Below are 144,179 nucleotides of genomic sequence, written 5' to 3'. Positions count from 1 at the left end.
CTATTCCCATGACTAGATATCTGTCTGAAAATCTCAAATAACCAAATCATGAAATTAAATGCAATAATCTGCCATGCTTGACATTGTTCGCAACGTTTTGTGTTAGTCATGGGTCATAACCGCAAGCTACAGAAGTCACTCCGGCGGACTTAAGAAGAAAGGGGACAGAAAGGTTATTGGCTAGCTCAAATAATCTGAAGGGTTGGTGGATGAACATGAGGGAGGGGCAGGGGACCAGGCTTGGAGGCCAGGAAGCCAAGAATAAGCCCCCCGGTCGTGCCGGAGATTGACCCATCAAATGTGCCGCCAGCCCCAGATGCTGCTGCTCACACTGTTGGTGGCACCAACACCGGCAGGACCTGTCGCCGATGCCATGGCTCACCGCAGAGTGTACCCTGCAGCCTGGGGTGTCTGATGGGTGGAGTCTAGGTGTGGCCCCTGCTTCCTAGCAGCAATGAAGCCTGGGAGACTGATCAGGCTCTGCCTACAGTAAGACGAGGAATTTCCCAAATGTAGCAAAGCGACTCGGTTTTCCTTGGTTCCCGGCACAGAGGTCCTAAAACCCTTGGGATTTCCTGATAAGAATGACAGCAGTTTCTTTTGTTGAGGTGTTTCTTAGGGATCCCCTAGACGGCTTCAGGACAGAAGTCTGGTTGCCAGAAAGATCAAGCCTTGATTAGAAGCCCCAATCCTCACTGCCTCTCCCCCCTACCTCTCAGCCCATCCTCTGGGGAGAAAAGAGATTGAGGCTAGAGGCTGGAGATCGAGTTAATCACCAAATGGCCAGTGATTTAATCAATCATGCCTGCGAGATGAAACCCCCGTTAAGCCCCCGAATGATGGTATTTGGAGCGCTTCCGAGTGAGTGAATACATCCATGTGCTGGGGGGGGGGCAGGGCGCCCCAGCTCCACGAGGACAGAAGCTCCGTGCTTGGCATCCTTTTGTACCTCACCTCTTCATCTGGTTGTTCATTTGTATCCTTTACAAGAGACTGGTAAACCTAAGTGAAGTGCCTTTCTGGGTTCTGTGAGTTCTATCAAATTATTGAAAGGGAGGAGGAGACTGTAGCAACCCCAGATTTGTGGCCTATCTGCCAGAAATAGGGTGACCCTGTACTTGCAACTGGCATCTGAAGTGGGGGCAGTCTGTGGGAGCCTTTTAACCTACCGGTGGATGGCGGGTGGTGTCAGAATGGAATGGGACTGTTGGACACCCAGCTGTCGTCAGAGAGCTGGAAGCTGGTGTCGCAAAAGACACCCACCGTTTGCTCTCAAGATGGGAAAAAACAGCCCCCAGGGTGGTGTCCCTAGCTCGGGGTCCTACCGTTTGCCACTCACCCTCTTTTCTTATTGGCTCCTGCGATTGTTCTTTTCTTCCAATTCTTTTGCGGATCCTTTCAAATCTGCGTTTCAGCCACTCCCCCTTCTCCGGGTTCCAGTCCACCCGTCTATCTGCTTACAGCACATTTCTCTTTAGACGGCCCACCCTCGCCTCAAATACAACTTGCCAGAAACCTGAAGTCTTTTACATCGATGCATTCTTTTCCCTCGTTTATTTCACCATGGTACTTAGCTGCGAGGTCTCCAAACTTCGGAATCACGTTTCATTCCTTCTGGCTAATCCTGAATCTTTCCGACTTATCCCTCACGATAACTCTTGCATTCACGTTCCATTCGAATTCTGCAGTCGCGGTTCTAGTTCAGCTCTTTACTGACTTATGCGTGGACTGTTGCCATGGCCTTCAACCTACCTCACTGCCATCTGTCTGTACTCTCTCCGGTGTATCCTAGAACCTGCCACCAGAGACTTCTTCATGGGCTACCTCCATGAGCGTCAGCCTCTCCACAACGCCATGGTTTCCTCTTGACTATTGGAGAAAGGACACTTTTGCAAGCCTGCCATTCAAGGCCTCAACCATCTTGCTTCAACTTCTTACTCTGTTCTAGCGTTATACACTCTATGATTTTATCTCAAACATTAAATGAACTAAGAAATGTTATCGTGCAGGGAGCACGGAAAGGAGAATGTGTTGACTTCAATCTTTCAGAGGTCTTTTACATTTGATGCCTGCAATGTGTCTCCTCGTAATCCCTTCTCTTCCATTACCACTGTACCTCTTGAGTTTCTTCCCGCTCTCAGCTCACCCCCGAGGGCCTCGGTGAGTCCGGACAGCTCCCCTGAGCAGACATCGCACGCACCTCAAGATCTGGCGTTTCCTTCTTTCCTCTCTTCCGTTTTATATCCCTCTAAAAGTAGATGCCACTAGATGTTACAAAGCGGGAAAACACAAAAACGGAGGACCTGCCTACCTCTGAAAGCCATGACAATTTAATTTCAGCAAGATATTCCAACATCCGCTTGACTTAACGCCGCTGAAATGCTATTTCTGAAAGTTGTATTTTCATTTGCGGACGGCATTATCATGCCACAGCTATTTTATCGTTCTAGAAGTTGGGCAATTACAAAGGAAGTACATCTTTAGCAAAAAGAGAGACAAATATTTGACTCTATTTTGGTTCTAGCTTTTTTGATTAAAATAAATGTTGTCTGTATCTTTAAGCCTAACGTTTTCCTTGTTGATGGATGAGAAGTCCTCGGGGCCCTGTGACCTCCCTCCTTGGGCCCTTGGCAGCTTTATCCTCTCTTGCCAGGGACTTGAGCCCTCACTGGGGCCAGTGCCCCCCTCCTGGGCTTGCTACAGCTTCCTGTCTACTCACCGCTGGTACCGTCTTTGTATGTTACCAATACATCTTCGGACGTTATCCACCGTTGTCACCGCATTAGTCTCTTGGCCCTCTTGCAAATACGTCTCTGATTTCACTGAACTTTATGTCTTTTTCTCCCCCACCCCTTTTCCAGTTCTACCAGTTTGGATCCTTCCCTCATTTCATGACCTCTATTCAAATCCTACCTTCTCCCTGCAATTATCCTTGATCACCCGAGCCAGAGCTTTCTTTTTTCCCCCCGAGAGCACTCAAAACTGTTCGATTCATCTGGACTCCTCCTCCAGCTGCCTTGTTCTGCGATTATTTTTGTGGTTACTCGATAAAAACTCAAGAACGGTACACAGGTCAGCTACGGAGACATACATGTAGTCTTCATCTTTCCTTTCTAGAGTAAATTGTGAGTTTCTGAAGGGCAGAGGCTAAATTCTGAAAACTGACCCTTGCTCATGCCCCCAGCATCTCCTCAGAGCAGACACTGGGGTGGTGGAGGATGGGGGGCACACAGGGTGTTGATGCTGGACAGTAATCAACAGCATCCAGCTCTACTCTGTTCTGGCCATGAGGACAGCACCTGCCCCACCCTGCAGGGAAACCTGAGCCGAGATGTCTGTTCGCTGTTGCTGGAAGCCTTTGATTTGGGGTGTGTGTGTGTGGGGGAGGGGTGTGGCTTTCCGGTAGGCGCCTGTACTGCAACAATGACCCTGAAGGAGAACTTGATTTGAGGCAGGCAGCTTGAGATCACTGACAATGGAGCACAGCTGGCCTGGAGGGTCACCTGGGCCAGTAGCGGACTTGGCAGGACCTTTGTAATTGTAAGCCAGTGAGGTTTTCGGGTTGTTTGGTACCACGACGTAACTTGGCCCATCTACCTGATGCTTATTTTAAGTGCCTGATGATCAGAGGCTTAATTAGGTAACTGAAAGCCAAAATGGGATCCTTGGAAATTTGGGACTTCAAATGCAATAAATCTAAAACTAAATAGCGAGCAATTCAGGGTAGGAGAGAGGGTTTTAGAGTCACCTCCTGGTTTGAGTACTGGCGCCCCGTTTACAAGTTGTATGTCCTGACCTGGCAGTTTGCAACCTTTTTGGTCTCAGGACCCCTGTGTAGTCTTAAAAATTATTAATGACCCTGAAGAACTTTTGTTTACGTGGGTCATATCTATAAGTACTATTTTAGATATAAGAGCAAGGAAGTGAAACATATTAATAGGTAAAAAATAACAACAGTTAACCCTTCATCTGTTCATATACATTTTTTTGTGTGATAAATAACTATATTTTCCAAAAGAAAAAAAATAAAAAGAATGTCATTATTTCACATTTTTGTACATTCTTTGATGTCTGAAGATGAGTGGATTATTTTCATATTTGCTTCTTTATTTTATTTGGTGGGACACATTGTTTTGGATAAAGTAAGTGAAGAAAACCCAGCTTCACAGATACATAGTTGAAAAACGAAGGGATTTTAAGTGATTTATTTATTTTAAAATTTATTTATTTATTTTGAGAAAGAGAGAGAGAGAACAAGCAGGGGAGGGGCAGTGAGAGGGAGAGAGAGAGAATCCCAAGCATCCTCCATGCTGTCAGTGCAGAGCCCGGCAGGAATCAAACTCACCAAACGTGAGTTCCTGACTTGAGCTGAAATGAAGAATTGAGTGCTTAACTGACTGAGCCACCCAGGTGCCCCAATAATCTTTCCATTTAATTGCACTCTTCTTAATATGCTTATTTATTTACTGATTTATTTTTTGAGAGACAGAGGGAGCATGTGTGCACATGAGGGAGGGGCAGAGAATGAGAGAGAGAGAGAGAGAGAGAGAGAGAGAGAGAGAGAGAGAGAGAGAGAATCCGAAGCAGGCTCCACGGCCCGGAGCCTGATGCGGGGCTCGAACTCATGAACCATGAAATCATGACCTGAGCTGAAGTCACACGCTTAACCGACTGGGCCACCCAGGTGCCCCAGACATTCAAACACCAAAACTCGAGATAATTGGGAGTTTCTCAAACATTAGTTGCAGCATGGAATCTGAAGCCATATCAGTGAATTTTATACTGTGTCACATTAAATCTCATTGGTCTTTTACTTTGAATAGCACTTTCTAAAACCCATTCATGATTTTGTAACATCATACACAAGTCATTTGGAAAATACTGTCTCACGGAAGTAGGCGCGTCTTCCCAACGTTGACATGCGTCAGTATAGGATATCAGAAAGAAAATTACATTTCTTAATACCACCTTTGATCTCATGGAAAAGTCTTTAATGATTGGGAGGCTACTAGGCTCATGGTAGCAGACACGAGTTTTCCAAAATTCAAGTTTCATGTCAAAGCCTGAATTTTCTCATTGGCGACGGATGCCATCCGTTATTTTTTCCTGGGAGTGACAGGCTCACTTTGTTTCTTTTTGAGAAAATGTGTGCCCGGTCCCCGAGGTTGAAGAGCCATGGTTTGTCAGTCTATCAACTAACAATGGTGTTGTGCAGGGGGAAAAAAACAAGCATCCGGTTCAGTGATCACACGAGTGCTTTTTCTTGAGAGGATGTCAGAGTTTGATATATAGAAGTCCTTTGACGCCACACCTCAGTTTCGCCACACAAAATATCAAAAAGGCATGTACTCAGGGCGTCATTTAATAAGATTAGTAATTCGTACTGTTCCGTTACGCGGTAACTTGGCTTTTGTGTTGCCGTTACCACTGCCTTGATTAGCGCCGAGCCAACACAATAGCACTTTGACCCGTGCTGCTTTTCACCATTGGTGGAAATTCAACACAGAGAAAAAAGCAAATAACATGTTAGTGTTGTCACAGAAAGTTTTGAGAGCTGCGTGAAATAATCGTCTTGAGAATTGAACAAAATGTTATTTAACGAGAAGGAATGCCTGTAAAGCCCTTGGCTGAGTACCTGGTGTATACGTGTTTATTAAATATTAGCTATGACTATTAGGCTGTTGATTCTGTGAGGGTGTAGCTCTCAGTAATAATGGTAGTAATGATGAACTTCCATTTGTTTCTCTACCAATGCGCTCCTCTGGCCGATCTCTGTTTTAGTTCATTGCTCCGTCCGTCTCCTTCTGTGTTCTCTTCGCTCCAGCCAATAGCTGTTCCCCCACGAGAACTGGATGGTTGATCTGCCCTCTGTCACGTCTTCACAGTGATCCCTTCTCTTCCTGCTGCTGCCACCCTGGTTAAAGAGCACAACTTTGTGGAAAGAAACTGCCACCAAAGGCAGTTCTGGCTGTTGGGGTTTGACCTGCCTGAGATTCACTTTACTGCTCTGCAAAGCGAGAAGAATAGCCCTTTTACGTATATTTTTTGTGAGGGTTAAATGAAGTCACATAGTTGAAAGTAATTATATTAGTTTCGGGTGTGCTGTTTCGTTTTTTTTTTTTTTAACCATTCTTTCTGCTTTTCCTTCCTCTCGCCAATTCATCTAAAATGTTACCGTTGAATTAATTTTTTCACAGCATAGCCCTTTCATGAAATCAGGACACAACACACATGAACAGGGAACATTACGTACCGGGTTTTCTGACAGCGGTTGCAGACTTAGGACACAAGACAGGCCTTAGGAGCTACGGTGTCATGGTGGAGGGTTTTGTCATTACCACTGAAACACCTTTCCCATCTCTCCGCTGCCCTTCCTGCGACACTCAACGGAAGGTCAATCTCCTTAGCATGGCATTTAACGTCCTCCTCAAGGCAGCCCGAACTGGCTTCTCCTTCATATTTCCTATGTGCTGGCCAAACTGAACTCCTCAGTCTTTGAACTCGTAGCTCCCAGCTTCCATGTTACTGCCCGCCCTGTTCTCTCTGTTGCAATGCCCTTCTCACCTTCTCTCGCTGCAGACAGCCCCTTTGACCCTTAACCTGCAGTTCAACTCCCCGTGTGCGAGACCTTCTTCCGCCCTGCAGGTGGATGTGCTAACCTTCTCCCTGCATTTCTGTCATACTTTGTTCAGATGCTTCTTAGAGTGCTTTCCATATTCTACACAAGCTCATGGCTACTCACGTGCATCTCGGTCCTCTCCACCAGACTGTGATCTCCCCAGGAAACGCGTTTCTCTTCCCAACCTCAGCAGGTCCTGTGGGGGCCTCCTACCTGCCGTTACTCTCTGACATGTTTATTGATGGATAAGTGAAAAAGAATTGTGTTCGTTTTGTTGAGTTTATTAACCAGGATCCTACACCTGAAAGCAGCTGTTGTAAAAGAAATGACTACTTACTGGCAACAGCACCCAAAACACCAACACATTTCATGTAAGCTGCTGTGCATTTATGACCCACACCTTCTGTTCTTAATAAAAGCACCACATAGCTATTATTTATTTATTTATTTATTTATTTATTTATTTATTTATGTTTTCTTCATTTTCTTTCATTAATTTCTGGTAATTTCTAACAAATAGGGCTGTATCTCCTTGGTTACATTTATTACTAGGTATTTTATTCTTTTTGATGCAATTGTAAACGGGATTGTTTCTCTTTCTGATGGTTAATTATTAGTATATAGAAACCCAACAGATTTTTGTAGACATATTTTATTATATCCTGCAACTTTACTGAATTTTTTTTATTAGTTCTAAGCTTTCTGATGGAGTCTTCAGCGTTTTCTACATTTAATATCCAGTCGTCTAGAAATAGTGTGGATCCCACTGTCGGTGGGAATGTAAGCTGGCACAGCCACTATGGAAAACAGTATAAGGGTTCCTCAAAAAAGTAAAAATACAACTACCATAGGATTCAGCAACTCTACTTCTGGGTATTTATCCAAAGGAAACGAAAACCAATTGGAAAAGGTATCTGCACCCCAATGTTCATTGCAGCATTATTTACAATAGCCAAGCTATGGAAAAAACCTGTGTCCACTGATAGATGAATGGGTAATGAAAAAAGAATAAAAAATATTATTCAGCCACACAAAGGAATAACATCTTGCCATTTGCAACAACATGGATGGACTTTAAGTAAGTCAGACAAAGACAAATACTGTATGATCTCTTTTATATGCAGAGACTAAAATATATATATATATATAAATATATATATATATAATATATATATATATACAAAATAAACAAGCTCATAGGTGCAGAGAATAGATCGGTTTCCAGGGGTAATGGGTGGGGGGATAGGAGACACGGGTGAATTATTATTATTATTTTAGTTTAAATACATTGACTATTAAGAATGGATCCTAGAGGGGTGCCTGGGTGGCTCAGTCGGTTGTGTCCGACTTTGGCTCGGGTCATGATCTTGTGGTTCACGGGTTCGAGCCCCAAGTTGGGCTCTGTGCAGACAGCTCAGAACCTGGAGCCTGCTTTCTGGAGTCTGTCTCCCTCTCCCTCTGCCCCTCCCCCACTCGTACTGTCTCTCTCTCTCTCTCTTTCAAGGAAAAAAAAAAGAATGGATCACAGAGGAGATAAAATATACTTAAATTGCTTCAAAAAAACTCAAACGCAGACACTTTCTGTTGCTCATGTTGATACAGCTATCAGGAGCAATCCCTAATCTTACTGAAAACTGGGGGATAGGTGATTCCAGAAAGAAGAACAAAAGCAGATGATCTACTTCTGTTCAGAAGTTTCTAGGAGGTAGCTTTTTTTTTTTTTTCCCCTTCAGAGAAGTGTTTGTACCACACGGTACCTTCAAAAGAACAGAAAATCAAATGGTAATAGCCTTGGATTGGTGGGCTTGTCCTGGGGGCCTGCTGAGACCGTAACTTTTATTTCCTGGACCTTGGTTCAGGGCTGTTGGTTTAAGAATCCTGCGGTTAAGCCTCTTGGGCTAAAAGTCTTGTTTGAAAGTCGGGCTTGATAGGTTTCACCTATGGCTTTTGAACAGCTTTGGAAGCCAAGTGAGACCAGCTCCTCTAGGGCTTTGGAGAGGCCCCCTTATTTGTGTTATCAGGGTGTTCCTCTTGAGCACCTGCTGCAGGGGGAGGTTGTGGCCACTGGATCTACTCTGAACCATGAAGTTTCTTGCTGTGTGTCTCTTCTTCCTGTCTTACACTTCTCCCACAGGGAATAAAGATTCTCTTGCTTCCCTAAAGCTTAAAGCATCAGGTGAAGTGACGCGTTGCTCTCCTGTTACCAGGTGTGCATGGATTCCGGGGATGACTGGCATGACTGGCCAGGTGGTTACATCATGGGTCTGATTTACAATGACCTTATGTCCTAGAGATCCAGTTTTGGACATTCCAGTCCACTGTCAGACCCTAGGCTTCATTTTAGGTTTTTGAAAAAAATCCCTAAGGCCACTTCTCTGTGTGTGAAGAAAACGGCTCTCCTGAAGGTCAGAGCAGAGAGCTGGAATCTCCTGAAGGTCAGAGCGGAGAGCTGGAAGGTCAGCGCCCTAGAGCGGAGAGCTGGAATCTGTCCCTTGGTCTTTGCTGCTATGGGAACTTGCAAGCCGTGGGAGAGAGGTAGCAGACGGGGAGAGGACTGGGCACGAAGCCTGGGCCACCCTATGGCCGCTTCACAGCCCACCAAACTTCTTTAGACTGATCTGCTTTGTGCGTGTTGTGTCTCTGCCTGGGACGCCTTTCCTCCTTTTCTCAGCCCAGGATCCTAGGTCTCCTTTAAGACCCTGCACAAGTCACTTTGGCCTTACTGATGGATTCCCATGGCCACCAATTTTGTTTCCCCCCCTGTATGTTCCCAAGTGTTTCCATCCACCTGTACTGTAGCATTTATCACAGGGCAAAAAAATTACTTAGGAACATTTTTATCTCCCTAACTGGACTGTGAGTTTGTGCTCAATGCCATGTTTTATGCTTTGCATCCAAAGCCTTAGCAGTGGACACGTGGGCTAGAAACCATTCACTATCAGTTAAATGAATGGATTCTGGCATCTGGGTCTACAGTTAGTATAAGCTCAGAAACCATCTGTTTGGAGCTTGCTTATTAGATTATTTGGCTATCTATGGTTTTATGCATAGGTCTTTATATTCTTCTGTGGAATTTAGAAAATTCTTTTAAAAATTACCAGACCGTTTTAATTATGTTGTAACAGGCACCCCTCCCCAGAAAGAGGGGACTCCTTGCTTCATTCCCGCACAGGGGAGGGGCATACTTTCAGGGGTCAGTATGGGGGTGGCATCTGGAATTAAGATGCGTGACCCCCAGGAAGACAGAGATAAGGCAGGCTCTTTTTTCATATCACAATCTTAGAGTTTACGAGATTTACACATTTGCATGGAGAGTGGTCCCCTTACAGTTGGTGTTTCAAGTAGCAGAAGAGGCACTGAGGCGAGGGGTGTCTAATCACGTATCTGTTAGTGACCTCATGAGCACATTTTGTTTCAGTTAACTTTCAACTTGTTTTTGGGAGAGGGAACTCCCAGGAAGTCCATTTATCATATGACCAGAGTAAGTGAAAGGTAATCCTTTTTAAAATGTGAGTTATGGAGCTTTGTAATGTGCCATTTATCTATGTCTACTGTGGAACGGAAGAACGCTGGGGCAGATTTGTTACTTAAACAGAGTGTGCTCCCTGGTGTCTTTGGGGCTCCATTTCCCACACCTTGTTCCCGCACACAAAATACTCTCACGTGGTGCATTTTGACGAGAACGTTGATTGAGCACTTAAGAGTTGCCTGTTACGAAACGTGGAGTAGGTATTTGAACACATACCTGGTAAGTAAGCTGCTTAATTATCAGGCTTCTGTTCTTTTTAAACACATCTTGTTTTGATACTCAATATCAAATACATGTGGCGGGATGTTTTCTCGGAAGAACGCTGAACAGCTTTGGACGCTGGAAACCTTCTAGAACTTTTAACCAGGCAGGCAGGTTTTAGAAGGTAAAAGGGATCAAGGCAGTCAACCATGAATTTGAAAAGAAGCTTCACTAAAAAAAAAAAAAAAAAAAATGAAAGCAAGGAGTCTTACATGTCTCTTTTTGTAAAAATAGTTATTGACACGTAGCCACAAACCCCGGCTGAATAACAAGATCGCGACATTTGCATTCACGCAAAATGGACGACACACAAAGTATTCAGCTTCCAGTTTCAAGAAGTCGGTACAAACCAGAGAGAAAACGCACAGTCTCTAGACGTCCTTGTTAAAGCACTGGCAGCAGGTGTTGCACATTGGGCAAACAACAATATTATCCTAACGCATTCAAGGCTAAGCCCCTTGATGGTCTCCACTTTTATAAGGCTCAACACAACAAGCATTTATTCAGCACCTGCTTCGTTATCCTAACAACTTACTTGTATTCCCACCACCTGGCACCGGTCTTCATTTAACGTTTAGCGAGTGGGTGAACGTGGCCCGTCCGTGTGGAAGGTGCTGGTGTGCTTAACACCGTTGCAGGCACAGAGTAGGCATCCAACAAATACGATGAGGTATGAATGAAAACACCCACACAGGCTTCAGGAGGTCATGGTCTAATCTCAGGTGGGTGACGGGCACTTGGTCCTGTATGCTTTCTAGGAGAGAGAAAGGAGTCAAGGCTTGGGGCAGGCACAAAGCAGTGAAGAACCATTAGAGGGGATTCAGAGTCCTCGGTTATTGCTTTCCTCCTCTGCCCACCACACAGCACAAGGGGGCCAGACCTCGCCAGGGCTTCCACGTCTCCTGGCTGGGGAGGGAAGCCCCTGAACAGTCCCATGGGGACAAGAGGGTCTCTCCACATGAGGCTTACACGTGTAACCCCACTTCTCTGTATATCAATTTTTATCATACGTTTTGAAAAAAACTACACCCTCCCTCTTCCATTACGGTGAACCGCTTAAAATGACATTTACACGAAATTACATTTACACAAACTTCTGTTGAAAGCCAAATTCCAGGCCTAAGCTCTTGGCCAAAGCCCATTAAAGGGGGATATTAAGTAAATTAGTTGAGCTGATTAAAAACACCTTCATCAAAGTAGAACACTGGTGCCAACAATATTAAGAGTTGAATTATTGATTTTTTTTTTTTTTAATGGCCGATGGTACGTTAGCAGGGAGGAAAAAGTCCTTCTCCTTTCCTTCCTGTCCTCGCACCCCCCACTTCTCCCGTCCCCCACTTTGGGAGCGAGAAGGGGAACTACTGACCTACTCCTGGAGATCCCGGAAAGGGAGGTGACAGAGAAGGGGGGGGGGGACAGGAAGGCAGAAGATGGGGTCCAGGTAAGGGAGAAGAGGGAGAAAAGGAGGGGAGACTAACGGCCGGAGGGAGCAGAAGCTAGGGTCGCTGCGGAGGTGCAGCCACCTCTACCCACACCGCGTGGCGGGACCCCGGGCACAGCCGCGGGCCAGGCAGGCGCTGGAACGGGCACGGGGACGCTCCCCAAGCCGGCCGCCAGAGGGCGCGACCAGAGCCGGCGCGGCGGAGCCCGAGGAGGGAGGAGGGGAGCCGGCGGAGAAGGGTCAGCCGCGGCGGCAGGGGCGGCAGCGGTAGCGGCGCAGCTCCGCTCCCCGCGCGTCTCCCGTCCCCGCGCTCCAGCAGGGCGCACGGTCCCCGCCGCCGGGATGCTGCCGCCCGCCGGCCGCGGCCGCCGCCGCCTCGCACTCCCGGCGCTGCTCTCGCTCCTCACCTGCTCCCTGGGTAAGTAGCGGGCGGCCCGGGCGCGCACCGGAGAGGCGTGGGCTTCCCGGGCGCTGCCGCCCGCGCCCCGCGTCCGCGCGCGGGAGGAGGCGGCGGGCGGCCCAGCCCTGCCCCGCGGGCGCCCGCGTCCCGCCGTCCCGTCCCCGCCGCGCCGGCGGCAGCGCCCCCTCGCGGCGTCCGGGTCGGGGGGGGGGGGGACCCGGCTCTCCGGGACCCCGGGGCGCGCCGCGCCCGGCCCCCTTCGGCTCGCTGGGTCCCGCCGCCGCCCCGGCCCCGCTCGCGTCTGCCCGCCTCCTTCCGCCGGGAGCTGGCGGCCGGCCGAGCCGGGAGGGCGAGGCGCTCACCCCCACAGGAAGCGCTGAGTAAATGTGCAACTGCGAGAAACTTTGAGAGGAGGGAAGCGGCGGCCGCGGTCCCGCCCCCCTGCCTTCCGCCCGCGTCCCGCCTGCCCCGCGCGCCCCGCTCGCCCCGCGCGGGCGCCGCCGGCTGGAGGCGAGCGGGTGGCCCGGCGTCCGGGCCGCTCGCTCGTCGCGCACCCCCGCGCCCCGCGGGCGGGGGCGAGGGACGGTGTCCTCCCCACGTCCGCGGGGTCTTCCGGCCGTGCCCTGGTCTCCCGGGCTGAGACGCCAACTTGGCACCAGCCCCTTCTACGGAGTCCTGGGCCAGCAAGGGAGGATCGGGGTGCCCGGCTGGGCCCTCAGTGTGTGCGGTCGTGGCGTGGGGGAGGCGGTGGGGACGCCCCCCAATCTTGGGTCGCTATGGGGGAAAATCAGAGAACACTTCTGGAGACAATGCTTGTCGGGGCTGCTGCTGCCGTAATGCCCCTTCCCTTTTTTCCTCCCGTTCTCCTCGCAAGAGTATTTTCTCCACCGTATCGTAAAAGGATGGGGCAGAAGTTAAAAAAAAAAAAAAATCACCGTAATGGACGTTTATGATGAGACTCGTTCAAGGTTGAAAGCTTGGGGGAAGAATTGCTCCCTTTTCAGTGTTCTCTGGGTTCTTGTCCTCTAACCCGGACTTTTGGGTTTCCAGTCGGTTAAAAGGCAGTAATTTCAGATTTTTAGAAATGGCAGAAGGGTGCAACTTAGGAAAAGACGTAGCGTTATTGCACATTGCTTTTTGGTAGCCCACTGGAACCTTTACAGCACGTTTTTTAAATTTGGATTTAAACTCTTCGAATAGGGGCCTTATTTGCGTCCCCGCCCCCGGCATTTCTATAGGTGCTCACTACGTGTGGGAAAATCGAGTGAGATTAATTGTTCATTAATTGTTCACATGCATGATTAAGTAAGCAACAATGCAATTAAAAGCATTCGGGCACCTTGGGCAGAGAAAGCTGTAATTGACGGTGGTGAGCAACTGAACTTGGAGATCTGCTTCAGTGGAAGAATGCATCGCTGGCCAGGGCAGCCCTGGGGGAAGGGGAGGTTGGAGGGGTGGGAGGTTGACTAGGTGACTCTTGGCTGCATCACTTGGCTTGCTGCCTGGGAGTTTTGCACCTAAGCAAATGGGGTGGGTGGTAGCCGAAATTGGCATTCTATTTATAGCACTGCACTTTATAATGCTGTACTGGGGATATAGTATTTGTATATAATATATTCAATCTATGGGCTGAAACACATTTAAATGTATTGCTACACGTATCTATTTTGTACTGCACTTAAGGGAATAGCTGCACTGCCCAAACATGATAGTACGTTAAAGGACAGTCAGAATGAACCAGAATGTCAACACGTTTTTAGAGATGTCTATTAACATTGTGAAGTTGTCAGATAAGCACAATAAATAAGACGTAAAACCTATTAAAAGGTCCCTGGGAGACATTTGGCTCTGTGAACTGGCTTTCATGGATTTCAAGAATACAGGAAGCTGTGTTCTTCGAGGTCTGAGGTAAATCACGGGTTCAGTTTATTGAGCTCTGCTTTGGTGGCGTTGGGGGAGCACCAAGACGTGAAAAGATGCGGTGCCCGCTCTGTAAATCTCGAAATCAGGAATCTTGGAATCTTGCTAAAACGAGAGATTATGACAGGAGTTCTGACGCATGTGAACAATCCTGATGGGTGAAAAATACTCTAAATATCCCCTTAGAAGTTTGGCCTGGGTATATATAGTTTAGTTTTCCCACAAACTGTAGCATATTCACTTGGGTTTTCAGAGAAGAGTCAATATAGAAAATTTATTTTAAATCCATATGATTATACAGATCAAATTCACTGTAACTTCACTTCTGAAGTCCAGTGCCAGTTCTAGAATCAGATTTATTCACACCTCTGCGCCAGCCGCTGTGTGGCTTCTAGTGAGTTTGAGCTCCGTTTTCTCCTAGAAAACAGGAGGCACAGACTAGATAAAATACCAGAACTTTGCCATTTCTTACAGTTTTAACAGACTGATCTATTGTGGCAGAGACTGCTCTCTGCTTACCCAGTAACCCCTAGTTCCTTCTTTTCCAGACTAAGAAAGCCCGTTAGATAATCAGGAGTGTCACCTGACTGCATTTGGAGCTAGGGTCTTCAAGGAGTATAATTAAGGTTAAATGATGTCATAAGGGTGGGGCCCAAATCCAACAGGGCCTGTGTCCTTATCGTCCTTATCCTTCTTGGAAGAGGAAGGGACACCAGGGATGCATACAGAGAAAAGGACATGTAAGGACACCGTAAGAAGACTGCTACCTACAAGCCAGGGAAAGGGGTCTCCGCAGAAACCAATCCCGTTGGCACCTTGATTTGGGACTTCTAGCTTCCAGAACTGTGAGGAGTAAATTTCTGCCGTTCGAACCACCCAGTCTGTGGTTTCTGTTATGGCAGCTCTAGCTGACTAATAATACAGGGAGTGAGGGAAAGGGTGGAGGAATGTGGTGGCGGGGGCGGCAGTGGCAGTGTGGCGAAAACCCATTTCTCAGTGGCCCTTGCAAAGCAGGGTTAGCCACTGAGTTATCTATTGAGATTTTTGGGTGGGTCTCTTGGTAATGGCAGCTGACCCAGCTCGGATGCTGGCTTTTTTTAAGTTGCATTTTTTTTTTTTTTTTTTTTTTTGCCTTTGTTTCATCTTCCTTCCCATTGTCTGTAAATCTGATGGCTGGAGCCGTGGTGGCCATCTTGTGACCATGAGGTGACCTTGAAGACAGAAGCGAGTAGTAAGGACAGTAGAGCAGAAAGGATAACACCACCTGGGTGCGAGATGGATGTGGGACACCATGCCAGTCCTGGGTCACTTATTTCCGGACTTGTTGGGCATGATATTAAAAATAAACCCCTGTCTTCTTGAAGCCTCAGTTGTTTGGGTTTTCGATTACACGCAGCCAGCCTAATCCTAATCGATAACCTCTGTGAAGAAGCTCATTTGAACCAATGGTAAAATAAGATACTTTTATCTTCCTTTTTTTTAAATGTTTGTTTATTTTTGACAGAGAGGGAGAGAGAGAGAGAGAGAGAGAGAGAGAGACAGAGCATGAGCAGGGAGTTGGACACTCAACCGACTGAGCTGCCCAGGCACCCCTAACTTTTATCTTTCTTATCCCTGTTTCTCCTCTTTATGATTCAGGATTGTATTTCTTAGCATCTGCCAAAGTTAGGGATGATTTTTCATTCTGGTCCAGTTCTTGCATCAGATTCTTTTCACTGCAGTGAATTAGACATTTTGGGACACCAAGAATCAGACCTGATCCCAGGTGTTTTTATTGTTATTTTCATTTTTATATATTTTTAAACCCTCTTATTTCTTAGATATGACTGATACAGGTTTTACCCATCTGGATGGGTAGTCTGGGCCTCAAGTTGGTGCAGCCCCCTTGGTCACAGACTTGACCCAAGGGCATTTGCCTAGAGCCAATAGTCAAGCTCTTTAACTGGGGGCATATAAGGAGGGGGGGGGGGAAGAGCAACTGTTTCAGGTGGGATGGCCAGGGTGGGGAAGAGCTGTCCTGACCCTTCTGTCAACTTCTGTTAACTTGCTCTGAGGCAAGCCTTGTAGGCCCAGTACTTGAGCAAGTCCTGGTAATTGACCTCATTCGGACCAGGAAGGGCCAGGTGGTTTGTTTTTCTTTTCATTAGAAACATTATAAATCAGGCATAATTTCTAGGCACAAAGGGATTATTTATGGGGAATTTGCAAATGTTCTAGATTTTGCCCCTTTGTAACATATGGGTGATCCATCTTTGGTGTTGCCAGATTCTTGCTTAAGAACAGTGTACAGGAGCATTCATTCCATCTTTCCCAACAAAGGAAAAATTCTAGGGAGTGTCAGAGGTTCATCAGATCTATTACTGATTGAGAGTCGCCCTTGATTGCATATTTCAAAGCTCTCTTCACAAGGCCACTCCCAGAGAAACCCGATTCGGTGTAGGTGCTGATTTGCACTACTAGAAAATGTCAACAGCAGTATTGAAAGAAAGACCTGTCCTCGAAATTTTTGTTCGTTTATTCAAAAACTGTCGAGTATCTCCATATGTCAGGCACTGAGGATATCGCAGGAAGGAGACAGATCTGGTCTGGCTTTCCCCCCGTGGAACTTGCAGTCTCGAGGGGAAGGAACATTATGCGGAAACAAATTGCACTGCGCTCAGTGTGGCAGAGGAGTTCGGGGTGCTGTGGGAACGCGTGTCTCAGGAGGGTCTTTAGCCTGGAGTTTGGAGTCCTGTTTCTCAACAGAGGGCGATCTTGCCCCTGGGAGAACACTTGTCAAGGGCTAGAGACTTTCTGGTGGTCACAGGGATGATTTGGCAGGAAGGGTTAGGGTCACTGGCCTCTGAGCTCGCGGTGCGGCTGAGCAATCCTAGTGCCCAGGACCACCTCCCCCTGCCCAGAATCAGCGATCGGTCTAGTGTCAACGGTGCCAGGTGCCAGGTTGGGGAACCTTGGAGTTGGGGCTCAAGGAGAGCTTCCTGGAGGAGGGGACATCAGAGCTCAGACTGGAAGGGGAAGCAGAAATCCGTTAAATGAAGGACGGGGGTACGCATGGCAGGGGAAAGAGCTTGGTGCCCAGAGAAACACAGTGCAGAAAGGACTGGGGCTAGAGAGATCGGGAGAGGGACTGGGAAGATCAGTAGGGGGTCACACAATGCAGGCTCTTGCAGATGAGGGTAAGGACTTGGGACTTTGTCCTTAGAGCAGTGGGAAGTGACTGAAGGGCTGTCCTAGGAGAGTGACATGATTTAACTTCGCAGTTTGAGAAACTCCCTCTGGTTTTCCTATGGAACAGGAATTAAGAGGCGGCCAGCGGGGACGTGTGGGACCAGTGAGGAGGCTGTTGGAATCAACCACGGGAGGGATGATTAACACTCTCTAAGACACGGCGATTGATGGGTACAGTGGGCTGAGAGGAAGGCGGGGGTCACGCATGAATCAGGTTTCTGTCATGAGCTGTGGGCGGCTCCTGGTGCTGTTTACTGATACAGGCGCTAATGGAGAAGGACCAGATTTAAACAGTTTTTTTTTCTTTTTATTGTAGCTAAATAACATGAAATTTCTCTTAACCATTTATAAGTGTACAATTCTGTGGCATTAAGTACCCAGACGTTTTTCTAAAATTTAATTTTAGAGGGAGGTGAGGATGATGAGTTTAGTTTGGACAAGTTGAGTTTGGGGTCCATGTGAGATAGTCAGGTTCCATGTCAGGTGGGCAGTTAGATTTGTGGGTCTGGAGCTCATAGGAGAGCTTGGCTGTGGAGAGATACGGCAGCAGTTGGAATATATATATAATATATATGATATAATATATGTAATATATGTATATGTAATATACATATAATGTATATAATATGTACACATATAATATATATATTATATATAATGTATATACATATATGTATATATAATATATATGTAATACATACATATAATATATATAATATACATATTCATACACACATATTTTATATATGTATATAATATATGTATATAACATACATAATATATATGCAATATACATATAATGTATATAATATGTACATATATAATATGTATATTATATATATAATGTATATATATATAATATACATGTATTATATACATATAATATATATAATATACACATTCATACACACATATTTTATATATGTATATAATATATGTATATAACATACATAATATATATGTAATATACATATAATGTATATAATATGTACATATATATAATATGTATATTATATATATAATGTATATATGTATATATAATATATATGTAATATGTACATATAATATATATAATATACACATTCATACACACATATTTTATATATGTATATAATATATGTATATAATATACATAATATATATGTAATATACATATAATGTATATAATATGTACATATATATAATATGTATATTATATATATAATGTATATATGTATATATACATATATGTACATACTCATACACACATCTTTTTTTTTTTTTTTAAAGAGGAGAGTCTTAATTGGTAAAATAAATCCATTTAAGCTTTTACTCAAAATGTGTGGATATCCAAGATTTGGTAGAAGCTGGGGAAGAAAATAGTCTTTATCTGTGTGATGTAAAGCTGCAGGCTTATCCAAAAAAAAGAAAAGAAAATGAGTGAAAGTATCATCAAATAAGATTTGAATGTATCTCAATTATAGCAGTGCCTTTTTCTCCTAGGGATAGGACTTCTTTTCACTCCTAAAAGAATATTTTATGATCTGAAAAGGTGATATGTTTTAGTTTACATCATTGCTTGCCGTAAGAAGCCCAAGGCTCTTTACATGTCACGCTGAATTTATCTTCTCCAAATCCTTGAGGGCGGATATGCTGGAGCTTGTGCTTCGTTGATGAGGTGAAGGGAGTGAAGGAAGGTACGTGGCCAAGGCCTGTTGGAAAAATTGCCCCTTTCCATCCCTTGGTGTCTGTCCACCTGTGCACCCCAGTGTGTCAGACTTCACACAGGACAATCACCTCAGGGTCTTGAAGAGTTCCCTTTGTGAAGGGCTTTTTTGTTAAAATGCAGCTTATGGGGTCCTGGCTCCAGATTTTTCTGATATCAGAAGATCTGAGGTGAGGCCTCTGGATTTGCAGTTTTATCCAGTCCCCAGATAAGTTGTATGTGTTGGCGGGTGCAGGAACCCTGCCTGGCCCACCCCAGGACCAGGTACAAACTGGGGACTCTTACTGGGTGGCTTTCTTGCGTATCTGCAGAATGTAAAGTTGATGGCTAGTTGCTTTGTCTTTAAAATGAAATAAGGAGCTGCTTTGGAGAAAGTGCAGCGTGGAATCGAGGCCCGTATGCCCTGGTCAGGTATTTCTTCTCCTTGGGAAAGGAACCAGAAACCCCAGAATTCAAACTGACCTGTCTTTCTCTGGTTCCGCCATCATTTGGCAGGTTTCCAAGGGCTACTGGGCGGGTCGGGGCGGGGGGGCGGGGGCTGTAGTGTGGGGAGTGTGAGTCTCAAACACTAGAGCAGTGCATTGTTAGAACAAAGGTTTTTGGACAATTGACAAGTTTCTAAGGTGTTAGAACCTCTCAGACTGTAGGTACCATGGATTCAGTGGTACAGACAGGAAGGGCTTCAACTTTTTGTGTTATGAAAATAAGATACCCCACGTTTAAGCTTACGTTGTGTTTCCATAAGTTAGCCACACGGTTAACCGTTCACCACTGCTCTTACAATGTGAAGGAATCATACGAGGTGCTGATTTTTCGGTGGTTGAGTTTATTCTGGAGTGGGTGGTATGACCAGAGATCCTTCTGCCCCTTACCTGTGACTCAGCCCGTGAAACATGCTTTTTGAGGGTGGTGTTTTGAGTCTCTCTCCCAAAACTCTGTCTGAATTGGAATTTTCTTATTTTCACATCCTGAGTGGCATATGGATTTTCACATTATTTGTTTAAATGAGATATGAATCAAAGAAGCAAATGATCTTTTCTTTCCTAAAATATACAGTTACTTCCTCTTTTCTTCCCTTCTGTTTAACTGTCCTTCCTATAAATATGTTTACCCTTTGGCACAGAGAGTATATTGGCCCTTGGCCAACTTTGGTGACAAGGGAAGAAAAATTTGTATCCCAAACTCCATTTTCCCATTGACTTCTTTGATAAAACAGAAGATGTGTTTCAGATGGAGCAGTGTCGAATGGGGGTAGGTGGTGGATCAAAAGAGGACTGTCGCGCCTCTGTGCTCACTGCCACACTCGGGGGGGGGGTGCCAGGCCCCCTCCTCCATCACTTCTCTCAACTGGCTGATCACCTTGTAAGAGGTGCAGAACCCATGGAATGGGGCACAGGGGTTCCCTGCCCCTGAGTGTTGTCCACCTGTCTGCTTGCAGAATTGTGCTTGGCATCCTCCAGTGCTGTGTGTCTCTTTTCCTGAGTTTGCTACTTGGCATCTGAGCAAAAGGCTCCATAGCTCTTCCCATAGGTCAGGTAATATCCTGAACCTGTACATGCACCGACTTATTTTCATTCTTGTTTAGTTTCCTCCCTTTTACAGGGACGGAGGCAGGGGCTCCGAGACGCCAAGTCTCTGGCCCCGTGTTGCTTAGCTACTAAGTGGCAGAGCCTGGATGCCTCGAGGTGCGAGTCTAGATTCTGTGTAGCTCTGACCAGCGTGCCGTGCTATTCTTTACAGTGGAGCCGGGCCCGGAGCCCCGGTCTCCTGCACTGCAAGCTCTTTCCCTTGTGCTTTGAAACTTTAAGGCGAGAACAGTTTAAAAGAACACCTTGTAAATCCTTGAACTACTGCCTTCTGTCTAGCTTCTCCTCTGTGCCTGGCCATTCCTTTTTGTCGTCTTTAGTTTTGTCCCTGAAATGTTGGCGTTGCCTCGCTCCCGTCTTTCCCATCCAGGCTTGTGGCTTTGGTTCCTTTGTACAGGGGGGACGCTGCCGGTGCCTCTCCTCTTGACCCCTGTGCCCGGCTCCACACCTGGCTATGGGCCGCTGCTGGGTAGATCACGGAGTGTCCTCAGCGCCTCAGGATATTGGGAACCGCACTGTTTTCCCACACATCTGCTTCCCTGCCTTATTCTCTAGCTTGTGAATGGCACCCCAGTGGACTCGGCCACTCCATCCGAATCCCGGACTCACCTCCACTCCTTTCTCTCACTCACCAACCCCTCCGGACTCTCCCTTCCCCACCCATTCCATTGGTAGGATCTGTCTCAGCCTGTGCATTCTGCTTCGATATCTCCAACACCTGCTTTTGCTCACAACCTGCTGTGCCCAGACGCTGCCTCGTCTGAATTCTGTCTCGTATCGTATCTCTCATTGCCTGCTCCATTAGCTTCTTAGCTGGCACGTCTGTGCCTTTTTTTGGTCCCCGCACAGCCCACCCAATAGGTTCCTCCAGAAACCTGTCTAAGGCACACATTTCAGTGTGGCACTGCCTTTCTTAGAAGCTTCTCATAGCACTTAGGATAGAAGCAGACTCCCTAACGCTGACCCCTTTAATGATATGGCCCCTCCCCCTCCCAGATGTCCCTGCCCCAGCACTTCCATCCCCCTAGGTGTCCCTGCCCCGGTCACCCCCCCTCCCCCAGGGTGTCCCTGCCCCGGTCACCCCCCCTCCCCCAGGGTGTCCCTGCCCCGGTCACCCCCCCCTCCCCCAGGGTGTCCCTGCCCCGGTCACCCCCCCTCCCCCAGGGTGTCCCTGCCCCGGTCACCCCCCCTCCCCCAGGGTGTCCCTGCCCCGGTCACCCCCCCCTCCCCCAGGGTGTCCCTGCCCCGGTCACCCCCCCCTCCCCCAGGGTGTCCCTGCCCCGGTCACCCCCCCTCCCCCAGGGTGTCCCTGCCCCGGTCACCCCCCCCCCCCCAGGGTGGCCATGCCCTAGTATTTCCCTCCCCCAGGGTGTCTCTGCCCTGGTCACCCCCCATCCCCGTAGGTGTCCCTGCCCCGGTCACCCCCCCTCCCCCAGGGTGTCCCTGCCCCGGTCACCCCCCCTCCCCCAGGGTGTCCCTGTCCCGGTCACCCCCCCCTCCCCCAGGGTGTCCCTGCCCCGGTCACCCCCCCCTCCCCCAGGGTGTCCCTGCCCCGGTCACCCCCCCCCCCCAGGGTGGCCATGCCCTAGTATTTCCCTCCCCCAGGGTGTCCCTGCCCCGGTCACCCCCCCCTCCCCCAGGGTGTCCCTGCCCCGGTCACCCCCCCTCCTCCAGGGTGTCCCTGCCCCGGTCACCCCCCCTCCCCCAGGGTGTCCCTGCCCCGGTCACCCCCCCCCTCCCCCAGGGTGTCCCTGCCCCGGTCACCCCCCCTCCCCCAGGGTGTCCCTGCCCCGGTCACCCCCCCTCCCCCAGGGTGGCCCTGCCCCGTCACACCCCCCCCCCCCAGGGTGGCCATGCCCTAGTATTTCCCTCCCCCAGGGTGTCTCTGCCCCAGTCACCCCCCCACCCCCCTAGGTGTCTCTGCCCCAGTCACCCCCCCACCCCCCTAGGTGTCTCTGCCCCAGTCACCCCCCCACCCCCCTAGGTGTCCCTGCCCCAGTCACCCCCCATCCCCCTAGGTGTCCCTGCCCCAGTCACCCCCCATCCCCCTAGGTGTCCCTGCCCCAGTCACCCCCCATCCCCCTAGGTGTCCCTGCCCCAGTCACCCCCCATCCCCCTAGGTGTCCCTGCCCCAGTCACCCCCCATCCCCCTAGGTGTCCCTGCCCCAGTCACCCCCCATCCCCCTAGGTGTCCCTGCCCCAGTCACTCCCCCTCCCCCAGGGTGTCCCTGCCCCAGTCACTCCCCCTCCCCCAGGGTGTCCCTGCCCCAGTCACTCCCCCTCCCCCAGGGTGTCCCTGCCCCAGTCACCCAAGCTTTGATGCAGAAGCCTGTTTCCAGGCCTCCTTGCTCTTGTAATTTGAAATTTCTGCTGCCTGGAATTTACTTCCTCAGGCACTGTGTCGAGCTCGCCCTAAGCAGTGCTTTCCTCCCTTTAAGCCTCCCCTTCCCTCTGCTGCCCTGCTTTGGGTGAGCTGCCCTCTGTCTCCACCCCAGGTGCTCCCTTGGGGACTCCCGTCAGAACGACAGCCATTGGAGTGGACACTTGTATGCTTGGCTGTTGACCGAGGGACTCCTCTCTCACATGAGCTCCTTGGGCAGCTGCTTATTCGTCCTCCCCAGCTCCTGGCGTATTGTGTGGCAGTCATACACTCTCTGATTTTCTGTTTAACAAATGAAAATATAAATTCATACTGCTAATGAGCTGCGAAGGCCCAAAGCACTCGGCATGTGCCAGGCCCCTTGCGGAAACATAACGCTTGTTAAACCGTTGATCTTTGGCCACATGCCTGGGCTGGTTCTGTCCTCTGCCCATGGGGAGTGCCTGGGCCCCTTGATCCTCAGGCTGGGCGCTGGTGCCTCCAGGTGCGCGGATGGCTGCGGCCCAGTGTGGCCACGACCCCCAGGGACAGCAGATTGGTCTGAAAAGGCAGGCCCTGCCCCCCTGTTGCTGGGCTGGGGTGCGATCGTTTCTGTCCCCTCTGCTGGCATGGATTATCTTCAAAGCAGGTAATTGGAACCAAGTAAATTGGCTGTGGGCTGTGTACCCTGGAGCTTAAGGCCTCCTCTCGAGGACCTGGAATTAAACCTGGAAAGCTCCGGGAAGCTGGGGCCACTGGGGGAGGAGCCGCACTGGGTGAAGCGTTTTGTAAGTAGGTCACGGCAAAGAAAGTGAAGCCCCGCCGGCTCCCTCCCACAGCCTGGCGGAAGAAAAAGTGGGGCAGAGCCCGTGTGAGACCCTGAGCCCGCAGGGCCACCAGCTGCAAGCTTCCCGTGAGCGCTGTGGCTTCGGCCCGGATGGCGGAGAGGGCCACGCGGTTTCAGTCCCTCCCTCCAGGCTCCTGGGTAGGGCCGCGACCACCCACCGCCTAGACGCCGCCCAGACTGGCCCTAAGCGTGGTGCCACCGGCAGCTTTATGGCCCCGTCCGCTGAGTTTGCAACACGTGGAACCGCACACTAAACGCTTTACGCAGTATCTCACTCGATCCCGCGTCTTAGTGTTTTTTGTTTTCGTTTTTGTATTTAATCTGGTTTTCTGTGATTGCCGTTCTTGGGAGAGTCTGGGAGGACAGTCCAGGGAACAGGAACAAAACGGAGTTAGGAGGTGCAGTCATCTTTCCTGCAGGGGCGTGGGGTCCCTGACTCCCAACCAGGAATAAGATAAGATAGTTGATTAGTGTTGCTTAAATGCCTTGCAATGAATTCCTCTCCAGTTTTCCGTCACTCCAGGGCTTAGGCTGGCCTATAAATCTTAGTCCCAGGTTAGTTGTAAAATCTTGATTTATCTCTCAGAATAGGTGTGCTAACACATTAGTTGGCTTGAATTATTTAAAGTTATCACGGGAAGGTCTTATTTCTATTGCCCGTCCAGATTTGCACTTTAAATATAGTTCCCTGCAGCAATTCACAGGAATTCATGTTGAAAATAGAAAAGGGAAAATTACTTTTAAACAGCAGTTTGGCATATAAGAGCATGATTTACCTTGGAATAGTTCTCCAACTGCACATTAAGGCCAAGCTTTCAAGAATATTTTTTCCCCGCTGAATCTGGAAATTAGTATGAAACCAAACAGCCAACATCCAGCCTCACGCGGCCACTCCCTTTGGCAGAGCAGGGGGGATCCCTTCCTCCCTCCCCGCTCCCCACTCCCCTCCGTTGGCTCCCAGTGTTACAGTCCCACTGTAGGGACTGTATCCTGTTAGGGTTGTTGGAGGTGACAGGCAAATCCTTACCTTACTTGCCCGGTTTTCTAACTTTTCTTCTCAAATTTCACCATTTCTTCTTCTTCATGTGCTTGAAGTGTGAAAGCTCGGATTTTGTTGGCAGGAATTTTAGAAAGGATCCATTGTTTTAAGATTGGATTTATTAGCGGTCTAGCATATGCTGTGCCTTCAAAACGCATTTGGTTCCCCGGTGATTTGTTTAGATTATGGAAACATAAAGGTAAAACCAGAAGGCAAAAAGACACTTGCTTATATTCATTTAATGAGGATTATCTTGCCCTGTGATTTGCTCTTATACCTGAGAGTGACTCTGATGCATGTCTTATGTTAGTGCTGTACTTATTTATTTATTTTTTTTAAGTAAGCTCTGTGCCCAGCGTGGGACTTGAACTCACAACCCCAAGATCGAGTCACGTGCTCTACTGAGCCAGCCACGTGCCCTTATGTTACTGCTTTAAATATTACATAATTTATTTCTATCGGGGAAATTTCACAGCAGAATGTCATAGGGACAAATGATGGTTTTGTGTGTTTTTTTTTTTTTTTAAAGAATATCTTAACTCCAGGCCTTTGTATTTTTGGAGGGAACTAAAATCTAGTTTACTCTTTTTTTTTTTTTTTTTTTTTTTTTTTTTTAATTTTTTTTTTTCAACGTTTTTTATTTATTTTTGGGACAGAGAGAGACAGAGCATGAACGGGGGAGGGGCAGAGAGAGAGGGAGACACAGAATCGGAAACAGGCTCCAGGCTCCGAGCCATCGGCCCAGAGCCCAACGCGGGGCTCGAACTCACGGACCGCGAGATCGTGACCTGGCCGAAGTCGGACGCTTAACCGACTGCGCCACCCAGGCGCCCCAATCTAGTTTACTCTTAACTTCAGTTAAGCCTCGCCTGAATAAAGGTATGCTGTCTAGATTACGACAAAGAGGATTTGTAGAATTCACTTGATTTATTGGGAATGTCTTCCTTCCATGTAATTCCTTCATTAAATGTACTCAAATGACATTAGTTGCTGGCTTATGAAAGGTGATGTGTTCGTACCTTTCAGAACCAATACCAAATAAAGGCATGTTTTCTTCAATATAGAGTCTGCATTCTAAAGGACTTTTGTGTTGACATACTCTTCCTTTTCACATAGCCATCTGGCCTGCAAAAAAAGTGAGGTAAGACTAAATCCTGTTTATTAGATGATGAGTCACTGAACGTGTTAAGCTGAGAAGGTTTTTTTTTTTTTTTTTTTTTTTTTTTTTTATCTTGACAAAAGAGGGAATTCTAGCCCAGGGAGCTTTGACTGTCTGTGCTTGGAATTAAGAATTGATGGAGTCGGCAGGGACGGATTTTGGACTCAGAGTCGAGTCTTAGATTGACCACGGCTGTTACATCCTGCAAGTTGTTGGAATGTTCTATTTCCTGCAATTCTGTGGTGCTAAGTGGTATTAACATGTTGTGACTTCCTTACATGATGTTCGTTAATAATTCTATTTCTGATATCTTCTCGAGGGCTTTCACTGTGCATGCTAGTTTGGAGGTTAATAAAATAAGACCAAACCAAAGAATTAAATACCCAGAAGCAGAATTTAAAATGGTGTTTGGGCTTAAATCTTTCTTTTTAGAAGTTAATGAATGATTGGGGTTTTTTGGTTGCCGCCTGTGTGTGTGTGTGTGTGCGTGCGCGCGTGTGTGTGTGTATAAAATGAAAAAGTAGATCAGATCCTGGTGAAAATAAATTGGTTGTGGGGGGGGGGACACAGTAAATTCCTTCATTTTGCTGGTGGATATTCCCTAGCGTAAGGAGTAGACAGCCTGTAAGTGATGTGATCCCAGGGCCATCGCAAAGACTTGCATTCACTCATTCATTCATTTGATCAATATTTGTTGACCTTCTCCTATGTGCTGGCTGTGTTTTGGGTGTGGGGCACCACCTTCCTGCCTTCACAGAGCTTACAATAAACGAATATGTCAGGCGAGCAATAAATAAATAAATAAATAAATAAATAAGTGTTACGTCAGTGGTGGTAAGTGCTGTGCAGAAGAATAAAGCGGAATGAGGAACGTAAGGAGGGGTGGTGTTGGGGATTTATTATTTATATGAGGTGGTCTCAGTGGGGCCTCCCATAACATCTGCTGTTACCTAAATTTCACATGTAGAGGTTCATTTGGCTTACGATTCAGGCTCACCCTGCCTTTTGAGATGCCATCTTGGAAATGGAAGTGATTAAACCACGTTCATTTTACGTCTTAGTGTGAATACGTTTTAGGTTATTTCCTTGGAGCAAATGTTGATGGGAGAGGACTTGAGGCAGTGCATGTCTGCGGGTGGGGGGTAGGGAGGGGTCAGAGGCATCCGAATGGGAAAGGTCTTCTCCCGCCTCTCAGGAGGGCCTCCTCTGCTACCCCAGGAGACCTACCACCGGAGCTTCTTGTACCACATTACAGCTCCGTGGAATCGGCCGTCCGGCCCTTTGAGTCCATTACTGCTCTATGGCATTGCCCATTTTCTCCGGGGGATGCTAACTGGAGAAAGCAAACTCTAGGAGACGCTTTCCTCTTAGCTCCTCAGGGGAAGTGCACTATAACATTAAAGCATATTATTTTTGTCTAGTTAACCTGCCTGCCTGTTGGGTTTATTATTTTGCTTTATATTTTCAAAGTGTTACTGTCATGTTGTTGTTGTTCCAAATGTGGAGCCTAGATGTGTCTCTAGGGTACAGGGATGCCTTTATCTGTGGGCTCCAACTTGAAACCCTACATCGTTCCAAATAGGGAATGATCTTCGCTCCTCTCGCTGTCTTGGCCCCACTGCGTTAGTGGGTTCTGTGAACGGCCCTGCGTGAGGCAGCATTATCTGCACCACACTTCCAGCCTGGGAGCCTCTGAGACGGAAGTCTTGCCCCAGATTCAGCTCTGTTGCCTGCCAGGCTCTGGCAGTGATCGTGCGAGGAGGGAGTTGAACTGCTTCCCGTTGGATTCTCAGGAATCCCCCCTTTGCTTTGGAAGGCACCGTCGAGTTGCTAAGAAGTTGTATTTTGTACACATCAGTTTCGTAGTTTATATCCATAGACACACGTGGTATGTGCACAGGTTCCAATTCCTCTGAGGTTTATTTCTTCAGCTTGGTAGCCTAAGCACGTTGGCTGTGCACCGATGAATAATTTCAGGCCCGGAGATGAACGCGGCCAGTGGTACTAGTTTGCAGCAAATGCAGCTGGTTTAAAAAATGAGCAAAAAAATGTCTTCTTCAAGCACCCTTTCTCCCCCCCCCCCCCCCCCCCCGTTTTAAGCGAGACTGTTAAATATGAGAATGAATCTTAACTGGTGATCTTAATGTAAAAATGTTTTCTTTTTTCCAGCTTTTGCTTTGGTTTCTGAAGATACAAAGAAAGAGGTCAAGCAATCTAAGGTACTAATTCTAATGATCAAATCTATTCTTCCTGTCTGAGATTCACTTATATTTTCTTTAATGGCAGCTGTAATGATTTCATCTTACGATAGTTCTCAGGTTTCTTTTCACGAATTAATGAGATGTTGGTCCACGCAGACTTTTAATCTCTAGTGGCAACCTGCAGATAAACTTGCTTTATTTATTTTTTATTTTATTTTTTTGAATTTAAATCCAAGTTAGTTAACATACAGTGTAACAATAATTTCAGGAATAGAATTTAGTGATTCATCACTTACATGTAACACCCAGCGCTCATCCCAACAAGTGCCTGCCTTAATGCCCATCATCCATTTAGCCCATCCGCCCACCCCACATCCCTCCAGCAGCCCTCGGTTTGTTCTCTGCAGTTAAGAGTCTCTTATGGTTTGTTCCCTCTCTGTTTTTTTTATCTTATTTTTTAGATAAGCTTGCTTTAAAAAAAAATCCCTTAGTAGTTATAGCAGACCAAGTAGGTTTCAAAAAAAGTATTTTGATATGGATTTAGACATCATAGAAGTCTTGCTGGGATGCCTTAGTTTTCTCTAGTCTGACCACATCTAAACTTGGGCTGCATTTTCCCGGTCTGAGAGAGAGAAGTAGTATGCTGTGTCCCTGGGGTCACAAGAGCCTGAGTCTCCCTCACTTTGTAGGTGGCACCGTGTGGCAGTACTGAAGGTGACTGCCAGGCTTTTTGCACAGTTGGGACCAGGAACCGAGACCCCGGGACTTGATGGAGATGGGATAAAACTCAGCCAAAAATCTGAGCGGCTGCTTTCCCACAATTGTTTGCGCTCAAGAACCTCATCTAAAGTTTACCATTTCGGCTTTGCGCTAGATGAGTTTAGCAGATGAGAAAGAGAAACCATATTTGAAGAATGTGAGTTGTCATATTTGCTAAGGTTCAGTCGACTTCATTTTTTTTTTTATCTCACGATTAGAGTAACAGCATTTTTTATTTTTATTTTTTGTAATGTTTGTTTATTCTTGAGACAGAGCATGAGCAGGGGAGGGGCAGAGAGAGAGGGAGACACAGAATCTGAAGCAGGCTCCAGGGTCTGAGCTGTCAGCACGGAGCCCAACACGGGGCTCAAACCCATGAATTGTGAGATCATGACCTGAGCCGAAGTCGGATGCTTAACCAACTGAGCCACCCAGGTGCCCCAAAACATTTTTTTTTTAATAGAATGTTTCTTTTGTCAACACAGTGTTGTCTTTTCTAACTATACTGTGGGTTTCCTACACAGGAACAATAATAATACTTTCCTTTGGTTTTAAGATCCTTTATGGTTAATAAAACATTTTCAGACATTTCACTTAAAACTTGATCTTCTCAATGATCCTGTTATTGCCAAGCAAAAGAGATATTCCCATGTCCAGGCACACCTCAGGGAGGATGTGGGTTTGGTTCCACCGCAGTAAAGAGAGTTAAATGCATTTTTTTGGTTTTCAGTGCATAATAAAAGTCCTATTTAAACTATATTGTTGTCTGTTAAGTGTGCGATAGCATTATGTCTAAAAAATATACATACCTCAGTTGCAAAGTACTTTATTGCTACAAAATGCTAACCATCATCCGTGCTTTCAGTGACTTGCAATCTTTTAGCTGGTGGAGGGTCTTGCTTCAATGTTGATAGCTGCTGACCGATCAGGGTGGGCTTCCTGGAGGCTGGGGTGGCCGTGGCAGTTTCTTAAGACGACAGTGAATTTTGCCTCCTTGATGGACTCTTCCTTTCACGAACGACTGCTCTGTAGCCTGTGATGCTGTTTGATAGCATTTCACCTACAGTAGAACTTCTTTCAAAACTGGAGTTAGTCCTCTCAAATCCTGCTGCTGCTTTATCTACCAAGTTTGTGTAATATTCCAAATCCCTTGTCGCTTCAACAAGCTTCACAGCATCTTCGGCAGGAGCAGAGTCCATCTCGAGAAACCACGATTCTTGCTCAGCCTCGAGAAGCAGTCCTCACACGATCACGTCCTATCATGAGATCGCGGCAATGCCGTCCACGTTCAGGCCCCGCTTCTAGTTCTGGTTCTCTCGCTGTTTCCACCACATCCGCAGCGACTGCCTCCACTGACGTCCTGACCCCCCCAAAGTCATCCCGAGGGTGGGAATCAACGTCTTCCAAATGCCTGTGCATGTTGATATTTTGACCTCTTCCCATGAATCATGAATGTCCTGAATGGCCTCTAGAATGCTGAATCCTTTCCAGAAGGTTTTCAATTTGCTTTTCTCAGATCCATCAGAGAATCACTGTGAGAACCGTAGCCTTACGAATGTGTTTCTTTTTCTTTTTTTGTTTTTAATGAAAACATTTTAATTCTAGTGTAGTTAATATACAGTGTTGTATTAGTTTCAAGTGTATAGTGTGGCAATTCAACAATTCCATGTATTAGAGTTCATCAAGATAAGTGTGCTCTTAATTCCCTTAGCCTGTTTTACTCACCTCCCCCGCCCACTATGGCAACCCTCTATTCTCTATAGTTAAGAGTCTTGCTTTGTCTCTTTTTTCCTTTGTTCATTTATTTCTTAAATTCCACATATGAGTGTAATCATACGGTATTTGTCTTTCTCTGACTAGCTTATTTTGCTTAGCTTTATACTTTCTAGCTCCATCCGTGTTGTTGCAAATGACAAGATATTATTTTTATGACTGAATAATATTCCATTGTGTGTGTGTGAGTGTGTGTGTGTGTGTGTGTATCTTCTGTATCCATTCATCTAATGTTAGACACTTTGGCAGCTTCCATAATTTGGCTCTTGTAAACAATATTGCAAGAAACCCAGGGGTGCACATATCCTTTTGAATTAGTGTTTTTGTATTCTTTGGATAAATACCCAGTAGTGTGATTGCTGGATCACAAGGCAATTTTTTTGAAGAACCTCCATACTGTTTTACACAGTGGCTGTACCAGTTTGCATTCCCACCAACAGTACACGAGGGTTCCCCTTTCGCCACATCCCCACCAACACCTGTTGTTTCTTGAAGGTTTTAGCCATGAAATGTGTTTCTTAAATAAGACTTGAGAGTCAAAGTGACTCCCTGATTCATAGGCTGCCGAATGAATGAATGCTGTGTCAGCAGGCATGAAAGCAACATTCATCTCATTGTATGTCACCTAAGAGCTCTTGGGTGACCAGGTGCCTTATCATCGAACAGTAATATTTCCAAAGTAATTTTTTTTTTTTTCTGAGCAGGCGGTCTCAAAAGTGGTCTTCGAATATTTAATAAACCTTACTGTAAATGATGTGCTGTCCTCCAGGCTTTCTTGTTCCATTTATAGAGCACAGAGTAGGGTTAGCATAATTCTTAAGGGCCCTAGGATTTTTGCAATCGTCGATGTGCATTGACTTCGACTTTAAGTATCAGCTGCACTGGCCCCTAACAAGAGAGTCAGCCTGTCCTTTGAAGCTTTGTAGCCAGGCATTGACTTCCCCTCTCTAGTTCTGAAAGTCCTCGATGGCATCTTCTGCCAACAGAAGGCTCTTTCGTCTACACTGAAAACCTGTTGTGCAGTGTAGCCACCTTCCTGAATTTTCTTAGCCAGACCTTCTGGGTAACTTGCTGCAGCCTCTACACCAACACTTGCTGCTTCACCTTGAACTTTTATGTTATGGAGACGCCTTCTTTCCACAAACCTCATGAACCCACTTCTGTTAGCCTTACACTTTTCCTCTGAGGCTTCCTCACCTCTCTCAGCCCTCACAGAATTGAAGAGAGTTAGGGCCTTGCTCCGGTTTAGGCTTTGGTTTAAGGGAATGCTGTGGCGGGTCTGATCGTCTAACCAGATCACTTAGACTTTCTCCACATCAGCGAGGCTGTTTCTCTTTCTTGCCACCTGTGTGTTCACTGGAGTAGCACTTTTAATGTCCTTCAAGAACTTTTCCTTCACACTCACAGCACGGCTAATGGTCGGCACAAGAGACCTCGCTTTCAGCCTGTCTCGGCTTTCAACATGCGTTTCTCACGAAGCTTCATCATTTCCAGCTTTTGACTTAAAAGTGAGAGGCACGAAGCTCTTCCTTTCACTCGAGCACTTGGAGGCCGCTGTAGGGTGACTCAACTGGCCTAATTTCAATATTGTTGCGTCTCAGGGAACAGGGAGCCCAGAGAAGAGGGAGAGAGATGGGAAACAGAACACGCACAACATTCATCCTTGAAGTTCACCATTTACATGGTGTTCCTGGCTTCCCAAAACCATTACAATAGGGACGCCAAAGATGACTGATCACAGATCATCCTAAGAAGTGTAATAATAATGAAAAAAATGGAAATATCGTGAGGATCACCAAAATGTGACACAGAGACACAAAGTGAGCAAATACTCTAGGAGAAATGGTGCCAATGGACATGCTCAACGCAGGGTTGCTACAGACCTTCAATTTGTAAAAAAAAAAAACAAAAAACAAACCAAAAAAACACAGTGTCTGCAAAGCATGATAGAGGAAAGCATAATAAACCGCAGAATGCTGTATAGCAGAGAAAACTTACCCTCAAAGAAGTTACGTGATTTAACTGAGGTCACGTGGCAATTCAAAGGTGAAGTCAGAATCTAATTTTCCTGAATCCTTGAATTCTTGCACACTGCACACAGCTGTGTGCATTAGAACGTGTGTGTGTGTGTGTGTGTGTGTGTGTGTGTGTGTGTGGCAATAATCAAGCTCATTTGTAATGAACTTAAAGTGCTACCTAAGGAATATTACTAGGGAATTAAAATTTTGTGTAATGAATTTAGAATTCTAGCATATACTTTCAAATAGGTTTTTAACTCCTCTTTGCAAATGAGGAAATGTATGTATCCCTCTTCTTAAATACGTATATAAATAGAGGTAGAAAATAAGGTGACTCTTACATCGTAGTGTCATTTTCCATCCAAAGGTATTAAAGCCCTTGAAAAATGTCATTAACCCCATCTGTGCTTAGGCTGTGAAGCCAAAAAAGCCATTAATCCCCTGAGGAGAGGCAGTGATAAAATGTCTACTGTAGACCATACCCGAGACTGGGAGAGAAGAATTAATTTGTCCAAGGTCACCCAAAGTCTGTAGATGAACCTGGAGATAGGAGTGAAGGCTCTTCACAACAGCCACGTTCATTTGGGATCATGAGTTTATCACCATCTGCAGAATTGATGGGGACCTGCCCTGCCTTGCTGCTCAGAGGCGGCCGCCTTCCATCCCCCCTCACCGCACGGCTTGCTTTCGTCGGGGCCCCAGACAGGGCTCTCTAGAATGCAGGCAGCCCCACTCAGGGCTGGGGGCCTGCCCCACACAATGCTCGGACTCACTGGTTGGCATCAGGTGGCTTGCCATCCAAATTCTGGGTGCTGCCGGTGCCCTGCTGTGCCTCCTGGGGGCTGACCTCTGGGCCCAGGCTCCTCTTTTGGATTCCTGGTCCCTGGCATTGACCTGGATTCTGACCTCCCTCAGCTTTCAGGGGAGCCTGCCCACCCAGGCTTGTGCTCCAGGCCACGGTACCGCCTCAACCACGGCCTTGTCCCGGCTTCAACCCACAGTTTCGCCCACTTATACCCTGTGGTGGCTTGTGATGTTGTGTCCTGTATGATGTAGGGTTAGAGTTGAGCGCTGTGGTTCACATCCCTTCTCCAACACTGATACGCAGTGGAGACCCTCTCTGTGTCTCAGCTTCCTCATCTGTAAGATGGGGCAGTAAGACCTATATCAAAAAGCTGTTTGGAGGAGGAGGAGGAGGAGGAGGGGGATGGTGTGTGTGTGTGTGTGTGTGTGTGTGTGTGTGTGTGTGTCCACCACTTAAAACAGTGCCAGACCCTACCTGATGTGACAGCAAGAAATATTTTACACAGCCTTTTGAGCTGAACCTAAACAAATCAAAGTAAGGAGAGGAACCGTAGGGCTTACTGCTTTTATCAGTGAGATTTTTTTTTTAATTTTTTTTTTTTACATTTATTTATTTTTGAGACAGAGCATGAACAGGGGAGGGTCAGAGAAAGAGGGAGACACAGAATCTGAAGCAGGCTCCAGGCTCTGAGCGGTCAGCACAGAGCCCGATGCGGGGCTCGAACCCACGGACCGCGAGATCATGACCTGAGCTGAAGTCAGACGCTTAACCGACTGAGCCACCCAGGCGCCCCAAGTGAGATTTCCTTTATGGCATAAGTTGACTTCACGTGAAATAGATGAAGGTGATGATGAAAAGAGTAGTTAGGTGACAACTATTGAGCATTTTCTTCAGGCAGATGCCATGCTCAGCAGTGTATTACCTAATGAAACGCCCACAACAACCCTGTGCTGCAGGTCTTGTAATTTCCATTCCTGTTTTACAGATGAGAAACTGAGGCCTGAACTAGTAAGTGGTGGGGGCAGAATTCAAACACAGGACCGGCTTCCGGCCGAGTCCACTGATGGGCACATCCTGATCAGTTCATTTATTCAAAAGACCAAGGGGGTGGCGGTTGGTGGTGACCAGGTACAGGATGCCATTTTACTTCCCTTTCTTCCGAAAAGATTCGATAGATGTGAAGGATTTTGAGGAGGTTTTATCGTCTTTTCACGAAGGATTTATAAACTAGGCATTACGGGCGTGGATTGCAAGTGTTCTAATGTATTGTGACTTAACAAATAAAACCTGTGTCAGGGGGTAACTTGGATTTGTCTTTTTCCGGCTAGGGTAGGAGCTGTCTGTGGGGTAGATGCATTAGTAACAAATCCCTTTCCTATCTGAATAGCAATTCAGTTGACTTCTAAAACTCTGACAGTGAACCCATTTTGACCGATATTGATAGTGTTAAGAAATGTGGGGCAGCAGAGATACTAAAACGAACCATGTGTTTCTTCCTAGGAAGAGCTAAGGCTTTTCAGGAGGGGAAACTGGAGACAGAATTCTAAATGTCCTGTCAGTTCGTTCATTTAGTCTGATTTTCTTTCTCAGAGGGGAAATTGCTCAAGACCGTTTTGGAGCCATTCAGTTCACTTAATTCGACCGTTCTTGGATGTTTTCTTCTTACAGTTTACAAACTGAGCCATTCGAAATGGTTAATCACGTCCGATCTATTGTTTTCAGCCAGTTGGAGCTGCGGTGTTTAATAGCAAATGGAAAGATGTGTCATTTTGGTCGATTTTCTTTGATTTCACAAAGAGATGTGGTGGGATGTCCAGTTGGTTTCCAGCGTTAAGTTATTCATTTGGGAAATACTGAGTTCAGGGTTTTTTTGTTTTGTTTTTTAATCTTTCAGTTTATTGTTAAAGGTGACTCTTGTTGTGAGTGTCATGGTGCTTTCACCTGGTGCGTGTTTCTTTTTTTTCAATATATGAAATTTATTGTCAAATTGGTTTCCATACAACACCCAGTGCTCATCCCGAAAGGTGCCCTCCTCGATGCCCATCACCCACCCTCCCCTCCCTCCCACCCCCCATCCACCCTCAGTTTGTTCTCAGTGTTTAAGAGTCTCTTATGCTTTGGCTCTCTCCCACTCTAACCTCTTTTTTTTTTTTTTTTTTCCCTTCCCCTCCCCCCATGGGTTTCCGTTAAGTTTCTCAGGATCCACATAGGAGTGAAAACATATGGTATCTGTCTTTCTCTGTATGGCTTATTTCACTTAGCATCACACTCTCCAGTTCCATCCACGTTGCTACAAAGGGCCAGATTTCGTTCTTTCTCATTGCCACGTAGTACTCCATTGTGTATAGAAACCACAATTTCTTGATCCATTCATCAGTTGATGGACATTTAGGCTCTTTCCATAGTTTGGCTATTGTTGAGAGTGCTGCTATAAACACTGGGGTACAAGTGCCCCTATGCATCAATACTCCTGTATCCCTTGGGTAAATTCCTAGCAGTGCTATTGCTGGGTCATAGGGTAGATCTATTTTTAATTTTTTGAGGAACCTCTGCACTGTTTTCCAGAGTGGCTTCCTGGTGCATGTTTCTTGAAGAAACACCTCTGGAGGAAGACAGGGTGTGCATCATCACGTGGGTGTAAGAAATGAACGTTGGAAAGAACTCAGAAGACCGACCTGGGTTTTCATCCTGGTTCTGTGGCTCTGTTGTCTCATTTCTAAAAGGGGAGCATTGGATTGGATCATCTCTAATGCTCTCTTTTTAAAAAAATTATGGTAGGGGCATGGGTGGCTCAGTCGGTTAAGCGTCTGACTCTTGGTTTCAGTTCAGGTCCTGTTCTCACGGTTCGTGTGATTGAGCCCCAAGTTGGGCTCTGCACTGACAGCGTGGGGCCTGCTTGGAATTCTCTCTCTCTCCTCCTTTCCCTGTCCCTCCCTTGCTTTCTGTCTCTCTCAAAAGTAAATAAATAAACATTAAAAATTATGGCAAAATACATCTAACGTAAAATTTACGATCTTAACCATCTCTAAGTGTACAGCTGAGTATCGTGAAGTGTATTCATAGTGTTTGTGCAAACGTCCTTCAGGTCTCTTTTTACCTCACGAAACTGAAACCGTCCCCATTAAACAGCTCTCTGTTCTCCTCCCCTGGCCCCTGGCAACCCCCTTCTACTGTCCGTTTCTGTGAATCGGACTACGCCATAAGTGGAATCGTACAGTACTTGGCTTTTTTGTGTCTGGCTTATGTCACGTAGCATGATGTCCTCAAGGTACATTGGTGTTGTAGCATGTGACGGAACTCCCTTCCTTTCTAAAGCTGGATAATATTCCGTGGTGCGTCTACGCCATATTTTCTTTACCCACTCCAGTGCTACTTTCAGATCGAAACTTTCGAATTTTCGGTGATCCTCATCTGCCAGCCGAAGCTGTGGAGCAGGCAGTGTGGCCGAGGGGTGGGCAGCAGGTTAAGGGTGAAAGCCGGGTAGCATGTCCGGTTCTCAGGCGGGTGCTGCTTCTCCAAGGGCGGGCTGTTGTCCTGGCCAACGGTGGCATTTAGAGCGTGTGGAAGATGCAGTGAGTCTATACCTGCTGGCTTATGATAACCCGGCTTTGGTTCAGCACAGGTAGAGAAATGGCTTAAGTGTTCCAGCACTTTTTAGGGTTTTTTTCCCCCCAAAAAGTCTGTATTTTATCAAGATTAAGTGACGTGTCACTGGATCCCGAGGCATAACAAATGAGTCCATAATAAGTATGGGGTTCTTCTCCACTCAGTGGTATTTCTATTCTTGAGACAAAGATCGTTTCAGGAAATGCTGCCAAAGGTAGACACTCTCCTGTGTTTTGCTCTGTCTCCTCCCTGTCTCTTGTCATGGTCCCTTTGGCGTTTTGAGAGGATACATCTCTGTGTGGCTGTATCTTGGCTTTTAAACTGTTCCCGGTTTTGTTGGCAAAGGCTTACAAGTACGTTTCTTGTTGCAGTCTGTGAAGAAAATTGAAGGATGTCTGCCGCTGTCCAATTGTTATAATTATAGCAAATGGCAGTCGAAAGCAGAAAAGGGCAATTAGAGAGAAAATTCCTTCCTGTCTGCTGGAGAAGACAAGGAAAATGGCAGATTTAGCTGCTTACGCTTTGCACTTTGTCAGAGAAATATTTTTTTTAATGTTTGAGAGAGAGAGAGAGAGAGAGAGAGAGAGAGAGAGAGAGAGTGTGTGTGTGTGTGTGTGTGTGTTGGGGGAGCAGGGGAGGGGCAGAGAGAGTGGGAGAAAGAATCCCAAGCATGCTCCCCGCCGTCAGCGCGGAGCCTGATGTGGGGCTCCATTTCATGAGCCATGAGATCATGACCTGAGCTGAAATCAAGAGTCCGACACTTAACCGACTGAGCCACCCAGGAGCCCCACCAGAGAAATCTTTCAGGAACCCCTCCCCTGATCTACCTGGGATCGGGAACAGGTATTTCTTTGCTCACGTCCAGATTTCTATGTCCAGAGCTCTGCTCTAAGAAGCCCCTTCCGTGCTCCTGAAGTCTCATGAACCAAAGGCTGAGTGCCTCCTGGGGCCTTGCTTAGGCCCCCGGTGCTGCTCCTCAGGTGGGAGAGAACATGGCGGTGATGTTCTGGATGACAGTATGTCTGAGCCCACGAGATGATAAGTACCATAATTAGTGGAGGTCCTCTTCATGGGAAACACACACTCGCGGCATCGATACGGTCTCCGTTTGGTTTGCCATGCTTTTGACTTTACGGGGTTTTAAGTGAACTCTCCCAAGACCAGTGGGAACCAGTTAAGTGTTAGCTCCATTTGACACAGAAGGCGAGAGGCCCAGTGACTTGCCCAAAATCACGTAGGAAAGGGGTAGCCCCGTAGGAGGCTCCCACCAGGATGCAGAAGTACGTCGTTGCTGTTCCCTCCCTCCTAAGTTTTCGTCTGTTTCGTTAGGGAGCATTGTCAAGCTCTCGTCGTCCGCGTCGTCCCCAAATGTTGCTGCGTGCCGTTCATATGTATTTGGTGTTTTGCTAGCTATGGTATACGACGAGACTTACCTGACTTACCTTTTTCTCTTTTGTCTAAAATACAGAATTTGGAGAAAGGTGGTATCTCAAGGAAGAGTGACGTAGGTAAGTAATGACTTTTTTTTTTTTTTTTTTTTTAACTTATGAGTATGTGCCCAGGTACGTTTCTTATAAATTATATTTCAGTGAAGTGAATTTCTCCTTCTGATTTTATTTATGAGGTGAAGATCGCTGTGCAAATGTTCTGGTCTCTCCCGAAGACACGGGGAGAACACTTTTCAGATTGACATAGTGGCTCATGATTTGTATTGGAAACGACAACTCGTATGTTAGATTTGATGTCCTTGGCCACCATTTGGTGAGTTTCCAATGAGGGCAGACGGCTATGCGTGGTGGCGGCTGTGGGGGCCGCGGAGGTGAGCAGGGCACAGTGTCTGATGTGAGAGGCCCGCTGACCTCGGCCTGGAGCCAGAGTCACTTGTTGACGGGCAGACACTGTTTCCCCTACAGGTTAGCTTGCCAATCACTTTTGTCAAACCCATCCCGAGAACCCTGGCGCAGAAGCAGCGACTTGTGACTTTGTGGACACCCCTACACTTCCATCCCGGCCCGTGTTCACCCTATTTTGTCCTCCCTTTCAGGATATTGTAAGCATCTTCAAAAATGTAACCACGACATCAGTTTTTTCTTCTTCTTCTCCCTCCTCCTCCTCCTCCTCCTCCTCCTCCTCCTCCTCCTCCTTCTTCTTCTTCAGCTGTGAGAAATATGCCTCAGTGTGAGAGCATAAGACTGATGTCTGCATGTTGGGTCTCTTCCCAAAGGGTGTGAACTTTGTCGACGTCAGTCATCCCAGGGTAGGCCATGGAGACCTACAAGGTGGGCCTTGGACAGGAGGGGAAGGGTACACTTTCCTCTCTAGGCCTGCCTTGTGTGGGGCTGGGCTCTGCAGGGTCTAGATGGCAGGAGAGGCTCCCCGGGTGGAAGGGGCAGGATGGCCTATACTGGGGCCCGGGCATGCAAGGGACCACGGGGGCATGGGTCGGAGACTTCCGCTCTGAGACTGCATATTTAAGGAACGACGTTGGGTCATTGCCTTTTCTTCTTTGTATCACGACACCCTGTATGGCTCAGCCACTCCTCCCCACGTGGAGATGTTCTGTCAGCTGTCAACCCTTGTGGGTGGGGCATTGGTTTATTCTATGGTAGCTGATAGGGCTCCTTATAGAAAATGGTTATTAAATGAACTAATGATGCTAGTCTGGAACATGGGCTTGAAAGTGCCAAGGGGAAGTTGCCTGGATAAGTAAGTCAACATCCTTGCTCTGACAAGTGGTCAAATCTAGTGATGCGTACCTTGGTATCAGCATGTCCGAACAAGACCCAGGAGGCTTATTTGCCCACAGGGTTAACATGGGTCTGCAGGCCCCGGGTGGGGGGCCTACAAAAGCAGTCCTCCCAGAAGGATCAGAGTCGCGGCCGACTCCCAGGGCCTCCTCCCAGGGCAAGGAGGCCTGCTTTCTGTTTGGGCTCACTGCCTCGTCAGTAGATTCATGGGCGAATGTCGTTCTCACCAAGTAAAACACAATTGGAGTGGCTCTGCACGTGTGTGTGTGTGTGTGTGTGTGTGTGTGTGTGTGTGTGCGCGCGTGCGTGCCTGCGTATTTAAGGTCTCTAGCGCTTTCGCTTTTATCAGAAGAACCCCACGCTATTTCCTGTCACGATGAAATCCGTGTTTCTAGATGACGTCTGACCAGGAAAGACTGGCGCTTCGTAGAGCGGTTGGCACGCTATAGGTGCTCAGCAGCTGAAGAATAGAGAACCTTTGTTTGCTTTTTCTTCGAAGAATGTTTCTCCCTCAGGGATCTTCTCTGACCACCTCCTTGGTTCTGTCACCTTTCCTTAATGCTCTGCAGCTCACCCTTGGTCTCAGAACCGCAACGGTCCTTTCCTAGCCTTGACTGGCTTCCTTTTCTTCCTTTCTAGACCACTATGCCCCTCATTATTGTCAGGCACTTAGTGGGCAACCCGTTTCTTCTGCCATCCCGGAGGAGAGCAAGGGCAGTCCGTCTTGAGTTGTGACGGTGTTTGCTGATGGCAGATGGCAGTGAGTTCAGAGAAGTTCAAGGGAAGTGATGAGGAACTAGTAGGATTGTCTTACTTAGCTCCACTGACTGGGCAGTGGGAGCTCAGGAGTCAGTGGGGGCAGCACAGGCAGAGAAGACGGCGGCCAAGGTGGGCCCTGGGGTCTGGACTCAGCCAGAATGTGACCCAGTTTGGGGGGCTTAGGATCTCTGTCAGCAAAATATTTCTTTTTTTTTTTTTTTTTTTTTTTTTTAATTTTTTTTTTCAACGTTTTTTATTTATTTTTGGGACAGAGAGAGACAGAGCATGAACGGGGGAGGGGCAGAGAGAGAGGGAGACACAGAATCGGAAGCAGGCTCCAGGCTCTGAGCCGTCAGTCCAGAGCCTGACGCGGGGCTCGAACTCACGGACCGGACCGCGAGATCGTGACCTGGCTGAAGTCGGACGCTTAACCGACTGCGCCACCCAGGCGCCCCAGCAAAATATTTCTTGCAGCTGCTGTAAAGAACATCAGTAAATTAAGTGTACAAGTGATTTTCAGCACCTAACTGTGCTAGCCTGTTTGTTTGTTTGTTTGTTTGCTTGTTTTTCCCGGAATGGAGGTGGGGCTGAATGGCGTGTCATTGATTTTCTGTCATTCATTATTAACAGGGCTTTAGGAACTGGGTTGGGTAGACCCTTACTTTTTTGTCTCCTCACTAGTAACTGCCCCATGTACATCCGACTTCCTAGCCATACCTGTTACTGTGTTCAGGGCCATAATTCCCCTTGCTGTCCCCTCTGTCGGGAAGGTCCTCCCATCCCTTCTTGGGGCATCCCCAGGACACAGTGTCCCTGTCCCTTCTTCTGGGAAGGCCCCACTCTCTGGGATCCCGGATGGCTCTGTGGCCCTTCCCCAGTTTGAAAGCTGCTAATCTCTAGCTCCACCCTCTTAGTGTGGCACTTGTCCTTCATGCTCAGATCTGGCTGAGCCAGCCTCCCTCTCTGGACCCAGCTTCCCTCTCTAACTTTATCGTGGACTGTTCCCTTCATCTTCTTCTCAGAAATGCTTGACAGATTCACCTACTCCTGATGCTGCAGAGATAAGGCGGGCCGTGGGCTCTGTGATAACCCCACTTCCTTCTCTGCCACTGGTCTGCTACCCTCTGTGCCCGAGTCTGCAGAAAATCGCTGCATTTTATTTATTTATTTTAAATTTAAAAACATTTTTTAAAATTATTTTCTTATTTTGAGAAAGAGTGCAAGCGGGGGCGGGAGGGGGGGAGGGGAGAGAGAGAGAGAGAGAGAGAGAGAGAGAGAGAGAGAGAGAGAGAGAATCCCAAGCAGTTTCCAGACGGTCAGTGCACAGAGCCTGACACGGGGCTTGAACCCGTGAAACCGTCAGATCATGACTTGAGCTGAAGTTGGATGGTTAGCCGACTGAGCCACCCAGGTGCTCTGAAAATTGCTGCATTTTAAAGGGAACTCAGGAAAGGGCCCTTTCCAGGAGCTCTGCTTGCACATGTTCCCCCTCTGTGCTCCCTCAGTTTTGCACTTGGCTCCATATTGGAATGGCTGCCTTCTGCCTTCTGCACTAGACTCAGGCCCGGATGTGATGGGACTGTGCTTGCTCACCTCTGTGTGCCAGAGCCTTGCACTCAGCACAGGCTTCGAGATGTTTGCTGGGTGAGTGCACCTAGCGTGCGTGATCAAGGCATGAGCAAAAGGAAGGTGATGGTTTCTTAGATGCAGAAAAAACAAATACAGCTCATAGCACACGACTCGGGCATAAGCAGAGGGGAATAACTCCCTTTTTTTCTTCTTGCAAAGCCTCTTCTCCACATGGAGGAACTGTTGTCTTTGTGGGAACAGTGGGAGTTTTGCTGATCTGGTAGAAGAAATGGCAGGAGTTGATTACTGCAGGATTAACGTTTTGGCAGATGGATTTGCTCTTTTAAAACCTCTGTTATGAATTATCGTGAACATACAGGAAGCTACAAAGAGTAATACAGTGATATCCAGGTAGTTACCACCTAGTTTAAGGAATAGAATACTCCTAACACAGCTGAAGCTTTTTTACTATTATCTTGATATGGTGTTTATAGCATTCTCATGGAATCTTTTATATTTTTACATCATACATGATATATATGCATCCATATAGTATATATCCATCTTCTATATATTTGTGTGTATCTTTTCACAAACGATTGATTTATATAGTTGTGCCTTTGTGGCTTTTTTTTTTTTTTTCAGTCTATACGACTCATCTATAATATCCATCTGGATCGATGCAGTTTTTATTGCTGTATAGTATTCTAATTTGTGTATCTTGTTAGCGGGTTTTGAGTTGCCTCAAACTTTTTCCTTTTACACCGTCCTGCTGTGAGCTCTCCTGTCCTATATCCTTGTTTTTACACCTATGCAAGTTTCTCAAGGATGATTAGTAGGAGTGGAGTTTCTGGGTCATTGGGAATGTGCATCTTCAGCTCTATTAAATTTTGCAAAAATCATTCTCTGAAGTTTATTCCATTTTTAACAAAAGCAAGCCTTGATCACCCCTTTTTTGATATGTCACTTACATTAATGTTTCAGATATAGTAGATTGAAAATTACATTTCAGTTGAAATATAAGACACCCGTTTAGGGCTTATCTGTGTGTCCTATTTATAGAGCCAAGAAGCTGATTTGAAATAGAGGTAGGTATGTGGAATGTTCATATGTATATAAATTCCTAAAGGAAAAGAATTAGGTCATATTCAGTAGGTTGTTGAGCATTTCCTTTTAAATTTTTTATTGAGTCTTAACCAAAGAGCATTTTGGCTTATTTTTAGGATCTAGATGGCTCATTGTGGAGCTATTTGTTGTATGAATATCGGAGTGAGTGAATAAATGAGTGGAACTATAGAACTGAACAGAAGAGCAATAAAATATAATGGAATAAAATTAAAACCAGATTATGTCCCTGAGTCGAGCTGTTAAAGGGAAAGGCACATGGCGGGGGTCAGGTCACCACGTTCGTTGCTGTAAACCTGGCTGGAGGCAGCAGTTTACGTGAAGTCTGCCTTCTGCCAACACACGATGGCCGTTTCTATGTGTTGCTTTATTGCAAGCTCAGGACCTCATGTGCTTCTCCGCCGTGGGGACTGAGCAACCCTCTTCACTGGCAAGACCTCCGATAGTCGTCCCGGGTCAGGTGGGCCTAGCGTGCGAGGTTTCCTACTTTGCTAGCCGTTGCAAGAAAGTTGGCCGCCCTGAGGTGAGTCTCTAGACGGCTGGCAAATATTTCCAGTGTTGTTGGAGACGGACTTTTATGCCACGCTTCTTGCCAACGCCCTGCTGCTGTGGAATTGTGGCTGTTTTCCTGGAGATAACACTTCATTCGGGCTAGGTGCCTCGTGAAGCGGGGTAGAGATTATTGAGGTATTTATTTGCAAGCTCTTGTGAGCTCATGGGACAGGAGCAGCCACTGGTGAATGTCACCTTGAAGAGTCATCCAGAATATTCTTGAGGTAGTGCGTACGTCTGCGAGGGCTGCCGAATCGAGGTACCGCCAGTTGTGTGGCTTAAACAGCAGAAATCCGCCTCACAGTTTCAAAGGGTAGAAGTCTCCGATCAAGGGGCGGGCAGGGGTTGCTTTGTTCTGAGGAACTTTCTCCTCGGCTTGTAGATCGCTGTCTTCTCCCTGTGGCTTTGTATCCTCTTCCTTCCGTGCGTCTGTGTCCACATTTTCTCTTTTCACCAAATATGATCGGGTGAGCACCTCCACTAACGACCTCACTTTACCTCGATTACCTTTGTGAAGACCTGGGTCCAAATAAGGTCACATTCTGAGGTCCTGGGCATCAGGACTCCAGCATACACAGTTTGGGAGACACGCTTCAACCCATAACAGCGACAGTACAATGGAGGATGATGTGGAAATTTTTGGAAGGCTCGTGGCAGACAAGAGTCTCAGCTGCTGGGGAGGCTAGTGTTCTAGACATTCTCATACTTTCTCACATTCATAGTCATTCTTTGGACAGATGCAGGCGCAGACTCACGGTTTGTTACCACGGGTTTGATCTAGGACAGCGAACTCATTTACCCGCTCACTTCTTTTTTTTTTTTTTTTAACCTGCTCACTTCTAAGGGAGGATGTTTCAGAGATCATTGTAAAAAGAGATTTTGTCACTGTGATTACATTTAAATCGATTTTCCCCCCCTAAGAGTTTATAGCCTGAAGGCTTGCCTTATTTTTGAGTTTATTTCAGTTGCTGAAAAATAAATACCTGAAAAAAAAATTTTTTTTTCCTTTGGTTCTAGATTTAAAAGGAATTGTATTTGTCATCCAGAGTCAAAGTAATTCTTTTCATGCAAAGAGAGCAGAACAGTTAAAACAAAGCATCTTAAAGCAAGCGGCAAATCTTACACAGGTAGGTAGCAATGACTGGGATGTCTGCTCCTTACTTCTTTGTTGATACATTTGTGTTTTCCAAAGTACTCCATCTGTAGAGAATTAGTTTCATTCAGATGAAAATAACTTGTCTGACTTGTTTTGCCTATTTTATATTGACTGGTGTTTAAAATGCCCTAGTTAATTCCTAATGCTCCAAGCATCATCTTGTAAATTTTTCTGATTTTGTTAAATTTAAGAGACTTATGTAATTGTGTAGGACAGTTGTGGTTTTGCCATATAGTGTGAGAAAAAGAAGGGGAAGGAGTAACATTTTAAAAGCAGGGCTTAAAATAGCAGAGATAATTAATGTTCAAAATTTTAGTACCAGGTTCTAAGGCAATTTTCATGTCGAAGTAACATTTTCATTAACCTTAGTGTGATGTTTCCTCCGTGAGTCTCTTAATCTCTTTTTTTAATTGGATATCATTAATTGAGCCTTTGAGTTGATTTGTAATGTAATATCCAAGAAGGATTAAGAAGAGAAAGATCGACCCATGCAGGTACATTTTAATAATATTTAAAATAGGCATGAACTGAATCTAAAGCTGTTATGAGTAATGCTGGCAGGTTGAGTAAAGGAAGACCTACCTTCTTCTCTTCCCACAGAGGTGCTTTCTTCTTTAGCCGAGCAAAAAAAAAGAAAAAAAGATTCCTCCAAGCCTACTCGCCACACTGCATTACCATGGCCTTCAAGACAGAAGTGCTTGTCTGTAGATAAATGCCATCCCTCAGCTCTCTCGGCATCGCTTTGACGGGAAATGTGCTTTCTCTCTGTTGGTGGGTGCTGGGATAAATAAAGGATTGGAAATATCAATGGAAAAATTAGCAGCCTTAATGGGATTCAAGGCAGAGACGCTGCTGAGAATAAGGTTTAGTTGTGCTTAATCTTTAAATGTTTTACGTGTACAAGTCATCCAACCTCCCAGCATCCTTGTGAGGATGGGTCCTTTGTTTCCCTACTTGGAGCATTGTACCTTCTCGAGGGAGACAAAGCCTTACGTGCCCAAAGCAGATTTTTTTTTTTTTTTTTTTTTGGTAACTGGTTATAGGAGCAGCTTGATGCATTTAAAATTCTTCCTTGTCTGGAAACCCGACTTTTGGAGATTTTCTTCTACTAAACCTTGTCTGATTTCATCAGAGAGGCAGACGTGCGGCAACCTCGACTGGTCTTCCGTTCGCTCTGGTAAAGGCACTAGTGGGGAATCGGTAGCCTGAATAATCCCTCACTTGGGTCCGGGCAGGCGTTAATGGAATTTTGCTCAGTCGGGCCTTGGCAGTTACCCCAGATCGTGGAAGCAGGGATGACATCAGGACAGAGTTATGTGTGGCTTACTCATATATGAATTAAGAGCATGTGTATCCCTACGTGCCCGTAGGTGTCCTTGCTCTCAGAAATACCTTCCCTCTTACAGAGGCAGAGTCATGTGGTTTGGATTCTGTGTCTCCCCCATTTACTCCAGGTGACTCGGCTTTTGCTTCCTCCGTCGCACCTTAAACCTAGAGGGCAGGTCAACATATGGCAGTTGAATCGAATCCAGAGGAAATTGAACAAATTAAGGTTAAAACTTACTTTAAGTAGATTATGTTACCCATTTGAACATTTTTTTGTTAATTCTTAAATTGATAGTGGTCAAAACCCCTCTCCTATTAACTAGAATACCTATTTGACCTCTCCCAGTGGAACCAGAGTGTAGGGAAATGAGTAAAAAGAAATTGAGTCTGAGTTGGGGCTAGGGAAATGTGATCTCATGGGTGGGTGAGTCTTTGAGGGACCACGTGGAAAAGAAGAAGAAAATTCACCGGACTGCTTTAACACAGACAACATGGCCATGACTTAAGGAAGGTGGAGATGCACTTCCCCTCACGAATGGTTGACTTAGTGGGTGGGCTGGGGGTGGGCAGCTCAGCTCCAGATTCCTTCTGTTTTCTTATTTTCCCATGGGGCTGAGGTGTCTTGTCCTCCCTGGCATGGTTGGAACTGGTTTACCCCCACTACATTCACATTCCAGGGTGTGGAGGACAACCGGTTTCCTTTTAGGGATGTGACCGTGAAGTTGTACACATCATTTCCCCTGCAGACCGTTGTCCAGGACATAATCACATGGCACACTGAGGCTGGAAAGGGTAATATCTAGTCGGTGGCCTTTGGATCCACTCAGGACTCAAGGAGCTCTAATCACTAAAAGGAAGAAGAGACAAAGTGACATCTCCGCTAAAGTCAGGATTTTGTTTACACATCAAGGACTCGCATTCCAGCATCGTGCCTACAGCTGGCAGTACTCCGTCCTACGCTTAAAAGTTGTAAGAGCCCGTGTTAAGTGTTCTTACCACAGCATGATAAAAACAAGTAAATGAAAAATTAGGTACTAGTGTGGTTAAGGAGGGGGAGAGGGAGCCGGGAGGCTTTCTCTGTCGACAGCCAGGTCAAGGCAGCAGCGTGTTGTGCAGGAGGTGGGCAGTGTGGGTGCCAACCTGGAAGGTCAGGTAGGGACCTGACCACAGAGGAGCTGTGTGTCCTGTTAAGGACCCAGACCTTTCTCAGGACTTCTCAGGACCTCTCAGGACGCCCTCTGGGCATTTGAGAAGTGTTTCTTAGAGATCCAAGACATGGCAGTACACGCAGGAGGAGCCCGTAGTCACTGTTACTGAAAGCACCCCCCCCCCCCCCCCCCCCCCCCCGCCCGGGGCAAACATGACTGGTAGGGAGAGCCATTAGGCTCAACCCGTTGGCTCTGCGTTTAAAGCCGTCACTCTGGTGGTTGTGAGGAAGGCAGCTGAGCAGACCCAAGACCGGGGCAAGGAGCCTAATCTAAGCTAACGTGGCCCGAAATGGGGGTGTAGACCGCTGCTGGTGCTTTGTCACAGGCAGTTTGGGAAGTGCCGGGCCGGGGGTGAGGAGTGGAGCTGGGGGGAGTGGGGGCAGTTGGGGGTGATTTGAAGCCACACCCGGGGAGTTTGGGCGAAGGCCTCAGGAGGCGTCAGGACCAGTGCCCCGCTAGGTCTGGTGTGGAGGGACGGGGCTACCATCTGAGGTGGAGGATGGGATTGGCAGGTTTGCAGGGTGCAGATGACTTCTGGTTGCTATAGATGAAGTCTCAGGTGGAGGTGTCAGCTGCCCGAGCCTGGATTTTGTTCGCTTTAAACTCAGGAGAAACCTTTGACCCGAAGGTGGTGGATTTGGAATCGGGAACGTACCCAGGTAGTAGCTGAAAGCCCGAAGGTGCTGCTTTCAGGGGAGCAGTGGGAGCCTGGGAAAAACCAGGATCTGGGGGCCTGGCAGAGTGGGAGCAGTTTCTGGGGAGACAGAAGGAGTGCGTGAAACACAGAAGGTGCGTTGTCTGAGGTCAGGGAACCTGAAGGAATAGCCTTTCAAACAGTGATCAATACTACCCTGTTCCCAAGACAGAGCTTGTAATTGAGGGTCTCAAAACGTCCATTTCACTGGGTTCGTCTTGTGCGCCTGTCCTGCCTGCGCACTTACCTCGGGAGGCATCCACACCCAGAGTGCTTTGCCGTCGCAGACGCTGTTGTTATTGTTATTCTTCATTGTGGTAAGAAAAAAAAAATAACATAAAATTTGCCCGCAAACGTTTTTAAGTACTGTAAAGTACATTCACGCTGTGTAACCAACTTCCAGAACTTTTGTCTTTCCAACGGAAACTTCATACCCATTAAACAACAATTGTACATTTCCTTTTCCCTCACCTCTTGGCAACCACCTACTTCCGCTTTGTCTCTGTGAATCTGACTGCTCTATGTACCTCCTATAAGTGGCATCTCACAGTATTTGTCTTTTTTTTTTTTTTTTTTTTTTTTTTTTTTACCGGCTTATTGTACTTAATGTGGTAATGTTGTCAAGAGGTTCATCCATGTTGTAGCCTGTGACAGGGCCTCCTCCCTTTTAAGTTGCAGGCTGCACGCTCGGTGCGGAGCCCGACTTGGGGCTTGACCTCACGACTGTGAGATCACGAACTGAGCCAAAATCAGGAGTCAGGTGCTCGACCGACTGAGCCCCCCGGGTGCCCCTGCCTCCTTTTTAAGGCGGAATATTATTATTGTTACTTTGACAGCCTCTCCTCCGTGTCTTCTCTGGTAACCTTGGTCTACCATGACGGCTGTTTTCATCCACGGGCACTACTTTCGGGGGTGCTCTTTTGGTATTCCGCATGGGCTCCCCCGCAGTGCCCTTTCTCCTCTTGGGCATCTGTCCTGCCTTCAGAATCTGGAGGGAGGCAAGACCTCTGTACCTCTTCTTGTCTCCCCCTGCGGCACCTAGCGAAATGCCACACACCCACAGTGTTAGGAACGGTTATTTTCACGGATACGTTTTTCTCAGCTTTTAAAGCTTAGAAAGCAGTTCCATTTCACTGAAGTATATACCTCTTCTAGCACTCTAATTTATGCTTGTGTTTTCAGTTTGCTTATACTTAATTTTTATTGTCCTTTACGTTTACAGTTTGCAGTTTAGACATGTTTAGTAGGTGCCTTCGATTGCCACTAGGTGGCAATGTTGGTTTTACGTTTAAAGACCCGTAATTAAGCAACATCATTAAGCAAACCCTTCTTTTCCAGCATTTGATTTCTGTGATAATAAATGGAGTCTAGACTAAAGCAATAAAGAAGCTTCCCTTTAATTGTAAGGTAGTCTATTTTTCTTATTCTGAAACTCTTTCCTAGGATGGAAGTCAGCTACGAATACTGAGGTAGTTTTGACAAAACTTTTAACACTTGGATTTAGTTTGCTCCTAAGATCCAGCCTTTTCGTAGCTGAAATGGCCAGAAAGATTTTAGAGTCTGCAACTGGACCTGATATTGGTTCATTTTTTCTCCTTATAGGGTTTTTTTTTTTTTTTTTTTTTGCCATATATGTGATTAAAAGCTGAATTTTATTTCAACGTTTTTTATTTTTGGGACAGAGAGAGACAGAGCATGAACGGGGGAGGGGCAGAGAGAGAGGGAGACACAGAATCAGAAACAGGCTCCAGGCTCTCAGCCATCAGCCCAGAGCCTGGCGCGGGGCTCGAACTCACGGAGCGCGAGATCGTGACCTGGCTGAAGTCGGACGCTTAACCGACTGCGCCACCCAGGCGCCCCAAAAGCTGAATTTTAAAGATCCAAAGACTTGTTGACAGCTAACATAGGGTCTACAGACAATACTTGGGGCAATGGCGAGCTTGCCTGATCTAGAACTACATGAACACTGAGCAATAAGGTTAAATTCAGAGAATTAAATGTTGAGATGCACAAAACATGGGGGGTGGGGCAAAGCCCCTTTAAGAGGCAGGTATGGTTCCCTGCTTAAAATTGAGCTGGGACTTGTTCTTCGAAATTGACATATTCCTGAGAAAGAATTGACGGCTAATTCATCCGCCATGGGAGGGGAGAAAAGGAGAGTCTAAGACAGAGGTTGTCAGGACCTCCCCAGCACTGTGATGGGGAGCTGGCTTGCTCCTTCGTGGAGGGGTCAGTCCCACGGTTTGGCAGGCGTGCGCCGTGCCTCTAACTGAACAGCATGTCTGGGGCCCTCGTGTCACTTGGGATCTGGACCGTGCAGTGTTCAGGTTCCCCAGAGATTTGCCCACCATGAGCATTCACAAAAGTTGCTTGCCGAGGGAGGGATCAACAGTAAGTTTTATCATTTGAATATTTATCTGATAGCCCAAAATATCTATTCCTCCCACACTACCAGATGTCTAGAACTGCTGTTTATTCATTACTCTTGTCAGGTTGTACTTGACTGCAAAATCTGCCAAAAATTAAGGTGCAAAAATTTAATGGTTCCTGTGATTATGCATCTGCTTCTAGCTGTTCTCTTTGCTTTGGCAAGTCATTACCTGCGCCTGTTTTGCCTCAAGGGGCTAAAATGAGGTCTTATTAAAAACACAAACATTTTTCATTCATCTAAATGTGAAGATAAAACCAGGAGCCTAAACTAACTTTCCGTCTGAAACTTAGTGCTGTATGGGAGGTTGCGGCTAAAATAATTCGAGTCGTTGTGGGTTATCATTCCCGTCTCCAGTGTTGACGCTTACGATGCAGCTTATCATGGCTCTGTGGTTTATAGCTATGTGTTTCTCCTAATCGCTGAGACTGCAGACTTCACCAAGTGCTCGTCTCTGAGCAGAGTGCCGTTCTTGATTGCCGTGGAGGGAAGGGTTCCAAAAGGTACGCTAGCTCTTTGCGGCACTTACGAGGTAGATGGTACCTGTTTCCTGGTAGAAGCGACTGTATCATTAAGTAGGTAAGAGAAGTCCAAGATAAGCATTTAAAAATATCTGACAACTAGGGGCGCCTGGGTGGCGCAGTCGGTTAAGCGTCCGACTTCAGCCAGGTCACGATCTCGCGGTCCGTGAGTTCGAGCCCCGCGTCGGGCTCTGGGCCGACGGCTCGGAGCCTGGAGCCTGTTTCCGATTCTGTGTCTCCCTCTCTCTCTGCCCCTCCCCGTTCATGCTCTGTCTCTCTCTGTCCCCAAAAAAATAAAAAAAAAAAAAATAAAAAAGTTGAAAAAAAAATTAAAAAAAAAAAAATATCTGGCAACTATTAATTGGACATCTGTGGTTGTATTGGGTACTTACGAATGTAACAGGACATCTCTAGACAATACGCAGGGCCCTTTAGACGGCCCGTTTGAGGCCATCAAAGCCGTAGAGCAGTATGTAAAAAGCACACGTTAATAATGTTTTCCTTGTACACGTGAAGCCTGAGAGGACAAAGATGGAAGGTGTGTCAAGTCACGTGAGAGGAAGGTGAGAAAGGGGAAAGTGAGCCGGAGGGATGTCCGTGCAGAGCACGGAAGCTGGAACTGGAAGACAAAGACAACTTGTCAGGAAGGCTTACTTTTATTTATTTATTTATTTATTTATTTATTTATTTATTTATTTAAATTTTTTTTTTTTCAACGTTTTTTATTTATTTTTGGGACAGAGAGAGACAGAGCATGAACTGGGGAGGGGCAGAGAGAGAGGGAGACACAGAATCGGAAACAGGCTCCAGGCTCCGAGCCGTCGGCCCAGAGCCCGACGCGGGGCTCGAACTCACGGACTGCGAGATCGTGACCTGGCTGAAGTCGGACGCTTAACTGACTGCGCCACCCAGGCGCCCCAGGAAGGCTTACTTTTAGTGTTATTATTTTTAAAGTGTATTTATTTTGAGAGCGAGAGAGAGGAAAAAAAAGCGTGAGTGGGGGAGGGGCAGAGAGAGAGGGAGAAAGAGAGACTCTGAAGCAGGCTCCTCACTGTCAGCGCAGAGCCCGATGTGAGGCTCCCTCCCCCCCGCACCACGAGATCATGACCTGAGCCAACGTGGGACGCCTTACCCACTGAGCCTCGCTGGCGCCCCAGGAGGGCTTACTTTTAAGATGCCAGGTGGCAGCTGGGATTTTTGGAGCAGTTTGGGTGATGCGAAAAGATGTGTTCACAGGGGGACGTGTAGCGAGTGGTCTTTTTAGATTGGAAATAAAGTCAGTGAGAAGGGGGATGTGGTTGAATAGGGGGTTCCTAAATGCAGATCTGTAGATACGAGGGTACAGACTCTGAAGAAGTGCTCTTTTCTTTCCTTAGATTTTTTTTTTCCTCCCTGCATTACAGATGGAAGGATAATGTGAAGTTACCCAAAGGTTGGCTCTTTAAAGAGGTGCACAGTCAAAAAGCCACGTGGAGGTGAGGCTGACAGAAACCCATACGGAGAGTCTGTGCAACAGTCTGTGAATCGGGAAGTTAATTAATCAGGAAATCTCTTAATCAGGAGACGAAACCAGTATTTCCTGTTAAATGCCTACTATGTGCATAGCATCTGTGTTGTGTGTGTGTTATGATTTGACTTCTGTTTTTTGAACCTAAGAAACTTCCTTTTTGAATGGACATTTGTGTGAAAATACTTGTGGGTGTGCACGCGCGCGCGCACACACACACACACACCCACACACACACACACACACACACATTTGTTTACTTGAAGTGGGAACATATCCTAGCCTCTGATGAAGACACTCTGGGAGTATCTTGTGTTTATGTTTTGGTGGAGAGGCGGTCCTCTGAAAGTCATCTTTTCCCTTCTGGGACCTGGGATCCAGGAAACCCAGGGGATCCTGGACCATGATCATTTTTACAGTAGCCTCAGAAGCCTTAGGTGTTAACACTTGCCTAAAGTTACAGAAACCAGTATTGTTCTCCGAAGGAATTTTCAAAATAAGATTAGATTGGAAACAATAAAGGACAGAATACAAAGCATCATCATGGCGTTTTTAGTAGGTTCTAGTAAAACGAAGATTCAGACACTGCTTTGAAGACTGTGAAGTGTGAGCTCAGCCACACATAGCACAGGGCAAGGGTCGTGCTTGGTTGGGGAACCACTTTGAGTGGGGAGTGGGGAAGTCAGCCCCTGTAGGGGTGAGTGCAGGAGACAGGGGAGTCCCGAGTTCTCGCTGAGACAAATATGGGCAGAAGTACAGGTACATTATTTTTCTGTTTTTAAGGCAACCCGCAGATACAGAAAAGAAAGTTCAGAGGTGGGACACGCTTATGAGTTTTTTCTGGGGGTGGGGTGGGGGAATGTTGAAGCTGTATACGTTACATTTGGCAGATGCTGGGTTATATTTTCTGCTTTGGGACAAATGGAGCCGAAGCAGCTGCTTAGAAACCTCTCTGCTCTCCCCACCCCCAACTAAATGGCTTTCGAAAAGAACAGACCCTTCTAATTTTATTGCCTTCTTTTACCGTACAAACTTTATTTAAAACCTGGATGAATCTCAACCTGAATGAATACATGATATCTTTTCCTTGTTCGTGGAAAGTTTTGTAAGTCACTATTTTCTTTTTTTTAATAATTTTTTTAATGTTTATTTCCGAAGGAGAGAGAGACAGAGCATGAGTGGAGGAGGGACAGAGAGAGAGAGACAGACAGACAGAATCTGAAGCAGGCTCCAGGCTCTGCGCTGTCAGCACAGAGCCTGACGCGGGGCTCGAACCCACAAACCGTGAGATCATGACCTGAGCCGAAGTCGGACGCTCAACCGACTGAGCCACCCAGGTGCCCCTGTAGGTCACTATTTTCTTGAGGAGAGTTAGTCTCTTTGGTTCATTAGTTTAGAAAAACCTCATTTTCGTGAGATAAGGCAGGAAAGCCAGAGCAAAACCTCTCATAGATCAGTGTGAGGAAGTTTGAGTACAACGGTTTTGCGTTTCCTGCTTTTAGAAATGTTTTTATTGCCCAGGAGACAGCATGAGGTCCTTCATTGAAAGGCTAGCTTTGGGAGTGTCACTGGCTACCACTAAAGTTCTCTTTTGAGGAGAGAGCGGCTGGATGCTTAATTACCTACTAAAGGTTCATTTCTTGTACTAACTGATAGGTGGTAAGACATCACATTAATTATTAAACTGGAGACTTTATGACGTTGCCGTCGAGTAAGAATTTATTCATCCGTTCATTTACTGAATCCTCATTGAAAACTTACTTTAAGCCAGGACCTGGGCAAGACGCCCCAGGAAAAAATAGGACAGTGAGACTCACATTGCCTCAGGGGCAGTTCCTGAGCAGCTATGAATTCATAGCACTGTGGAGGAGGCCGTGTTGGGAGCATCTGTCTCCTTTTGGCTGCGTAGCATCTGAACCCCTTCCCTGTCTTGGAGAACACTGTCCCGTGTGCATCCGGTGGGAGCCCGGGGCTTGGCCCAGCAAGAACATCAGAGGCCAGATGCCGGGTCTCCCCAGCTCAGGGGAGGGCAGCCCGTGATGGAGTGTGGCCAGTCAGATGTGGCCACGCGGGACTGAGTCTGGAGCCAGGGGCCCACAGTCGGTCGCTTTAGAGCTCGCTGACTTGGTAGTGACGTTGGTACACAGTGGCTAGAGCTGTACGGTGGGGACCAAGTTAAGGGCCAGCACCTGCAAGGGTGCAGAGAAGCTAAGTGCTGCTTGGGGACGGGGTGCTAGAGGTGGGCGATGCCGAGCAGGATGGCCTCTTGTGGGTGAGTCGGTGTAGACGGCAGGCCTGTGCCCCCTGCAAGCCCCACCTCCCGGAGGCTCATTCTAGTAGGGGAGACGCTGCATGTGGCCCTGTGAAGCAGCAGCGGTACCACACTCCCAGAACACCGGCAAGGAGGCCCCCGGCCCCGCCTGGAAATGTCAGCGAAGGCTTTGTTGTGGCATTTGAACTGAGCCTCGAACACAGTGAAGAGTTTGCTAGACTCCTGCCTGCAGCAACGGGGGGGAGGGGTGGGGGGGGTGGTAATCGTGGGTCTCACCGGGTGTCCGGGAAAGAGGGAATAAAAGGAAAAGGGAGCCCCTCTGGGAGCTAACGCGTGAGTTTATGTTTAGCGAGGTGGGGTTGCAGGGACTGGTGAGATCTCCGATACGATACGTGGGGCTGGGGTCTGGGTACCAGATGGAGACAAGAGCTGGGCAGCGCAGCAGTGAGCACAGCCAACTTTCCCTGAGCGCACTCTCTCTCTCAAAATAAATAAACTTAAAGAAAAAGAACAGTGCTTGGCACATAGTAGTTGTGCAACAAATATTGTAAAATCAATGTTTATATTAACCATCACGTGCACAGCACGTGCCAAATGTGTGGCATGTATTAACTTCCTTGGTACCCAGGACCGTGGCTGTCCCCACACGAATGATGAGATAACAGAGTCACAGACAGGGCAAACAAGTTGCTCAAGGTTGCACGTCTCAGAGGAGCCAGAGCAAGAACTCTGATGCAAGTACCTTGGCTCTAGAAATCAGGTCCTTAAATACTCAGCTGTACTGCCTTTCGTGAATGAATGATTAGTTAACACAGATTTATTTGAGCTATAAAAATGTATTTAGTAATGTATTTCAAAATAAAGAGTTAATAAAAATAAATTTTATAAATAACGAGGTAATATTTTTCTCTTGTGAGGAAAAGATAGCGATTAAGACAGGTACCTGGAAAAAAATATATATGTTTTTTAAATATAGGCTCAGGTTCCTGGAAGACACGTTATTACAGCATCACATATAATCTACTGGTTCATAAATGAATACCGGATTTTTAAAGACTAGTAAATCTGTCTGATATGTGTTCCAACCAGCATATCATACACCTTTATCAGCATCCTATAAGATATACCTCCTTCTCATAACAATAAACAGATGTTAATTTTCATCATAATTCATGTGTTTGTCTAAAAGCTCAGTTCAGTGCCTAAGGGCTATATAATAGTTGGAATTTGGAAGTGCAGTTGAACTGGAATCAGTCTTAAAACAGGATTCAGTCTTTCAGAACGATTGCCTAATACTGAACAAAAGCCTTGGCTTTTGCTTTCAAATTTAGTACTTGGTCTGAATGTTGAGACCGAATTGGACCATGAACTCCTGTTCTGCTAGGTTTATACTCTGAATTAAGGTAGGGGCAAGTTACAAATATTGGGAAACAGTCCGTAGAGAAGGGAAAAGGCTGGTGGCATGAACTTAAATTTGTTGAATTCTTTCCAGACACAGGCTCGAAGAGTAAAGTGATTCAAGACCAACTTTGCCTAGTGAAGTTATTTATGATGGTTAAAGTATTGAGCTGTTTTCGTCCATGTTTAAATGTTGGTTCTTTCATACTATTCGTGTTTCTAGACATAAATTTTCGTGATTTTGCTTCCATATCAAGAATGAAGGGCCATCTCCATTCACAGATCACTGTCAGGATGCTCAGCTGTGGAATCGAACCCCTTTGCCAAACGAAGGCAATGGGTTTGTGTCAGAGCCAGGGAACGAATGGGACCGTTGGTTTTGAAGGTGTTTGTTTGCTCTTCTTAAATGTTAGGGGCTTTAAGTGCGAACATATGCCTTGATCCAAAACGCGTTCAAAGGAAGCACTGACGGCATGTCCAGTGGGCTTTCTGACCTCAAAGCACTGGTGAGGGGACCGGTAGATGCTGGAAGCAATGGCAGACGGGTTCAATGACACGAGTAGAGTTGATATAAGCAGTTTAGGTGAACTGTGGTCAGTTTTTTCATTTTCTTTTCCTTTTCTCTCGTTTGCCCACAGTAGGCCCTGTTTGTAGCCCGTTTATGCCTGCCTCTCTTATGGCATTATCTCATTTTTTTTTTTTTTAATTAAAGAGGTTATTTTTAAGTAATCTCTACACCCAACGTGGGGCTTGAACCTACAGCCCTGAGATCAAGAGTCGCACGCTCCACTGACTGAGCCAGCCAGGCACCCCTCATTGTCTCATTATTGACACAATTTTGCCTTACCTTTTAGGTTTGAAATAGTAGCATTGTTTGGTGAATAGGCATCCTTTAGGTTGACGGCAGGCAGTGCTGCACGCGTGGGCGCCTTTACTGTAGCTTTTATTCCAAATGGCTCTGCTGATGCAGCATTTTCTTATTTTCTTTCTCCTTGATATTTCACTTGAAAACTCTCGTAGTCATCCACCCAGTTACATATTAAAAAACTTGCATTGCGTATGAAAGTGCTGTAAGCTGGTGATATGGCACCTGTAAGGAGGTCTAAATCTGGTGGTGGTGTTATTTGTAACAGACAAATAGAGCATAAATTATTACAATTCCGAGTAGTCAAAACTGAGAGAAGATCATTTGGTGGAAAATTTTATTGTGACCTTTTAAATTATTTTTTCTTAAAAAAATTATTTTTTCTTAGTGCTAACACATGTGAACATGTGTGCATCCATATTCACACACAGGATATATGTATATGTGTGTGTATATATATATATATATATACACACAGTATATATATATATATATATATATACACACACACACACACACACACACACACACATGTGCATGTACGTTGTATATAGATACACACGTATACACATATGTGTGTATAAAAAACAAGAATAAAAGCTCTTGGGCCTTCTTGGGGGTTAGTGGATGAAGATTTGTTTATAATTGAAATGGCCTTGGGTTAATCAAGAGGTAAGACCAGGTTTCTTTTTTTTTTTTTTAATATAATTTATTGACAAATTGGTTTCCATACAACGCCCCGTGCTCATCCCAACAAGTGCCCTCCTCAATGCCCATCACTTTCTTTCCCCTTCCCCACCCCCCATCAACCCTCAGTTTGTTCTCAGTATCCAAGAGTCTCTTATGGTTTGCCTCCCTCCCTCTCTGTAACTTTTTTTCCCCCCTTCCCCTCCCCCATGGTCTTCTGTTAAGTTTCTCAAGATCCACCTATGAGTGAAAATATATGGTATCTGTCTTTCTCTGTATGACTTATTTCACTTAGCATAATACCCTCCAGTTCCATCCACGTTGCTGCAAATGGCCAGATTTCATTCTTTCTCATTGCCAAGTAGTATTCCATTGTGTATATAAACCACAATCTCTTTATCCATTCGTCAGTTGGTGGACATTTAGGCTCTCTCCATAATTTGGCTATTGTTGAAAGTGCTGCTATAAACATTGGGATACATGTGCCCCTATGCATCAGCACTCCTGTATCCCTTGGGTAAATTCCTAGCAGTGCTACTTCTGGGTCATAGGGTAGGTCTATTTTTAATTTTTTGAGGAGCCTCCACACTGTTTTCCAGAGCAGCTGCACCGGTTTGCATTCCCACCAACCGTGCAAGAGGGTTCCCATTTCTCCACATCCTCGCCAGCATCTATAGTCTCCTGATTTGTTCATTTTGGCCACTCTGACTGGCATGAGGTGATATCTGAGTGTGGTTTTGATTTGTATTTCCCTGATGAGGAGGGACATTGAGCATCTTTTCATGTGCCTGTTGGCCATCTGGATGTCTTTTTTGGAAAAGTGTCTGTTCACGTCTTCTGCCCATTTCTTCACTGGATTATTTGTTTTTTTGGGTGTGGAGTTTGGTGAGTTCTTTATAGAGTTTGGATACTAGCCCTTTGTCTGATATGTCATCTGCAAACATCTTTTCCCATTCCGTTGGTGGTCTTTTAGTTTTGTTGATTGTTTCCTTTGCAGTGCAGAAGCTTTTTATCTTCATGAGGTCCCAATAGTTCAGTTTTGCTTTTAATTCCCTTGCCTTTGGAGATGTGTCAAGTAAGAAATTGCTGCAGCTGAGGTCAAAGAAGTTGTTGCCGGCTTTCTCCTCTAGGGTTTTGATGGTTTCCTGTCTCACATTCAGGTCCTTCATCCATTTTGAGTTTATTTTTGTGAGTGGTGTGAGAAAGTGGTCTAGTTTCATCCTTCTGCATGTGGCTGAGACCAGGTTTCTGAATGTCATGGTAGACATATTTTTGAGACAAGGGCATTCACACACCTTTGGAGACAGGTATCAACATAGCCCCCTAGGTTTTGGAATGTTTCTATTGGGAGGTGGGATGGGTACAGAAAGCTGGATTGCCGTTTTTGTGTTCACTGACTGAAACAGATCTGAAACCCAGGTATATGATTCAGTAAACAAAAAAGAATGGAGACAGGGATGATTATAATTCGCTAGTGTAATCCACTAGTAATCCATAGAGTTCATTTTACAGTAGAATTTAGCTCCTTTGTGCTAAGACTTTGCCTTTTCACTTTTATTGTTGTGACAGAGGTTATTCATAAGTCTGTCTTTGCATCCTTGCCGGGAAGGTGCCCTTTTACAGCCTTTTCGTGATACCCGGTGACATCACCTATATTATTTCCCATAACCGGGAAGGATAGGACTTGTATGGAAGGATTTGGAGGTGTATTCATTTTTCCTCAAGAAATTTTTAAAACTAAACTGTGTTTTAACTCCATTAAAGGATTTTAAAAGCATCGATGTAATACTTTGGTCATCTTGACACAAATGTTTTCATTTTTCTGGTTCCTTCCTAGTCTCTGTTCATATGTGAATTTATTTTACGTATTTAGAATCATGTCTGTTTTTCCATTTAACATAAAGACGTTTCCATTGTTTCGAAGTCTTTATTATTACACTTTCAGTTGTTACACAATAGCTCATTCGCTACTTATTTTCTTATAAAGCCTTTTAAAGTATTTGCTATGTTTCTTTTCTGGCTGGTTCGTATTAACATGCTGCCATAGTTATTTGAAAGTTTTATGCAACTATTAATAATATTAGTTCTCTTCACACATGATTTCTGTTCTTATATAATCCCTCATGAATATACATGTGGTATAAATATATATAATACATATATAGCCATTTCTTAAAAGTCACTGGAAACTACTGCATAATTCATAATCAACAGCAGGAAAGCCCTGAATTTTACTGAGTAATTAACTGCTAATTCAGCCTTTCGGGTGTTTTTTTCTCTCTGACATGCCATATTGTTAGTCTGACTTAACCTTTCATTACTGTTCTTGCATTTCATATTTGTACATGAAAGTTAAAATAAATACTACATAAAATAAGTGAAGCTTTATTTGATAATTCCAAGTATTTATATTGAAAACCATTCTTTATATGAACTTAAAGGCTGGTGTGGAATCTACATTAGTGTTGTAATAGTTCCAATATTTAGGCATTTATTCTTAATAATTCTTTTCTACATAAGTCTTTTGTCTGCAACAGTTACCAGGAAATAGAATAAAACACAGAATATACTAAAGTTTGTTGGGAGGGTGGTGTTCAAGCGTATCATATAGCTGACTTTGGGCTTGTGATAACGTGAAATATATTGAATAGTGCTTTACTTCAAAGCTGACATTCATAGCCTGAATCATATTAATCTCTCTTGGTGTTTATGCATATTTAACCATAGTTGTGTCTTATTTCTGAATCTTAGTTCCTCCTATGTTTGTAAGTTTTAAAATTCTATCGTTACTATCATTGACTGAGTACTTAAGGATTATATTTCTAGTATTTACGCCCCAAACTCTTCCTTACCATGGTGTTTTAGCTTTTTTTAGGGCACTTAAATTTTTTTTTTTCCATGAGATAAACGGGATATTATATATACTCTTTTGTTCAGCTGAAGGGTTTTATTTTCCATCTGCTACCTGTGATGTCTACACGGTGAAATCTGTTTCTGTGCCTCTGCGTTATGCCTGGTTGCTTCTGGGCTCTTCCCTCCCGGTCGCCTTTGCGAGTCTGCAAATTTCAGGTCAGCTCCGGTACCAGTGGGGACCCTTCTTCGAGGCCCTCTGCACTGTTTTATGCCTGGATGACAAAGAGATTGTGTGGATCCAGCCAACATCCTTCGTTTCTAGTAGCTCCTGAAGAGAAGAAAAAAGAAAGTAGTTAGGAGAGTAAAATGTCAGGTCTCTAAAAATAACCTGCATGTAGAAATTGAGTGTTTTCTTTTTTTAATCAGAGTGATCATATCGTACTTTTATTTATTTCCTCTCTTTGATAATGTTTCTTCAGGAACTCCCAAGAGTCCTCCTTCTTCATCAGATGTCTAAGCAGGAGGGTGCATGGACCATACTTCCGTTGTTACCACAGTATGTTTAATTTGAAATGTGTGAAGTTTGACGTTTCCACCTGAACGTTCACTCCTCTTATTGAGTGTGTTTTTCCTCAGAGTCAAGAGAATTTGAACTCTGTTTTTTTTATGACTACTACGTTACCCAGATTTCTTGATTCTTTTAACCATGAATGGCTTCTATTTTTAAATATATTGCTTTCTTAAAAGGTAAAATGTTGATATATTTGATAGTTACATTTGTAATTGTCTCCTTTCTGGACTGGTGGTGTTACAGAGAGAATTTAAGAATTCTAGCTGTTTGACAAACTATTAGTATCTGGCTTTTGAAACTATACATTGAAGGAAAATACAGGGGAAAAATCTAGATTTCTTGCCATTTTGTGTCTTTCATCCTGCTTGTCAGTTTTAAACTTTATTATAAACTCATTTTATAGAAGTGATTACCATAACCTATTTCTCTTTGTCAGCTTTTCTGTAACGTATAGCAGAAATTCATCATGGATTTTCTTCTGTGAAGAAGAGACAAGAATACAAATTCCAGAACTCTTAGAAACACTCAGAAGATATGACCCATCCAAGGTGAATACAATGTCAATACCAGTATTTATCTATTGGAAGAAATGCTTAAGAGAAGATTTAATTTTAAGAGGTTTGCCAATCTAATAAAACCACTTAGTTTAAAATGAGAAAGAATGAAATAACAGTTGACTGTCTCGAAGCAGTGTTGAATCATTTCTCTTTGAGGTTTCTGTCGCTTTCAGAGGGATAGAACTTATAAGGAACCCTTTTTAAATGAAACCAATCTATTTATAGGTGTTAGCAATTTCAGAGAGTTAAAAAGCTATAACCCAGAGTTAAGAAATAAGTTTAAATTGCTTATTTCTCTTTGTCAACGATGACCACGTATTATTTTAGATGGGAGTATTTCTTGGTTGCCAACTGTGTGTCAAGCACCATGACAGCAGGGGCTAGGACAGATGTACATCCTGATGACATGGCTGGTACAGAATGACAGGGAGAAAACAAGCCATTAAAGAAGCAATGAAAAGGGAGATGGCTTATAGTCAGGGAAGCCTAGGGTGCTGTTAGAAGCATATAGCAGGGCATCCAGCCTAATCTGGAAGGGTCACGACAGGAGGTGAACTTTAATCTGAGTCCTGCAGGACGAGTAAGAGTTAACAGGAGAGGAAGAGAGTGTTTTAAGCAGAGGGAACAAAAGTTGCGAAGGTCTGGAGGTAACGGGGGCATCTTGTGTTAGTAGTTCAGTGCGGCTTTCCATATCCGTATCTTTCATATTGTCAGGTTTTGTTTTATTCTGGGCAGATACGACGTAGCAAGTGGATCTTGTTTATTTCTAAGTCGCTAGCACTGAGCAGAGCATTTGACACGTAATGGGTGGTCAGTGAGTATTTGTGAATGGCTGAATAACCCCGTGATGGCCGCCTTCCTGATGGCCCACGTTGTGTCTCAGGAGGATGTCCTGGAGACATGGCGAGAGTCATCAGGTCTGCAGTTCTCTTGGAGAAGCCCGGGTTATACCCTGATCACCACATGGAATCTTTAAACTTGGAATAAACAGAAGTGGGCCCTTGGGGTACCACTGGATGCCTGCCCCACCCCTCTTCTGGTGCCCACTCCCGAACTAAATCAGGCTTAATGAGAGTGTGGGGAAGGAAAAGTGGCTTCTTGGGTGTCTGCTTGGTTTGTTGATGTAGACGAATGATGTTGGGCACCAGTGACCATTCTCAAACACCGGAAAGTTTGTTACCTTAACAGAACCACTGGTTTCGATGTTCTTTAAAAGCCGCAAGGGTCCATTATGGTTCCTTTTTGTGCTTTTGCTTTCTGGGAAGATACAGACATAATTGAATGAGCAGGTTGTTGGGTTAGAAAGAAAAATCCTTCGAAGGAGAAGAGAATTACGAATGCGTCTCATCCCGTCTTTTCAGATGATGCTAACCAGCATCCATGTACTTTGGCCATGTTGCGTGTAAAACATTTGTTAGGCTGCTGTGTTTCCTTCTGACTCGAGAAAAACTCCCAAATGTTTTTTTAGGATATAGGAGTTTTAATCTCCTCCTAGTGTTCATTTCACCTGGAGATTATTTTTCCATTATCCATGGCTCTAATTCTGTGCAGAAGATGGTGACTCACTGTGCTTTTTAATGAAAATTGGAAGGATAAATTTAAAAGTTCAAAGCAAGTTCATGAAAAGCAAGTACAGAACAGAGGTAAAATGAGATGCTTTCCTCCTCTCTTCTGAACTCAGCCTTTAAAAAAGAAATCTAGGATGCTTTATTTCTTTTGAAACTAGCATTAGGAAATAAAGATTACATAATGTTTAAGTTAGCTCAAACCAGTGTGCTTTTTCCCCCTACCATTTGAAATTTTACAAAGCTATAAAGCCAACCTGGCTTTGCTAGTGACACAAATAAACTCTATTAAAATAATAATTATGTCGTGTGTTATAGAGCATCGGCCTTTTTTTTTTTTTTTTTTTTGGATTCTGATGTCTTTTCCCCTTCCATATCTTTGTCATTCTTATGCAAATTTATGCTGTTATACAATATTTTAAATGAGAAATTTTGATCTTTATTAAAGTAATTAATCTTTGTTAAATTGCCTTTCCAGGTGATTTCTATAAATTTCTGTGTCTTGCTGGATTCTTTTCTTTTTTTCCCTGCCGTATGCTTTTAATGTGAGCATGCATTTGCTGAAATGTCTTGACATTTTTTTTAATAGAGGTGACACCAGGGTGCTGGTAAAGAGTAATTCTCTGATACTTACAGAACATTCTCTGAGTTATTCTTTTACAGTTTATCTTGATTATAATTGTCTTTATTATGAAGCTATTAAGAAAATCATTAAGAAGGATAGGGGAAGTGCCCTTTCCAACAGATTCCATATTAATTTCTCCCTTAAATTAGTTTACAGTATCTCCTCCCTTTCCAAATATTGGAAAACAATCTTATATACTAGATAATAGCTGGACACTGCCATTAGGAGTTAAAACATAGAAACATGTTCTGCATAAAATTGTATTTGCAACAGGAGATTATAACAGTGAAGGGTTCATGAGAAAGGTGCTGAAAATCTCCTGGAGTGTTTTATTTTCTTTAAACAAGCTATATCGACAGGGTAGGTTAAATGTGATGATTTTCACGTTGGGTAACATTTAGCAGTTTGATAAAGTGCTATAGTATTGATTTTTTAAAAAGGATCACGAATTTTCTATCTTAAGCTAAAGCCATTTGCCTTATAATTATCCCTCTTGCCCAGTGATGACTTAAAATCTCCATAAAGCATCGGGAAGAAGCTCATGATGTAGTTCTGTAACCTTCACACACAGTTTTGTTGATGGCTTACATGTGTTCAGTTAGGACCTGTTGCTGAATTGACTGAAACCAAGAGCCTGGGAGGTACTGGGGACACACCCATAAGCAGAAGAAACAATACCGTGTCCCTCCTGCTCTCGTTTTTCTGATAAGGAGCCGAGAGTGAGGTGGTGATGGTTGAAATAGAGAAAATATGCAAAGCATTTAGGACTTAGGGTGTTTGGTTTAATTACTTTCGCTTCTTTAATAGGGTAGTTGCCTTTTGAAGCTTTCTTGGGCTTGCTCCATTCATTTAACAAAAACTGGTGAGCACTTATTACGCATTAGGTATGCTGGTGGGGATACAGCAGTGAGCAAAATGGACAGCTTCCGTGTCCACAAGGAGGGGAATAAGCTTGTGGCAGGGGAGATGGGCAAGGAGCGAAAGTGCAGACAGCGTGTCAGGTGGTAATAAGAACTGCGGAGAAGAAGAAAGCAGAGTGAGAGAGATATGGGATAGAATGGGGTTGGGCTGACCTATTCTGTATGGGATGTTCAGGGAATACCTTGCTGATCAGGTCACTTTTGAACAGCATATGAAGGAACCAAGGGAGTGAGCCATGCGTGGCCTGCTCCTGTGTCAGACTGCCTGCTTCATACCTCCGCTTGTCTCATCGGAATCTCAAATCCAACATGTGCAAAACTGAACTCTTAATGCCCCTTTTAAACCTCTCCCGCCTTCAGTCTCCCTCACCTCAGAAATGGCATCATGGTCCATCCAGGTGGCTCCTGTAAAAAAAAAAACAAAACCTAGGACTCGTGATTGATTCCTCTGTTTCCCTCAACCCCGTGTTGGCATATTCCATTGAGTCTGCCTCCAGAATACATTTTCTTTCCTCCTCTCTCCATATTTAATACTACTTCTCTGGTCCAGGCTATCATCCTCTCTTGCCTCGACAATTATTAGGGTCTCCTCACTGGCCTCTTGGTTTCTACTCTTGCCATCCTAATAAGCTAGCATCTCAATAATCTAGCCTAATAATCCTGATAATCTCGCCTCTCATTCAGATCATGCCACGCACCTGTTCAAAAGCCTCCACCTCCAGCTGAGATGGTTTCACTTGATACAGCATTTCAGGGTGGCAGTGATTTTCCTCTCTCACTGTAAAGACGTTGTTCTATTGTCCTTCACATTCTGTTGTTTCTCTTACAAATTCAACCATATGCCTTGTTTTAGTTGCTTTAAAAGAAATGTGTCCACCCTTTTCCCCTCAAGCTACTTTTAAGATTTTCTCTATCTTTGGTTTTTTTTTTTTAAATTTTTTTAACGTTTATTTATTTTTGAGACAGAGAGAGACAGAGCATGAACGGGGGAGGGTCAGAGAGAGGGAGACACAGAATCTGAAACAGGCTCCAGGCTCTGAGCTGTCAGCACAGAGCCCGACGCGGGGCTCGAACTCACGGACCGTGAGATCATGACCTGAGCCGAAGTCGGACGCTTAACCGACTGAGCCACCCAGGCGCCCCTATCTTTGGTTTTTTTGACCACGTGCTTCTGTGGCCTCCTCTGTACTTATCTTTATTGGTGTTTAGGGAGCTTCTTGAATCTACGGCTTGATGACTCTTGTTAGTTTTAGAAGATTCTAAGGCTGTATTCCTTCAAATGTTGACTCAGTTTCATTCTATTATTCCTCCTATTCTGGTCTTCCAATTTTTCATTGGTTTTAGACCTTCTTACTCTGTCCCATATTGCTTTTATGCTCTTTTCTGTATTGTCCTCCTTTCTTTCTCTTTTTTATACACCAATCTGGATATTTTTTACTGACTTGCCTTCCAGGTCACTAATCCTACCTTCTCTTATGTCTAATATCCTCTGAATTCCTAATTTCAGTTGCAGTGTTCAGTTTTAGAATTTCCATTTGACTTTTGTTTCTTATTCTAGCTCTTTGGTAAAATTCTTTATCTTTTCATCTATTTCCTTAAATATGTGAATACTACTTATTTTTTGATAACTGAAGAATTTGATTTATCTGTGCATCTCATTTCTCTCTGTTTTTGTTCTGGTGCTGTTTTTTTGGCACATGTGGTAGTTTTTCCCTAAATGCTAGATACCTCATGTGAAAAATTGAAGAGGCTGTGGATGATATTCCTTTCTATACGAGCAATATTTTTCCGGGTTGTAGACCGTGTTTAGGTAGGTCTATTTACAGACTGCCCTTACTCCTAGATCCCTTTCTTCCAGCAGATCCTGCACATGAGCTTTTGGTCAGCACTTACGCCCTCTACTGCTGCTTTCCACTTGGTTCTTCTCTTGGTTTTTGTTTGTTTATTTGTTTATTTGTTGGTGTTGTTTTTCTTTGTTTTCTTAGCCTAGGAGTTGAAGGGAAATCATATGCAGAATTTGGGACTCCTTTCTCTGGATCCACTTAAATCTCTACCTTGTTGGCAGCCTCCAGCCCCAACCGCTGTCTCAGTCCAGCAGGCTGCACGGTCCCAGCTGCTGCCTTCTGTTGTGTGCCATTGGCTGCTATGGGAACCAGCAAATACCTTGGGGGGAGTGACTCTGGGGTTCCCATGGATGGGCTTCCCTTCTTTCTCGGATATTTTTCTTCATCTACTCTCTGTCTTTGTTTTCCGATGCCCGTGATGATTTGGTTTAAGTGTTTTCTCCAGCTTTAATACTTGCTCTCAGTGGGAGAGCAGGTCTGATCCAGGCTATTCTGTTGTGGCCAGAAGTGTAAGCCTTCTACCGCACTTTGAGTAAAGTCTGTGTTGCTTTCCATGGGCGTCCAAAATGCACCCTCGGCTGTCCCCTGACTGTCTTTCATACCATGCTTCCCCATACCCACTGTATTCCAGCCACATTGGACTTCCTTTTTTATCTAAGGTATCAAGCTTTTCTCACCTTGGGACTGTGTATGAACTGCCTTGATGGCCTTTCCCTGGATTTGTGCCTAGCTGGCCCTTTGGTATTATTTACTGTCAGTTCAGATGTTAGCTCATGAGAGGTTTCCCTTTCTTTGCAGGGAAGTCCCTGGGTACTGTGTTTTCATCATAGCACATCGCAGTCACCAAATGAAACTGCTTTATTTACTTATTTTCTGTGTCCCCACTATTGCCTAAGCTGCGTTCTCACGTGATGTGGAATAAATGTTAAATGTTAATTGAATGAATAAACGAATAAAATAGGCACTGATTCTGGAAGGAATTTTTCAGATTCTCCTTTGCAGACCTCAGCATAGCATAAAGGAACACTGTTTTCTTTGCCTTAATAGTATTTTGATGTGGAATTTTCTATAAAATACCACTTCTACGTGTTTATGGCATAAAGATGCCATTTCGTTGATCCTGTTAATATACTAAGCTACTCTCTTTGTAAAGATTATGCCATCTTGCTTATCATAGAGTATTGCATTTTTGTTAAAATGCTTTAGAAAGTAATAATCTGTGCTAATTCTCTATCGCCCAGAGGGTTTAATTAGCTAAAATTAATGACGTGACTTTGTTTTTGGTCCTATACGAAATGGCTTTTTAAGAAAATGACATTTTATATCTTTATTTGACAGGAATGGTTTTTAGGGAAAGCATTACATGATGAAGAATCTACAATAATTCACCATTATGCCTTTTCTGAAAATCCTACCGTTTTTAAATATCCAGACTTCGCTGCTGGCTGGGCTCTTAGTATTCCACTTGTAAACAAGTAAGGATTTACTAGACTTTGTGTGTGTGTGTGTGTGTGTGTGTGTGTGTGTGTGTGTGTGCGCACGCGCGATTCAACTTCTGTTTCACTGAGTCCTGTAACTGACGGATCCCAAGTGAGTTTTGCAGCCCGAGACAGTGTGTGGTGGGGCGGGAGGACCTGGAACAGGAGCCTGAGGAACCTTGAGGTTCTTGCTTCTGCTCTGTCACTTACTAGTGCCCTCAGACTGATGACTCACCCCTTCCTTATTTCCTCTTCCTCACCTGCAAAATAAGGTGAGTAGTAAACTGTGGGACCAAGGGAGGGCACATAAGTACTCTGAGAACTCTACACCCAGAGGGGTTATTACTATTATTAATGGGTCTGGTTAGCTACAGATGTGATTTTGATTGTCAGGAAGAAGACGAATCAGTAACATTGCCCGGGGTGGGAGCTGATGACAGATTATGTGCGTGGGTACACACGTTTAAACATGGGCCGGGCAAGAGGGACACTTAATCAGAGGCTCCATAGCTATTCGGGCCCAGACATTTGCGTGTATGATCACAATAATGCCTTTTTTCAAGGTGAAAAGGAAAGATAATTAAGTTGTAATTCAGGAGAACCATGACTGTTGACAGGCTTTTATTTTTTTTATTTTTTTATTTTTTTCAACGTTTTTTATTTATTTTTGGGACAGAGAGAGACAGAGCATGAACGGGGGAGGGGCAGAGAGAGAGGGAGACACAGAATCGGAAACAGGCTCCAGGCTCCGAGCCATCAGCCCAGAGCCATCAGCCCAGAGCCTGACGCGGGGCTCGAACTCACGGACCGCGAGATCGTGACCTGGCTGAAGTCGGACGCTTAACCGACTGCGCCACCCAGGCGTCCCTGTTGACAGGCTTTTAATTTGAATGCTTCAGATTAATTATTATGTGTTTTTTGTTCTTTAGGGAAGAGAAAGTTGGTAAAGCGGTTGTGGCCTTTGTATCTTCAAAGATGGAGGGTTTCTGTTATTTCTTACGTTGGGCGTGTTGTTTCTAGGGTTCAGAGTCTCAGAAACCTTTTGAGCCCGTGGTGGATGTGGGCTGGGTAGGCACGGTAGTCCTACCTTCTCATTTGTGGCTGGCCAACGCTTGGTGACTCCTCCCTTGACATTGGAAAGTGGTTTTTTGTTTTTTTTTTTTTTTTTTAACGACGTAAGACCCTCCTTCCCAATGTAGAATCCGCAAAGGGACAGTAACAACGAAACTTCCATGTTGTGTAGCCTTTCTTGCTGCTAGAGAGCAGCCAAGTGAGATGGTCTCCATTAGGCAGATGCACTCAGTCATATGGGGAAGGAGACGGTGCCTGGTGGTCCATTTGGCTTGAGAGGTCATGACAGAGGAGGAGTCCTTTGGGGGCTGGCAGCCGAGACGGTACTTCCTGACGGTGGCAGAGGCCCCAGCTCCTTGACGACCCATTTCTGGAGTATAAATCTGGAGGTTGTTCTGGGGATCTCAGCCTAGAGCCTCTCTATTCAGACTGTCCAGTAATTCAGCCAACTATATGCATTAATAAGTGCACTTTGTGCCCAAATTGGCCAGAGTGGAATCTGTTATCTCCGACTAAAACGTGTGACCCATAGACCCGTCCTGAGACTCCCGGGCGAGGACGCCCTGCCCCCAGCCTGTGCCAGGCATGCCTAGGAGGGCTCATAACGTTTTCCCGGCCCCATTCTTGGAGGGCCTGGGCAGGAGGGGAGGGGCAACGAGAAGAGAGAGTTGTCATTTCCTTCTCACCCTGCACTGGTTGGCCTGGCTCTGCTCTGCGCTCTCTGCAGGGGTGAGGGGAAAATATTGCGTTTCAGCGGCCCAGGGTCATCTTTATTCTCAAATTCATTCAGCTTGGGTTTGCTGCCGCTCGAAGAGCGGGAGCCCCCAGGACACTCTTCTCCCAGTATGTCCTGTAGCCCTGTGTTTGGGCCCAGTTCAGCTCCCTGTGTTCTGTCTGGACTCTCTGGAGCCACGAGTGGCACACCGCAGCCCCTCGGCCGTTCCTTGGGCCTTCGGGACTCTTCGCCCCGGCGGTCGCCTTCCCCTGGGTCTGTCCTCACCCTGTGGCTTCAGAGCCTGGAACTACGGGGGCTGCCTTCTCTGCAGAAGTTCTGGTGGCTGTGGTTTCTCCACCTTGTGACTCAGAAGCTCTTCGTCAGTCTGTCGTCTTCTGTTTCCCCGAGGACCAAGTCCCCCGAGAGAGAGACAAGTACAGCTGACCCTGTCCTGTGCGGTGCACTGTTCCGAGTGCAGACGCCACACTCTTCTCCCAGGGCTGGAGAGAAACTCAGAGACCTGTGACCCTGGGCAGCAAGCCCGGGCTGTAACCATCTCTCTGAAGCCCGTATAACCCTCTCCTCATATCTCCCTTCCGATCCAGGAAGCCACTCATCTGGGAAACAAATCCGGTAGTTTATAGTTTCACTTTCTTTCCCTCCCCCATCTAGCCAGGACCTTGGTGGTGCCTTGATGCGGAATGCACTTCACCTTTTCCTGAGTTAGATGTAATCAATAACTGTTAAGTACTGCTTTCCTTTTTTCTTTTTTCTTAAAATTTTTAATTTCTTTTAATGTTTATTTATTATTGAGAGAGAGAGAGAGAGAGAGCATGAACGTGGAAGGGGCAGACACGGAATCTGAAGCAAGCTCCAGGCTCTGAGCTGTCAGCACAGAGCCCGACGCGGGGCCTGAACCCGCAACCTGCGAGATCATGAGCCGAGCCGAAGTCGGACGCTTAACCGACTGAGCCACCCAGGCGCCCCAAGTATTGCTTTCCTTTTGACTTACTTTTAAACCACGTGAGTGAAAGTAGTCTCTGTTGTGCACCATATTTGACTCCTAGAATCCTCTTAAAGGACCGTTTAGCCCAACTCCTTGCTTGCCCTGCATGCAATAAAGCATAACCTGTTCTTTAAAACCTCTTGGGTCTGTGAATTCTGCCGTCCGGCTTCACTGCTTATAAGATGTAGAGGCAGCCAAAGCCCTGGCAGGTTCTGTTGGCTCTGGCTTACGCTCATAACTACCTCATGCTCACCACTGACTCACTGCCGGGGCCTTTGCGAACCGGTGCTCCAGGTTCTGCACTAGCCAAGATACTGGTCTTATTAAGGGGAGACTATGTTATGGATGACCTGGTGTTCTGTGGAGGTGGTCCCACGGGCACATGCTTCTCTCGTCCTCTTTACGAAGTCGCTGAAAACATCTATGGGCAAGTGGCAGCTTACTCTGAGTACCGAGGGCCCCACTGCAGTGGGGTATGTAAGGAACTGCGGCTAAGGGAATTGGGGCCAAAAGGCTGGTCTTTTGTTCAAGTTCAGGAAATGTCCAGCCCTTCCCCTGTAACTCTGGCATGATAGAGGAGTAAGGCACCAGTCAGCCTTCTGCATTCCGTGTCGTCTGCTTTTACAACGCTGAACGATTGCCAACAAGCTGCACAGTGTTTGTGGTTAATTAACATCCATGGTCTTTGGTGTGCCTCCCCTCCCTTTCCCCTGCCAACAAAAACAAAACAAAAATGTGGGCTCTGCCATAGTGGTGAATAGATCACTTTTCAGTGTTTTTACAGAACACTGTTACTGTTTTCTTCTGTTGTTTTTCCACCAGTAAAACTTACCTAGATTTCCTTCAATAGTTTGCTCTTTTGACTAGCTCACAAATGGGACTGTAAAAGTCAGCTAGGAACTTGAAGTTGAAGAGGCCCTCTGTCTGTTGCAAATTTCCAGTCTAGGTGGTTGTGTCTTTAGAGCTGTATTATTGGGACATGACTTAATGCCTTCTAAAAATAGGCAAGCTGAATATCAAATGTCCTATTTTCCAGGAACTGAATATTTAATGAGGAAGTATTTTATCAAAGTAATTGGAATTTCTGCCCTTGTTTTTTTCCCCTGGTGTTGTTGGTCACTGCACTTAGCGTTTGGAAAACCCTTGTGCTGTCTTGTATAGAAAAGTGAAACCTAGTTCCCATTTTAGGACTTGCCTTTTTTTTTTTTTTTAATTTTTTTTTCAACGTTTTTTATTTATTTTTGGGACAGAGAGAGACAGAGCATGAACGGGGGAGGGGCAGAGAGAGAGAGGGAGACACAGAATCGGAAACAGGCTCCAGGCTCCGAGCCATCAGCCCAGAGCCCGACGCGGGGCTCGAACTCACGGACCGCGAGATCGTGACCTGGCTGAAGTCGGACGCTTAACCGACTGCGCCACCCAGGCGCCCCAGGACTTGCCTTTTAAGTTAGGTGAATGCCTTGCACACTTTTAGGACTTGACCATATTTTCAAGGTGACCGACCGACTTAGGCTCACGAGACCGACTCATTGACATGAAGTTGGTGATGTCGAGGTAACGATCACTTAAGGTTATGGTAGACTCCACGGGCTCCTGGACGTAGCCACAGAATGTCAGTATACAGGGTGCCTGGGTGGCTTAGTAGGTTGAGCGTCCGGCTCTTGGTTTTGGCTCAGGTCATAATCTTGTCATTGCGGAGCCTGCTGGGGATTCTCTCTTCGCCCTCTCTCTCTGCACCTCCTCTGCTCGTGCTCTTTCTCTCTAAATAAATAAACAAACAAGCAAAAAAACAAAAAAAATGTATATATGTATATCTGTTTACCCTCAGATTAGTCAGTGTTCATCTTAAAGAAATTCTATCAGTGGTCTTCAAGTTTTGCCTCTCTGAGATTTCCCCCAAATACAGATTTTCAAGAATGGAATGAGAAAGAAACTTGAAAAGTCAAAACAGTAGAGCGCATGTTGAGGGTAACAAGTCGGAGGTACTTATTGTCTAGTAAAAAGGGGCCTGTCATGCATGGCCATCTAACAATGGATGTCACATGCCATTTGGTTCCTATCACAATTCTGTGTCCCTTGCCTGTGGCAGTAAGCCCAGGTATGAAGGTGATCTGATCAGAGTTTGGAGGCACTTAGCAGGAGTCCAGATTCCAAAGTTAAAAACTGGCTCGAACTGAGCACAAATTAGACTGGACAAGATCCCAGGCCAGGGCAGAATTTTTTCTCTCACTGTCTATCGGGAGTATATCTGAGAATGCTGTCTCTGTACGTGTCCTCACCCACTCCTATTGACAACTCTGTGGGCAGGAATTGCACAGGAATGTGACCGAGATTCCGTGGGCTGCTTTTGGAGCTATCTGCTGCCGAGCTGCATTAGTATCCACCCTGAGACAAATGCTTCAATACTAAACATAAATTATAACCTGTGTCCTTCTTTATCTTTCCTCGAATTAGAAGTAAATTTTTAAAGAAATCTTTGTGGCTCAATGAGGCTGAAAACTCAGTAAAGAGTTTTGACACTTATTACTACTTTTCCTTTAAAAATCACTATGATTTGTCTCCAGTTAAAACATGTGTTAGGGGGGTTGTAATTGAGACTGATGGTCTAGTCTCTAGCCCTGTCACAAATACAGAACCGTATGTATTTCAGCGGTCTGGTTACGTACGGAATTCCGTCCCACCAGCTTGGAATCAAAGCATATCTTGCCCTCATCATTCAGGCAGCTCCCCGAGTGCTCCTTTTGGCCAGGCATGGTGGGCGGGCGGTGCTGGCCATACAAAGAAGCTGTGGCACAGAAGGGGACTTATACACAACACGATGTCGCACATGTGATCAAAGTAATGGAGCTTCCTTCCTATTCTGGGAGCAAAGGAAGTTTCCACTTATGCTGGTGGGCAAGTCTGGCAAAGTTCTGCAGAGAAAGTGCCCTTGAGTTTGATCTGGAAGAAAAGGTTTGCCAGGTAAGGTTTGGGTGTGGGTGTGCTAGGCAGATGTTCAGCAGGAGAGGCGTGGGCAGGTGTGCACTGGGCGGGGGGCGGGGGGGGGGTACAGTGCTGTGTCGGTACTGGGAAGCTGGGCACCGGCGGTGCTCTCACCTGCACCGAAAGGACTGCTGAAGATTTCTTTAACCCTTTAACCAAGAAAGGGACTTGAAATGGTTTTTTTTTTTTCTTCTTTCCTGAAACCACATTCTCTCTCCCCCCTAAAAACTCCACAGACTGTAGTTTCTTTGGGTTATTAAAAGAAGGAGACTGAAAAGTAGCAACTTTTGTTTCTCTGTCATGCAAGTTTTTTTTTCTTTTTTGTTCTCTTTCTCTGTCAGTATTTGGTGTAAAGATTATCAGGAGTCACCAAACTTTGTGGCTTTGTTTTTAAGGCATTTAGTTTATTATAGTGTATTTTACGTTATTTGCCAGATGTTGAAACAATGAATGTTCCATTTGCAAAAAGGCTTGTGTTGGTTTCCTGGTCAACAAATAATTCCATTTCCACAAGTGCTTTGCCTCAAGGGAATGTGAAACTCTTAATTTTATGTTACAGTGTGTACTTGTATCTGTTTTCAAACATTAGAAGATCTGGAGAATGTGTTTTTCTTGTTCGATGCTTCTTCTGATTACAAAAAAGAAAACAGCCTCAAATTGTATTTGTTTTCTAGGCTTACCAAGAGGTTAAGGAGTGAATCCCTGAAATCTGACTTCACAATAGATTTAAAACATGAGGTACGTCTTGTTTTCTTTTTTAAAAGTTGTAGCAACTGAGAATTCACGTGTTTTGCTATAAAAGGTGTTTTTGATTCCCTGCCAGCGCATCCCTTCCCAATGCATTTATACATTTTCTCCCCACCAAGGTAATTCTTCTCCAGCAAATTAGGCCTTTCTCTTTAAACTCACTTTCATCACGTAGGTGGAGAAGGAACAGTGGAAAAGGTTGCATCTGTGATTCTTGATTTTTTTTTTTTTTTTTTTTAAAGCTAGGTGGATGAGTGCAGAGGCGGATTTCTAAAAACATGCACAAATGTCGCAAAAGTACCTTTGGTCTTATTCGGTGCTTTGGTCGTACATATGCCTCGGTCGTGTCCCTGTCCTTGGCCCTCTGGGGCAGAACTGAGGCAGTTGGCCCTAAGCAGGCAGCTGCGGCATGCCAGCCTGGATGGGCCCCAGCACCCCTGGCGTCTAGTGGACATCTGTGACCTGTCGTCCTAGATGCAGGGGTCCCATCATGAATCATTCCTGAATCATTGTTAAGAAGGTTTCTTTGTGGGTTTCATTCACAGGCGCATCTCACTGCCTAAAACGGCCCCACCTTTCCCTCTGTAGGAATCTGTACTTGGGACAGTGGGGTCAACCTTGACATGTGCTCCTGGCACCTTGCCCAAATAAGTACTTGCCCAAATAAGGGCACTCGCAGCACCTTACCTTCTCAGGTGTTTGAATGTGATGAAATAGCCTATTTGAGGAGAAACATACATGTAAAAAATCATTCTTCTCTCCCATAGAAAGGAAAGAGCGATTAATTGAAAGTGCAGGCCTGCCTAGATATTTTTAATGAAAAGTCAACTTTGGTATAGATACCCAGGTTCAGGAATCTATTAAAAATTAAGTACACACAGAAAATATGTCTAACCCATGTGAAAGGTATGAAGATCAGTCACAATATCTAAAAGCCCACCACCTGGCTTAAGAGCTAGCCCATCATCAGTCGCTTTGAGACTACCTGAATGCAGCTTTCCTGTGTCCCCTTCATTCTCACTAGTTAAACACTTTCTTGAATTCTCTCTTCCTTTTCTTCATAGTTTTCATCATATGACTGTATCTCTGAATAACATATTATGCAGTTTTTTTAATGTTTATTTTTGAGAGAGAGAGAGAGAGAGAGAGAGAGAGAGAGAGAGAGAGAGAGAGATGGAGTGTGAGAGAGGGAGGAGCAGAGAGAGAGGGAGACCCAGAATCCCAAGCAGGTTCCAGGCTCTGAGCTGTCAGCACGGGGCCTGATGCGGGGCTTGAACTCAAGAACTGGGAGATCGTGACCTGAGCTGAAGTCGGGCGCTTAACTGGCTGAGCCACCCGGGTGCCCCCATATCATGCAGTTTTGTATCCTTCTGGACTTCGTGTAAACAGAATTGCACCATGAGTATTGTTCTGACTTGAAACTCATCCGTGTTGCTGCGTGCAGCCCTACTGAACTTATTTTCACTTCCTGCAGTAGTCTCTCCTATGACTCTTTCAGTTTACTTATCCATTCTCCTGGTGGTGGGCTTCTGGATTGCCATGACTTTTCTGCTACTATAATCATTACTTCTATGAGCATTTTGGATGTGTGTCAGGACAATCCTCTGCAGGTGTTTCTCTAGGGCAGAGGCCTTTTAACTTTTTTTTTTTTTTTTGACTGTGACCCACTTTAAAAAATACATTGTTCATTGTGACCCAACATATCAGTGTGTGTTGTTATTGTGTCTTGTTACTGATCTCTAACGTGGTATTGTTGTGGTCTATAGAAATATTTTTAGGTTTGCTTTATGGCCTAGTTCATGTTTCCTTTTCGTAAGTGAAGTAAAAGGTGTATATGCTATAATTTGGGGGGGGGGTGTAATATTCTCTTTATTAGATTAAAGGAGAAGTAGGTTTAATCTAATAGGTTAATCTTCCTTCCTCCTTTCCTTCTTTCTACTTTTCTCTGCTTGATCTGTCATTTATTAAGGGAGGAATGAGAAAATCTTCCATAATAATGGTGGATTTGCCAGTGTCTCCTCTTGTAACTGCCAGCTTTTGCCTTTTATATTCTGAGAGTCTGTTAACTCAATGCATACAGGCTTACAATCATTATGTCTTCTTACGAATTTACCTTTATCTCTTGTGATGCTCTTTGCCCTAATGTGAATTAAATGTGTATTTAATGTTATGAATATTTCTTTACCAGCTTTCTTTTGGTGTGTGGTTCATAATTCTCTCATCTTTTTCTTACAGCCCCTTTATGTCCTTATTGATTGATTGAGAGAGACAGAGCATGTGCACATGTGAGCTGAAAAGGGGCAGAGGGAGAGAGAGAGAATGTTAAGCAGGCTCTATGCTCAGCATAGATGTCTTTTTCTTTTTCTTAAAAAGGACATATCTTTTTTTTTTTTCTCTCTTCCAATTTGCCAGTCTTTGTCTTTAAACCAGGTAGCAAATTTACATTTACACTGAACATGATTACCATTATATTTGAATTGATTCCCAACACTTCGTTTTATCCCTTGCCCCTCATTTTATCTGGCTCATTTTAAAAACTTCCTTACTTTCTGGGGCACCTGGCTGGCTCAGTCAGTTGTTTCTGACTTCAGGTCACGTTCTCACAGTTCGTGAGTTCAAACCCCGCATTGGGCTCTATGCTGTCAGCACAGAGCCTGCTTCAGATCCTCTGTGCCCCCCCTCTCCCTGCCCTTCACTTGCTTGTGCTCTCTCTCTCTCTCTCAAAAATAAACATTAAAAAAATTAAAATGTCTGTTTTTTGTTGTTTCTTTTCCCATTTTGTCTTTCTCTGCTATTTTGGAAGTTCAGTCTCTGTATCTGTACCTTACTGGTACTTACCTTGCCTTACTGTACCTTCATTTAAATATTTTAACATGCATTCTTAATAATGGCTAGTTAATTGATCACCTAAAAAAAAATTCAGGGGACTTAGAATAATTGAACTCTGATTATCCCTCTCACGATTTATATACGTTTTGTTGTCTAGCATCTTTTTAACCCCTCAAATATTATCTTTATGTAGTTAACATTTGTATGAGCTTAATTATGTATTTGCTGGGATCATTTTTATTCTTGCTGAGGCATGTCCTTCAGAATTTCTAATAGTGAGGTCATAAATTCCCATTTTTTTCCCTTAAAAACACTTCCATTGGGGCACCTGGGCGGTTCAGTTGGCATCTGACTCTTGATCTCAGCTCAGGTCTTGATCCCAGGGTTGTGAGTTCAAGCCCTGCGTTGGGCTCCACGCTGGGTTTGAAGCCTACTTAACAACAAATGAACGAAACGTTTATGTCAGCTTTGTTCTTGAAACATAGTTACCTTGTGTTTACCATCGTAGGCTGTCTGTCGTTTTCTCTCATCACAGTGGGGTCACTGCACTGTGTTCTGGCTTTTCTGTTATTGCTGTGGCAGTTGCTGTGGGAAATAAACATCAGTCTCATGTGGCTTCTTTGTAGGTAATCTGCCTTTGTCTTGCCTGCTTTTAAGATTGTTTCTTTGTCTTTGGCGTTCTGCAGTTTCATTATGAGATGTCTAGATGTAGACTTAAAAAAAAAAAAAATCTCGCTTGGGATTCTTTCACCCTTACATAATTTTGGAGATTCGTAGCCATTGTCTTTTCAAGTATGTTCTTATCCTCATTCTGTCTGCTGTCTCCTCCTGGATCTGGGCTAGCTCTCTGAACTTTTGTCTTATGTTCCCCCTCCCCCGCCCCCTCTGTTTCTGCTGTGCTATTTCAGATAATTTGGGGACCTTCATCTTTTAGTTCCTTAATTTTTTAAAATTTATTTTGAGAGAGAGAGCACAAGCAGGGTAGGGGCAGAGAGGAGAGAAACAGAGAATCCCAAGCAGGCTCTGCACTGTCAGCACAGAGCCCGATGCCAAGTTCGAACCCACGAGCCGCCAGGTCATGACCCGAGCCAAAGGCCTATGCTTAACTTACTGAGCCACCCAGGTGCCCCTAATTCCCTAATTTTTATATACTACTTATCCTAACCATTACATCTTTCATTTCAATTGTTTTTTTATTTTTAAAAGTTTTAGTCCTTTCTTTTTCAAATTTGCTTATTTTATATGATCGTTAAACACATTTTTTGCTGACGTGTGAAAGTTTTTACTTCTTTATGAAAATATATTCACAGTAATTTTGTAATCTATGTTTGATAATTCCAAGACTTGCAGTCTTTTTGGTCTGATTAAGGTTTGTCTCCTGGCTCTGGGTCATCAGCTCATGTCTTTGTGCTTTTTATGATTTTCCTCTGAACAGTCTTGCTTGGAACCGTATCTGTGGTAATCCTTGGAGTCCTACGTTAAGGGTGTGGGTTCCCCGGGAAGGATTTGCATTTGCTTTTCCTGCTGCTAGAGGGTTCTACTGACTGCTGTAAATTACTGTTTGAAGTGTTTTGGCCCACACTGGTGGCACAAACTAAGGAAGCTTGGGATTTGATGACAGGATCTCAAAGGAGATCTGGAAATGGTTTTTCCCCTCCATCTAGCTCCAAAGTCCTAGCTTTATAGTGGGGTTTGCTCTCAGATACCTCCCACCTTAGCTGCATCATAGTCTTTATTTTTTAACTCCTACCAGAAACAGCATCACCGGAGTCCTCTACCTACTGAGGAAAATTACCCTTCTTGTCCTTATCCCCAAGCTCTTCCTTTTGCATGTTTGTCCTCACAAGTTCCATACTTTTGTGGCGATTTAGCAATCCATTTAAAATCATTTTGAAGATATCTTATCCAACAGTTTTAGATGTTTTCAACAAGTTGGTTAGTCAAGGTATATAATTACCATACTGTAGAAAAACAGACTCCCAGTTATATTTTCTTTCATCTTTCACGGCAGTATTTCACAGACCCTAAAATAGCTTCCCTGCAGTTGCTTATGACGACTTTGGCATTGTTTGGTGGTCAGAGTACGGATTCCTGTCGATAAAAGATTAGATTGGCCCACCTGAGATTACTATTTTTATAAGTAAAAAAAAGAAATCTGTTGAATATTGACGGATTGATATGGTTCAGTCTAAATGCTCTGTAGAAGAGGTGGTCTGCTTTCCCTTGAGAGATTTCGTGCTAACAGTCGTGGTGTTCGCTGAGTTCCTTCATTCATTGCTGTCTCCTGTCCTGACAGATTGCCCTCTACATCTGGGACAAAGGGGATGGGTGTCCCCTCACGTCAGTGCCCGAGTTTTGTACAGATGCTGTGAATGCCTACTGTGCTACCACGTTGCATTCTTTCCTACCACTTTGTGTAAGTAATAGAAGAAAGACTTTCTTGCATATCGAAGGAAAATCTACATGCTGTGCGTGATGTTGTCTAGCACTTTACCTGTGTATTGAAAAAACCCCAACATTTGTTATGTGCCAGGTAAAAACTACATATCACGTTTCGACTAATAACAGCCCCATATGGTAAGCACTGTTGTTACCCTGTTTTACGCACGAGAAGAGAAACGTACTGAGAAGGACTTGTTCAAGGTCACGCAGCGCGTCTTGGGGAGGCGGAGTGGGAACTGTGACCGCACGGACTCATTCCGGAGCCTTTGTGCAGAACTGCCTGCCACAGCTCTTTAGAGTTAGTGCGCCTGGAGTCATTTCTCTTGATGATACAGCATGTGTCTACTGGAATATCTACTAGAATATTCCTAGAAGGGTGATTTCCAACATTTCCTGTTAATACCTAAGCCTTTTCCTCAAGCCCATCTCCTCTCGGCTGGAGACCTTGATTTGCTCTCACCTGAGACTGTTCAGAACTTTCAGAATGAACTGAATTGTTATGGACATACCCTTGGTTCAGTCCCCAGGATGAGCCTGAAGACCCCTGAAATTCACTAGGTTGTTGAATTCTTCCTCATAAAGGAAAATATATGCATCATCCTCAATTGTTGTCTGTTCTTCCCAAGTCAGTCATATGGAAGTCTGTGTGTTACATTTTCAAAGATGACTTATAGGTACACACATACACACACACACACACACACACACACACACACTGCAGTAATGGGGAAGAATCTGTAATGTTTGTTCAGTCCCTGAGGGGGAAAGCCTATCTTTCTAGACATGATGTTTGCTTGTTCTTTAATGCTCTTTTAGGTAATTTGGTGGGGTCAGCCTCCTAGTGCCTTGAGTGACATGCCAAAGCTGTGCTTAGATGTCACTCTAAACCCTCAAATGATGTTTGAGTCATGACTGAATATTATTAAAGGCCTAAGAGAGATAATAAAGGGCTCAGAAGACCCCCATGAAGCAGTCCCTGGCCTTGAGTGTAGGCTGGCCACAGTCTGCCTGTGTGCTCCCTTTCATTTGAGTGGTCAGCTTGGGCTGGGCCAGCTCAGGGCTCCGTTATTGCCCTCCCCCCCCCCCCCCCCCCCCACCAAGTGTTTGAAGTAGTCCTGCCTTTGGCGGAGGACAGGATGTTGCTGTAGCCTAGACTTGGGTGGATAATACAGGGCCCATAAAAATACTCCCAACATCAAAGTAAGACCAGCCCACAGAAGGGAGTCAGCTCCTATTTTACATTAACACATCCTCCTGCTTCTCTCCCTTTGTCAAAATCTTCACCAGCTGGGAAGAGGAAAGGGAAGGTGACTAACATTTATTGGGCAGCTATAATGTGCTTAATAAATGGAGTAATAAAAGCAGCTTGACTGGTAGCTATTCTGACCATTTTCTAAATGCGCCGACTGAGTTGAGAGCTGAAGGCTGTTGTCGGGGTGACACAGTGTGTATAGGGCAGTCTGGGATTTGGGCCTAGGTCTGGCTGATGTCAGAGGCCTTGTCAGCTCAACTACAGTTCCTGGTTTTCCCTAAAACTGAACCTTGGAAACAGGTTTGATATCCTTGACGTCGGTGAATTTCACCTCCATAGCATGTGATATCTGACATGGGTGTGAATGTGGATGTTCATATAACATAGACTCATGTGTGCATATATGTTTTCTTGTCTTTTAGGGACATCCAGTGAAGAAAGAGGATATATTTTTCGCAGTAAAAACATGCAAGAAATTTCATGGTGATAGAAGTAGGTTTTGTGTCATTCATTTTTATTGAACTTTTAAAATCCAAGCTGCCTTTAAAAAAAAAGTACAGACCAGATACAAACTCAAGAAAGGGAGAATGAACACATATATTGAAGTGAAAAGCAGTTATTTAATTAGTACTCCTCATCATACCATTTCAGTCACCAAGATCAATTAGAAAGGATAGTTTTGTATTGAAACATGAGTGTCCCTAGCCCTTCTGAATACTGTTCAGAGCAGTGTTTTAAATTGGAAATGGGAAATCTCAGCTGTGGTAATCTCGGACACAATGTGTGAATAACAATCCATTTTGCAGAACAACGTCCTATTTTGTCCATGCACCGTCTCTGAACTGTACGAAGAATGTTAGAGGGGACTTCAAGGTGAGAGAATGCCAGTGAAGGATGTTTTCTTGGAGACTAATCCTTCTTTTTACATTTCTGTTGGATGCACACATTGGAACTTTCAAAGTAAGATACGTATGTGCTCACGAGAAGATTATGTTACGGAAAAGACAGCAGGTGGCTTATACACAGTGGTCCCTTCTTAAGGAAATCTTGGCATGCAGACGAATGTTGTTTTTATTCAAGTTTTTGGTGTCATTACAGAATTCTACTAAGTTATGGTGATAATGTAAAAGAAAAAGCCCACCCTAAATATAAGTAGACATAATTTTTTTCTTTTTTCGCCTTATTTCAAGCTGCACTTTTCTGAAATTGAAAATTAGACAGTCTTTTGCATTTTCTAATTTTAGCATATATTTTAATTTTTTTCCATGAAAAGACTGTCGATTTCATGAAGAGTGTGATATTTATGTAGAAGAGATTTCTAAACCAGCTGTCGTTTTCATGGGATTGGAGCTATGGGGGAAGTTCATTTATATAATTTATTTGATAATATGATTCTTACAAATTATGTTTTAAAGGGGAACATTTCCCAAATAAAAGAATATTATTATTTGGAATTCAAGTATTGTTTAAGATATTGACATTAATTAAAATCTGGTTATGATGAACAGTTTCTTAAAAGTACTATAGTAAAAGTACTATAAACATTCATGTTTACCTAAAATAGCCACATAAAGTGCCAGGTCCTATTAAATCGGCCTAATATAAGCACTCATTATGCAAGGAGTCCTAAAGGCTATTAAAAATCAACATAGTGTCAACATTGTCATGATTCACAAATTTAACCTAGATTTAATACCCTTTTTCCTTTTTGAAAATCAGGAAGGGCTTTTGGGGACAATTTTTGACATATCTTACAAAAAATTATCAAAGGAAATGAATGAGGCAACTGCTTTGTTTATTTATTTTTTTTAAGCCAGCAGAAATGTTCAAATTGATATTATTTGATCTTGAAGCTGCACTTGGGAGTAGTGACTGCTTTCATAATATTGATGTTAAGGACGGTGGCATAGTCTCTTTTGAGACATTTTTCAACGGACAGTAAAGCAGTAAAATTAGGGACCATCCCTGTTGTAGTTTTCATATTCTACAGAAATGAAAAAAAAAAAAAAAGTGTGCTAACTTAATAGTTTTGAATGATCTAGTTTATTGCCTTCTTGTTGGCATAAGCTTGAGGTCATCTTTTCAGGTCTCCGTCAAACGCTTTTATGTTTGAATTTTAAGTCAAATGTCTTTAAAAATGACAAGTCTTCAAAGCCTGTTAGGAGCGTTGAAACCAAACCTCCTAAAGCTGGATGCATTGATTGGCTGCTACGAATTTGGATCCGAGGACACTGCAGCCTGAGACTTAAAAGGTAGCATGAGGCTTTCACAGTTGGCTTTCCGTGGCAAGCCATCTTTAAACTTGGATGTTTGTTTGAAAAGGTGGTCTAAGGCAGCAGGATTCTAGGGACTTTGACGTCCATATTGCCTGATGGAAGTGAGCCTGCTAGGCCACGGGGCTCCTTTCCTCCTTTTGGGCGGCTAGTCTAGCCACCAGTGGGTCCAGAGAATTATGCAGTAATCGTATTAGTTACATTGAGAACACCATAGTAACTGCTTCTGCTGACCTCTTCTGCATTTTCTGACGTGTTTTTTACGTACGTTCTATCGTCTGCGTTCATATTGACAATTCCACATGATGTGGTAATTAATGTTGTTATTCCTTTGATACCGTAGAGAAATCAGAGTGTGGGACAAGACGCAACTGGCCCACGTTCTTGTAGACTATTGAGTAGGAGAGCTGGGACTCGGGTTTTCTGGCTCCAAATCCCAAATTCTTTCTGCCAGAGCACAGCTATAGTGTAATCTCCTTGGAGGTATTACAGTCTTAACACTTGATAAATAGTATTTGATATTCATTTTGACATTCTGCTAGGCCCAAGGTCATTTTTGACTTGGCCAGAAGGTGGGAAGGTAGGCTTTTTATTTTCAGTAGCAATGGGGATAGCCAGGAACTGAAATCCACAGATGATCTAAAAGATAAACCAAGCTGCTCAGACAGGGATGAGAGTCTACAGTAAAGCAGAATATATAGACTGGGGTGGGTTTTTTTCTTTTTTCTTTCCCTGTGCACTTTGTGGTAGAAACAGTGAAGTTACAAAGGCCGGACGACAAGGGGAAGAAAAACATAGATAAGACTGTGTATTTATCTTTGGAAAGCTGAGAGTCGGCTATACTGTTAGTGACGTATCTGGTGGCCGGTTCTCGCTTGTGGGTGCCCTGCCCCTGGATGCAGCAGACCCTAGCGACGCCCCCCACCCCAGCTCCTTATAACGTTGGCCACATCCAGGATGAGGGATGGAACTTTCTCTTCAAGGCTCCAGTCAAGGCAAGGGAAATATACACTGAACTCATTTTTTATATTCTCAATGGAGAATGGATAATAAAGGCAAGTCCCAAAATTAAAAAGAAATTATTTTACATCTTGTACCTTTTTGGCCTAACAGTGAAACCAACGTTTATGTAACTGCTTTGTGCCTGGATTTTGATTTAAATGAAATAAAGCATTCTTAGGACACAGCAAAAAATATATTCTATCTTTTGGCTTAAGAAAGAAATACATATTGACACCATCGAAATAGCAACACGCTCTTGAGACGCACGCAGTTAGTGGGGTTTGAAAGAAACTTTAAAAGTATTATATAAAGCAAATTAGGCATAGCCTGTAAAATTATGTTTAAGCAAGGAAAAGGTCTCTGGAGTTTTAATATTCTGCTTGTTCACTTCCTCTTGGGTTATGTGTGTTTCCACTGGGTGACGTGAGCTGTCAGAAAACGCAAAGAACTTTCTTTGCGCCATTTGGCCCTGCCGTTCCTGTGCGTGTCTTGAGCGTCTCGTGGCAGCCACTGTTTTTGTTCATCAGGTGGTGGGTCGTGAGATGCTCTCCTCCTGCAGCCTCCTCTGATTAAAGAGGTAAAATTGCTATTTGCTCAGCCTTTAGTTCCTTTGCACAGCTTCGTGAGCACCTCAAAATAAACTTTTTTCCTTTCAGACTGGAAAACACAAAACAGCCACCCACCCTATTATCTTTACTGCAGTCATCTTGTCTAGAAGAGGCGAGTCTGAACAAACTTGTCGAAAGGAGCGTATGGTAGCTGGCCGTTGCGAGTAGAGGGGCTTCCGGGTACTGCGGTACCCTCTGCTCATTTAAAACACGAGGCTTGAATGAAAATGCAGCCAGACAGAAGGCTACGCCCGCGCCGAATGATGTGATTCGATTAATTGTTAAAGAGAGGACGGGAGTCAGGTGCTGCCCTCCCCCTCCCCCGGCCCTCCCCCTGGCTGTTGAACAGATAGCGAGGTTCCGGGCCGTTTTAGATGTTGTTGTTTGAGAGCAGCCGCGAGGCTTGCTTTTCAGTTCTGCGTGTATCTCCTCTTTCAAAGCAAGAATGATAACACACCCTTGGGGGGTGTGTCTCTAGCCCTCCCCTGAGGAGAGAGGAGCAGTCAGGGTCTTGTCATGGACGTGCATACAGAGAAGAAAGGGTCCATTTGTCCGTTGAAACTAGCAGATTTCCTAAAATCAGGAGTCCTTCACGTTTGATGGTGTGGTAGTTTTCGCACGGGGTTTCAGTGTCTCGTTCGTTTTTCACTTGGGATCGGAGTTTTGCAAGTAAATTCACCGGGGGTAAAAATGTGTGTTCTGTGCCTCGTAGCGAGACACATCTCCTCCTGCTTCGAGTCTGTAAAGCCATGTGGAAGATTTATGCCATCTGTGCAGTGGGGTTTTTTTTAATAGTAAAGTTTTACTTTGCTCCAATTTTAAGTTGTCTTGTGGCAAACCTTCTTGAAAGAGGCATTCACTAGTTTTTATTAGGTGGTAGAAAGCAGGCTTCTCTGTATCGAAAACGAGATAATGGATCGCGTGACTATATTCAACTATTTTCTCTAAGTTCAATGTCTTTAGGAATATAGCACCTCAAAATAGAATATCTTATAAATAGAACGAATTCAACCTAGAATTCAAACAATGCCCAATATTTTAGAATAGAGCAGTATTTTAGAAGTTGTAGGTAATTCGGAATCAGCCCCAGTTGAAAATAAAGGCTTTACCTGCGGTTGCAGGAGACTTAGCCTTAGTTTTAAATTCTTTACCAGATACGACAAATGCCTCAGGAGTTATAATGATCAGGGGACAGGCGATAACAATTGTTGAATGCTTTAGGGATAATAGAACCGTAACACCTTACTGTGTTAAAATGGTGGCAACAGTCTTGTGCCAAATGATGCCTTGCCTTTTTGAGTGAAACCTTCCTTTAACACTAGTTCCACAAATGGCCCTAAGCCTTTTGTTGGAACGTCTACAAAATTCAGTCCTCATTCAACTATTTATCGAGCACCTGCTACATCCCGGCCACCGTGCTAGGTGTTGGAGAGGGAGGTAATTCTTACCTTCAGTGAAATTTCTGTTCCAGCAGTTTCTAACAAAACCTGAAAGCAGGTAGTTAGGTGCAGCAGAGGACTCGCTCTTGATTTGAATAGCCTTTAAATCAGCCAAGAAGAAACACCTGTGCTGTTTAATAAAGCCACTGGAGCAGACAGGAGCCGAGGGCTAAAGGCTGAGGACCGTGAAAGCAGGCTTTGCACAGCTTGCAGCACTGAGTGCTGGGGACTGAGGAAAATTCTTGACCTTTCCTCACAGCTTCTTCCAGAGTCATGCAAGGGAGGACATTTTACCCAAGCGGGAACATTTAGCGGCTGCAAGCTGCAGGGAGCCCTTTTCCGGGGTAAGTCCTCTGCTTGTGACATGCAAACTGCCACTGCAGTGCCAAGGTGAAGATTCTTATTGTGCTGGAACTTGAAAGTAGAACGGAAGAGGATTTTTTTCTACCCGCCCCCCTCCACCCAAGCAGCCGCATCTATTATTAGGCATCTTCTCTCTATTATTATGTTATCTATTATTTATGCATCGTTGTCTATTTTGACAGGAACAAATCTCTGCCTTTCTGATTGCAGAAGAATTACATTTTAAGATCTAAAAGTTATTTAGTGGGTTGCAATAGGTAATTTAGAGGTTATAACAAATGTCCAGAATTCACAGGTCTTTCTTAAAAGCTGGCAAATAATGAATAAAATGGCGTGCTTTGGTATTTTATATACAACGGCTGTCTGAGTTTGAGTTTGTTGACACGCATAGCCAGACACTTGGATTTGGCATTGCGTTGGGAGTTTTTGCATACGTTTTTATTTGGGCTGGGAAAAAGGAAAAAGAGAAGTGATCTGATAAAAGTCTCAAAATACTGACCTGAAGATTTAAATTCTTTGCGGTGGAGAGTCTTAATAAATTACCAGGGTTTAAAATCTAGATGTGATGATTTTTTTTTTCTATTAAAAAACAGAAACCTCTTCTCAAAATTTAAAGATGCACAGCCAGTAACTAAAACACAAGTATCTAAGAAAATAATTACTTATATATTGGGCCAAGTGAATTAATGTCACATAATCAGGCAGAGTTCCATCAAGGGTGGAGACAGGAGATGATTAAAGTTAGCTCTGAATTACAGACAACCTGGAAAGTTTTCTGTGTTCTTTTTTAAATTTTATTAGAAATTTATCTGTTAATGATAGAGGTCAAAAATACAGTAGTGGTTCTCAATATTACTTCTTCCGCACTTTTCAAAAGTGCAACACAAGCCTGTTGGCTATTCAGTGCAGTGACTCTCAGTGGTAGGGTAGCGCCCTCCATTGGATTGCGTGGTTCTGTTAGTGTGTAGTTTGAGAAGCCTCCTACCCTCATTGTAAGGGAGAGAGCTTTGCATCTCAGCCAGAAACAAAGAATATTCCCATCCCGTAGAGGTAATTTTATTCCTCACCCCTCTGAGAAGCATTTTAAAAATCCAGTTGTGAATAGTAAACGAAATAGCCTATGGGGAAAAGAGGAAAATTAAACACAACAGTATTATCAGACTAGAAAATGTATCATTACATGGATGTGAGAAATGTGGAGTCACCAGGAGTGAGAAGTATTGGGCTCTAAGGTACACTAAAAATGTCTCAAGAAGAGGGTTCTATCCACCTGCTGCCCTTGACAAACAACCTGATATTTCTCAGGGTGGGAAAAGCAAGCACGTTAGAATACCTGAAGAACAACAAATAATGGTTCTCTTCCCTTATAGGTGGTAATGCTGCCCTTCTGAGATTCTAAGCTTCCTTATGTAACTGTGCCAGTGACTGTCACTCCTCTCATTTCAGTCCCCATTGTAAAGCAGACCTGGGCAGGACAGGCAAGTCTCATTGAATACTACAGTGATCACGCAGAAAGTTCTATTCCTACGGTAGATCTGGGGATTCCTAATACAGATAGAGGTGAGTCCTTAATTCTCAGTACTCTTATTCAGAATGTCCATTCTGGAAAGAGAGTAAATTAGGATGAAAGTGAAATATCTTAGAATTACTATGATTTTTGCCTTACGTAAGTTTCACTTCCTTCCCTCCCAACGTCTTTGCCCAGGGATATGGACCAATTCTCTCAGATTAAGAGCTGCTTTACAAGTACTAAGAAAGGTTGGAAGTTGTTGGGCCATATCAATACGGAGCACATGACAATTAGGATTACTTAACAGATTTTTTTTTTATACCTTCATATTTCATTGTGACCATAATGGAGTGTCCCCAGTTAATTTATCATCTTTCCACACAAAGCTTCTCCGCATTGAATTTAGCAGCTTAACCCGCCAGGATTGTTCTATGCCTGCTATTTGCCAGCCCCAGAAGCTGGGAGAATAGGAACGAAGCCGATGGTTTCTGTCCTCATGAAGCTTATGGTCTAGCTCACGTTTTGTGTGTAATTGTCGTGTAGTGTTTACCCACGTTTTGCACTGGTTATGTGTGGCGTAAGCTCTGTGATATTCATGTATTTTGTTAATATTTTAATTAGTGATGATTGGTAGTGCACCGGTTTTTCTCTTCAGATTCTGGCTTCAAATTAAAAACATTTTTTATTTCAAAAAAATGCAAGTAGAAAGCTGGCCACTTTACCTGCAGACGCTCTTTGTTCATCTCACTTTTTATCTAGTGTTCCTGTCACACTCTTTTCTTCAGTTTCTGGTTCCCCATACCCTTTTAGGAGTAGAAAAAGAAGTAGTAAGTTGATTTTCTTGTTCTAAAGAGTAATTTATCTGGATTATTTCATGGTCATGTCTCTCATAATGCCTTGATTGATAATGCACAGAGTAGAATCAGATAAGCCATTCCTGTAGTTATCAATTCTTCTGACAAGGTTACATATATTACTGAGTCTGTCTGTTGCTTTGTTTCAGAAAAATGATTTTAGACAGGTTTTTTTTGGTTAAGCTTGCTTTTTAGATTGCAATTTAGGTTGCCTTTAATATTCACTTACTCGTGTATTTCTTATTCGATTTCTTCTTTTGTGTTTAGTCTGACATTATTATTGCTATTCCTATTTTGCCTTGCTCCAAAAGGAATTTGAGATGGCCTTCAAATAATGGTTAAAAATACATTAAGCGACTAAGAAAAATGAAAACAAAGGTCACATTGAGTGGTTTACTATTAGGTAACATTAGCTTGTTCTCTCTTGTGTCACCAAATATTTTGTTGCAATCTGGGGTAGATTGCTGTTTACTGATTTGAGTTCTCTTCCCAAGCATTTTATTCTTAGCTTGGGCCCCAGCATTTTCCATTAAAGCAGTGACGTTTGTCTGTTGGCATCTGAAGAACTGTAACTTAGTCCACACTGTACTTTTAGGGCAGAACCTGCCACATGAGGCTTACATGAGGCTTACAACTTTGTCTGGAGTGGAGATAACTGGCCCCGCCTCCGATCGGCTCAGTGACCTTGTGTTATTCCTGTCTCTGGGTCCCCTGATTTCCCATGTGTGAAGTACATGGCTTAGACTTCATGATCTCTAAAGCTCCCACATTGGTTCACGAGGCCTATGCAAATTACAGAAAGCTAATTTTTTAAGTTTCTAATTATTCCTGTGTATGTCAGCAGTTAAGCTTTTACGTTTAAAACCTTGAAACTATAAACATGTTTAAAATGAGTTCTATATGTATTTTAAAGAAAATATTACATTGTAAGTTCCCTTTTTGCCTTTCCTAGGTCATTGTGGAAAGACATTTGCCATTTTGGAAAGATTTTTGAATCACAGCCATGACAAAATAGCATGGTTAGTCATTGTGGATGATGACACGTTAATAAGGTAAGGAGCCCTCATCATCCTAGGGTGGCTTTATATTCTACATGTATTCAGAAGCTAGGATGGGTACTTCTGCTTCTGGCCAACATGGAGTAACAGGGACTAGATTTACCCTCACGTTTGAAACAATGCCCCAAAAAGGACAAAATATATGCAACGAGGGTTTTTAAGACCCTGGACATTAGGCAACAAAGGACAGTAACCCATGAGACATATGAGACGTATGAAGTAAGTTCTATGACAGGCCCAGCTAACTGCCTTAAGAGAATGTAAATAGCTGCTGAGGGAAGGGAACCCAGTTGGAACGTGGCCAACTCCTTGAGTTGAAGAGATGATGCTGAGAGCCTGGGGTGACCGAGACCCATTAGCTTGCAGGACAGAGCACTGGAGAGGGAGAGCTGCACAGAAAGAACACTGGAGATCTGTGGGGGCTCCCCTCAAATATTTAGTTGAGTATTGGTCAGTGCATACATGTGAGGAAACTACTGGACGCTGGGGAGAGAACCAGCCAAGATGATGAGAGGGGATGGCGCCCAACACTCACACAGGGCTGAGTAGGGTACCTATTTCCACCAGCCAGACTGGGACACCCTGGACTCATAGGGTGTTGGGTAGAGTAGATAGATATAGAAGTATCTTGCTTTAATAGTGGGAAATAGCTAAGTATTGCTTCCGTCCTGCCTAAGAGATCTTAAAAGACCAAACTGTTTCCAGGTAACTAGTCTGCATCCAAGAACAAAGCTCAAGATTTAGAGAAGTACCAAAATATCCATCACGCAACAAGGAATCACAATGCTTGGCATTCAATCAAAAGTTCCCAGACATGGAAAGCAGCAGGAAAACGTACCCATGCTGAGAAAAATCAGTTGATTGAAATTACCCCAGAAATGACAGTGTTAACTAGTTATTTATAACTACAAGTTCTGTTAGTTACAGCTTAGTAACGCTTACATTTATTCAAAAAGGGACATGGAAAGTATAACCAAACTGAACTTCTAGAGATGAAAACTACTTTGTCTGAGGTGAAAAATCCATTGGATAAGATTAACAACAAATTAGAACTTGGAGAAGAACGTATCGGTGAACTTGTGAATATTGTGATAGTAACTGTCCAAAGGAAACACAAAGATAAGTAATTTAAAACCAGTGAACAGAACATCACTGCGGTGTGGGACAATGTCAGGTGGCTTTGTATGTATGCAATTTGGAGTCCCCAGAAGGGGCATCTGACAAATATTTAAAGAAAGATTTTCAAATTTGATGAAAACTATAAACCAACTGATCCAGACACTGATTCCAGATCAGTGAACCCCAGACACTACTGTGAGTGTCCAAATGGAGCACAATCACCTCCAAGAATGGACTCTTTCAGTAACATCGTGTGTAGCATTTGTTAAATCTCTACTTCACTTGTGTCATCAGTCCTCAGTACAGTCATGTTTTGCCACATGTTCATTTAGAGTTTCTTTTTTTGTTCATCTTTACCAGCAATAATATCTAATTGCCTAGTGAGGTCTTAAACGTGTTTTAGTTTGAGCTTGTCACCTTTTCCTTGTGAGACTCTCAAATCATCCTCAGTTGCATGAACTCTTCTGGCTTCTCCTAAGTCATGAAGCTGAATAATTATAAGACTGTGAGAGGTCAAAAATTCAAAAACTAAAAAAAAAAAAAAAAAAAGAAAAAAAGAGGACAAGAAAGGGAAAAAGCAAAACTAGAATTTTAGACTCAGGAAAGAAAGAAAAAGGCAAATTCATCTCTGAAGTTATGACCGAAATATCCAGAAGTAAACAAATTCAAATGAGAATTTAATAAGAGACATGGATAAAAACTAGGAAAGCCTTCTAGAAAATGAAAATGGGGTCTGTTAGTTAAAAGGGTGAGAAAAAAAGTGGTTAAAATGAACACGTACTGAAGTCCAACACCTGTATAATTGCAGTTCCTGATTGAAGAAAATAAAACATAGAAATAACACTTAAATTACCAGAATAAAAGAGGACCTTAATGTATATATTAAAAGGGCCTACCTGGTGGGTGCCATGGAAAATTGACCTGGGATCATCCACCTCTTCCCATAGCTTGACAAATCCAATAGATTTTGATAACGTCCTCTGAGTCTTGTGGCAAAATGATGAAAGAGCAAGAAAGCAAGCCTGGCATCGGAAACAGTAGAGGAACATGTTAAACTCAAAAAATGGTGAATCATAAATTTTATATACAGCTAAGATGCTCTTCGGTATCAGTAGGAAATTTCTTAATGTCCACCAACTAAATGAGTAGTGTGCACATGCATCCTTCGTGGGGAATGTATTAGAGAAAGAACTTCATGCAGACAAGAGAGATGAAATTTGGGCAAGAGGACTGATGGTGAATATTTCATATATTTAACTGTAAAGTTAAAACAGGGTTGGGGAATAGGTATATAGGTAGGGGAATGGTATATAAATATAATATGTTTTGACAAAGTAGAAAGTATGTAACTTTAAAAAAATGGAAAGAAAAAGGAAAGTAGGATAAGATCATGGTTTATTGTATAGCTAGTAGATGGGATTCAAAGGATACCGTGTAAAACTGACAGATCTTAATACTATTAAATAGGAAAAACACAATAGGCATAAAAAGTTAAACACAAGGTAATGGGGGGAAAACTTCCAACACCAAGAATATTTTTTAACGCAAAAAGTAAAGAAACACAGTAAATAGTACATGTATAATTCAAACCCAAAGTAATTTCAGTGTAGAGACCAAATATTATGAGTTGTGTCACTAAATGTGAATGGGTTTAACTCACCTAAGAACTTTCAGATTGGTTCATAAAACAAACCCCAACTCTATACTTTTATAGAAAAGACATACATAAAACAGTCCTTCAAAAGTGTAAAAGGGATGGATAAAGAATTGCCAAGCCAATGAGAATTAAAAAAATTCAATTCCCGAATCAAAAAAAACGAGAAAAGAATAAAAAAGCCAACCCAAAAAAGCATATGGAGGGAAATAAGAAAGATACATGTGGAAATGATGAGGTAGAGGAAAAGACCAAATTAATGAATGAGAATTTTGTTTCTTTGAAAAAATTGTATTGAATGCTTTTCTCATTTAATGGTATCTATCGCCTGGAAATCAAAGTGCACAAGAATATATTTAGGAACAAAGGGGAAATAAACATGCCTGTGTCTCCTTATCTTTCCATAAACAAAATGAGGGATGGTTGAACCATGAGGTTGGTTTCTAAAAGGACTGGGTGGAAGAAGAGGATAGATGGAGTAGGGGAGGGTATGACCCTACTGAATTTATCTTTTAATTTAGTTGATTGGGAAAGCATGCTCCTATTTTACAAATTTGAAAATAAATCAGTAAGGACAGGATTAAAGTCAGTAAGGACGGAGAGCAAGCTGAAACAAATGGACCTGACTGTGTTTCGAATGAAAACATAATCCCACTGAAGGAAAACTATGACTGATGCAAGTAACAGTGGAAGACCATATTTATAAGCGTACCTTACGTGTGGGAAGAGGTGAGGAATGGCAGACAAATCCTGAATTTGCAGTTAGTCTGATTTTTGTAGTGGTGTGGTAAAGCAATTCTGCAGTTATTTTAGGTACACTGGAGGATTGAGCAAATGGTGTTGGAACCTAGGGTTGTGCAAGAAGGAAATTGTGCAAGAAAGAAAATATGGATATGGAATCAGGCAGGTCAGGAGGTCTATGAAAGGAGATTGCAAGTGGAGACATTTTTCACAACTCATAAGTTTTGTCAGACCCATGATTTCTAAAGTATGTGTACATGTGAGCTTCCTAGTTCTTTCTAGAAAAGAAGACTAGAAGCAGATATCCCAGTAGCACTGACCAACCAGGGGGCACTGTGGTGCCAGCTGCCCCACTGAAAGGAACCAGGCCTTCCCAGAGAAAGTGTGGATTCTAATGCTGAGGCAAGAACATTTGGAACATTCTTCACCCCCCGCCCTTACTTTCTGGTATAAAAAGAAAAGTGCGTTTTAGGAGGACAAAGAAGCAGGCTAGAGTGGTTTCCCATTGGCCAAATTTTGGATAAGCATCATATAATTAAGGACAATAATAAATTATGAACCATTAAAATTAGGAATCCATGAGTTCATGTTTATAAGAAATAGAAAATAGGTAAATAGGTAAAAATAAATGGGGGAGAAAGGTGGTATCTTAGAGTGGGCACCATAACAGAATACCATAGGCTGGGTAGCTTAAAACAATAGAAATCTATTTCTCACAGTTGTGGATGCGGGGAGGGTCCAAGATCAAGATACTGGCAAGGTAGGTGTCTGAGGCCTCTTCTCTTGGGTCTCTGTGTGCTCACATGACCTCTTCTTTGTGCCCCACGGAGAGAGAGCTCTTCAGCGTCTCTTCTTACAAGGACATTAATTCTATTGGATCAGAGTCCTACCCTTAGGACCTTATTTAACTTTAATTACCTCCTTAGAGGCCCCATTTCCAAATATAACCACACTGGGGGCTCTGGCTTCAACATACAAATTTGGTGTGGGCACAATTCCATGCCTAGCAGGTGGGCTCTTGCTTGCAGGATAATGAAGAGTTGTGACTCATAAATGTGGAGGTCGTGATGGGGTGGGAAAAGCCATCACTTTGTAACCATCATAGTAAAGATTAAAGTAACAATCATTAATTGACGCTGAACGACGGGTACATTTTAATGAGGACAGGATATTTGCTGGTGTTAAAGCGTCTGCCCGGAGACTCTCGGAAATAGCAATGGAAAAGCGTAAGATGTGCGGATGACATAGGACCCTCAGCTCACCTTGTGGCATGGATACACCTAGATACCACCCACGTCCATGAAAATAACCCAGAAAAGGACCCAACGGCTGACAGAACAGAATCTTCACAGCTAAACATAAAGAGGCCACAACAAAAATGGTCGGAAGGGCAGAGATGCAGTCAGGACCCAAGCTGACCAATGGGGCTGTCCATGGGAGGGCCACTACAAGCATGGAGAAGGGAGAGGAATGGACCCCACCCTGGGCACCCCAGTATGAAACTACCTGCACTGGGAAGATGAATCCCCAGAACACTTAGCTTTGAAGACTAGAAGGGATCGACATCGCCTGTCTTTACAGTCAATGGGGCTTAACACCTGGCCCTTTAAATTTCAGAGGCTCAGCCCTGGGAGAGCTGGAGGGCTATTCATAGGAAACCGAGTCCCCACCCTTAAGAGACAGCATAGCAGCCCCACTGAGATACAGCATAGAAGCAGCAGTGTGAAAAACACCTGGGAGAGAGAGATTTATTAATCTCAGGATGTGTGCTGGGGGGGGCAGGGATCTTTAGGAGACTTCTCTAAGAACAAAAGAGTTGGCAGTCACCATATCCCTCCCCGCCCCCCACCCCACCAGCCTAGACCCATGGACGTGTGCAGAAACCAGCACAGTGCTAACACTCTGTGTAGTTTGCTACCCATCTGCCAGCCCTGTGCTTTTGTGCAGACCGTCCCTCCAACCAGGCCTTGGCAGGAGTTCTCTAAAACAGCACCAGGTCTCCTCCCATAGCAAACTGGAGTAGACCTTGCTAGCAGTGTAGACGCACCCCCTCCACCCAGCCCACGGCAAGTCCATCCAAAGTGGTGCCACAAGCCTGGAAGTGTGCGAGCAGCCCCAGTGGGGGCCGGCACCACTCCAAGGTGACTCCCGCCCCTGGGAGAGGGTAAGATAAAAACATACCAGTTCTACTGTGGTCCCAGCAGTGGCCTGGGGACAGACAAATGGTCTGACTGTGGGCCCCACCCACCAACAGCTTCCCAGGGGACGATACAGGGAGAGTGCCCTGTAGCTCAGTGCTACTGCATCTCTGGCAAATCCCTGGTCTGACCCAAGTCATGCCTAAGGCAGCCCCAGACTAGCCCATTAACAACTGAGGGACCAAACCCTGCCCACAACAAACAGACAACTGGGCTGAAGGCAAAAGCAGCTCAGCCACAACAATACGGTGCATACAACACACAGAAGAGACAGCCCTGAAGTTCAAGGTTCTGCTGAATAGGGGCACTGCACTACAGGGTGCCACAGGACCTAGTCTTCATAAGGCAACTACTTTCAAGATCAGGAGATATAACTGTATTTCCTAGTACACAGAGATCGACACAGAGAGTTAGACAAAATGACACAGGAATATCTCCCAAACCAAAGAACAAAATCCTAGCAAGAGAGCTAAATAAAATGGAGATAAGTAATATGCCTAGAGAATTTAAAGTAATGGCCATAAATATATCCACCGGACTAGAGAAAAGAATGGTGGAACCCACCAAGACCCTCCACAGAAAGAAATCAAAGAACCAGAGATGAAGAATTCAATAACAAAGTGACAATACACTAAATGGAATAGTAGACTAGAGGAAGCAGAAGAATGGATCAGCAACCTGGAGGACAGAGTAACGGAAACCAACAAGTTGAACAGGAGAGAGGAAAAAAAAAAATGAATGAAGGTAGCTCAGTGACACCATCAAGTGTAATATTCACATTATAGGGATCCCAGAGGGAGAAGAGAGTAAAGAGGGCAGAAAATTTATTTGAAGAAAGAATAGCTGAACACTTCCGTAATCTAGGAAACAAATCCAGAGGTACAGAGAGCCCCCCCCCCCCCAAAGTCAGCCCAAGGAGGTCCACACCAAGACACGTAGAAACTAAAATGGCAAAAAAGAGAATTTAAAGAGCAAGAGAAAAGAGTGACTATATCATGCCACTCCCTTCTGGCCTGCAAAGTGTTACAAGAAAACAACAACAACAAACCTTCAGCCAAGAATACTCTATCCAGCATGGCTATCTTTCAGAATAGAAGGACAGATAAAGAGTTTCCTAGACAAAAGTTAAATGAATTCATCACCATTAAACCAGCCCTATAAGAAATGTTAAAGGGGATTCTGAGTAGGAAGCAAAGACCATAAGCAGGAGTAAGAAAAGTAGGAAACACAAAAGTAGTAAAATAAAGTGTGTATATTAAAAAGAAAAAGTCAAGAGATTAACAACAACAACAAAAATGGATATTAAGTATTATACTATAGGCCTGAAATTGGGGAGGGGGGGAGTAAAGATTTAGTGCTTCTAGAATGTGTTCAAACTTAAGTGACCCTCAATATAGACTGTTATATGCATAAAATGTTATACATAAACCTAATCAAATAAATTAGTAATGGATATGCAACAAATAAAAGGAATCCAGGTGTATCACTAAAGAAAGCTAGCAAAATGATAGAAGAGTACAAGAAAAGAAAGGAACAGAGAAGAACTACAAAAACAACTATAAAACAAAATGGCAGGAAGTATATATCAATAATTACTTTGAATGTAAATGGACTAAATGCTCCGATCAAAAGACACAGGGTGACAGAATGGATAAAAAAAACAACACCCACTGATCTGCTGCCTACAGGAGACTCGTTTCAGACCTAAAGATACATGCAGATTCATAGGGAAGGGCTGGAAAAGCATTTATCATGAAAATGGAAGTGAAAAGAAAGCCATGGTAGCAATATTTATGTCAGAAAAAAAGACTTTGAAACAAGGACTGTAACAAGAGACCAAGAAGGATACTACATGATCATAAAGGGAACAATCCAACAAGAAGATGTGACAGTTGTCAATAGTTATGCATCTAACATGGGAGCACTCAAATATATAAAACACCTAGTAACAAAGGAAGTAATTGATAGCAATACAATGATAATAAGGACTTAAACACCCCACTTACATCGGTGGGTAGACCATCCCAACAGAAAGTCAGTAAGTAATCAGTGGCTTTGAATGACACATGGACCAGATGGATCTAACTGATATATTTACAACATACTATCCTAAACCAGTGGAATATGCATTCTCCCAGTGCAAATGGAACATTCTCCAGGATAGCTCACATGTTAGGCCAGAAAATAAGCCTCAACAAGTTCACAAAGATTCTGATCATATTCATCTTTTCCAACCATAACACTATGAAACTAGAAATCAACCACAAGAAAACAAAATCTGGAAAGAACACAAATACATGGAGGTCAAATAACATGCTACTAAACAATAAACAGGTTAACAACAACAACAAAAAAAGTAAAAATATACATGGAGACCATTGAAAACGAAAATGGTTGGGGTACCTGGGTGGCTTGGTTGGTTAAGCATCCGACTTTGGCTCAGGTCATGATCTCACAGTCCATGAGTTCAAGCCCTGTGTCAGGCTCTGTGCTGACAGCTCAGAGCCTGGAGCCTGCTTCGGATTCTGTCTCTCTCTCTTTTTCTCTGTCCCTCCCCCGCTCGTTCTCTCTCTCTCTCTCTCTCTCTCTCTCTCTCTCTCTCTCTCTCTCTCTCTCTCTCTCTCTCAAAAATAAACAAGCATTTAAAAAAAGAAAATCGTGGTCCAAAATCTTTGGGATGCATACAAAAGCTGTTCTAAGAGGGAAATTTATAGCTATATTGGCCTAACTCAAGAAGAAGAATCTCAAACAATCTAACCTTATAGCTAAAGGGGCAAGAAAAAGCAAAATTAAACCCCAAATTGGTAGAAGGAAATAATAAAAATTAGATCAGAAATTAACAAAATAGAAACTAAAAACATAGAGTAGATTATCAATGAAACCCAGGAGATGGTTCTTTGAAAAGAATAAAATTGATAAACCTTTAGCCAGACACATGGAAACAAACAAAAAATCAGACTCAAAATCAAAAATGAAAGAGAAATAACAGACTATAGAAATACAAAGTATTATAAGAGACTATTACGAAAAACCATATGCCATGCTGAACAACCTAGAAGAAATAAATTCCTAGAAACATACAACCTCCCAGAACTGAATTGGAAAGAAATCGAAAATTTGAACAAAGTGATTACCGGCAAGGAAATTGAATCCCAACAAACAAAAGTCCAGACCCAAATGTTGAATTCTACCAAACATTTAAAGAAAAGTTAACACCTATTCTTCTCAAACTATTCCAAAAAATAGAAGAGGAAGAAAAGCTTCCAAATTCATTCTATGAGGCCAGCATTACCCTGATACCAAAACAGATAAACATGCTAGAAAAAAGGAGAACTACAAGCCAATATCCTGATGAACATAGATGCAAAAATCGTCAATAAAATATTAGCAGACTGAATCCAACAATACATTAAAATCATTCACCACGATCAAGTGGGATTTATTCCCAGGATGCAAGAGTGGTTTGTATTTGCAAATCGGTAGGATATATCACATTAAGGGAAAGGATAAAAACCATATGATCATTTCAATAGATGCAGAAAAACCATTTGACAAAGTACAACATCCACTCACGATAAAAACCCTCAACAACATAGGTTTAGAGGGACCATATCTCAACATAATAAAGGCCATATATGAATAATCCACAACATCATACTCAATGATCCAAAACAGCTTTTCCTATAGGATCAGAAATAAGACAAGGATGTCCACTCTTGCCACTTTTATTTAACATAGTACTGGAAGTTCTAACCACAGAAATCAGACAAGAAATAAAAGGCATTCGTATTGGTGAGGAAGAAGTAGAACTTCCACTATATGCAGAGGACATAATGCCCTATATAGAAAACCCTAAGACTCCCAAGAAAAAACTACTAGAACTGATAAATGAATTCAGTGAGATCACAGGTTACAAAAATCAATGTACAGAAATCAGTTGCATTTCTAGACATTAATGATGAAGTAGAAATTAATGCCATTTATAATTGCACCAAAAAAAACAAAAAACAAACACCTTGGAATGAACTTAACCAAAGAGGTGAAAGACCTGAACTCTGAAAACCATAAACCACTGATGAAAGAAATTGAGGACACAAACAAATAGAAAGATATTACATGCTCAGGGATTAGGGGAACAAATATTATTTAAAGGTCCATACTACTCAAAGCAATTTATAGATTCAGTGCAATCCCTATCAAACTACCAACAGCAGTTTCACAGAACTAGAACAAATAATCCTAAAATGTGTATGGAACCACAAAATACCCCTAACAGCCAAAGCAATCCTAAGAGGAAACTAGAGATATCACAATCCCAGATTAAGATAGACTGCAAAGCCATAACAATTAAAACCTGTAAGGTACTGGCACAAAAATAGACACAAAGATCAATAGATGAGAGAGCCCAGAAAGAAACCCACAATTATATGGTCCATTAATCTACAACAAAGGCAAGAATATGCAATGGGAAAAAGTCTCTTCAAAAAACGATGCTAGGAAAACTGGACAGCTAAAATAATGCTAATAATGAAATAATGCAAAAATAATGAAGCTGAACCACTGTCTTACACCATACACAAAAATAAACTCTAAATTAAAGGCCTAAATGTAAGACCTGAAACCATAAAAATCCTAGAAGAGAGCATAGGTAGTAACTTTTATGACATTGGCTATTGCAACATTTTTCTAGATAGGTCTCCTGAGGCAAGGGAGACGAAAGCAAACATAAACTATTGGCGAATTTATATCAAAATTAAAAGCTTCTGCCCAGCAAAGGAACGATCAACAAAATGAAAAGACAACCTACTGAATGGGGGAAGGTATGTGCAAATGACGTATCTAAAAAGGCGTAGTATCCAAAATATATAGAGAAGTTTTACAACTTAAAACCAAAACCACAAATAATCCAGTTAAAAACTGGGCAGAAGACATGAACAGACATTTCTCCAAAGAAGACAGATGGCCAGCAGACACGTTGAAAAGGTGTTCAATGTCACTAATCAGAGACATGCAAATCAAAACCACAGTGAGTTATTACCTTTTATGTGTCAGAATGGCTAGAATCCAACATACAAGAAGCAACAAGTATTGGTGATGATTTAGAAAAAAAGGAACAATCATACACTGTTGGTGGGAGTGCAAACTGGTGCAGCTTTTGTGGGTAACACAGTGGAGGTTCCTTAAAAAATTAAAAATAGAATTGCTATATGATCGAGTAATTCCACTACTGGGTTTTTTTACCCAAAGAATATGAAAACATTATTTCAAATACATATGTGCACTCCTGTGTTTCTTGAAAGTATTTACAAGAGCCCAAATATGAAAGCAACCTCAGTATCCATTGTGTCCATTGATAAATGAATGGATAAAGAGGTAGTGTGTACACACACACACATAGACACACACACACACACACACACACACACACACAGGAATATTAACCATAAAAAAGAATGAAATCTTGCCATGTGCAATAACATGCATGGATCTAAAGGGTAAAATGCTAAGTGAAATAAGTCAGAGAATGACAAATACCATATACTTTCACTCCTGTGTGGAATTTAAGAAACAGAATGAACAAAGAAAAATAGACAAAACCCCCAGACTCTTAAATCTAGAATATAAACTGGTGGTTTGGGTAGAACTAAACTGGTGGGATTGGGAAGGGGAATGGATGAAACAGATGATAAGCACTGAGTAATGTATAGGATTGTTCCATCACTATATCGTATGCCTAAAACTAATAGGACACTGTACATTAATTATACTGGGGTTAAAAAAATAGCAATGGAAAAAGTAACTGTCCGGTGGAGAAGTGAGATAACAACTTGACTGGAATATCACCAGTGAAGAACAGAAGGGCCAGACACAGTGTCAGACATACATAATACTGTGACTGGGAACATATATGCTAGACTTTGTCATGAGGGAACACCAGACAAACCCAATATGAGGATCATTCTGTTAAAAATAGGGGAGGTGCATTTATTATTAAAAATACCAGTGTCATGAAAGACAAAGAGAAGCTGAATAACTATTATAGATGAAGGGGGAATAAAGGGATATGATAAATGCAATAAGGGATCCTGGGGTTCATCCTGTACTGGAGGGAAAATGTGCCACAATGAACATCGGGTCAAGTGGATAACCTTGGAATATGGGTGGTAGCTTAGATGAAAGCATTTGTTTTCAGGTTTGGAATTCTAATTAAGGCAGCTGTGAACCTTTGTGTACATATCTTTGTATAGATACCTGTTTATTTATCTTGGCTAAATACCTATGAGTGGAATGCCTGGGACATATAGTAGCTATATGTTTTAACTTTTTAAGAAATTTACTGAATGAATGTTAAAGTTTTTGAACTCTTAATTTTTCCCATTTTAAGGAAATACACAATGATGTATTTCATGTTCTTAGGGGGAAAGGGACATAATGTATGAGGTTTACTCCCAAATACTTTAGAAAAGAGAACATCTATCTATATATACACACACACGTACACACATAATGCACATGTATACATACATGCATACATGTATATATACACAGATGAATATCTGTCTACAAAGATTGAGAGAGAACGATAAAGCAAATGGGGTAGAGCTAACCACTGGCTAATTTAGGTAAAGGATATATAAAAGAGTTCTTTCCACTGTACTATCCTTGGAATTCTTCTGTAATCTTGAAGTTTTTCCAAATAAAATGTTAAAAAATAAAAGCCATCATAGGTTAGAGTGGAATATTATCTGGATTCCAAAAAATCGGATAGCAGCTGACAAAATGAAGCATAAAAATCATATGATCATCTCAACAGATGTGTGAAAAGCACTTGACAAGATTCAACATCCATTTAGGATAAAAACTCTCAACAAAAGTGGTGTGTTCCCACTAAACCAAACATAATAAAGTCCGTATGTGAAAAACCTAGAGCCAAGATCATCCTCAGTGATGAAAAAACAGAACTTTTCCCCTATGATTGGAAAAAAGATGGGGTGTCTGGGTGGCTCAGTCAGCTAAGCATTTGACTCTTGATCTCAGGTCATGAGTTCAAACTCTGCATTGGGTTCCACACTGGGCGTGGAGTCTACTCAAAAAAAAATGAGGCCTTCTCTCACCACTATATTCAACATAGTACTAGAAGTCCTAGCCGTGGTAGTCTAACAAGAAATAAGAGGCATTCATACTGGTAAAGAAGAAGCTTAACTGTCACTATTTGTAGATGACATGATACTCTACTTGAAAATCTTAAAGATTCCACCAAAAAACTACTAGAGGTAATAAATGAATTCACTAAAGTTGCAAGATTCAAAATTTATGCCCAGAAATCGGTAGTGTTTCTATACACTAACAATGAAGTCACAGAAATTAAGAACATAGCGTTTACAATTGTACGAAAAAAAATAAAACACCTACAAATAAACTTAACCAAAGAGGTGAAAAAAGACAACCTACTTAATGGGAGGAGAAGATATTTGGAAATGATATCGAATAAGGGGTTAATATCCAAAATATATAAAGAACTTCTACAACTCAACACCAAAAAAAAAAAAAAAAAAAAAAATCCAGTTAAAAAATGGGCAGAGGAGGAGTGCCTGGGTGGCTCAGTTGGTTGAGCATCTGACTTCGGCTCAGGTCATGATCTCACAGCTCGTGAGTTCAAGCCCCGTGTTGGGCTCTGTGCTGACAGCTCAGAGCCTGGAGCCTGCTTTGGATTCTGTCTCCAGCTCTCTCTGTCCCTCCCTTACTTGCGCTCTCTCTCTCTCTCTCTCTCTCTCTCTCTCTCAAATATAAATAAAAACATTAAAAAATTTAAAAAATAAAAAATAAAAAATGGGCAGAGGACCTGAATAGATATTTCTCCAAAGACGACCTGCAGGTGGCCAACAGACATATGAAAAGATGCTCAATATCAATAATTTTGAAGGCACTTCAAATAAAAACCACAATGAGATATCATTGCACAACTGTCAGAATGGCTAAAATCAAACAAGAAACAAGTGTTGACAAAGATGTAGAGAAAAAGGAACCCTTTTGCCCTGCTGGTGCAAATGCAAACTGGTGCAGCCACTGTGGAAAACAGTGTGGAGGTTCCTTACAAAGTTAAAAATAGTAATACCATATGATCTGATAATTCTGTTATTGGGTATTTATGCGGGGAAAAGGAGAACACTAATTTGAAAAGATATATGCACCCCTATGTTTATTACAGTATTATTTACAAAAGCCCAGACATGGAAGCAACCCAAGTGTCCATCGATAGGTAAATGGATAAACATGTGGTGTATATATCTATAGTGGAATATTACTCAGCCATAAAAAAAGATCTGTCTTGCAATTTGGACAACATGGGTGGACCTAGAGGGTATGAAGTGAAATAAGGTATTCGTCTTTCTCAGGCTGACTTATGATTCCACTAATAAGCATAATGCAAAAAAATAAAAAGTAGAATCAGAACTATAAATACAGAGAACTGATGGTTGCCAGAGAGGGGCGCTGGGCAAAATGTGTGAAGGGTAGGGGAGATATAGACCTCCAGTTATGGAATGAGTCAGTCATGGGAATGAAAAACAGAGCATGAGGAATACAGTAAATGTAACAGCAATGTAATGAGACAGATGGTAGCTGTACTTGGGGTGAGCATAACATAATGTATAAACGTGTCAAATCACTAAGTTGTACACCTGAAACTTTGGTAGTATTGTGTGTCCAGTATATGCAGAATCAGTATTATGCTGTTAAAGTCTGTATGCAGCCACTGTGTTCATATAAATTTGATAGCACGTAATCTAAAGTGTTGCTGTACTATTTTTCTTCATTTCTGTGCCTCAGAATTGCCTGAAATGGTAACAGATTGTGAATAAAGTTCCTTTCCTGGATTAATAGCCAATCCATTTGGATAGAATTAGATATCTGTCTGTTTTAGCCACATTTACAGTTTTTAGCAAAATAAAGTATATGAGGGTTGTCAGACTCCCGTTTATGACTCCTCAGCTTTAAAATGATATTGTGAGTAGGGAAAGGTGTTGAGGTAATAAGAAACCCAGATGAGATGTTAAATCCCAGTTATTTTAACCAAAGAAATTACAAGTTGTGGACTGAATTGGTATTTTTATAATATGCAGGAGAAAGAGAAATACGTTTCTTCTTAGGTCAAGGAGTAGATATAAATTTTCCCTAGAGGTCTTTGAAGTTTTGTTTGTTTTTTGTTGGTGTTTTGTTTTTTTTTTAAACACAAACTTTTACTAGCCAAAGGCCACAGTTTCCTTAGAGAGCTATAAGAATAAATTCTCTATAACCAAATGGCGTCTTACTAGGTATCTGCATATTTGCTTACCTTTCTCCGCAGAGTTATTAGCTGATTTCCTAAGGATGGATTCCAAACTGGGTGCCCAGAATGTTTACCTTGTGTGCCCAAAACAGGATAGTTTTAAGGATAACGTTTTCTGGCCACTCAGAAACTGTCAGTATCGTCAGAGGCCTTGACCTGCAGACACATATAAACATGATCAGCAAACTGGTCAACTCTTAACACCACATTTTAAGGCAATTTTTTCATACATTAAATTGGTTTTCTTCGCTTTCAGCTTTAGGTTTATTGGCTGGGGTATTTATGTAAGATGCACGAGTGTGGATTGAAGCGATGTCCTTCTTTCCACTTTGTGCATCTCCACTTGGGTTTAAGACCCCACCTGTCCCCCAAAAGAAGAAAAGTGAAATCCTAGAACACTAGTGTTCTAGATGTTAATACTTCTTTGTAAGAATTTATGATTAATAACGTAGAGAAGTCCTTGATATCCTATCTCCCTCTTGGAGATACACGATGCTCATCAGGCTTGAGAAACATTGGAATTTATTTAGCTAATTAAAAAAGTTTAATCCAAAACTGATCACGGAACATCTTTTTTGGGGGGAACACTGATTAATATCACGAGAGAACCTAGGATTTGGTGGTGTGTGACCCAGCAAGCTCTAGTTTAGAACAAATAGTGGAAGGACTTTAGAAGGCATTTGTAAGCAGTACAAGTTCTTAAAACATGGAAAAACTAGCCCTTCTTAATATTAGCCTTTGTCTCACCTTTGAAAGGTTACTTCTAGATTTTATTTTCCTATGAAATCTTTTTCTTCACCCTCATGGCAGCTATAGCTACAGGCATTTCTCTGACCAGCTCCTGAATATTCTCACTGCCCTTTTAAAGCTATCTTGTAGACATAGGACAAAGAAATATAGGTGCCAGAAGGTATACATAAGTAAACGTATAAAGACAACTTATGTGGCCTTACTCGGGGGAAACAGATGCGTGGTTGTGCACCGTAATTGAAAGGTTTCCTGGAACGTCTAACAAAATCCATTTGCCCACCTGCCAGCCACGCGCCTGACATGGACCTCATCTGTATCTCAAAAATTCTGTTTGGGGGCCATTAAAATTTCAAAAGTACTAAGTGTTAGAAAGGGGCGGAGGTTTATAATGTATCCTCCAAACCAGGAAGGTACATTAATACCGAAACATGAAGCAAAGCTGTTCTATACCGTTCGCAGTGTTTTCTTCAGGGTAACTTACCGACAGGCAGTCGGGTGGGCTAACGGACAGAAGATCCGGGCGGTAATATGCTCCTAATCTCCGCCCCTATTCCCAGCCTTTGTCTGGACCTTCCCCCAGCTCTTATGGAGTGAGGGGGGGGGAGTGGTGGGGAGGTCATGGGTAGTTATCTTAAGTGGCACCATCTGTGCACCCGATAGCCGCCAGTTATCCAAAGTGGTGCCACCTGTGCAAGATGGCGTCCCACAGATGGAGTCAATGTTGTTAGCACTCCCACATTCCACCTCTGGCATCTTTTTAGCCCGTGCCACCTTTGCCCGCCATTCTTTCACAATGTCCTTAGAGCCAGATGTCAGGAAGGGACTTGTACCCCCCCTGCCACAGCAGCAGTATAAATAGCAATGTGCGTTGAACCAGTACCACCCCTGGTTTTTCACCATTCCTCATTTTTTTTTTTTTTAATGTGTATTTAAGAGAGAGAGAGAGAGAGTGCACATGCAAGGGGTGGGGGGGGGGGCAGAGAGAGACAGAAAGACTCCTAAGCAGGCTCTATGCTGTCAGCGCAGAGCCTGACTCAGGGCTCCATCCCGTGAACCGTGAGATCATGGCCTGAGCCAAAGTCAAGAGTCAGATGCTTAACCCACTGGGCCACCCAGGCGCCCTGAACCATTCCTCATTCTTGAGGGGTAGGGGTAACGACCCCTCTAGCTGCTTCCTGCTGGAAAAGGGTATAGAGCAAGATTTCACGAATTAAGTTGCCATTGCATCCCACTGCAGATATTCCCGAGAGCTCAGCTGAGCTCCCATCCTTTGTAACCACTGTTTTGGAAGTCTTGTATATACTCTTAGCATCTCATTCTACATTTTATAACAAGGTCAGTTAGGTCCATTCAGTTAAACAGTGGTCTCTTTTCAGGAGGTGGTCCTGCCAATGTGATTTCAAAGTCAGGTTTGTAGAGTGCAAGCAGTCAGGTAGTAAGTGAGCCACATATGCACGGAAGCCAGAAGAATTCGGGATCTAGCCCCTGGTTTTATAGGTAAACAATAAACATTCAACCAGAAATAGAATCTAACACCCATAAAAGTGTGTTACTGAGATATTTTTTTCTAAAATCACCCTCATTTCTATCAAAGGTAGTCAAATTAAGACTAAGTTGTTTGTAAAACAAGTCCACTTTTAACAAACTTGGCCTAAATATTTACATGTGTGCAACAAGAATGGTGATGGGCCATTTGGGTTCTTTTAAGTCTGCTTTTCTGGAACTTCTCATAGGGAATTTCAGTTTGAGCCTTTTACAGCCTTTGGAGGCCAGAAGCCAAGTCAAATACTTGCCATCAGACCCACCTGCAATACCTTTAATTTGAATTAATTCCTCTCTTCTTGAGGTCCCCAAGTGACCTTCCTGACTTGCACGGTAGGGCTCTCAGGAACCTGTAAGCAAGGTAGCAGGCCATTTTTTTTCCAAGGAATTTCCTTGGCTCTATAAAGTCAACCTTAGTTCCTTACGGCTGTTTGGCCATATTTGAGTCTATACGTGTCTCTTTCAAATGTGACATTCCAGTCAAAGCCTTGATAATCAAGGTTTCCAATGGTGTCCTGTTATAAGAACATATTGTTATTGAACTTATGCAAATAACTGTAATTGATTTGCCATTTTATTGTTACCACAAGCCCCAGCCAAACCCTTCTGGATGTGCACTTACATCCAATTCACCACTAACACCTGGCATTAATACCCCCGAGGCCTACTTATTTTACTACCATTTTTGCCTTTATTTCCCCCCCCCCCCAATTTTGAGGCATTTCCATAGATAAATGTGCATTTAGCCAGTGAATATTAGAGCTAGCACAGTCTGATGGTTAGTGAAAGACAAATAAATAGTTAATAATGGGGCCTCCAGTTGTCCACTCTTGCATGCACTAGAGGGAAACGCTGGCCTAACCCTTAGTTTCTAGGAATAGTCTGTGTCCACCCCGAAATTTTTCCATTAGCAGAGGGGCACTGGGCAACACACCCAGCTTTTTTAGCCTGCCTTCAAGGAAGTAAACTGCTTTCCATCAGGCGATGCCTTCTGGAGGCTCGGCAAGACCAACTTGGGTTGTTTGTCTATATTTTCTCTCGGGGTCCCAGATAATATTCGGTATTGCTACCATTGTTTACAAATCTTGATAGGCCCCCTTTCTGCCATTTTCTCATCAGTGGGATCGTTTTTCCCTCTTTTTTAATCTATTTCCCTCATAAGGGATTCTCTGAATTTCACTTAAGTCTGCCACCATAGTAGCTACTGTAGCAATGGGCCATTTAGCCACAGGGGCAAGAACAACCTCTGAAGTCCCATACCATGCTCCCGGGGCTGAGATACGGTCATTCAAACAAGAGGAAAGTCATTCTTCATTTGGGTCACCAAAATGCTGGGTGTAAATAGCACACTTCATCCCTAGTTCTTCCACAGAGGTCTGCTGCAACAGAAGGGAGGGAACAGCCTCCTTGTTAGGCCAGGTTTTCTTAATGCTAGCATTTATCCAATCAGTCAGATTAGCAAAGTGCCTGCAGTTCTCGACCATGCCTGCCGTATATAATCTTTCATCACCAGGCAGGTTCAGCAGTGGCTGAGGCCACGTTTTCATCTCGAATCCATTCAGCATAATACCATCTCCTCCACAGTCCTAAGACCCAAGCTGCCACCCCTTCTTGGCCCTTTTGCTTCACCACCATTTCAGACTCGTGTCGGTTAGGGCGTTTCTGTACTCACACGCTGGTCTGAAACGCTCACGAGACCTGGCCGAATCTCCTGGCTAGCAAGCTTGGGATTTCCCCCAAGGGACCACAGGCTTTCCCTGCGTGGACTGTGGGCTTCTCCTGGCATCGCCCCCTTTACCCCTCCCTGGCTTGTTTCATTTTCAGTCTCCTGTCCGCTACGCCAAGTGTTAGAAGCTGGAGGAGGGTCAGTAATGGATCCTCCAGTCTGAGAAGGCACTTTAATGCTGAAAAAGGAAGCAAGCCACTCCAAGCTGTTTACGGTTTTATTCAGGGAAACTTACTGATGGTCAGTCTATCGGCCAGGACGGTAATATGCAGCTATTCTCTGCCACTCCAGGTTTTATGGAGCTAGGGGCATGGGGGTGCCCTCACAGGGTAGCTATCTAAAGTGGCACCACCTGGGCAGAGGCTCTCTGCTATTATCTAAAGTGGCGCATTCAGTGCGCCAGAGGCGAGGACAAGATGGAGGGCCAAGATGGAGTCAGTGTTGTCAGCGCTCCTACGCCAAGTACATCTGAAGAGATGTGACAGTTCACGCTCACTGGGAAACAGGACTGGTAGACGTGAGCTAAACAGTACACTGGCCACCTCAACTTCGTTAACCTGCCACCCTACCCACCCAGTGAAGGCAGCCATGTTCTGGCAGGGGCTTATTAAAACCGGGGAGTAAGCCCCTTGTTTTTTAGTTTCTCTTCTGTTTCCAGGGATCTACAGTGTCCATTTTCTTCTTCTTCTTTTTAAGTGAATTTCTTCCGTAAATCACTTGAATTTCATCTCTAAGCGATTTCCGTACAGTAGTATATAACGTGACCGGTGGGATGTGAGAATCGTCAACTTTTTACCGTGGAAACCCATTTGAGTTAAGTAATTATTGCTTATGTTCTCTTTGGAATCTTAGCATCTCCAGGCTCCAGCACTTGCTTAGCTGTTACGACTCCAGCGAACCACTGTTTCTGGGAGAGCGTTACGGCTACGGCCTGGGCACTGGAGGCTACAGCTACGTCACGGGAGGAGGAGGGTAACTATGAACAGAGCTTTCTGCAAATACTCTCAGCACTTACTTCTGTTTCTGTGATCCAGGGCTGGGCGTGTGGCAGCGGGACCAATCCTGATACATAAGTGCTCTGTAAATGGTAGCTGTGACTGTAATAAGAAAGTAAACATGAAATTTTCTAAATATGAAAACGGCTCACCACAAAGAATATTTTACCCCTTGGAGAAATATAAATGGATGTTGAGGGACTTGGTAGAAATTTCCCTAGAGGAATGATTGCCTCTAGGTAGACAATTAGCTTTGCTTGTTTTAATGAGAAAGAAATTTGGATATAGATTTTATTCCAGAAAACAAGTCACTAGACTTTTAAGTGATCTATTGCTAATAAATCACATTTAGGAAAAGAGTAGTACAGAAATAAGTCACCAGACTTTTAAATTATCTATTGCTAATAAATCACATTTAGGAAAAGAGTAGTATAGAATATCACTTAAGCAGTTAAGTGATATTTGTGTCGGATTTATAGATTTTAAATGACAGTGAAAAGTTAACGTTTTTCATGTTTATTTATTTTTTGAGAGACAGCAAGCCGGGGAGGGACAGGGACAGGGAGAGAGAAATCCCAAGGCACTGACGTAGGGCTTGAATTCACAAACTGTGATGTCATGACCTGAGCCGAAACCAAGAGTCGGATGCTCAACTGACTGAGCCACCCAGGTGCCCCCAAAGTCAGTGTTTTTATTTTTTTTCAATTTTTTTAATGTTTATTTTTGAGACAGAGAGAGACAGAGCATGAACGGGGGAGGGGCAGAGAGAGAGGGAGACACAGAATCGGAAGCAGGCTCCAGGCTCTAAGCCATCAGCCCAGAGCTCGACGCGAGGCTCGAACTCACGGACTGCGAGATCGTGACCTGAGCTGAAGTCAGACGCTTAACCGACTGAGCCACCCAGGCGCCCCCAAAGTCAGTGTTTTTAAATGAATCATCTGCCTATGCCGGATCTCTTATAGGGGACGATTCTGATTTGATTTATATGGCTACGTCCCTTGAGCAGTTAGTCTATTATTTCCACAGTTTTTGCTATTGATTGATTTCGGGAGAATCTGAACTCGTTGTGAAATACAGTGATTTAAATTCATTCAACAGGTATTTGTTGAATGTCCACAATGTGCTTGGCAACATTCTTGGCACTGGTTTATAAAGCTCTGAGAGTCATGAGCATAAGGGGCGGCAGCTTGGGTATTAGGACTGTGCAATACTGGAGGAAATGGTATTATGTTGAATGGATTCAAGATGGAAAAAATGGCCCCAGCCACTGCTCAACCCGCCTTGTGATAAAGACTATCTACTGGGCCTGGGCAGGAGTACTGATCTTCGTTGGGCAGTGGCATGCTTCCACCTGAGGTCATTAGCAACAGGAGATGGGGGTCCAGGTAGGCCTTGGAAAAGATGCCAAAGGGTAAAGGCCAACGACTATTGACTTCTTAATTAAAAAAAAAAAAAAAAAAAAGGCTCAAGCTATTTGAAGCTTTATAGTAATGCATTTAGTTTTCTGGGCGAGGTGGTGAAGCCAGTGAAGGATCAGGGTACGGTATCCCTTGAGTCAGAACTTTCTGCCTTTGAACGGGGTCTTATTATTTGCATATGGGTTTCTATATTTTGTGGCACATGTGGGCTAATATACTTTTAACACAGAAGTGATGGCCAAGAACACTATTTGGTTTCCTTCTTTGCCTGTTGGATTTCACTGTTATCTCTGAGACTGGGCCTTGAAGCCTGAAATGGCACTTGACCTCACCTAGCCAGTGTGGCCTTTCGTTGCTCCAGCTGGTTGTTCATTCACTCCACAAGCCTGGTGGGCATAGGCACTGGGGATGCAAACGGAAGCCACAGTTCCTTCCCTACAGGAGCTCACAGGGCAGTGCCAGACTGGCATCTACACTGCATGGGTGTCACTGCTCCCCTTCCCAGGCCCATGGCGGGCACTGTAACCACCAAGACGGCACTGTTAACTCTTACGTGTTCAGCGTCTACCTTCTTACTGTGGACTTCCTACCACCTCCAGTTTTGCCATCTTAAAACTCCTTCCTGCCACCGCACCCTCCCTCTTCTCCCCTCCAAGTCATCGTAAGAACCCAGGACTCATGATCTCTGCTCTCCAGCTCCCACTTCCATGTGACTGCCACGCTTGGCTTCCCACCTCAGCTGTCTTGCCGAGGTTTCTGGCAGCATCCACGTAGCCAAATCCAGGGGCGGACTCCCGATCTTCCTCCTGTTTGACCTCTTAGCCGACTTTGACAAAGGTGACTGCTCCTTTCTCTTGCTTTCCAGAACAGTGACCTGTCGTTGTGTATTCCTGCCTTTCTGATCATTCCTTCTCAGTTCCTTCTTCCTGTTCCTTCAGTGGCTGTGTTCTCCGGGCATCTTTTCTGGTGTCCTCTTCTCACTCTGTATTCTCCTTGGTGATTTTATCCACCCCCGTGGCTGTGCTGAAAACACCCGAAGCTCTATCCCCAGCCTGCAACTCTCCCCAGACCTCCCGATTCCTACATCCACCCACTGGAGGCCCTGTCCACTGGCGTGATTCCCAGGACATGAGACCCAGCACTGCCATCCTGACCTTGCCTCTGACCCTGGCCCCTGCTTTAGTGTTTTCCCAGTGGTGTTCCCTCAGGGAAGACGTGGCATGCGTGAGTTCCTGCCCCAGAGACCTCTGAGTCTGCTTTGCCCTTTCTCTTCCTCGTTCCCCAGGACTTTGCAGCTGACCCGGTCACCGAGTCGTGTCATTTCTGTGTCCTAAATATCACTTCTGTCTCCACCTCCCCAGTTCTGATCTAGGTCACACCATCTCCCACGTGCGTGCTGCTGCCATGGCTCCCCATCTCCTCCACTCCTTGCTGTTGACCATCCTGTAGCCACAGAGACCTTTCTACAACCACATCTGATCCTGGTGCCCTCCTGCTCAGAGGCCTTCACATGCTTCTCTGGCTTTTATTCTTCCCCAAGAGCGCGAGCCCTTCCCTACCTTTGGCATCTAAGACTAGGAGACGGTCGTTCAGATGCCGACAGGAGTCAGGCTGGTCTGGGATTAGGCCTCGTTTTAATCACCTTCAGTTTTCCGGGTCCACAGCCTCCGTGGGTGCTGCTGAGGCCACTGACTTGGGGCTAATGTCTCTAGCTGGTCTTTTCTCCCCGCCTCCTGCCCCCCAGCTTGCCACCTGTCTGGGAAGGATTCCTCTCTCTAGAAATGAGTTCATCTGCGCTTCATACCCCCCATCTCTGCAACAGTGCCATAGGTTACTGTGATTTTAATTTTATTTGGAGTTTTTTTTTTTCATTACCATGAGAATGAAAGTCTTTGTGCTCCTTTATAACCTCCGGTGACCTTTAGGATAAAGTCGAAATTCCTGGTCAAGACTTACCTGGCCTCTCATGATCTTGGCAGATGCTGTTTTGCTGTTCTAGGCTCCTTCACCTGCACTGTCATCTTAAAGAATTCCTGGACTTATTTCAAGTCCTCAGAGGCCTTTTTTCTTTCCTCTTCCCCCAGACTGGCGTCTGCTGGTCTCCACACAGCACTGTTTCCCCTCCCCAGCTTTCTGTCTTTGTCCCCCGGCTCATCCTTCTCATTTCTTTGGACATGATATAGCTATAATTTATTCCTGGAAGCCTTTGGCCTAGTCTGGCCTCTCAAATCTGGGTTTGATGCCTTTCAAATGTACTTTCATAGCATATTATGCAACCCATTATCATTTAATTGCCTATTTACCTTTCTGTTTTCCACCTAAATGATGAATTGTTTGAAGGCAGCACCTGTGTCTCATTTCTCATTATATCTTTACTTCCTAGCAGAGGGACTCATTTTTTACAAGGTACAGTGAATAAATGAGTAAACAAATGCATGAACACTGAGCCTTGATCTTTATATAACTAACGACTGGTATAATACTCTGTTTCTAATGGTACTTTTACAAAGATACAGAAGCATTCATCACAAGACTGTCTCGTATCAACCTTTGAGAAAAGCTGCAGACAGAATGTTAAATGATTTCTCAGTAGACTTTCTGATGATCGAGCTTAAGAACCAACATGATTTTTCTTAAATAGCAAGTCAGGATCAGTTAAGGGCTTGAAACACCAATGAATGGATCATAGTCGTCATTTAAAAACAGTGTAATATAAAATGGAATAGAATAAAATTGAAATATCATAGTCTATCACACGTAGTAAGGGCAGGTATTGTCTTGTGAAATTTTGTTTTTCGTTTTGTGCACACACAACACATATAAATGGTTGTAGTATGAAAAGCGTTTCTTGTTTTCTCATTGGTTTACAGTCAGTAAGTCTGTGAAAACCCTTGCCTTCAACTGTCTCTGTTAAGCCCCACAAAGCAGAGCTGAATCAGGAGTGTGGACTCCAGTGATTGGTGTGGAGGTATTGTGTATTTGCAAAATGAGACCTTTGCACTCTTTGAATCCAAGTGTCTGGTTTTCACTTTGTTGCTTACTCCTTGAACATTCAGGTATCTGGAGACAGTTTATTCAATAAGCAACCATTTTCTTTTTTGAAATACTTACCTCTGTTTGGGTAGGAAGCTGTGATCAGGATGTCACCATTCTCTTTGGCAGCCATACTGGAAAGGGGCTGAGGGCCAGTGTTACCCAGAGATAGCCCTGACCCGTCCGTCTGCTAGAAGAACAGGAGGGGCGGGCACGTTTCTGATGCACTTTTATCTTCTGTATGTGCTCTTGATTTGCGCGCACGGCCTTCTGCAAGCCCTTGCCTCCCATTTCAGTTTTCCTTATGCTTAAAATTAGTATGCTCTATATGAAAAGAAATCACATCTTTTTAATATTTAAAAGTTGGAGGATAGAGCAGATATACCATGATATGTTTGGTAGTTTTCCATTTTGGGGGGCAACTTCTTTTTGAAATAACCCATCAGCATGCTAATAAACAAGTGTAATTAAGGACTCATGTGTACTTAGTTTATGTGGCTAATTAATGTAAGACTGTTCTGTGTGAGTAGGGAAAAATAGAAAAAAAAATACTAATACAGATTTTTCAGAGAGTAGGCCAGGAGAAAAGAGTGGGTTTTCCCTTTCTTTCTCGTTCTACTAGATGCTGGCAAAAGAAAAAAATAAAGTGTTTTGACTTAAATTGGGTTTAAGATACACACGATTATAGCTAGGATTGGGATACAAGTACAATTGGCTTTTAAACAACATGGGTTTGAATTGGGCATGTTCACTTGTATGTGATTTTTTTTTCCCGATAAATACAGTACAGTGCTATAAATGTATTTTCTCTTCCTTATGATTTTCTTTTTTTTAATGTTTTATTTATTTTTGAGACAGAGAGAGACCGAGCACGAGCAGGGGAGGGGCACAGAGAGAGAGGGAGACACAGAATCTGAAGCAGGCTCCAGGCTCCGAGCTGTCAGCACAGAGCCCGATGTGGGGCTCGAACTCACGAACCGTGAGATCATGACCTGAGCCGAAGTCAGAGGCTCAACCAACTGAGCCACCCAGGCACCCCATTATGATTTTCTTTTCTTTTCTTTTCTTTTATTTTATTTTATTATTTTTTTTTAATTTTTTTTTTTCAACGTTTATTTTATTTTTTTGGGACAGAGAGAGACAGAGCATAAACGGGGGAGGGACAGAGAGAGAGGGAGACACAGAATCGGAAACAGGCTCCAGGCTCTGAGCCATCGGCCCAGAGCCTGACGCGGGGCTCGAACTCACAGACCGTGAGATCGTGACCTGGCTGAAGTCAGACGCTTAACCGACTGCGCCACCCAGGCGCCCCCCATTATGATTTTCTTAATGACATTTTCTTTTCCATAGCTTACTTTGTTGTAAGAAAACAATGTATAATACATATAACATACACTGTGTTTATTGTTCATGTTATCAGGAAGGCTTCTGGTCAACACTAGGCTATTAGTAGGTAATTTTGGGGGGAGTCAAAAGTTATCATCAGAGTTTAACCTGGACATGGGACTGGCCCCCAAACACTGCATTGTCCAAAGTCAAGTGCAGTTTACTTAGGAAATTCCCTTTGACATAGCATCAGATAGATGTTTTAAGGAAGTGTTTGTTTATAGCTGATGCATGTTCCCTCACATAGACCCTTTTCCTGGGGTCAGGTGGGTGAGCGGGAGATTGACTCAGCATGTAGATGCTACCCCAGTCACTGGGGGGCACTGGACTCTGAGAGAAAGAGGACTTCTGGTGAGTTTTTATATGTACAGTTTTCCTTTTGGTACAGTTCACAAGAACTGTGTGTCTTCTTCTTTTTGTGTCTTAAGTTTATTTATTTTGAGAGAAAGAGAGCAGGGGAGGGGCAGAAAGGGAGGGAACTAGAGAGAATCCCAAGCAGGCTCTGCACTGTCAGCACAGAGCCCCATGTGGGGCTCCGACTCACAAACTTGTGAGATCGTGACCCGAGCTGAAATCAAGAGTCTCACGCTTACCTGACCGAGCCCCAGAACTGCGTTTCTTCTTCTTTTTAAATGTTTAATCATTTTTGAGAGGGAGAGACAGAGCATGAGCAGGGGAGAGGCAGAGAGAGAGAGAGAGACAGACACAGAATCCGAAGCAGGTTCCAGGCTCTGAGCTGTCAGCACAGAGCCTGACACGGGGCTCAAACTCACAAACCATGAGATCGTGACCTGAGCCCTAGTTGGACATTTAACCGACTGAGCCCCGCAGGCGCCCCCAGAACTGTTTCTTCTAGTTGTGTAGTCCGATTTCCTTGTATCGTCTTCATTAAAGAGCTGCTTTTTCCTCTTGTCTGGCCTGGTCACATCGTGCCTTCTGGCCTCTTCGCCGGGGCAGAGAGAATGTCCTGTGTGCCGTTGCATTGCCAGCACATGGTCACTGGTGTTAAGCTACATTGGACTGAGCCCAGCTGAGTTTCGCATCAGGGATTGTTTTCAAGGTCTTTGTCCTGTTTTCCTTCCTACTAGACTGGTCCACAGAGCTCCCTCCTCCCTGGGAAAAAGGTCTTTGTAAAGGCAGCTTCGTTCCCACTTGTTTGACGCGTCCGATTTTGCTGAATGCTTAACTGTGTGCGACGCCCTGTGTTTGGGCTCTGGGAATATATGGATAAGTTTGAGACAGTTTTCCCTTCAAGGAAGTCATTGCCTCTTGGGAATGAATTTGTGAACCATATTAGCCCCTTCAGCCCTATCAGCTATTGGATTATTCATAATATGAGAAGATTCATTACTACTGTAGGACCAGGTGGTCCTATATTTGGGGACCAATCTATATTTTAAAAAGAGGAGGATTTATTGCAGGAACTTGTTACAGATGTGCTGGAAAGGGCTGGAGGGAGAAAACAGAGCAGGTGGCCTTACCTAGAGCTTGGTAACTACAGAAAGCTGCTACTGCCCCAAAGGCTAGAGGAACAAAGCAAAGGCCATGTTCTGGAGCCTGTTCTTGAGGGGTGCTGTGGCCGGTCCTGCTGTTGGGTCACAACACTACATCTGAGCCAGTCCCGGGCCTGGCCCCCCGCTGTTGCTGTGGGACCACAATCACCACTCTGCTGCCCTGGGCCTGCTCTGCTGGAGCCTGTAGCTGCCCACCAACACCTGCGTCTGTCACAGGGCTGGCCGGAGCCAGAAGCAGATGCCCCCGGCTCCCCCACATCCCCTTAGGATTGTGCCCCTCATTGTCAGGTTGGAGCCGGGTCTTAGATGGCAAGGGAAACTGGAAAATGTTGTTTTACAGTTTCTAGCCTTACGCAACATCTGAGGAGGGCACAGAAAGGCAGGACTGGGCATGAGTTCCACTGGAAAGCACCCAACGTACCGGGTCAAGTAGCATCCTGGCACTATTTGGGGCAAATCTCTCTCTCTCTCTCTTTGTTCTTTCTCTTTCTCAAAATCACCTTAAGGACGCTTCTGCAGACTTGGAATCACTTGGACAATGCATGGTTGTTCCAGGTAGATTTGATATTATTGTCAGTCAGCACCTGTACGAGTAAGGTGCTTGGGCCCATCTACTTGCTGGGAATGTTGGTGGATTTTGTTACTGATCTCACTCAGAGTGTTCCAACTAAAGAACTACTCTAATTTCCAATGGCATATTAAGAAAAAACCATTGTATAGTGTTTGTTTTCAAGAAATCTATGAAGACATACAGTTGCCTATTAGATAGGTAAACACCTCTTCAAAGTAAAATTTCCTTTTGTAGAAAGCACCAAACATTTCCCCCAGAACAACTATTAGATATAAAACACTGCTGAGGTCTGTGTCTTTTTAAGAGTGTGGCCTCTCAACTATATTTCTTTATTTAGATTAACGGTCTCCAGGAGCTGCTCTAACCCCTTTCTCTGTCTGCTCTGGCTTCCCACTAGAATGGTCTTCAGCAGAGAAGCAATCAGGAGACTTCTCGCCAGTAAGTGTCGCTGCTACAGCAATGATGCCCCCGATGATATGGTCCTGGGAATGTGCTTTAGTGGGTTGGGAATCCCTGTGACACACAGCCCTCTCTTCCATCAGGTGAGAACAACATTTTTATTTCTACCTCAGAGGGAGAGAGGGGGATTTTATTCTCACTTAAGGATCCTACTTCATTCCCTTCCTATATTCTTTTGGAGACAGTCTTAAGAACTGTGGATGGACTCCGGATCTCTTTGTCCAGAGGGCTGATGCTGTTCCATCTATGGCAGGAAAATGGAAAACAGAAAGCTCTGGAAAACAGAATGGTGTTTGACCAGTGTCCTTGAATATAGAACGAGGGAAAAGCTACTCTTTTTTCCCCCTCTGTTTTTGAGTTAAAACATTGGTGGCATTTAAAATTATTAAATGCTATCTAGAAATACGCACGAACGACCTAATATTTCTCCTGTGTGTATGCCACCAAGTGAATGTAAATCTGTCCTGTCCTCAGGTTTTACGCTGTCCACCAGCTGCTTTTTTATTGGGCTTTCTCCTTTCATTGCTCTTAAGCTGAGTGGCTAAACTCTGTTACACTTCAGCATAGTATCTCAATAAGCATATATACTGGGGGTATATATTTTTGTTGTCTGCGACGATGTTTGCCAAGGATAGTTGGTGCTATAGTGGCTTCACCATACTGCAATTTGGGTTGGGAGAAGGGAATCTGCATTATGTTTGGTAGTTTTTTTTTGTTTTTTGTTTTTTGTTTTTTTCAGGAATCAGGTCAGCGAATGTTCTGATGGTGTAATAATACAAATGTTGTCATATTTAGTAACCAGTAGCAAATGCTGTCATACCAATATAGAAAATTGAACATGACAGAAATAGCACTATAGGAAATAACTTGAACAAGGCAAAGAAAATGTTTGCATTATCAAGAAAGGCAGAATCCATTTTGGCATCCTTGAGGACCGCAATGGAGAATAGAAATAGACCTTTCGTAATAAGAAATGTATGAGAAATCTCTTTCTTGGTACCAGTCAGTACTTCTCCGTCTTTTAAAACATTGAGAGCCCTTACCCATTTTAAGCCTACGTATTGTGTTATGGGGTGACTTAGAGAAGCAAATTATTTTCTCTTGCTCTTTCTCTCACCCCGTGTCATAGTGTTTCACTTCTAGAAAAGGAAGGGTAATTAAAACTGTTGGTTTAAGGGGAATAATTTGTCACCGTTAATAGGACAGTCTTGGGTTTTTATAGCACCAAGGGAGGAATATGCTAGTAAAGAAAATGATAAAGAGAAAAGAAAGAAGGAAAATAATCCTTAAGCAAAAAATCCTTAGAAGATAATTAAAAATAAAAAAAAAAAAATCGTCATTTCCCAGACTTTAGGACTCTTGATTTCTCTAATCCACATAATAAATGGTAAATCTTTCCAAAAGTGTAAAATATGCTTAAAGCCTATCCTCCCCAACAGATACCACTATATCTTCTAATTCTTAAGCCTCTTTTAGAGAGTTTGCTATGATTTGGAAATTATTTCACGTTTATAATGCTTGAATACTGATCCAAACAGTGCATTGGTTCATACTGAGAAACACATAGGAGGCACAGAGATAAAAATCTAAGATCCCTGATGAGTTAGAGATAGAGTGGGCTTTAGGAAAATAGTCTCAGAGACAAAGTAGCCTGGGCCACTCTCCTTCTCTTTTTAGTCAGTTTATTGTGAAATCATAGGCTTAGAAGGGGGCTTCAAGGAATATGTAGTATATCCTTTTATTAAAAACAAAGGGTCTAGAGCATATGGTTTTTTGTTCTTCTAAAATTATATGCCACCAATGGGTATGGCAGCATGCAGTGGCCAGCCAGTGAAACCTCTGCGCAAAATTGTCAAAATACTCATTTCAGGACTCTGGAAATCAAACAAACAAAAGCAGTGGGAAGCATTCATTCCTGAAAAATTGTGATGGTTTCAGTAAGACCAACGGAATATGAGGCCTTCTGAGGCCTTTCTGCCTGAAGACCCCTCAGCCTCCACCTCCCCATGCACCCCACCTTGGTTGGAGAGAGCAAGAACAGTTTGACCAGTATGGGCCTAGCTGGAAAAAAACAGCAGCTTTGCTGTCAGAGGGGGTGGACTTGGTTTGGGGAGGGAGAGATATTAAAGGTTAGAGCAAAATCAACAGAAAAACAGCAGAAAAAATTAGTTATATTGGAAAGATCAGCTGATTTGGTAAACCTTTAGCTAGGTTGCCCAAGAGAAAAAGAAGACAGAGATTACCAAAAGGAATTAAAGAGGGGACATCATTACAAACTCTACCAAAATTGTGCCAACAAGTTAGACAATTTGAGTGAAAGGGGAGAAATTTCTAGAATCACACTCATTAGCCAAACTGGCTTAAAAAGAAATAGAGAAAGTATTTGAACCTACATACATTGATGGAATTAAAGGAGTGAGAATACTTTCTGATTCATTTTATGAGGCCAATATTAACCTAGTATGTCAAAGATGCATATTGTTATCCTTCGAGCAAGCACTTAGAAGATCACTCCAAAAATAAACAAAGGGATTAAAATGGTATATCACAAAAAGAAACGGCAAGCCAATATTACTCTGGAGCACAGATAGAAAAATCCTTAACAAAATATTAGCAAACTGAATCCAGCAATATATAAATGGGATTATATGCCATGGCCCAGTAGGATTTACCACAGGAATGCAAGCTTGGTTTACCATCCAAAATCAATTATTTTTACATACCATATGAATAGAATAATGAATAAAAGCCACATGATCCTCTGATTAGACACCAAAAAATATTTGACAAAATCTAACACCCCTTCATGATTAAATACATTGCAATCCAAGCCTATCTCAAAAACAAGAAAAATCTCGAATACAAAATCTAACAGCACACCTAAAGGAAACAGAAGTAGAACAGCAAAGATATCCCAAACCCAGCAGAAGAAGAGAAATAATAAAGATCAGAGCAGAAATAAACAATATAGAATCTAAAAAAACTGTAGAGCAGATCAGTGAAACCAAGAGTTGGTTTTTTGAAAAAATAAACAAAATTGATAAACCTCTATCCAGGCTTCTCAAAAAGAAAAAGGAGATGACCCAAACAAATAAAATCATGAATGAAAATGGAATTATTACAACGAATCCCTCATAAATACAAGCAATTATTAGGGAATACTATGAAAAACTATATGTCAACAAACTGGACAACCTGGAAGAAATGGACACATTCCTAAGCACCCACACATTTCCAAAACTCAAACAGGAAGAAATAGAAAATTTGAACAGACCCATACCCAGTGAAGAAATTGAATCGGTTATCAAAAATCTCCCAACAAATAAGAGTCCAGGACCAGATGGCTTCCCTGGGGAATTCTACCAGACATTTAAAGCAGAGATAATACCTATCCTTCTCAAGCTGTTCCAAAAAATAGAAAGGGAAGGAAAACTTCCAGACTCATCCTATGAAGCCAGCATTACTTTGATTCCCAAACCAGACAGAGACTCAGCAAAGAAAGAGAACTACAGGCCAATATCCCTGATGAATATGGATGCAAAAATTCTCAACAAGATACTAGCAAATCGAATTCAACAGCATGTAAAAAGAATTATTCACCATGATCAAGTGGGATTCATTCCTGGGCTGCAGGGCTGGTTCAATATTCGTAAATCGATCAATGTGATACATCACACTAATAAAAGAAAAGATAAGGACCATATGATCCTGTCAATCGATGCAGAAAAAGCATTTGACAAAATTCAGCATCTTTCTTAAGAAAAACCCTCGAGAAAGTCGGGATAGAAGGAATGTACTTAAACATCATAAAAGCCATTTATGAAAAGCCCACAGCTAATATCATCCTCAATGGGGAAAAACTGAAAGCTTTCCCCCTGAGGTCAGGAATACTACAGGGGTGTCCACTCTCACCGCTGTTGTTTAACATAGTGTTGGAAGTGCCAGCATCAGCAATCAGACAACAAAAGGAAATCAAAGGTATCCAAATTGGCAAAGATGAAGTCAAGCTTTCACTTTTTGCAGATGACCTGATATGATACATGGAAAACCCGATAGACTCCACCAAAAGTCTGCTAGAACTGATACATGAATTCAGCAAAGTCACAGGATACAAAATTAATGTACAGAAATCAGGTGCATTCTTATACACTAAGAATGAAGCAACAGAAAGAAAGACAAATAAAGAAACTGATCCCATTCACAACTGCACCAAGAATCATGAAATACTTAGGAATAAACCTAACCAAAGATGTACAAGATCTGTATGCTGAGAACTATAGGAAGCTTATGAAGGAAACTGAAGAAGATACAAAGAAATGGAAAAACATTCCATGCTCATGGATTGGAAGAATAAATATTGTTAAAATGTCAATAATACCCAAAGCAATCTACACATTCAATGCAATCCCAATCAAAATTGCAGCAACATTCTTCTCGAAGCTAGAACAAGCAATCCTAAAATTTGTATGGAACCACAAAAGACCCCAAAGAGCCAAAGTAATATTGAAGAAGAAGAAGACCAAAGCAGGAGGCATCACAATCCCAGACTGTAGCCTCTACTACAAAGCTGTAATCATCAAGACAGAATGGTATTGGCACAAAAAACAGACACATAGACCAATGGAATAGAATAGAGACTCCAGAATTGGACCCACAAAAGTATGGCCAACTAATCTTTGACAAAGCAGGAAAGAATCTCCAATGGAAAAAAGACAGTATCCTTAACAAATGGTGCTGAGAGAACTGGACAGCAACATGCAGAAGAATAAAACTAGACCACTTTCTTACACCATTCACAAAAATAAACTCAAAATGGATGAAGGACCTGAATGTGAGACAGGAAACCATCAAAACTCTAGAGGAGAAAGCAGGAAAAAACCTCTCTGACCTCAGCCGCAGCAATTTCTTACTTGACACATCTCCAAAGGCAAGGGAATTAAAAGCAAAAATGAACTATTGGGACCTCATGAAGATAAAAAGCCTCCCCACTGCAAAGGAAACAATCAACAAAACTAAAAGGCAACCAACGGAATGGGAAAAGATATTTGCAGATGACATATCGGACAAAGGGCTAGTATCCAAAATCTATAAAGACCTCACCAAAATCCACACCCAAAAAAACAAATAATCCAGTGAAGAAATGGGCAGAAGACGTGAATAGACACTTTTCCAAAGAAGACATCCAGATGGCCAACAGGCACATGAAAAGATGCTCAATGTCACTCCTCATCAGGGGAATACAAATCAAAACCACACAGATATCACCTCATGCCAGTCAGAGTGGCCAAAATGAACAAATCAGGAGACTATAGATGCTGGCGAGGATGTGGAGAAACGGAAACCCTCTTGCACTGTTGGTGGGAATGCAAATTGGTGCAGCCACTCTGGAAAACAGTGTGGAGGTTCCTCAAAAAATTAAAAATAGATCTACCCTATGACCCAATAATAACACTGCTAAGAATTGACCCAAGGGATACAGGAGTACTGATGCATAGGGGCACTTGTACCCCAATGTTTATAGCAGCACTCTCAACAATAGTCAAATTATGGAAAGAGCCTAAATGTCCATCAACTGATGAATGGATAAAGAAATTGTGGTTTATATACACAATAGAATACTACTTGGCAATGAGAAGAATGAAATCTGGCCATTTGCAGTAACGTGGATGGAACTGGAGAGTGTGATGCTAAGTGAAATAAGTCATACAGAGAAAGACAGATACCGTATGTTTTCACTCTTATGTGGATCCTGAGAAACTTACCAGAAGACCATGGTGGAGGGGAAAGGGAAAAAAAAAAGTTAGAGAGGGAGGGAGGCAAACCAGAAGAGACTCTTAAAAACTGAGAATAGACTGAGGGTTGATGGGGGTTGGGAGGGAGGGGAAAGTGGGTGTAGGGCATTGAGGGGGGCACCTGTTGGGATGAGCACTGGGTGTTGTATGAAAACCAATTTGATAATAAATTTCATATTAAAAAAATAGAAAAGTGAAAAACAAATAGAAGAGAAAGCCTTCTCAACAAACTAGAAGAGAAAGCCTCAATCTGATAAAGTGAATCTATAACATACCAAAACTGGGAACAAGGCAGGGATGTCTGTCTCACCGCTTTTATTCAGCACTATACTCAGAGGTTCTAACCAGTGCAATAAGGTGCAAAATATACATGTAAGGATACAGATTGGAAGGGAGGAAGTAAAACTGTCTGTATCCATAGACCATATGATCTTGTATGTGGAAAATCCTCCCTATCCACCTGTCCACCAAAGGTGGCGGTGGAGGGCGGAGGCGGGGCCAAACTTCTAGAACCAATAGATGAGTTTAGCAACGTTGCAGGCTACGAGGCCAATGTACAAAAGCAATTGTACCGTTTTGGCAACAAAAAATCCAAAAATGAAGAAAACAATGTCATTCACAATAACATCCAAATGAATAAAAATACTCAGGCATAAACCTTCGAGGAAGTTACATTGTATACTGTACAACAAAATTCTGAGAAAAATTAAGATCTAGTTAAGCGAAGAGACAGAGACCATATTTATGGATTGGAAGACTCAATACCACTATGATGGCAATTTGCTGATGTTTTAATACTTAAATTTTATTATTTCATCTTACTTAAAATTAACTTATTCTGAATGCCTAAATGAAGTGTTCTGGATCAGAGAGAGATTTTTAGATTAAACAAGTCACAGTAAATAAGAGCCTATCTTGTGCCCACCCCCACCCCATCTCCACTGCCTCTTCGACCTAGTTTCACCTCCAGGGCACTGCGCGAAGGGCCAGCTCAGTTGTCCCACATGAGTGGCCCGATACCCCACGGGCAAGTTACAAAGAAAAAATTGTTTTCTCAGCTTCTAAAGAGGAACCCTTCCTTTACATCAGCATTTTGGTGTGCAAATACCTCATTTGTCCTTGAAATGTAAATGTATCCCAGAGTGAAAGCGTACAGGTTTTCCTGGCACTTCGGGGCTTACCCTCTAGACCTAGTTCAGGGATATAACCGTTGGTCTTCTCAAGAGATAAGGGAAGTTTTGGGGAGCCTGGGTGGCTCAGTCGGTTGAGCGTCCGACTTCGGCTCAGGTCATGATCTCACAGTTCGCGGGTTTGAGCCCCACGTCGGGCTCTGTGCTGACAGCTCAGTGCCTGGAGCCCGTTTCGGATTCTGTGTCTCCTATCTCTCTGCCCCTCCCCTGTTCATGCTCTGTCTCTGTCTCAAAAATAAAAAATAAACAGTAAAAAAAAATTAAAAAAATATATAAGGGAAGTTTTACTTTCCTTTGGGATCAGAGCAATTGACTAGACAAATGGACTGTGAGATGTTTCTTGGGGGTTAATAAGGGCTTTTTTGCAGGAGCACAGAAATTCAGGGAAATTTTATTGCCCCACATTCCCCAAATTCATCTATAAATTCAGTGTGATCCATATCAAAATCATAGCAGTCTTTTGTAAAAAATTGACAAGCTGATCCTAAAATGTATATGGAAATACAGAACAATTCTTAAGGAGATCAAAATTGGAGAATTTACCCTTCAACGATTTCATAACTCACTATAAAGCTATGATAATCAACACAAGGTACAAGTTGTATAAATATTTTATATATAATTATATATTATATATATAAATATCAATGAATATATATATATATATAAATATCAATGAAATATATATATATGTATATATATATAAAATATATCAAAGAACAGGATAGAGATTCTAGAAATAAACCCTCTCATTTACGGTAAACTAATTTTTCACAAAGATGCCAAGGCACTTCAGTGGGGATGTGGAACCAGTTGTGCTGGACCAATTATATATTTCCACCCACGAAAAATGAACTTGGAACTTTCCCTCATACCTCACGCAAAAATTAACTCAAAATGTATCATAGTACAAAATATAAGAGCTAAAACTGTAAACTGCTGGGAAAAAACGTAGGGGTAATTCTTTGTGACCCTAATTTAGGCAAGGATATATGGCATCGAAAGCATGCTCCACAGAAGGAAAAATTCATAAATTGGACTTTATGAAACTTAAAAAAAAAAAACAACCTTTGCTCTTTAAAAGATATCATGAAGAGAAAGAAAAAAAATCATAACTGAGAGAAATGTTTCTAAATTATGTATCTGGTAAAGGACTTGAATCCAGAATTATATAATCATCTTTTGCAAGTCAACAAGAAAATAAACTGCTGAGTTTAAGATGGGCCAGTGATTGAACAGACATTTCACTAACGAAGATACATGAATGGCTAATAAGCACGTGGAAGGATGCTCAACCTTGTTAGTCACGAGGGAAATGCAGACTAAGATCACATCGCCTAGAATGGCCCTAAGCCGAACGACAGACTCTTCCCGGTGTTGGTGGGGCTGTGGAAAAGCTGGACCTCTACTGGGAATATAAAATACACTCATTTTGGAAACGTTTTGATGGTCTTTAAAAAGTTAAACATATATGTGGTAGGCAATTTATGACATACAGTCTCACTGGTCCCCTCCTGCTGGCATTCATACGCCGTGTATTCCCCTCTCTGGCGTGTGGGCCCATTGCGTATGGAAAAGGTGATGGGGGGTCTCTTCTGCAATTCGGTTACAAGGGATTGTGACCTCCAACTTTCTTGTGGACTCTCCCTACTTCCTTCTTGGCTTGCAAGTTTTGTTGAAGCAAGCTGCAGGGGGCTGGGCGTGGCAGTGAGGCCCTCAGTTCACTAGTCCAGAAGGAACTGAACGTGACTAGCAACCCCAGAGTGAGCTTGGAAGTGGATCTTCTCCTAGTCGAGGCTTCCGATGAGATCGTAGAGCCTGGGCTGACATCCTGATTACAATCTTGTGACAGACCATGAAGCAGAGGTCCCAGCTAAGCTGTGCCCAGACTCCTGACCCATGAAAGCTGTGTGATAATCACTGTGTGTTGTCTGTGTGGTATATCCACTCAATGTACTATTGCTCACAATAAAAGTAATGAACTATGATACATGCAGCAGTGCTAAGTGAAGGAAACCAGGCCCAACACATTCGTGGTATATGATTCCACTGATAAGAAATTTCTAGAAAAGGCAGTACTGTAAAGAAAAAGCAAATCAGTGGTTTCTTGCGGCTGCCAGTAGGGGTGAGGATTGACTTAAAATGAATGCCAGGGAATTTGGGAGAATGACTGTAGCCTTCTAAAACTGGATTTGTGGTTGCCTAAATATGGACGTTTACTAAAAATTTTCAAGCTACTGTTACTGTGCATGAATTGTATGATATGTAAATCATATGTCAACATAGCCATAAAAATGTGTTTGTCTGAAGAAATACAATTTTAATCTCCATTTATTGCTGTTCAATGTGCTCTAATATTTACAGATTAAATTTTGATTTCACCCAAAGTTTGTCCTTCTCATGCAGTTTAAGCCATCTCTCTCCCTGTGCACAGCTTCCCGTCATGTTCCACGTCTGTTCTTAAGGCCTCCTCCCACACTCCTGACCCTGTTTGGTACTTCCTTTTGGCATTTTGAGCAACGAGATGTGATTCTCAGAGTCCGTCTAGACTTCTTGGTGTTGCAGACGCCTCTTTTCACTTTTCTAGTTTTGTTTTGTTGTTTTTCATAACTGCATTTTCCAGAAATGATTAGCCCATTCTAATAACTTTGTAAGCCAGCGCTTCACTCGTATCCATGGCCCCTAAGATACAAATGCAATCACTTCTGGAATTTGCATGAATACAGGGAAAGATATTATGGATTAATTTTTTTTCCTATGAGATGCATTTGTGTCTCTAACAGTTCATTTTTAAATGTGAAAAACGAGCCAAGAGTTGTTTCCACTGTTTTTCTTTCTTTCTTCTGGGACCATCAACAACTGTGGAGTTATCTGAGAATTGAACTGAGAGTATGTTTTTCCTGAGTTTTCTTCCACACCAGTAAACTCTCAGAAGGCCTTGCAAGTAAACATCATATATGAATCCCCTCAGCTAATATTCAAAACTTTCTCACCTCTGTTAGACTTTATTCCAGTATGTATATTTGGTCTTTGTTTTCCCTCTTCCTTTAAAATTTCCTTCTTAGATTTTTAAAACCATGAGCACTTAGAATTTTTAAAGCACAATAAATGGCTGGTATGGAAGTTCTCCCCCTACATTATTTTGTGTTTTTTTTTAACGTTTATTTATTTTTGAGACAGAGAGAGACAGAGCATGAATGGGGGAGGGGCAGAGAGAGAGGGAGACACAGAATCGGAAACAGGCTCCAGGCTCCGAGCCATCAGCCCAGAGCCGACGCGGGGCTCGAACTCACGGACCGCGAGATCGTGACCTGAGCTGAAGTCAGACGCTCAACCGACTGAGCCACCCAGGCGCCCCTCCCCCTTCACATTATTTTGAAGGCTTCTTTGCAGATACTATTGTTTGAACCCTCACGTGAGTGGAATATTTGTGCCATTCCTGGATAAAGCCTCCCAAGGAGGCCAGGGCAGTAAAGGCACTGTTGATGTGCCCAGCCTGTGGCACAATGGAATGAGGACCAGCCGCACTGCCCTGGGAGGATGCTGGACTAGGATCTGAGCCGGGGACCTGCTCCCCCGTTCCGTTCCTGGCTTGTCATGTTACCCTAAGAAAGTTACAATCTCTGTGAGCTCTGTTTTCTCATCTATAAATTGGTGACAAATCCCTGATCATCTCACAAGGTTGTCTCAAGGGTTGAATGAATGAGATAAAATTTAATGAGGGTATTCTGTAAACCATTTAAGAGAGCTTATTTAAGTATTCATATCAGGCATTTTAAGCAGAATATAATAAAATTTTAGCCTAGAGAAGACTTGTTTTTAAAATGTATCTTAGGGGCACCTCTGGGTGGCTTAGTTGGTTGAGTATCTGACTTTGGCTCAGGTCGTGATCTCACAGTCCGTGAGTTGGAGCCCAGCATGAGACTCTCTGCTGTCAGTGCAGAGCCTGCTTCAGATCCTCTGCCCGCCCCCCCGCGCCCCCCCCCCCCCGCAGCCTCTACCCCACCCCTTTTGCTGTGCTCTCTCAAAAATAAAAAAATGAAACATTTTAAAAGTGTATCCTATCTGGGTTTAATAAAGCCAAGACTGTTTCAGTATTGATAACCCAGTGAGTGACTGTGTAACACAGATGGGCGATATAAATCTGTAAACAAGCCTCGAGAGCGGGTGGATACTTTGTTTAGAGAAAACGAAATAGTATCTGGTTTTAGTTTCCTTCCATAGCTGCTAGGTTACTTCAATCTCAGTCATTCTAGGCTATGTCTGATTCTGCTTAAACATCATTTTGTTAAGTTCTAGAGGATATTGAAATGATGACAATGCAAAAAGTTTTTTTTGGCTCTCTTGCAAACTGTTTCCAGTTATTCAATGTGTCTCTTCACATTTCTGCAGTCAGACGAGACATCTAGATAGGAAGAGAGCATTGAGATACTTTATCCTTCTCCCTGATTCCCTGATGAGCTCCACATTTTCCTACTCTGAGAGACTTATGCCTAATTACACATCAGGTCAGTGGACAGGCCAGGGGAACCCTGAGAACTCTTCACCCTGCCCTACCACACACACACACACACACACACACACACACACACAAGCACACACACACACACATACACACACACCACATATGGCCAGAATTTCTTTCGAGAGGCCTGGGAAATAGCAGTTTTTCTGTTTTTTTTTTTTTTTTTGCACGTTATAATAGTGACTTAAATGACTTACCAAGGAAAGCTTTTTATATTTATCATGGTTGAGGGATCTCCTAGAGGTCTGTGGAACACAGAAGCAAAAAGTGGTGCATTTGGAATATTTAAGTAATCGGAGATACAAAAGCAGGGAGCCTGGAGTCAGAGGGAGGGTGGTGGAAAAGATTTTCTTGCTTGCTTTTAGATTCTCATAGCCAATATCAAATATTGAAGAAAAGCAGTCACTTCATGAATTCAAATGCTATTCTGAAGCAAAATTGTTTTTGGTGCTAAGAGAGCATAAACCTCTGTTCCTCTTCTCGCAGGCCCGGCCCGTGGATTATCCTAGGGACTACCTTTCTCACCAAATTCCCATATCTTTTCATAAACACTGGAACATCGATCCGGTAAAGGTATATTTCACGTGGTTGGCACCCAGTGAGGAAGACAAAGCCAGGCAGGAGACACAGAAAGGCTTTAAGGAAGAGTTATAAAGCGTGCTGGCCTATGAGCACAGTTTGGTTACGAGACCGGAGTGGAGGCCGGCATCGTCCTGCGAGCTGTGACCACATTGCTTCCATGTGCCACATGGCATTGGGAGACTCTGACTTTAGGTGGAAATTATGTATATGGTATTTTTTGAAGGGGGGGGGGAGGAAACAGAGTCGTAGGGGAAACAGATTTTTTTTTTTTCTGGGAAAAATCACTTGCTTTTTGCATTATGCGGTTATTGTAATATACAGTGATTACTGTGTATTTTTCAAGCTGTGATACAGCAGCTTTATTACTGTCACAGAAAAATAAATGGTACCAGAAGTCTCCTTCCTGTTTTCTCTCTTCATTATAAAGTGTCAGATGGGCATGAGACTGGCAAGACATGACTGTGTGTGTATATATATATATATATATATATACACACACACACACACACCCACTCTACTGTGTGTGTGTGTGTGTGTGTATGTATATATGTATATATATATATATATATATATATATATGTATATATATATATATATATATATATATATATATATAAGAGGCAACATCCGTTGACATGTGTATTACCATGATGTGAACTTTTTAACCATATTATTAATGATGAAAATTATTTTCTGGTTATTCAGTAGGAATAATGCTGTATTAAATATTCATCAAACATCATAAAAGTCGAGATACGAAGTCCCCCGTAGTCTATAATCAGGGTTGTTATGTTTTATCTGTTTTTCTGTTGGTGCCTCATAAAAAGAGAATAAGAAGTCTTCTGCTAGAGCTTTCTATCTCTTTCTTTAGAGGTTCATCTCTGTTCTATTTCTCCCCGAAGCCCTATCTTTATGACCTACTTGTAACACAAAAGTGTGCTGGATTCCGCCAGAGTATAGTGTTCTCAATATTTAAAAACAACGTTGTCGGGCTTTATTCAAGTCTGTGAGCTCTGTGGAAGTCTCAGGAAGTGAATTAAATTAATTTGTACCTGATGTTTTACTCTTATTTTTCTTTGAATGTTACTTAACGACTCTCTCCTGGCTCATAATAGACGCCCCCCCCCCCCCCCAGTGTACCGTGGAACCCTAGTGGAAAGGCACCATGGTGATTTAGTAATTTCCCTGGGTTCTTACAAAATGAGATTTGAATATAGTATTTTGAAACAGCTCTAGTTTTCAAATCATATCTTTAGTATCTAGTAATTTAACACATTCATTATTAATTTGTAAAAAGTACTCTTTATGTTAACATTTTAATTATGTAATTCAGTTTTTCTGAGGGCATTTGCATAAAATTTGATTTTGATATGTCTTAAACTAATTTCGGTCTAGTAAAATACTTTCCTCTTTTTTAAAAAAAGAAAATTGCTATTCATTAACTTTGCTTGTAAGGCTTTTTATGGCCAAGCACAGGGTTTTAAAGCCATACCACTAAAAGTACCCATGTGTGTTTTTTAACAATACATTTTCTTGTAGCTTAGCTTGGACTCATTTCCAAAATGATGCAATAGTATTTTTTACTGGTTTCCAAATTAGCAAAAACCAGAACTGGTGTGTTTTCGGTGGTGACCGAATGCATTAGATTCATTTTTGTGAAAGTGGATGTGGTGGCCTGTCCAAGGACTGGATTGGGGACGAGCAGATGTTTTAGAAGCACCCCAAGGGTCTATAGATCCTGTCAGACTGGTGGTGACATCAGCATCGTTGTCAGAGCTGGGATGGCTGTCCTTGCTATCGTCACAGTCACCTTCCTGTTATCTGTGATCAGTACCCCCCGGGGAGCCTGGCTGCCTGACCCAGTGGAAAAGAGGCTTTGGTTCTTCCTGCTCTGGCCTCCCAATTGTCATACTCCCAATATGGCAGATTCATTTGACAGGATTGAACAGGCATCTGTACATGAAGATCCACGTCAAGCTTTCAGTGCCTTCTACTGATGCCAGAGTACCTCCTCTGGTACTTGTTGGTGTTTCATTGATTGTGTTTACTTTTTGGAACTATGTCAGCCTAACCACAAATAAAAGATGTTTGCCTCAGTTACTCATTTCTCCAGTGTATCCATTAGTCCGACCTAAAGTGGGAGGGGTAAGGGGAGAAAGAATTAATGAAGCCCGGGGAAAAAGTTGGTGGCTCAGAAAACACAGTTCTCAGGGAGCAAAGTTAATAAAAAGCTATCCTTGTAAGAGAAAGCCATCAGATAATTGAAGATCTATTTATACAAAGTCTATGAAACCATTTTCTATCTTCTATAACAAATGGAGATGTTATTTTGGGACGGATTCCCATACAGTTCCTACCTTAAGAAACACATTTTGAATCTGAACTTCCCAGGACAGATACTGTCCTATTCACATTTCTTCTGCCTTTTTCATAGGAATTCACTTCCAGATAGTTCTTTTCATCCTAGGGATGCCAACATCAAGGGATGACTGGAATGCTATTGTTGCTTTTAAGTCACTTCTGATAGAGCTAAAGCAAGTTGTCTCTGTAGAATTTTTATATCTTACAGCTAAATCAGAAATTCAGGTGCAAACACACCCTTTATGGAATGTTTGGGAACATAGAACCATAGCACAAAGTGATAACATGCACAGGTATATACGTGTCCGTACTCTCTCAGTTTCCTGGTTACCGGATACCTTTAGTGTGTCCACATCCATATCCACTAATTGTGTACTTTTCCTCAGAAATTGGTAATACAAGAACACTAGAAGAATCTTTAGAATGTTTCTGTTGTCTTTCGTTCATCAGCTGTGATTTCTATGGACAAAAATGAATCGATTCATTCAGCAGCTGTTTATTAAACACCTACTATGTGCCAGATGTTCCAGGATGCCCCTTATCTGTCCTACTCATCACTCTGTCCCCGGGATCTTTGAATGCCTGGCACATTGTTTTATGTTCCCAAGCATTATATAAACTTGTCACCTGTAAAATGTGTCTTCCTCCTATCTGTGGAAAGTGAAGGCTTTGTATCTCATGCTGTCTCACAGCACATGCTTTCCCCTAAAAGGCACTTTCCTAGTGGGAGTAGAGGTGGGTGCAAGGAGAATCAACCTAAAGCAGTAAACAAATGAAGAAACGAGATGATTTCTAATAATGACAAATGTTTAAAGGCACTAAGAACAGGATACTGTGATAGATCGAGGGGCTACTTTGGATGGGAGTGATCAGAGAGGGCCTGATGAGAAGGCGATGTTTGAGCAAAGATCCAAATGACTAGGAGAGGTCAGGAATGCAAGGGGTATTCATAGGGTATTCTAGGCAGAGGGAACAGAAAGTGTGAAGTCTCTAAGGTGGGAGCAAGTTTGTCATGTCTAAAAAAAGAAAGCAAGCCTGCGTGACTGTCGCTTGGCTATCATCATTGTTATTAGACATCCAGATGACGTCCGATAAATAGTTGACGTGGGCGAGTCTGGAACTCAACAGAGGAGTCAGGACTGGAGATTCGGTGCTCATCAGCATGTGAAAAGTTTTGAAAAATACAAGACTACACAGAATCATCTAGGGAGAGAATGCAGGAAGAGAAGAGAACAGGGTCAGCCTGAGCAGGGCAGTCAATAAGGTGGGAGGGACGCCAATGACGTGTAATGGAGGCCAAGTAAAGAGCATTTCAAGAAGCAGGTGTCACATCCAAGAGGGCCATTAGGAGAGGATGGAGTCGTCTGTGGGATTCAACAGCATAGACGTGACCTTGATGAGACCACTCCCAGTGAATGCTGCAGCGTGGGGGAAGATACAGAGATTGCAGAGAGCAATTATGAACAATTTTTTTTTTGGCCTACAGTTAATTCTTTTTATGAGTTAAAGACAAGGGGAAGTAGCTTAAGATTGGGGGGACGTGGAGACTAGGGAGTTTGCATTTTAAGAGAAGAAGATTCCAGGGAATGTCCACGTGTGATGAGAACGGTCACATGGACAGTGAGATTAGTAAAATGACTGCATTGGCAGTTCTGGGGAAACAGGATGGAATCCAGAGCTCCGTGGGAGGGTCTAATGTGATAGGAGTATCTGCTGTCACACGGGAGCGAAGGGTAGGCACAGGGAAAGAGTTTTCGATTTGCTGACATGAAAACGTGAGTGCTTGAATCTGATCACTTCCGTTCGGTGGGAGGCAGTAACCTGCTGAGAGTGTTTGACTTTTTTTTGCGTATGTTTGTTCCCTGGGAGAATAGCAGTGTGAACGACAGCAACCTGCCAACCACCTACGTAGAGCTTAGTCTGCTTGGCGCTCTTCTAAGTGTTTCACACATCGACTTATTTCATCCTTACAACATCTCTTTGAAGTGAGTGCTGCTGTTTTCCCCAGCTTACACTTGGGGTGACTGAGGCACAGAGAGATTAAGTGACCCTCTCAAAGTCACACGGCCAGTAAGTGGCGCGGCTGGGCGTTGAGCCCAGACATTTTGGTTCCAGAGTCTAGTCATTGAATACCTGAGCTCTTTCCCCTCTACCAAGAAGAGCATGGAAGACCAGCACAGATAAAGATGACCAAGAACCCAAGAGTTAGTCATAAGTATCCCCTATGCCAGAGAGATTAAAGGCAAATGTGCTTATGTATCAGATGAATTATAGAAGCAATCTACGTTGGGAGGTTAAAAGATGAAGAAGCCGGCTACGTGAGAATGAATTTCAAGTTCTTGTACCAGCACTTTGGACGGCCATACGTCTGGTAAGGGCGAGGTACTCGTGCACCATGACTCAGTAGTTCTACTCTGAGGCATATACCCTAGTAAACCTCTTACACCCGTGTACCAAGAAGCATGTACAACAATGTTCATAGCAGCACACACAGTTCAGGAGAGCCTGGAGCTGGAAGCAGTCTACATACCTGTCGCTTAAAGAATTAACAAGTGCTAGTATATCTTTATAATATCACATTATGCAGCAGTCAGTATGAATGGACTACAGCTGCACGAAGCATCTTGATGTTAAGCAAATTAAAAAAGTCATAGAACAAAACTTCTAGGAGGATTTTCTTTGTACAATTTAAAACCATGCAAAATAAAAAGCAAACACAGAGCTACACCCACATCTAAAAAAAAAAAAAGAAGAGAATGACCGACACTGAATTCAACAGAGTAATTACCTCCGGGGGAAAGTAAGGGGGTGATGCTCTCAGATGCACGGGGGACTCAAAGGTAATGTCAATTTCTGTTTCTTAAACTGGTTGGTGGGTACATGGGTGTTTCTTTCATAAGTAGTCTTTATGCCTGATACATCATAATAAAATACATATATTATAAATACTCCCCATCTGACATTTCATTTTGATGTAATTAATGCTAAACTTAATTTAAAAACCCAAAAACGTCTTGTTGAGCACCTAATGTGTATTACTTTCCTATGGCTGCTGCAACAATTTATCACAAACGGGGTGCCTTAACAAAAGAAAACTGTATTACCCTGCCTGTGGAATTTTGGGAGTCTAGCAGCCTTCTTTCATTGTGTCCTGCTTGTGTCCCTTGGGGTCAAACAGGCATCATTTCTGCTTGTGTAATCTAAAAATTCTGAGTCTCCGCTGTATATCAAGGGGACTCATGCCGTTGGACAAGATGCTCCTCCATAGATCCTTCCTGATGATCTCATCTCTACCCCTGGTTTCTGCTCCAGGGTTGAGGGGATCCACGAATCATACACTTAATATCTTCAAGGGACCCTTTGTGCGAGAGAATACTCTGACCTTTCCATCCTTCCATGGCACTAGCCAAAGACTATTCCGGCTACACCCTTGGTTTTCTCTTCATGGCTTTCTTTCCTCAGAGTCAATCTCCTAATTTGGGCATCCTTTACAGTTTGGATTGGATAAAAATCTCCCAAATGCATCAAGTCCAGTTTCGGTTTTGCTTAGCAGTTTTCCTCTCAATTTCTCTTTCCTCTCAAATGTTATTACAAGTTACAAGAAGAAACCAGGTTGCATATCCAATACTTTGCTTGGAAATTTCAGCCCAATATCCAAGTTCATTGCTTACTAAGTTCTGCTTTCCATGTAACTAAACTATAGGACATAATTCAGCCAGACTTTCTGCCGTTACAGATCAAGGATCTTCTTTCCTTCAGTTTCCAAAAATATTTTCTTCATTTCCTTTGGAGTCCTCACCAGCGGGGCCTTTAAAGCTCAAGTTTCTGCCAACGTTATGTTTACAATAACGTATGTATTCTCTAACATGACGTAGTCTTTCTCTCCCACGCTCCTTACTTTCTCCTGAGTCCTCACCAGCAGCACCTTTAACATCCATTTCTACCAACAGACTGTTTTAAGAGAATGTAAGCTTTTTCTATGATGCGTGTCAAAATTCTTCCAGCTTCTATCCATTACCCAGTCCAAAGCCATTTCCACATTTTTGGCTATGTATTCCAGCAGCATCTCACTTCCCAGGACCAAAATGTGTACTTGTGGTTGCTGTAATAAATGACCACAAACTCGGTGGCATCAAACAACTGAAATTTATACACTCACGGTCCTGGAGGCCAGAAAGCTGAAATCAATATCGTTGGGTGAAAATCAAGGTGCTGGCAGGACAATGCTTCCTCCAGAGGGGAGCAATCCATTTTTTGCCTCTTCCAGCTTTTGCTGGCTGCTGTATTCCTTGGTTTGTGGCCACACCACTCCAGTTTCTGCCTCTCTGGTCACACTGACTTCTCTTCTGCCTGTAGGTCAAATATCCTTGTCTCTGCCTCCCTCTCATAAGGGTACATGTGATTGCATCGAGAGCCCACCTACATAATCCAGGATACTCTCCCCATGATTTGTCACATCGGCAAAATCCCATCCTTGCCATATCAGGTAACATTCACAGGTTCCCGGAATTAGGACATGGATATCTTTTGGAGGGAGAGCATCATCCAGGCTACTGCAGGGTGCTACCATTCACCCATACGCGATCTTCAGACATGAGCAAGCCAGTGGGGGAATTGGGGGAGTCTAAGGATGAGATGCCCACTCATTCATTCATTCATTCATTCTCTCATTACTCCTTTGAAAAATATTTCGAGCAACTATATTGTGCCAGCCATTGTGGCTAGATGCCAGAAGGCACGGGGCTCTCGATGGTGCCACTTAGATCATCCCACATCAGGAAACACGAACACACACACACACACACACACACACACACGGACTTTTCTTTTTCAAAAAGGCATTCTTTATACGGAGAAGAAATTAAGCTAGAGACCTGTATACTAGTCTACTGGACATTTTCAGACATTCCCCTGTATCTAGAATTTCTTTTTGTTATTTTACCTTCCTGTTTTGTTCCTCTGAGTTTCCTCTGATTTCACAACTGGAACTGGGAGTTATTCTTTATGGTTAGGTGGAATACCCTTCACTATGCAACCTTGGGTGATTCACTGGGTGCCTCTGGGCTTCAGCTTTGCAATGAAATGAAGGAGTTTGAACTTGAAAATGTTACGATTCTACTGTCTAAATATAGGGCCTGTATTACTAAACATTCCATTACTAAATATTCCCAGTAGGTCCTTCTTCCACATTTATGCTCCATTATGAAAAGAACTTAATTTTAAGACTTCAAGGTTTTCTAATTAAAATGAATTATCTGCTCTATCAGTCTGGAAAATTTTGTCATACTGAATTTAATCAACTTGAAATATACTTGGCTTTCATTCATGGATTCAGAAACATAGGAAAACTCTGCAAAAAGACAGTTTTACGGTAATATATTTTTTTTCTAGATGTGAAAATTAACTTTGGCTCATTCAAAAAATATTTATTACATTTCTATTATGTTCCAGATTCTGGAGATGCAATGGCGAGCAAAAGCTGACAAGTTCTATCTTTATAGACTTCATCATCTAGGGCACAGATTACTACTGAAACAACATGCATAAGCTTTAACAAATGCTGAGAGGGAATGGTTTTTGATTTGAGACATAAAAATGAAAAACCAGATGAAGGGGTCAAAAGGAGAGCATTTTAGGAAGAAGAAACTGTGTATGCAAGGGCCCTGTGGTGGAGGCATTATGACTTCTTTAAGAAACTGGAAAAAGCTGGAATGTTCTAGCATCATAAAGGGCAACCCTTTGTAACCTGCCTTCCTCACGTACTATATCACAGACATCTTGCCTACTGTTCATATTCGGTAACAAAATCCCCACGTAGTATTTCACTGCATAATTACACTTGAATTTATCCAAAAAATTCTCTAGTATTGGTTATTTTGCTTACTTGCCGTTTTCACCCTTTTACTTAGTTTTAAGAGGAGATTAAATGAAGCCAGAGAACTAGGATGAATTGGTTCAGATTAGACATTAAGACAATGAGTCTGTGTTAGATCAGTTATTATACTGGTCATCTCGGGTGGGTGGGTTGCGGGACTTTAACTTTTTAAATTAAAAGTGTTACGTTGATGGAAATGAAAGGACAATACTAACAACCATCTCTAAAGCAATTCCCAACTCTCTCTCCATCCCTCCTTCCCTCTTTTCTCCCTTCTTTCTCCTGTTTCTCTAATTCTATATACATCTGTAGCCCCCGATTCCATCTTTGTGCCCTTTACAGAGCCCGGCCGGAGCTCATGCTCAACAAATATTTGTTGAATCGCATTAACCTGTGGTCGAGTCAAGAATGGTTGACACAGGATTGACCATCCTGATTCTTCTGCTCAAGAGGCTGCTCTCCTCACCCTGCGCTTTAACTTTTTAGTTGATGTACAAGGTTTCTTTCTTCACGTATTTCTGCAGTGTATGATCTGAAGACTCTCTGATTTCCAGATCCTAAAGGCATTATGAATTTCAAAAGGTAATGTATACAAGTACTTTCTAAGAGTAAGCAGAGAAGAATTTTGTTTTTTATTGTTCTTTGTAACAAAAGGTCCTTGTGCCGGCACACGGTGGGTCTGATTCATTGGCCGAGGCCAATGTGACAGCGGGAAGGTGGGCGCGGGAGGATCCTGTTCTCTTCCGCTCTGCTGTCATTACCTGCTCTGGACAGACCAGCTGCTCCCTGTCTTTCGTCAACTGTTGGGCTCCTTTCAGGTTTTTATAACCTGTGGTGTGGTGAGATAAACAGATAGGGCAGAGGAGATAGCCTGCTGTCCACTGATCTCCTTCAAGGCTGTTGCCCACTGTGACAGCTTTGGTCTCTCTTCGCCTGTGGGCCCTGTGCTCCCTCTTTCTGTGACTCTTCAGGCATGCTGGGTAGTTTACATACAGTTTTCCCCTTTGGTCCTTACCCACTCTGGATGCCTGGATCATCAGGAGACAGAGTTATCTGTCTTAATCAAGAAAGAATTCTGCCTCTAATCTCCCGGCAACATTATCTGCCTTGGATTAGATAAAACTCGCACATTTCATTACTACCATTTGTTGGGGTATTCCAGCTCAGACAACACAGCCTGGCCTGCAATTCGGGCTCAGTGAATGCTTTTAAGGAGGGTATAAAATGAGTCTCTGGGGCTCCTACTTCACATTTCACCTTAGCAAAAAGAGAGACAAAGAGAGCCTCGAGTCCTGTACCATCAAACACACTTTTGGCTTCGCCGCAGACCAAGGCAGTGTGGTTGCAGCACAGACCCAGGTGGAAGGAGCAAAGAAACCCTCCTGCCGTCCGTGGGCTTCACCGAGGAGGGGACACATCCTTCCCTGCACAGAACAAACCACACGGAGGAGCAACTTGATTGGTTTCCATGTCCTCCCACGCTTCCGGGTATCTTTAATGCCCATGGCAGTCAGGAACCTTCCATAACACGCCACATCCTAGCGTACAGATCCCGGGTCATCGTCTTGGCAGTCTGGGGGTTCTCTGTGGTAAGTTTTTGAGTGTTCTTTTAGATAATATGATAGAAAGTAATCTCAGCATTTTGGCGACCAGCTGTCACCTTTGTGTCTATGATCGTGTTGGCACCAAGGAGTCACCCATGTCAAAGTGACAGCCATCATCATATTCTCAGACCAGCTATCAAAGTCAAACTTTCCTTTTTCAGAGAAGAGCAACCAGGGAAAGCCACTTTCACAACAACTTAATAAATTAAAGCTTTGATCTGATGTGAAGACAACAGTTTGGGGCAGATGACGTGCTACTTTATCACTGAGTCAGGAAAGACTGGAGACAGCTGGTTTACAGGTGGCACCTTTGTGCCTCGCAAAGGCCAAATGACGTCATGCCACGCTAGGAAAATAAACTTTGTGTGTGTTTATGTAACCCGCATTGAATGCAGAGTGGACGCAGTAACAATAACCTTGATTTATTCGTCAAAATGGAGTGAATAAGCTGTTTCCCTTATGACTGTTTTCCCTTTCAGAGTCTGAATGTCTTTCTTTATCTGCCAGCTTGCAAATGACTTTCAGATAGTTTCAGGTTCTAATTCCAGCCATAATTGGGTTAGATGTCCATTTAAAGTAGATTTCAATAATGCCACAATATTAACCTTGCCTTCAAAAGACCACACCGAGGGGCGTCTGGGTGGTTCCGTCTGTTGAGCGTCCGACTTCAGCTCAGGTCGTGATCGCATGGTTCACGAGTTCAAGCCCCGCATCGGGTTCTATGCTGGCAGCTCAGGGCCTGGAGCCTGCTTCGGATTCTGTGTCTCCCTCGCTCTCTGTTCCTCCCTCACTAGCACTCGGTCTCTCTCTCTCTCTCTCTCTCTCTCTCTCTCTCAAAAATAAAAACATTAAAAAAAAAAAACACCCAAAAGACCACACTGATATAAGTGTTGCCATATTATACGATTAGCATTGCTTTGGTCACCTAATTGATTTCATTATCATGAACCAGGCAAGTGTTTGTGGATAGACAAATGGGATCGTCAGCACGACCTCAGAGGCTCTGTCCAGGTTGTGGACAAGTACGCTGCATGTTTTCCCTTTGTCTCTCAGATCTGTTCTCCACCCTTCTGCATGATGTGGGAGGTTGACTGGCCCTCTGGCTTCCAGTCTGGGTTGGAGTCTGGACATGGAGGAGCGTGAGCCATTTGACTTCTGCTCCCCTTCCTGCTGGGCCACCATGGCTTGGGGATCCCCCTCTATCCAAGGCGTCTGCTCCTGCTGGAGAGTCTTTCCCCATGCAGCCCCTCCGTGTGGGTGGTCCCAGTAACAGTTCCCTGGCCTTGCCCCTTTAGGCATGGGGGTGGTAAAATCTCCTCCCAATTCGTAGCGTTGAGGTACGGCTGCAAGATTGCTTTTGGTTTCCCTAAAGCCTACCCACTCCTCTGTAAAAAGTCCCCTTTTAAACTCTTCTCCATTCCCCAATTTGAGTGTGAGATCTGGGTCCTGTCAGAGCTGAGTGACAGTCCTGGCAGAATTGGCTGTGGGTTGGTTGGGACCAGGTGCTCCCACCCCTCAGGATAGGGGGTGACAGGGGAGGGCAGCCTCCCTCTCCTGGAGCACAGGCTCACAGTGGTAAAGCATCCACTTGTGTCCTGCCCAAGCACGTGTCCCATGTGCGCCAGGAGAGTAGGGAAGGACGTATGGGCCTACAACCCTGCCTGTGATTTCCAGCCAGCACGTTGGGACAGTCATTGGTGTCTCTATGAGCAAGAATCTTAGGCAATAGGGTTACTGAAGTCAGAATACAGGTAGAGTCAAAATAGAACCAGACCTCAGGTTCCATTTTTCTAGTATTGAACCTAATACCAGCAATTTAGTTTTTAGGGAACAAAAAGACATCACACTAAATTAATGAGTTTTCCTGGCTTGGGAACATTGTATTCACTTTGCTTTTATGTTGGTATAAGAGCTATTAAGAAGAAATTGTTATGGACTGAATAGTGTCCCCACCAAATTCATATGTAAAGCCCTAACCCTCCATGTGACTGTATTTGGGGACAGGGCCTCCAGGGAGGTAAGTAAGCTTAAATGAGGTCATTAGGGTTAGCCCTTAATCTGATAGGACAGGTATCCTTACAAGAGAAGAGACACAAAAGATCTCTTTCACTCTCCACATTCGTGGAGGAAAGGCTACGTGGAGAGGCGGTGAGAAGGTGGCTGTTTACAGGCCAGCAAGAGAGGCCACCACCAGAAACTGAATTTGCTGGCACCTTGATCATGGACACCTAGCTTCCAGAACTGTGAGGAAAAAAAAAAATTCCGTCCTCTTAGCCACCCAGACGGTGGCATTTTGTCGCGGTAGCCGGCACAGACTAACACAGAAACGTACCATCAGTTTGATGTTTGTACACGCTTAAACAACATTATGAAGCTGATGGCCAGATTCCGAGAGCAATGTTACCTGGAAAGGGGGTTTTATGTTCTTCAAATTCAATGAACAGGGCTTTGTAGTTAAAATAGGAGAGTGCTGGAGTCACGATACCTGGATTTTAATCCTGGCTCTACAATTTACCGTGTGATGTTAGACAATTAACCATTCTATACTTCATTTGTCTCTCCTGTAAAGTGAGTGTGATATTATTTCCTACCTTTTATGGTTGTTGTGTGGAATAAATGAGTTAGATAACATAATGCATCAAAATATCTAGCACTGTACATATGAGCCTACATTCAAGCCGTGTCTTGTGTTTTAAAATTATTCATGGCATTTTGATCCTAAGCTTCCTAATTTTGATAAAATTTCATGGCCAAACAAAAAATTACTGATAGAGCCATGTATCTGGCTCATAACCTTTGTGTGCTATGAGTAAATAGCTCTTATTATTGAAAAACTTTTAAGCAGAAATAAAGGACGTGGGCCATTTTAAAATTCCTAAGCAAAGGGGACTTAGTAATATTGCCACTAAGTAAGAAATCCCAAAATAATAAGAAATCCTGAAAAAAAAAAAAGGCAGTAGGAGATATTCTGGGCAAGATTCAGCTTGGGCTGCTGATTCTTTACAAAGGCATAAATTATTCCCTTCCACAAGTGCATGTTCCTTAGGTATGGACGAGGTGCCCTGGGCATTGTTTAACTGATGAGTTTCCCAAGGATCCAAAGGATAAATTAACAGTTCAGATTTCTTTTCATATTAGGCAACAGAATCATGAAACTCTCTGAAAGCATAACATTTAAAGATT

At 43.5% G+C, this 144,179-nt stretch overlaps 1 protein-coding gene across 3 annotated transcripts; it reads left to right on the top strand.

Annotated features, from left to right (window-relative positions):
* Positions 1 to 23,546: 23,546 nt before the first annotated feature.
* On the top strand, positions 23,547 to 131,555 carry B3GLCT (beta 3-glucosyltransferase). Of its 3 annotated transcripts, none has more exons than XM_058688178.1 (15): positions 23,547 to 23,697; positions 28,263 to 28,312; positions 38,724 to 38,763; positions 45,025 to 45,134; positions 61,402 to 61,478; positions 61,930 to 62,041; positions 68,343 to 68,479; positions 74,931 to 74,994; positions 80,129 to 80,248; positions 81,949 to 82,018; positions 88,658 to 88,771; positions 90,528 to 90,627; positions 110,544 to 110,663; positions 119,006 to 119,150; positions 131,061 to 131,555. In XM_058688178.1, the coding sequence occupies exons 1-15, from the start codon at positions 23,562 to 23,564 to the stop codon at positions 131,226 to 131,228; spliced, it is 1,563 nt and encodes a 520-aa protein (XP_058544161.1). In that variant the 5' UTR covers positions 23,547 to 23,561; the 3' UTR covers positions 131,229 to 131,555. The 3 variants fall into 3 exon arrangements, with proteins under 3 accessions (XP_058544161.1, XP_058544172.1, XP_058544179.1); XM_058688189.1 differs by lacking the exon at positions 23,547 to 23,697 and adding an exon at positions 38,880 to 39,016 and having other exon boundaries at positions 118,946 to 119,150; XM_058688196.1 differs by lacking the exons at positions 23,547 to 23,697; positions 45,025 to 45,134 and having other exon boundaries at positions 118,946 to 119,150.
* Positions 131,556 to 144,179: the final 12,624 nt, after the last annotated feature.

This window comes from Neofelis nebulosa, chromosome 1 (assembly GCF_028018385.1).
Source record: "Neofelis nebulosa isolate mNeoNeb1 chromosome 1, mNeoNeb1.pri, whole genome shotgun sequence".
NCBI classification, from domain to species: Eukaryota; Metazoa; Chordata; class Mammalia; order Carnivora; family Felidae; genus Neofelis; species Neofelis nebulosa.
The sequence above is the reverse complement of the archived record's forward strand: the minus strand, read 5'-3'. Positions and strand labels throughout refer to the sequence as shown.

Bases quoted from the DNA above. Each gene is read 5' to 3' on its own strand.
- B3GLCT (XM_058688178.1), top strand. From the start codon at position 23,562: ATGGCTGCGGCCCAGTGTGGCCACGACCCCCAGGGACAGCAGATTGGT. The intron at 28,313-38,723 runs GTACTAATTCTA...TCTAAAATACAG, and splicing joins AAGAGGTCAAGCAATCTAAG to AATTTGGAGAAAGGTGGTAT. The intron at 90,628-110,543 runs GTAAGGAGCCCT...TTGGAATCTTAG, and splicing joins GATGATGACACGTTAATAAG to CATCTCCAGGCTCCAGCACT.